Source organism: Tenrec ecaudatus, chromosome 10 (genome assembly GCF_050624435.1).
Source record: "Tenrec ecaudatus isolate mTenEca1 chromosome 10, mTenEca1.hap1, whole genome shotgun sequence".
Taxonomy (NCBI): Eukaryota; Metazoa; Chordata; class Mammalia; order Afrosoricida; family Tenrecidae; genus Tenrec; species Tenrec ecaudatus.
This window is the reverse complement of record NC_134539.1, coordinates 7489383-7633561: the sequence shown is the minus strand read 5'-3', so window position 1 is coordinate 7633561 and position 144179 is coordinate 7489383. Positions and strand designations below refer to the sequence as shown.

General features: G+C 42.2%; 2 protein-coding genes and 1 pseudogene across 6 annotated transcripts; 2 read left to right on the top strand and 1 right to left on the bottom strand.

Annotated features, from left to right (window-relative positions):
• Window positions 1–18117: 18117 nt before the first annotated feature.
• On the bottom strand, window positions 18118–18580 carry LOC142457803 (ORM1-like protein 1 pseudogene; annotated as a pseudogene).
• Window positions 18581–59416: 40836 nt separating this feature from the next.
• Window positions 59417–63984, top strand: RANBP6 (RAN binding protein 6). 2 transcript variants are annotated; one of them, XM_075559901.1, is made up of 2 exons: window positions 59417–59583; window positions 60699–60901. In XM_075559901.1, exons 1-2 carry the CDS (start codon window positions 59448–59450, stop codon window positions 60767–60769), a joined length of 207 nt encoding a protein of 68 aa, XP_075416016.1. In that variant the 5' UTR covers window positions 59417–59447; the 3' UTR covers window positions 60770–60901. The 2 variants fall into 2 exon arrangements, with proteins under 2 accessions (XP_075416016.1, XP_075416015.1); XM_075559900.1 differs by having other exon boundaries at window positions 59417–63984.
• Window positions 63985–66470: 2486 nt separating this feature from the next.
• BRD10 (bromodomain containing 10) lies at window positions 66471–143946 on the top strand. Of its 4 annotated transcripts, none has more exons than XM_075559899.1 (8): window positions 66471–67634; window positions 83776–83976; window positions 99049–100463; window positions 111050–111129; window positions 120062–120151; window positions 131338–131467; window positions 136039–136154; window positions 138385–138407. In XM_075559899.1, exons 1-6 carry the CDS (start codon window positions 67108–67110, stop codon window positions 131458–131460), a joined length of 2436 nt encoding a protein of 811 aa, XP_075416014.1. In that variant the 5' UTR covers window positions 66471–67107; the 3' UTR covers window positions 131461–131467; window positions 136039–136154; window positions 138385–138407. The 4 variants fall into 4 exon arrangements, with proteins under 4 accessions (XP_075416014.1, XP_075416011.1, XP_075416013.1 ...); XM_075559896.1 differs by lacking the exon at window positions 131338–131467 and adding an exon at window positions 139704–143946 and having other exon boundaries at window positions 66478–67634; window positions 138385–138572; XM_075559898.1 differs by lacking the exons at window positions 83776–83976; window positions 131338–131467 and adding an exon at window positions 139704–143946 and having other exon boundaries at window positions 66478–67634; window positions 138385–138572.
• The last annotated feature ends 233 nt before the right edge of the window (window positions 143947–144179 follow it).

Genomic DNA, 144179 nt, shown 5'->3' with positions numbered 1-144179 from the left:
CACTGAGCAGGGATGCGTGGATTTCAGTGTGATTCCCCGAGATCAGGTCATTCGTGTTTTGTTTGGAAAAACTGTACTCCATGACAACAAATCTCACAGAGAGCGTTCCAAATATGCTTGCATGAATTTATTATATTTCTTGTAAATCCACAGGAAGCAGTTCCAATGTGATCTCTGAGGTCACTTGGGGGGCCTGGGATCTGTCCAGCGTTTTTCTCTGCAGGGTTTTCAATTTCCTTGCGGGAGACCAAGTTTGATGGCCTCTGTCCAGCCACTGCGTGTGTGTTGGTGGAGGCCTGATTGCTGCAATTAGGCGGGCAGGTTTCAGCAGAGCTTGGATACTGGCAGCAAAGGCTTGGGGATGGCCTCCTGATAATCAGCTAATAAAAACCATATGGATCTGCAACTGATCATGAGATTGGTGCAGAATCAGGCGGCATGCTGTTCTGTTTTACCTGGGCTTACCACGGGTCTGGCACTGCCTTGACCCCCACTTAACCAAGCATGAGGTCCTCCTCCAGGGACTAGTGACTCCTGGTGACCAAAGTGTGCGAGAAGACATCGCACCACCTTTGCTTCTAAGGAGCATTCTGGCTGGACTCTTTCCAAGACAAATGGGTTTGTTGTTCTGGCCGCCCATGAGAACATTAGATTCTTCACCCACATCATCATTCAAAGGCATCAATTCTTCATTCTTCCTTATTCGTTGACCAGCTAATTGATAGAAACATGCTGGAAAAGGCTATCATCCTTGGTAAAGTAGAGGGGCAGTGACAACGAGGACCTTGGACAAAATGGATGGCCACCGTGACTGCAACAATGGGCTCCAACATAACAATCGTCAGGGTGGCCCAGGACTGGGTGAGGCTTTCCTTCAATTGTACCTGAGGCCACCAAGGGTTGTAACCAACTGGTCTCCCCTGGTAACACGTCCAAAGGGTGTGAGATGACATCTCCCCATCCTTGCCCTGAAGGAGCATTTCGGCTGTGCTTCTCCAAGACAGATCTGTTTGTTCTTTTGGCAGTCACCGGGAAGTGTCACTATCCTTGTCTCTAAGGAGCATTTCGGCTGTGTTTCCCCAAGACAGATGTGTCTTGTTCTTGAGGCAGTCCATGGGACTTCTCCAGCACTATACATCAAATGCATCGAGTTCTCGTCTATCTTCCTTATTCAACATCCAACTTTCACATGCATATGAGATTATTGAAAATGCCATGGCTTGGGCCAGGTACACCTTGTTCCTCAAAGTAACCCCCTTGCTTTTCAACCCTTCAAAGAGGTTGCCTGCAGTAGATTTACCTAGTGTATTATGCCATTTGATCCCTTGACTGCTGCTTCCGTGACCATTGATTGTGGATCCAATTAGATAAAATCCTTGACCACTTCAGTCTCTTCTCCCTTTATTATGAAGCTACCTGTTGGTCCAAACAGGAGGACGTAGTTTTCTTTACACTGAGTTGTCATCCATACTTAAGGCTGCAATCCTTGATCTTCATCCACAAGTGCTCCAAGTCCTCCTGACTTTCAGCCTTCTTTACCCATGCACAGGTTCTGCGTGGACACAATTATGGTAAGCCAAACTCACTTCCATACATTGATGCTGACCCACAGCAACCCTATAGGGCAGGGTGGAACCGCTCTTGCAGGTTCCCGGGACTGTCCCTCTTTACACAAGTAAAGCCTTGTGCTTCTCCCATTGAACAGGCAGTGGTTTCAAACTGCTGACCTTGTCGTTGGCCACCCAGTGCATCACCACTGCGCCATCAGAGCTCTCTCTGAACACAATGAAATGCTTGGGGATTTAGATTCTTCTCAAGATTATCCATAGCCAGGCAGCAGTGCAGGGAGGGCCCAACTGGGCCAGGCAAGACCAAAGCAGCCGCCTGATCCTAGAACGGCCGCCTGAGGAGCCTCCTCCTCTCTGATCATTCTGGGTCTTCTTGGCCTAATCAGCTATTGTTATGTCAGCAGAAGACTTAGCCAGCTACCCACCACGCTCCGCTCCGCTGTAGAGAAGACATTGCCAAAACTGCTGACTGATAACTGAGGAAAAGAGGACACAGAAGGATCAGGGATGGAAATCACTCTACAGAGATAAATTACTCCAATGTAGGAAGATACATTGATCATAACACACCATCAAAAAGGCCTGGGATGAAGGGAAGAAATACCTGGAGCCCTGGTGGCCTCGGAAACGGCCAAAGTATTGGATGGGTGGATCCTCACAAGCATACGGGAACATCTTGGCTCATTACTGAAGGTAGAGGGTGTACTGGTTGGCTAATGAGAGTGGGAAGCCATTGAGGGCTTACTTCCAGGAACCCCAAGTTGTTCTCCTGGAGTAGAGTTTCCAGAAAGATATTTGTGGCTCTGTCAAAGACAAAATGAAGTGTATAAATTGTGAAACATGTCCAGAGCCTTCTTCATTAACAAGGTCTATTCTTCGGTGGGAGGAGCTGTGGTGTTGTGATGAGAATCAGATACGGTGGTCGCAGCCCCCAAACACAAGCCCACTGAAACGGAAAAATCATCTGCGATGTAAGCCTCTCAAAACCAGAGCGGGTTCTGCTTGAAATCTCGTGTGGAAACCCTGGGTTTTCAGTAATGGAAGGTATTTTGCAGTAAAGGAAAGTTCTTGGCCAGAGCCTGAGCACAGATAAGGCTCGGGCATTTTTGTGACTTCTGCTCTCACTCAGCCGCGTGTCACACTTAGTGAGAGGAGGGAAGCACCGTCATCTGGGTCAAGGCCCCAAGAGAACAGATTTGGATTGCTGCCACTGGGGAAGGACGCAGAGAACACCAAAATTTTTTTGGTAAATGCTGTATCAACAGAGAAGCAGCTGTGGATGTCTCAGCCCCAAGTCACCAGAAACAAAAAACTCCCTGCCATCGAGTCAATGCTGACTCATCGTGACCCCCTGTGGGGTCCAAAACTGTAATGGGTTACAGAAGTAGAAATCCCCGTCTTTCTCCCACTTAGCTGCTGGTGGTTTCAAACTGTCGACCCTGGTCACAGTCCAGTGCGTCCCTGCAACACACCCAGGGTTCCCTCAGCCCCAAGACACAGACCCATTACACACACACACACACACACACGAAACCCTGAGGTGTAACCTTTTCAAGGCCAAAACTATTTTCAATGGCTTATGGAAACCATGAGCCTCCAGGAATGGAAGGTGTTTTGAATTAAATGAAGAGAATGCAGATTTTGGCGTGATTAGTGGGTCACATATGTCTTGAAGGGTCTGTGGGATGGGGGTCCATTTATTGAGATTCATACAACTCCACAGGCTCCCCACAAGCTAACACCATGCACTCAAAGTGGTACCATAGCTTCCCACTGGACCTTAGAGGCAGAAAATAAGATGAGCCCGGTATAGCTCAGGGATCATGAAAGATTACTGAGAAGATTACAGAATGCTTCCTCTCTCCGCAGCTCCTTGCTGATGGGGCTTCTGGGTACTGACAGTGGATTACAGCCGACAGGGAGGCAAGATGCTGACTCTCTGAGAAGGGGTGTGAGGAAGAGCAGAGTCGAGAGGGAGAGGCCAAAAAGAAGCCTGCAGGGATTCCACGCTTCCGGCACCTCTGACATAGTGGGTTTCGGTTGGGCCCAGCAGTTTGAAACCCCCCCCCCAACACACACAGTCCAAGGGCGAAGGGCAAGGCTTTCTACTCCCATGAAGAGCAGCAGGAGCAGTTGTACCCTGTCCTCTCGCCTCGCTGGGAGTCCGAATCCGCTTGCTGGCCGTGGGTTTCCTTGGGTTTGTTTTGAGAGCACTGACCGCAGGCAGCTTCTCTCTCGAGCCACACCAGCGGTCACACGGAAGGGCCCTTTGCCCTCGTTCCTATTACATGACACCAGAGGTCTGGGTTCCAACAAAATATTACAAGGCTACCAAGAGACCCAAAACTCAGTCTGAGGAGTAAAAAGCCCCGGTCATCAGAAGGAAAGTCAGATAGGATGCAGACTGGACTTCTCAGACCATGGCTGTATTGCTGATTCGCACCAGAGCCCTGGTGGTGCTGGGGTTGGGGGTGGAGGGTGCTGAACGGTCAGCATGTGAGCCCAGCGGCTCCTCTGGAGACTGATGCGGTCCTGGGGGGAAGCTATGGTTCCCGTGCTTGGACGTTGTAGCCCACTCAGAGGTCCTCTGGAGGAAAATCTGGTGAATGACTGAAAAATCAACCATCGAAACCCATATGGTTTTCATGTGCTTCTTGTGTCACGTTCGACTGTGATGCACATGAGGTTGCCGTCCACTCAACAGCACCTGGGACTGAGAGCTGATGGGAGGATCATGTTAAAATGCTAGTAGAAAATGTCAACGACAGGTAGCTCATGTGAGCGGAGGAAGGCAGCCCTCAGCGGGAGATGGGTGCGCTCAAAATGATAGAGCAGACGTGCTGGCTGCCTTTGGTGGATCCGTCAGACAGCTTGACATGATGGATGAAAGAACCGAGAAGGTTGAGGAGGGCCCACTAGAAACTTCCCAAACCAACATGCAAATAGAGAAAAACAATGAGAAAGGGGAGGGGGCGGGGTGGAAATCCACAGAACACAGGGCAGTATTAACAGGTGTAATATGTCTCTTCATTTCTGTGTGGCTCTGGCAGGGAAAGGCTGTGGGGGTAGGAACATTGTGAGATATGCCCAGAGCCTCCTCCATAGCAAAGGCCTATTCTTTAGAATACTAGCGAGAGAAGAAAGAGACTGGAGCAGAAGGGATAGTCAAATCGTCATCATAGAGAGCTTTTCAGAATTAAGGACACACACGTCTAAGATCTAGGAAATTTCAAAGAAATCACCACGCAGGAGAAATAATCAAACAAAACAATCCAGGAAAACCTATGCATACCATACTCAAAACAAGACAAGAGGAAAATCCCAAAAGATGCCAACGGGATGGGGGTGGGGCCAGGCAGAGGGTGAGGTGAGCCCCATAGAAGATTATCCACTGCCTTCAAGTCGATTGTGACTCATATAAACCCTACAGGACAGGGCAGAACTCCCCTCTCTCCAGGAGTAGAAAGCCTTGTATTTCCCTCTTGGAGCTTCTGGTGTTCTCGAACTTCTGGCCTTGCCGTTAGCTGAGCCAGGCGCACAACCACGGCTCCTCTAGAGAAGCCTAAGGATAACTGTTACGGTAGACTCCTCGCCAGAAACGATGCAACCAACAAGAAAGTACGGGATCCGGAATAAGGCATCATCAGAACAAAAAAAACCTTACCATAGGGAATGAGAGGGGGGGGGGAGTGCAGAGTGGAGACCCAAAGCCCATTTGTCGGCCACTGGAGATCCCCTTGCAGAGGGGTCTAGGGGAGGAGACGAGCCAGTCAAGGAGCGATGTAGCACCGATGAAGAATACAGCTTTCCTCCAGTTCCTAATGCTTCCCCCGCCCCCCACCATCATGATCCGAATTTTACCTTGCAAGTCTGGCTAGACCAGAGGATCTACACTGGTACAGATAGGAGCTGGAGACACAGGGAATCCAGGGCAGATGATATCTTCAGGAACAGGGGTGTGAGGGGAGATACTGGGAGGGTAGAGGGAGAGTGGGTAGGAAAGAGGGAACGGATTACAAGGATCTACATGTGACCTCCTCCCTGGGGGACAGACAACAGAAAAGGGGGTGAAGAGAGATGTCGAACAGGTCAAGATATGACAAAATAATAATTTATAAATTATCAAGGGCTCATGAGGGAGGGAGGAGTGGGGAGGGAAGGGGAAAAAAAAGACCTGGTGCCAGGAGCTTAGGTGGAGAGCAAATGCTTTGAGAATGATGAGGGCAATGAATGTACAGATGTGCTTTACGCAATTGATATATGTATGATTGTGATAAGAGTTGTAAGAGCTCCTAATAAAATGTTTAAAGATAATAATAATTTATAAATTATCAAGGGTTCGTGAGGGAGGAGGGAGTGGAGAGGGAGGGGGAAAAATGAGGAGCTGATGCCAAGGGTTTAAGTGGAGAGCAAATGCTTTGAGAATGACGAGAGGAATGAATGTACAGATGTGCCTTATACAATTGATGTATGTATGGATTGTGATGAGAGTTGTATGAGCCCTAATAAAACAATTTAAAAAAGAAAGTACAACGAAATATTTGAAGTGTTGAATTAAATATATATATATATATATTTATATATATATATATATATAATTCCACATTCAGCAAAATTATTCTTCAAAGGAGAAATAACGACTGTCACAGACCAGCAAAAACGAGGAGATTCATCGCCAGCAGAAATGTTCAAGGGTGTTCTTCAGGCGGAAGGAGAAGAACTCCTACAGGGAGTAAGGAAAGTTCATCAGAGGCGGAATAAAGGAAGGCAAAATGTTCACTCTTTCTTGATTGCATTTCATTGCAGTGGTTTAAAGTAGTAATCGTAACCGTGTGTCGGGTAATTGCGGCCTGTGGAGGGATCAGAACTCCCTGTTAAAGGACATCTGTCCTCACCTGAAGTAGTATCATGTTATCTGAAGGTGGGTTAAAGTATGAAAACTGCATATTTCAAACTGTAGGGAAACCACTAATGTTTCTTTTTTTTAAAGTATAATTGATAGGCTAAGGGAAGAGATAAGATGGAACCATTAGGAAAGTTTCATTAAAACAAGAGGCAGGGAAAAAGAGAGAGGGCAGGGTAGTAAACAAAAAAACAAACGTGTGATGAATATAAATCAGTTATAAACATGGAAGCTATTAATGCAGATACACATAATTACTTGACATTTGAGTAATCTGAAGAGAGAGAGATACCCCCAGTAAATAACAAACCAGACTTAAACCTTATGTCAGCTACAGGAAACAACGGTAAACATTAATCTCTCTAGATACAGACAGATTAAAAGTAAAGACATGGAGAGAGATGGGACATGCACATGTCATGACATGACACCCATAGAAAACTGGGGTGTTTTAAAATCATTGTTTGACAAATCAAACTTCAAATTAATGAAGTGGGACCATGCAACAGTTATGTGCTTGGCTGTTAACTGAAAGGTTGGCAGTTCAAACTACCCAGTGACTCTCCAGGAGGAAACAAAATCCTCCTGTAAAGATGGCAGTCCAGAAAGCCTTACGGGACGGTTCTACATTGTCACATGGGGTCACTCCGAGTTGCCATCGACTAGACCGCACCTACCAACAGACAGGAAGAAAATGCTCACTTTTCTAGGAAGACCTAACCATCCTAAGCATGTACATGCCTCACCAAGGGAGTATCAAAATAGATCAGATTAACAACCGCTAGAGCTGAAAGACAAATCCATTGTTACTAAATTACAGACTTCAATATCCTTTTGTCAGTAGTTGCTCATCAAGCAGGCAGAAAGAACATCAGTCAGGATATGACCTGGACAGGACTATCAACTCTATCTAATTGACCATTAGAGAATTAACATTGATAGAGCGCTTCTCCTAACAACAGCAGAGAACACACGTTTTTCTCTTAAGCTCGCCTTGAACCTTGGCCAAGATAGTCCGTGTCCTGAGCCAAACAACCCATCATAACAAATGAAAAGCTGCAACGTTTCTCCAAGGAAACATGAGAAACTCTTCGTGACCTTGAGTTTGTGGAGAGTTTTAGCTTTCAGAACCAAAGCACGGTCCTTGGAAGGAAAGTGATGAGCTGGACTTCATTAGAATGAAAGACTCTGCTCTTCATACTGTTGAAAAGAATAAAAAGACACACTGCGGGTTAGGAGCTGGGGTGGGATTGCAAAACACCCAGCTGATAAAGGACTTGACCCCAAAATGTCTACAGACAAGAGAGTACACAACTCATGGAAACCTCTCAGCTATAACCAAACACTTCATGGGATGAAGTTCCTACGTTCCCGGCCGAAGGACCATGCTATTCAAAACAAAAAGGAATGAGCTGTAGCAGTGGTTCTCAACCTGTGGGTCGACCCACAAGAGTGCTGGTGGCACAGGGAGTTAAAAGTTGGACTGCTAGCCACAAGGTCAGTGGTCAGACGCACTGGTGGTTCCATTGCTCCACAGGAGGAAAATAAAGATCTACAACCTCAAAAATGCACAGGGGCAACTCTACCTAATCCTGTTGGGTCATTAGGAGTGAAAATTGATGCGATGGCAGTGAGGGATCTGAGCCAGGCCATCAAGGTTAACATCGGCAATGAAAAGTCATGTTGATCGTATGCACTCTTCATTTATATGATGAGAATAGCATTTTACATATGTGTTCTTCCTAAAAACTCATATCCCCAATCTAAACATGACTGGGGGGGAATCAGACAAATCACAGTTGCGGGTTATTCTGTAAAGTATCTATACTCCTCAAAAACTGTCAAGTTCATCAAACAAAGGAAAGTCTAGAAACTGATACATTGGAGAAGAACCTAAGGAAATATGAAAACTAAATGGAATGTGTGATCTTGGATAGGGCCCTGGAGCAAAAAATAAACATTGGTCGAAAACCGAGGACATCTGAATACAATGTGGACTTGAGTTAATAGTGTCGTTATCAGTATGGTTGCTTTGTAATAACTGTGTCCATACCAACATACTTGAGCCCCAAACAAGCCCACTGCTGTCGCATCTATTCTGACTCATAGCAACTCTATCTAGGGTTTCCAAGATTGTACATCTTTATAGGAGCAGATAGCGTCATTTCCGCCCCCGCCTGAGTAGCAGTTGGTGGGTTTAAGCCATTGACCTTCCAGGTTGCAGCACAGCATCTAACTCACCATGGACACAGATGTTAAGAATCGGGGTAATTGGATGTGTCAGATACGAAATTTACTCTCTGCATAATGTGTACTAATATCCACCTAATGGGAATGACACAATCCTTGATCGGGAAAAAAACCCAGAAGGAAATTACTAAAGATTAGAGATTATTTCCCAGAATATAGGATGTGGTTTGCTGAACTAAAAGAGCTGCTTGCTAAGTTACTGCACACCCCAAGAAAAGATCAAGATGACCCCCAGAGACACATCACAGTGTTCCTTCACATCTCCAGTAATGTACTGCAGACCAACCGTTTCCAGAGGACACGTGCTATGTAATCTGAAAGAGATATCAGAAATACAGCTTTCCTTTTGAACACTTTAAAGAGATCTTTTACAAAAATAAATAAATAAAGAGATCTTTTGCAGCAGAGTTGCCCAAAGCACTATGCCATTTGATTTCATGGCTACTCCTTCAGAAAACATTGATTCTTGATTCAAGTAGAATGGAAATCACTGACAGCTTCAGATTTCCCCCTTTTATCACATTGTTTATCAGTCCACTTTTAAGGATCTTTGTTTTCTTCACAGTCAGGTATAATCCACACTGAAGGCTATTTGGTCTATATAATCCACACTGAAGGCTATTCGGTGTGAGAGCTAGGTTTCCTGTCCACTTGGCTGGAATTCTAACACAGTGTAGTCAACTTCATGATGGGATATTCTGTGAAGCAACCAAGCAATTGTGGGAATAGAGTGCCACCGACCACAAACCACCCTTTGTCTGTCAGTTGGTTGTCTGGGGTGGCTTGTGTTTTCCTGCAAAGCTGGAAGCTGTGTCATTAGTATTTTAGATACCAGCAAGATCACCCAGAGCGAACACATTTCAGCAAGCTTCCAGACTAAGAATAGACCACATCAAAAGACTAGCCCCTGAAAACTTGATGGATGGCAGTGGGATGTATTCAGACACGGAAAACCTCGTGAATCACAGGAGAACACATAGTCGGGTTAGTGCCACAGGATGAGCACTTGAGGTCCAAAGGCACCCACACAATGACTGTGGGAGAGCTGCCTTCTCAAAGGGGAGTCAACCAAAATGATGGAGAGAGAATAAAACCTGCCTGAGTAAAGCTGTCAGGATCTTGCTGATGGGGCATGGGTCAAAATGAGACTCAACAGGGCATCTAGGGAAACTGGAAGTTATAAAATATGAAATGAAACACATAAAGAGCAATATGCTAGTGAGCTGCAATGGTCCGATGTTGGCTGTTTTGAATCAGGCAGTCACATGGTCTACTCTACCTGGAATGGCAGATTCAAGAGGAAGAGCATGGCCTCATCATCAAAAAGGACATTTCAACATCTCTCTGGAAGAACAATGTTACCTGTGAGAGGATAGAAGCTATCCACACACAAGGAAACTCAATCAATACAACTATTATTCAAATTCATGCACCAACCACTAAAGCTAGGGATAAAGAAATTGAAGAACTTTACCAAATGTCTTCCGTTGGAAATTGACCAAACACGCCATCAAGATGTACTGACAATTATTGGTGACTGGAATGCAAGAACTGGAAACAAAGAGGAGGAGACAGTAGTTGGGGAGACGGCCTTGATGACAGAAATGAGGCTGGAGATCACCTGACAGAATTTTGCAAGGTCAACAATTTCTTCATGACCTCTTTTCATACTTTTTTTCAGCAACACAAACAGCGACTGGCTATACAATGGACTTGTCCAGATGGAATAAGGCAGAAATAAAATTGACTACATCTGTGGGCAGACAATATGGAGAAGCTCAATATCAGCAGCTCATACCAGGCTAGGAGCTGACTGTGGCACGGGCCATCGATTGCTTATATGTAAGCTCAGATTGAAGCTCAGGAAAACTAATGCAAGTCCGAGCGAGCCAAAATAAGACCGGAAGTACATCTGACCTGAAGTTTGAGAACTTCTCCAGAACAGATTTGATGCATTGAGCACTCATGACAGAAGACCGGTAGGGTAACATTAAAAACATTGTTGTGAAGAAAGCAAAAGGCCATTAGAAAGATAGGGCAGAGAGAGAAGATCAAAGTGGATGTCAGAAGAGACTCTGAAACTTGCTCTTAATTGCAATGTAGCTAAGGCAAATGGAAAACATAATGAAGTAAACGAGCTGAACAGAATATTTCAAAGGGCACCTGTGGTAGGTAGTTCATTGTGCCAACCTGGCCGATAAGCACATGTGGGGTTAATTGAAGGGCAGAAGGATAAATGGCTCAGTGAGCCTTGCCTTTCGAGTTCTCGGGTATCTTGCTTTGTGATGGTCAGACAAGGGTGCAGCTGCCTTAACCAGTTTCTACTTCAGCTGGCCAGGCTCACTTCCTGCAAGACATCCCCAAGGAGAAGCCACGTGGACCTACCCCGATGCAGCCCTGGGTGCTGGAGCAGCCGTGTGGAGACCCCTGCCAGCGCTGAGATGTTTACACATTCACGGACTCCGCTTTCCTCCTGCAGTCGGCATCATAGTGTTTATTTTGTGAGATGGAGGAGGACCTTGTGGATCGGTGTTGGACATATGGGTTAATGTTGGCTTGTGGGCTTGGGCAGCACTGGGTTGGGATGTTTTCTTGATGTGCACTTAACCTTTATATAAAACTCTCTCTTATACATGAGTTTCTGTGGATTTGTTTCTCTAAAGTACTCAGACTAACACAGTACCCCAAACAGACAAAGTAAACTCTTATAATGAAATGCGGAAAGACCTAGAGTTAGAAAACCAAAAGAGAAAAATGCCCTCAGCAGATCTTAAATTGATAGGGAGCTGCCAGGAGTTCAGGCCAGATTCATAATAGGACACGGAACAAAGGATATAATTGTTGATATCAGAGCGATCTTTTGGCTGAAAATGGAGAATGCTAGAAAAAGGCTTGCTTGTGTTTTGGGGACCATGCAAACGCATTTGACTGTGTGAACCACAACCAATAATGGAGAGTTTTGAGAAGAATGGATAATTGTCGTGTGGACATGTAGCCTACTGTCCATTCCCAGAAAGAAAACAACTCAGACCGCCGACAAATTCGAAAGAGCAAGTTTGATTTCCTGCGCAGGGACCATCAGCCCTCTTGAGAGGAGACTGAGTGGCCCCCAGCCTAATTTTCCAAAGGTTTAATACTGCTGAATGTGCAGGCTCGCAAGCAAGCAGAGTACAGAAGCAGGGTACTGCGGCTAGCCATTCTTAGTCTAACCCTAACTGCTCTGAGTGGAACGGTAACTGTGCTGGTCATGCTCTCACACCTCTGAGCACACATCTCCTTCAGCACATTCCATCGCACTGTGTCTTCACAGCCCGCCTCCCTAATATCAGCTGGTTCATTCACTGTTCACAGCTAGTTCATTTATAGTTCATGATGGCTTCTGTCAGCTCAAAATGGCTCCACTCTTGTCAAGGCTGTTTAAGCTTTTCCTAGAGCTTCTACAGAGCCTGCATATGCATTAAGAAGCAGTTGTGGAAATAGGACAATGGAATACTGCCTGGTTTAAAGTCAGGAAGTGTGCAGCCTGTATCCTCTCACCATATTTATGCAATCCGTATGATGAGCAAACCATCTGAGAAACTCAAGATAATAAGCCTCTGAAGGCTTATTAATGACATGCGATGTGCAGATGACGCACCTTGCTTACTGAAAGTGAGGAGGACTTGAAGCAGTTCCTGACTCAGGATGAATCACAGCTCAACGTAAAGAAAACCCAAATCCTCAAACTGGACAAATAGGCAACATCATGATAAACAAAGAAAAGAATGGTTGTTGGTGAGTAATTAGACGAGTGTGAAGAAGAGGTGAACATGCATCACCACCACCACAGTCTGTGTGTCACCCCATCTCCCTCAGCCGAGCCTGTACCCTGCCGCCGCCACCATGCCCTGGAGAAAGGCTGCAGGGGACGCTAAGGGAGATAAGCCAAGGTGAAGGTTGAACCTCAGAGGAGATCCACAAGGTTATCTGCTAAAGCTGCTCCTCCAAACCAGAGCCCAGACCTAAAAAGGCCCCCGCCAAGAAGGGAAGAGAAGGTACCCAACGGGACAAAGGGGATAGATGATGCTGGCAACCATGGAAACAGCCCTGCAGAAAATGGAGATGCCCAGACAGACAGACAGACAGACAGACCAGGCACAGGAAGCTGAACGTACTGGAGGTGCTGAGGGAGCACGTGCATTTTTGGTCACGGGGTGCTTCCATCGTTTGAAAGGCTGCTTGTTTTCTACTTTCATCGAGGTGCAGAGTTTAGTTCTGCTTTCCTTGAACGCTGTGCTGTTAGCAGGCAGAACACTTCGTTGCTGTTTTGCGGGACAGAGGCAGTTGTCCCTTGTAGGCTGTGTCCAAAGCTGATGGATGGGGGAGACAACACAGCTCCCTTCGAGCTGGAGAGGTTCCCAGGAGGAGGAATGCCTGACGTTGACACACATGAACCTTGGCACAAATGCCTTGTGATAGGTAAAAAGTAGAGTTTGTCCTTACATCCTCATACCCTCCTCTCCCTCTCTGCCTTCAGCATAAACTCAACCCCTATAAGCCCCAGACCTATTGGGACTGACCCCAGGGCGTTGGTTGTTAGTGTATCAGGCCATCTGGACTTCCCAGTGGTACCATTCTGATGCCATCCCTCAAAAGAGCAGCGGTTCCTTGTTTTTTCAGATTGTGAATCTTCAGACTGACAACTCTGCCATGTCCGCTCCATTTTGTGAAAGTCGGGGTCAGCTCGTGTAAAGTGGTGAAACAGCCTGCCGAACGTGACGTATCAACCCTCCCTCCCCACTTCCCCCTTCAGAGCATCAGACAAAGAGACTTCTGTTGGGTTTTACAGTGGCTTTCTGAGTTTGCTAGTCCGGTGAAGAAGGGAGTTTGAAAGTTTTGTATACAATTAACAATTGTCTGCCCATGTCCTGCCTATATACCATGCTTCTTTGTGAAAAGAAGCTTTACTAAAATAAAGATGGATAGTTTGACTTGGGAAAATAAATAAACAAATAAAGGACGATGTAACAAATAAGTAAGTGGACTCAAACATATTCCCTTGAGTCTCAGAAGAATGTGAGACAGATCATTCCATGTGGCTGTCACTGGCGGTCCCTCGGCCTGGGATGTGACATATTGTCCATGGGAACAGAAACGTGATGCCTCCCAATTTCCTCTCGATGGTATTGAAGCTCTTTTCCCAGGCCTCTCCATTTTTAAGTAATTAAAATCCGCCTTTGTTCAGGAACGTAAGTAGAAGAAGCATTCCTTCTGTTTAATTGCATTAGTGATCTTGTGTGAAGCACACTCTCTCGCCTTGGCGAAGGTACATGCCAGCGAATTTTAACTTCGCTTCAGCAGCAGGCAGAGGGCCAGCTCACTGGGAAGATTCTGTGCACGCAGAATGGCCAGGACATGGTCTGTGTTAAAAGCCTAATTATGGAGACTTATACCCCCGTGTTCCTTTTTGTTGCACATCTGACAAAAGGGACAATGCCAGACATATTATTTGGTACTTTGCGTTTTTCATTAAGTAAAATATTTTACAATTGTCCAAAATACTCAGTGCATCCGACTCTGCCTCCTTCCAAGGGCTAGGCAGCATTTCCTCGTATAAATATACCACAATTGATTTAAATAGTCACCCATGAAAAGAGTTCTCTGGATATGCCATGGAGAGTAGATCTGGAGGAACCAACAACTCTAACCAAACTCTCTGCCGTCGAGTCCATGGCAACTCCTCCTAGTGATCCCATAGGACAGGGAAGAGCTGCCCGTGTGTTTCTGGAACTGTCACTCTGTCCAGGAGGGAAAAGCCCTGCCTTTCTCCTGAGCAGCAGCTGAAGGAAGTACATATAGGACACCTTGGTGGTTTGTTGCATTTAAAGCATGAAGGGGAGAGGATTGGCTTCTGGCTTGTACAGACGTGGACGGCAGCCTTTAAGGAGGAAAATGAAATCATTCTCTTGGGAGGAGAAAGTTGATGAGCTATACGTTACACGTGTTGAGATCAAAGTAGATCCTCTGTGATCGTTTCAATTGGATGTCGATGTGGCTAGGCTGTCAGTCTCAACAGTTGGACGGTATTATTTAATCATCCCCATGTGTGGTCTGGTGTGAGCAGCCAATCCATTGAAAGGGAACTTTCCCTGGGGGCGTAACCTCCCACCAATGCATGAGTCTGTGCATGTTCTGCTAAAGGCCTGCCTGTCAATCCTACACCAGACTTCCCACCCTTTAACCTCTGCGTCTTGGAATGTGAGCCAGCAGCTATTTTGCCCCTGCAACCATGAGAGTCAGGAGATGCCGCCGGCTTGACTCCTGACCCAGGACTTTGGGACCTGCCAGCCTTCACAACAGTGACGGGCATCGTGCATGGTAAGTAGAAAAATAGAGGAAGACCCTCAACGAGATGGATGGACACAGCGGCTGCAACAAGGGGCTCAAACATGAGCACAATTGTGAGGGTGGTGCAGGACCCGGTCGTGTTTTGTTCTGTTGCGCCAAGGCTCACAATGAGTAGGAACAGACTCACTGGCACTTAGCAACAACAAGCCTTCACCACTGGGTGAGACATTTCCTTGATGTATGTTTTCCACTTGTCTGACAATTTGTTGTACTATTCATATTGCAGTGTTGGTGGAAGCTACAGCCCCAGCATCTCAGACACTAGCAGGGCTACCTGTGGCAAGCAGGCTTCACTGAAGCGTGTAGACTAGCACAGACTAGGAGAACCTGGTGGATTCCTTCTGAACATTTCGTTCAGTAGGAACCTTATGGAGAGCAGTGGAACCCTGTCTGATAGAGCGTGGGAAGATGAGCACTACTTGTTGGAAGCCATTCAGAATATCACTGGGGAAAAGGTGCCTCCTCACAAGAGTCGACCTTCATAGTGCCGATGAAGTAGTACTTTCAGGACCTGAGTTTGCTGAGATGGTGTAACTCAAAACAAGAAGAAACCACTGCAAATATTCACTGATAGTCATAAGTGCCATTTACAAAGTGTGAATCTAAGAAAATTGGAAGTCTTTGAAAATGAAATGCAACATATAAAGATCAACCCCCTAGGGATTGCTATTAAGCTGAAATAATGGTGTTAGCCATTATGAATCAGAATATTATATGGTACAATAAAAATTTGGAAGACTGGCAACTTCCTCATTTCAAATACCTTCTTTTAAAAAAAATTTAAAATAATTAATGGCAATTATACTCATGGACTTCAAATAAAAGAATACCTGGTAGCCCAATCAATCACATCTGTAAAAAGAGATGATGGAGAAATTCAGTATCATTTGTCAGAACAAGGCCGGTGGCTGACTACAGAACAGACTATTCGTTGTTCACATGCAAGTTCAAGTTGAAGCTAAAGAAAATTAAAGCAAGTCCATAAGAGCCAAAGCATGACCTCTATTTTACCTGAATGCAGAGACCACCTCAAGAATAGATTTGATACATTGAAAACTAATGACCGAAGACCAGGTGACTTGTGGATTGACATCATGGACGTCATGCTTGAAGAAGCAACGGTCCTTTAAAAGAGAGGAAAGAAAGAAAAGAAGAAAGAGGGTGTCAGAAGAGACTCTGAAACCTGCTCTTGAACGTGGAGTAGCTAAAGCAAACAGCAAATTATGAAGTAAACAAGCTGGCCGGTAGCTTTCTAAGGGCAGCTTGAGAAGACCAAGTCAAAGTATTATGATGAACTGGGCAAAGATCTGCAGTTAGAAAACCAAAAGTCGAGAGTATGCGCTGCGTTTCTCAAACCGAAAGCACTGTAGGAAAATCCAAGCCTCGGGCTGTAATATCGAAGGATTCTACAGACAAAATGTTAACTATGTCGTGGACCACCAGAGAGCAAGTAAATCTTTCTTGGAAGAAGTATAGCTATAATCCTCCTTAGAAGTGAGGATGGCAAAACTTCCTCCCCTGTACTTTGGGCAGGTTCTCAGGAGGGACGAGTCCCCGGGAAGGAGCACCATGCTTGGTAAAGTGGAAGGTCAGCAACAACAACAAAAGGAGAGAAAGCCTTTCTCTCTTTTTTTTTGGAGAACTTTTGAAATACGGAAAATTTTTATTAGTGTGTATATTACGTTATTAAAAAATACATGGGTAAAGACAAACATCCAAAGGCAGTATCATAAACTTGATTTCTAAACTCAATAATCTTGAAACACAAAACAATGATCATTACCCCCAAAAGTCGTTTTATTAAGACAAATTGATTTTCAAGTTGTTCTAAAATTCTTCCATTTTGTTTACAAATATTACTGTCTTTTTCAGTTTCGTTCTATGCCAGAACTGGTTTTTTTTTTAAGTTAAATTCCCAAAATTGTAAATAGTTATTTCTTGTGATTCATTCCAGGAAGCTTACCCTCTCGCAAGTTTATCAATCTGGTTACTACTTTGGAAATAATTACAATTTGGGGTTATGTATATTTATTGAAAAGCCAAAAATTGAATGCATAAAATATGGAGATTTAAAGTAGGAAAACTAAGGAAGAGCGATGCTTCGCTTACTGCATGAGCCTGTTTTCAGGCTCCATGACTTCCTTAGTGAAGCCAGAGAAGCAGCTTCTGCCCGGCCACAGGCTGCATGTTCTTTTCTAAAGAATGGCCAACGTTAACAAGTTGCTTAACCACATAAGCAGAGAAGTTTACATTAGTATATATTTTAACTGCCTGAAATAAATTATTTTCTTAACTGGTTTAGCAGCCTCATACTCGAATAAGGCAGCAAACCTTTGTTCCAGAATTATAAGTTTGACCCAAAGACTGTTTATAATGTATCTTCTATCGTTAATCAGCCATCAAGGTGGACCTTCAGAAACTTAATGTAAAGATGGCCTTGTCTATCAATGCAACATGTTGAGCAAAAAAAAACAAAACCCAAAAATGCACAAAAATGTGCTCATAAAATAAGGTAGAAATTGGCTTGTATAAAACAAAAGGGTTGGAATAGGTATGGTAATAAAAACACTTTCTAAAAACTTTCAAAGATGATTATGGTTTACATGCTTAAGTCTGCTTAAAACGACCATAACTGAATGATTGGAAAATTTCTTCTCCTAACATGATGCCCATTCGTTATAACTAAACTAGTCCTGGTGTTTTACAGAGCTCTTTTCACTCTGGATTTCTCAACTAGACCCTCACTCACTGCACATCCATTTGACTTAGGAGCTGGGCCTGCCCAGCCTTCCTGTAACGCTTTACTTAAGAAATACACCAGAAACACTAAAGAGGTATTAGTGAGTAAAATCTGCACTTCAAAACAGCCCATGAAGAACCAACAATTGGCCCTCAAATGTAAATACCTCTCATTTCACAGTTTCACCGAAACAGTGCAGTATACTGATGATTCTGCCCCTTACAGGAAACTGAGCTGCCCTAAAATTTTTTATTCCGTTTCAAAACATTTCAATGCTTACTAATTCCAAAGATCCAAACACCATGTAGTTGTGGCATTCTGGGAATTGGCACACTCAGGAGAGCAGCTGTGTTCAGGATGAAGTGAGTTGGATCTTACTAATTTCGTATAGAAACTTGCCAGAAAATATAGCATGATTGAAGAAATTGTGAGAAATTTCCGTGAAGATGTAAACTGTCCTCAATAGTCGAGTTGTTCCCCGTGAGTCAGGAGTCTTGCTGTACCCTGGTCAGGCGTTTCCAAAGGTGTTCCTTTCACTACGTGCAAAAATCCATCCATCCCCAGGTTATGTGTTATATTTGCTAAGGTCCTAGCAATAGGAGCGCTGAGAAGGGAATGCTGAGTAAGACAATACGAAGCAAGCCAACTCCTGATGCGAGCGGCGTCACGGCCCACGACTGTCATCGCATGAGTAATAGGATTCACCTCGCTGTGGGCGACTCCAACATTCATGTTTGCTCCGCCTGCATGAGAAGGACCAGCCCAGCGGTGCCGGTGTCTCGAGAGAAAGCCTTTCAATGGGATGAAGCAACATAGTGGCTGTAACAGTGGCCTCAAATATAGCAACAATGCTGAGAATGGCACAGGACCCGGTAGTGCTGTGTTCTGTTGTGCATAAGGAGCGCACTCGGTGGCCCCTAATGGCAATCAAAGTAATAAATAAATCTCACTGCCACCAAGTCAATATTAACTCATAACGACCCTGTAGGATAGGGGAGAACTGCCCCCTATGCGTTTCCAAGACTGTACCTCTTTACTGGAGTAGAAAGCCCCGTCTTTCTCCCGAGGAGCAGCTGGGGGTTTGAAATCGAAACAACAGCAACGTATAAATATTTCTCATGTGCTTCACTAGTTTTGCTACTCTAGGGAACTCTTCTTATAAAAGTTCTCTTCCATTGGACACACTTCCATTGGACACTTTTGTATGCCTCTAAGATCAAGAGCAGGCTGGTAGCTGAGGGGACACTACTGGCTTGCCCTTGATGATCAACGACCCAAGAGAGAATGGAACCGAGTGCAGACAGTCGGCACTCAGTTCTCGCCTCCAAAAGTATGAGCAGAGCAACCCTCAAGCCCCAGGCCTTCCGAACAGTGTCACCATCCCAGAGTTGGTCTCATGACGCACTGTTGTGTGACACGCCAGGGTTCCTGCATGCATTATGCATGAACAGAGCGTGTGGCATGATCAGATGTTTTGAAAGATTACTTGAGGGCATAGTGAAAGCTGGTGTCATCCATGTGAGTAAGAATGAAGGCTTACGCAGAGGCTGTTCTAGTTAAACTCTTTCGGGTTGCGCAGAGGCCCACTCATATGATCCCAGCTCAGTGCACTCCTTGTGAGCGTGAACGAGCAAGTAGAGACACAGAACTGTGTCAGCATTCTCAGCATATTTCACAGCGAGAGAAGGTTGCCATTCCGGCTATGACAGAAATCTTGTACCCCGATAACTCTTGATGTCTGCATTTACCCAACAGCAAGGTTTGTACTCTGAAGCCATGCAGCCAATGAATTACCACTCCAAATACAGCAGAGAAAGAGAAGAGCCAGTTCTTAGGAAGCCCAGTTAATGGAACATCCTGACGACAACAGAAGCTGTTTGGCAAGTGCTCCCGTTCATACCATTTTCTCAACAATGCGGGGTGGGGCTGGGAAATGAAAGCTAGCCTGTATGACTTGCAGGTGGGCCATAATTTTTAGGATGTGTGACAGGTCGTACACAAAAAGAATTCTATCAATCACCCTGATGTCTGCTTACGAAGATAACTGCCTCTTATTAGATCCCACACAATAGCCAGAAATGGACAGTTCCATTTTTATATAACTTTCTAAGTAGCTCTCACCTCAAAGGGAACTTTCGAAAACCCTGAATAAACCCTGGGTGTGGAAGTCAGATGATTTTATATCAACAAAACACTCCTGGCTTGGGGTGGAGTCGGACCTGTCAATCATGTCACAGCCCGATGGTCCTTCCTTGGGAGTGTGGCCTCTCTCCCCGGTCACCTTTCTGCTGGCTGGCCACCCTGAGAAGGGCTGGAGCCCCGCCTTGCTCTCACCGACCTGAAATCTACGACTCTGCACTCCCAGGCTATGATCTTCCCCCACTCTGCATCATTGCATGTGACTGCGTGAGTCTGAAGAGGGGCTTAGGGACCAGGAGTGGACTTCTGCACTTGAGCTGGACTGGGCTGCTTTCTTGATATATAATTACTTCTTGATAGAAAGCTCTTGGTTATATGTACATGAGTGTCTCTGGATTTGTTTCGCTAATCAACCCAGCCGAACACACTAGGGAATCAGCGAAACATACATTTGAAAAAGAATAGCAAGATATATGAAACACTAAGCAGACTGAATTACACTTAAACAGGACTGGTTCAACGGCAAAATGATTGCAAGCAGGCTCACAATCTCCCCTTAGAGACTCCGGCCCTCTGTTAATAGGCCTGCAGACACGCTCTGAGACTGTAGGCCGCCCCATTTAACCTGTACAGTGTCAGCATTCTTCTTTCCAACCCCCAGCAGCTCCTTGGGGGAAAGTTAGGGTCTCTACTCCCATAAAGATTCACAGTCTCAGAAACCCACAGGGGCAGCTCTGGCCTCCCCTAAAAGGTTGTTCGGAGTTGGCATCGGCTTGATGGCAGTAAGAGGGCGAGCTTATGAGACCAAACTCAAAAAGTCACTATCACTGAGTTAATTCTGACTCATGGCAACCCAATAGGACAGGTAAAACGGCCTCTCTGGGTTTCCAAGACTGTCACTCTTCATGGAAATAGAAAGCCTCATCTTTCCCCTGAGGAGCAACTGGTGGTTTCAAACTGCTAACCTCGTGGTTAGCAGCCCAGTTCATAACCCATTACACCACCAGGGCTCCTAAGTTTATGAAAAGGCATGAGCGCTGGCATTTTAAAATGCAAACATGGCTGAAAGCATTTGTAATCTGGGATGTCTGAATACATAGAATAGAATACAAAGCTCTATCTCAGGTCTTAACAAAATGTCATCATATGTTGAGATAGTTCAAATGTATTGTGCCAACCGGACCGATAAGCACATGTGGGGTTAATTGAAGGGCAGAGAGGTAAATGGCTCAGTGAGCCTCGCCTTTTGAGTTCTCGGGTCTCTTGCATTATGATGGTTGGACCAGGGTGCAGCTGCCTTAGCCAGTTCCCTGCTTCAGCTTGCAAGGCTCACTTCCTGCAAGACATCCCCAAGGAGAAGCCACATGGACCTACCTCAATGCAGCTCTGGGTGCTGGAGCAACCGTGTGGGGACCCCTGCCAGCGCTGCGATGCTTACACATTCACTGATTCGGCTTTCCTTCTGCAGTTGGCATCATTGTGTGCATTTTGCCAGATGGAGGAAGACTTTGTGGATTGGTGTCGGACATATGGTTTAATATTGGACTTGTGGGCTTGGGCAGCACTAGGTTGGGATGTTTCCTTGATGTGGACTTACCCTGTATATACAACCCTCTCTTATACATATGAGTTTCTGTGGATTTGTTTCTCTAAAGTACCCAGACGAACACATATGTTAATTCCTTGTTTACATATTGGAAAATAGTGTAGTTATGAAAAGCTTAAGGAGGGCTGCAGATATCAACGAGGAATCTGACAGCGTCTCTATCTGCTCACCATGGATTCCTGTAAAGAGTTTAGAGTACAGTGTATCAGCCAGAGCTGGGGTAACATGTGGTTAAATGTCAAATGCCCCAAGATCTGAAAGGAGGAGAGAAATGCTTATGCAGGAGAGCTGGGGTTACACAAGTCATAGTTCATTTATTTCTGTGTCACAGACTTTCTGTGTGCAAGTGAACTGTATACACAAGCTCCCCACCCCACTCCCCATAGCCATTTCTGATATCAGCAAAACCTTTCAACTATCAGTTCTCCTCAAAAAGTTATCATTCATTCATATCTCACTCGGAGCAACTTTGAGGAACTCTTTTGAAAATATGTATTATTTAAAAGAACCTTGGAGACTACCCATGCTGTCATTAATTGGATGGCATCAAATGCTTCATCAATTTGTTTTTAAATCAGAACTTTCTGGCCATACTTCAGGTGGTAGGCTAGGGGATAGGGTCAAGCTAGGGAACTGCTGACTTCAGGTTCATGTCAGGACCTTGAAAGAAGGTTTCAAGAGTAGAGTTTCAACTCACACACACCAACTGCCTCCGATTTTGGACTCCACACATCTTCCCTCATGGTTGTAGATTTTATTGAAAATCACTTTGCTCACACATAAGTTGATTTGCTTCGTTTATATAGACTGGTTCATGTTTTCATTAGCTGTCTGCTTAATGTAGGACAAGTATTTAAGGCCCCAGATGCTATCTTTTTGATAATCTGAGTGGTAGTTACATAATCTGTTGTCAATTTGAGACTTAAGAGTGAAGGGGTGGAGTTTAGCCTGTCAACCAGGTCACAGCTTGATGACCTCATTTGGAGGTGCTATGGAGATAAACAGCTCACAGGAGATGGGACACACACACACACACACACACACACACACACACACACCCTGTGAGGTATTCCTGTTGAGAAGACGCATGGATCTAGGCTAGAGCCCTGGAGCTGGAGGAGCCATGTGGAGACCCCTGCCAGCGCTGAGATGCTTCCACTGCCACTGGATCCACAAGACTTTCCACCCACTGGACTGTGATCGTCCTGCATTCAGCATCATTGCATGTGTTGTGTGAGTCTAAAGAGGAGTTTATAGATTGGTATCAGACATTTGGGCTCATATCAGACTTATGGACTTGATCTTGCCTGGTCTGGGCTGTTTTCTAAATATTTATTTGCTCTTGTATATAAAGCTCTTTCTTATATGCATATCAGTGTCTATGGATTTGTTTCTCTAGTCGACCCTGACTAACACAGTCAGGGTACCATCCAAGTTCTTTACTATACTTTACCATAGCACCCAATTTTCAGTAATACTTTTTAGGAAAGTGAGTATGGAGCACTTAGAGGAACTCGTTGGTTGTTAGGTAACCAGGAAGTCTTTAAAGCAGGGGTTCGAGTCCAAGGACAATTGTTACATGTATTGGCAACATCACCAATTATTTCCTCTAGAGTGGCAAATACGTTCTTAATGATGTTTATCAAATCCATGACTCCATATCAAGGGAAATAAAGGTTATAAAAATCAGTACTGTATATACTTGTGTATAAGCTATTTTTCAGCATGTTTTTTTAATGGAGCTTTTGTGGTAAAATTAGGCGCCCCAACAGATATTCGGGTCTGCTTATTCTAAAGTATATACAGTAGCTTAGAGTGGGTGAATGGCTTAGGGAACAATCGCTTACTATGTCAAGACCAGGAATATATGGCAATGTCCAAGCACGTCAAACAATACCTCTAGTAACTTCATTTACCTGGGAACATTTAAAAGCCCACAGATCTTACTGGCATGGAATTATAATATGATAGCAAAATACAAAGTCCAATAACTTTGTCTCTACCAACATGATTTTGTTCTGTTATCTTACTGTGAGCCATCCACCTCTTAGGCAGTTGACTCATTGTGGCCATCGGCCAGGTAAACTTGAAGTTTAATGTCCCTTGATGTCCCTCTTAGGTGAAAACAAGGTGATTCTGAGCAAGCAGGGTGCTGCGATTGGATGCTTCCACAGAGACTCCAGCCCTGGACTGTGAGGGCCATGTTTCCAAAGACAGAGACACTCCTTCTTCCTGGAGGCATCTGTTAAGAAAAGCAACCTTGGCCCTACCCATACCTGTCCCTCATCTCTTTTGAACTGTAGATAACAAAACTTAAGAGGGCCATCATAAATTTATAATTATAATACCTTTTAAAAGGACAAAACTTAGCAGGAATTCATTGTAAAAGTTATGCAAAGCCAAATCAAGTCCCTTAGAAAACCTTACACAGGAATATTTCTAAACTTAATGACTAACCTTTACAACTCAATGTATAGAAAACCCAAATCTTCATAACTGGACCCATGGGTAATATCCTGATAAAGGGAGAAAAGATTGAAGTGGTCAAGGACTTCATCTTGCTTCGAGACACCACCGACGCTCATGGACGCAGCAAAGGCTCAAACAATGCATTGCGTTTAAAGGTAAGAGGTGACTTTGAGGAGTGAGATGAACCCGACTCAAGCCATGGGGTTTTCCATTCACCCCTCTACATGTAAAAGTCGGATATTAAATAAAGAAAACTGAAGGGAAACAATCGATACATTTGAATTATGGTGTGGGAGAAGATTATTGAAAGTCCCTGGAGAAGGACATTGTGTTTGATAAGGGAGAGGAGCTGCAAAGGAGAGGAAGGCCCTTCAGGAGACGGGCTGACACTGAGACAACAGCAAAGGAGTCGAGCGTGGGAGCGACTGTGAGGATGGCCTGGGCCCAGCCAGTGTTTCATCCTGTTGGGCACAAGGTCCCTATGGGCGGGAATTGGCTCCGTGGTGCCTAACAACAATATGGACTCCTCCAAAAAAAGAAATCTGTCGTGAAAGAAGTACAGCCAGAGTCCTTGTGTTAGTCTGGCCAGACTAGAGAAACATTCATAGACACTCATATATGTATAAGAAAGAGCTGTATTAAAAAGCAATTATACAATAAGAAAGCAGCCCAGTCCAGATCAAGTCCATACATCTAATATTAGCCCATATGTCCGATATCAATCTGTAAAGTCCTCTTCAGACTCACAAAATATATTTAATGACGCCAAATGCAGGAAGATCACAGGCCAGTGGGTGGGAAGTCTTGTGGATCCAGTGGCTTTGTAAGCATCTCAGCGCTGGCAGGGGTCTCCACGTGGCTCCTCCAGCTCCCAGGGCTCTGGCTGCATCAGGGCAGTTTCATGCGGCTTCTCGTCAGAAATGTCTCACAGGGAGTGAGCGAGTGTCCCGCCTCCAGCGAGCTGTTTATTATCTCCTCAGCGCCTCCAAATGAGGTCATCAAGCTATAACCAGATTACCAGCTAAACTCCACCCCTTCACTCATAAGTCTCAAAGTGACAACAGACGATGTAACTACCACAGTCCTCCTTATGTAAGGACAGGGAGACTTGGTCTCACGTACTTTGACGAGTCATCAGAAGAGAACCGTCCTGGAGAAGGACATCATTCTTGGTAAAGTAGAGGGACAGAGGGAAAAAGGAAGGCTCTCGGTAAAATGGATTGACACAGTGGCTGCAATAATGGACTCAAACGTAGGCACAATTGTGATGACCTGGCAGTGTTTTGTTCTATTGTAAATACACTGCCTTAGATAAACCACATGATAAACTTGAACCAATACTCTCCATATCAAATTGTCAGGGTTTTAGATTTAGCTTTATGGGGTCCACAGAGTAACTCTTAGTTAAACCCATTGGTTCTTAGGCCATCTGTTTGTTTTAAAATTTTTTAATTGAGTCTAAGTTTAGCAATCAAAAATTAAAATGAATAAAATTAGGGCATCATGTTATGAAACCTAAGGGGAAGTGCCAACAGGAATTTTTCAGCCCAAAAGAGAATCAAGGAGCTCGTTCACTCTGGAATTTAGTTTTACCTTCGAAATTGCCATTTCCCTTAGGGCAGTGGTTCTCAACCTTCCTAATGCCATGACCCTTTCATACAGTTCCTCATGTTGTGGTGAACCCCCAACCATAAAATTATTTTCATTTCTACTTCATCACTGTAATTTTGCTACTGTGATGAATCGAATCGGGTGACCCCTGTGAAAGGGACATCCAACCCCCAAAGCGGTTGCTCCCACGGGTTGAGAACTGCTGCCTTAGGGTAACATTTAAAGCCCAGAGTATAAGCAAGGAACAGACAGTGTTTCTCAGAAGAAGGGGAGAAGCTGCTATTTGAAGACTGTGCTATGAAAAATACCAGTCATGATCTGCATATCAGTACACAGCCTGGACCAGACACAGCCCACTCAGAGGGACGTGAAACAGGGAAATTCTACCCACCTTAAAGTCAAGCTTCGAAAACACCGTGTGACAGAAACATATAGGCAACTCAGTTTCTTAACATTTAAGCCGCCAAAGAGTCACAAAGCGGGGTGGGGGCGGGGGTGCGAGATAGGAAAAGTGAGGGGATTTGGGGAGTAAACAACGCACTTGGGAGTAGGAAGGGGCACCAGAACTGGTTGTGTTTGCACAACTCATCTTAAAAGCGGTTTTAAAATGGGGGGAATGGTGTAAAATTGATTGTGGTCATGATTGTACAATTCTTCTTGTTATACTTGAACTATTGAATTGTATGATGTGTGGGTTACGTGCCAGTAAAACCCTAAAAAAAAAAAAAGAGGCACAAAGCTTCCGCATGCATTCTTCTCCTCTCTCTCTTTCTCAGCTGTGCAGTAAGTCACGCTGTATGACAGTGTTGCACTCACGGGGCCCACGCTTCAGCCCACCACTTACTGGGTACCGAGACATGGAATTACATAACACTCGGTTTCCTCTTCTTCAAAGCCCCACCCCCACGCCCACCAAAATAAGACCAGTTTCGTAGAGTAAGCCCCAACGGACTCATCTCAGGCATCTTGCTGATCATTTCCTATCTTATACGGTGCACAAAACGTTCCACCTGTTGGCTGTGTATTTCCTCTCCTAACTCGCTGGAGGTTTCCCTACTCTCGAACCTTGGTAAGAAGCTTCTTGGAAGGGTACCTGCACTCTCTCATAGGTCATTAACTATTTTATTCTCGATATAGATGGTTAAAACCACCCAAAATTCACTCTTCAGTGACCTGGGCTACTCACTGCCACGGAGTCTTCTGACTCATGGAGACCCTAGAGAATCAGCTCCACGGCAATGACATGGGCCACTAGCCTTAAACACCGTGTGTGTTTTGTTGTTGGTGTTGGGTGCTGTATAGTCAGTTCCAACTCCTGCCTAGGACTCTGCCTAGGACAGAGGAAAACATCGCCCAGCCCCGCACCATCCTCGCAATCGCTGCTGTGTCGGAGCACATCGTTGCAGCCACTGTGTCAGTCCTTCTGGTGGAGGGCCTTCCTCGTTGTCACTGCCCCTCTACTTTACCAAGCATGATGTCCTTTCCAAAGTAGTCTCCCCTAATTTGTACAGACTAACTAAATCTAGGGGGATGGCCTCTCGCTGTCCAGTCTAGAGTCTCCGGGGCTTCTGGTTGTAAAATGGAAGGGACGTATCAGAAGATCTCTGAGAAATGGACAGGTTTTAGAGCAAGGACTTTAACATTCAGGAAACCTTCCATTGGGATCACAACGATGAGAGAAAAAAATCTGTGCGAGAAAAGACATTTCCTCTGCTGTCTCCTTGTTACTAACCAGACCTCGTGTTCAGGCCTGCCCTTCTACATTCATACCGGTCTCTTCATGAGATTTGTCACAACTGGGCTTCCTCACAGGACTTAAACCATCCTTGGAAGAAAATCTGATGCCCCGCTGCCTTTTCACAGGGGGCTCTGCTTCTGTAGCTGCTGAGGGCACTTAACCAGTCTCTGCCCCCAACCCACCCCCATCCCTTAAGATACCACCCCACATCCAGATGGGTCCTAAGGGACGGTTGTGTAATTGAAGGGAAGAAATTAAGAGACAGACTAAAGTTTTGGGGTGCTCTCCTCTGCCATGGCTTCAGGAACTAGGTCTGAAAAGAGAGATATACTCTTCCATCAATCTATATAGTCTCAGGACATGCAAACCATGGTAAGCACATACGTACCAGGAAGGAGGCACACACATAAAGGAAGGGGATGAACTAGGGGTAGGCACTCAATAGGAAGGGAGGTACTGGAAGCATACATGAGACAGGAAGGTACATCGTAACAAGATCAGACGGCTTTAGAGTTACGATGGCAGCATGACTTTGGTCATCTCTGAGCTGGCCCGACTGTAGGTTTCCCGGAGCTCTTCGGGGGGTGGGAACAATCTATGATCCTTATCAGAAGGGAGTGGGGCCTACTTAGGGTTGGATGGTCTGATTGCTTTTGATGGCAGATGACCTTCAGGCGGATAGCCTTCAAGCAGTTGACCTTTTAGAGCCACCATGTGTTTGCAAACAGTGCATCAAAATTGGCATTGTTATGGGGACATCGTGGGAAGGAACTGGATGTGACTGGAACGCATCTCAACTGGCGGATGTGAAGGCCTTCCTCCGTGAGAGCCTCGGCCTCCCAGACGCCTTAACGTAAGAGCGGTGGGTTTGTGTGCATGCGCTCTGCTCCGGGTTCTCCGTTTGCCACACCTCCTCTCACCGTCTTACCTCAGACTGGAATCCCCCTCCATAGCTGGTCCAGCAAGAGGCAAGGACCAGAGACTTCCTGAACCTGAGGAGAGAGACATGATCTCTGTTCTCCCCAGACGGGAAACCAGGGACAGAAGCAAAGCAGAGGCCTTTGCTCCTTTAATTAAAATATGCGAATCAAATAATCCCTAGGAGAAAACAACAGGATCAAGGGACAGTTCCAGGGGGGACAGGGGAGAGGGAGAGGTGGGGGAAAAGGAGTGGGAAGCCAACAATCCTAGGGACGAGGGAACAAGAAATCTAAAATCGATGGCAAGGAAAGTCTGAATGCCTGGTGGGGTTTGATCAAGGGCAGTGTAGCCAAGAGGAAGTACAGAGAGCCAAGTGAAGGTCGAACATAATAGTGGGACATGAGGCAAGTAAAAGGAAATAGAGGAAAGGACTAGGAGGCAAAAGACATTTATAGAGGTATAAATATAGGCATGTACACATGTAAATATATTAATATACAACTATAGGGATATAGGTCTATGTACATATATTTATATATTAAGAATCAAGGTAGCAGATGGATATTGGGCCTCTCCTCAAGTCCTCCCTCAATGCAAGAACACTTTGTTCTAATAACTTGGCATTCTGTAATGTTCACCATCCCGATATGATCACTGAAGTCAAAATGGGTGCATAAGCATATGTGGTGAAGAAAGCTGACGGTGCCCAGCTATATGAAGATATAGCATCTGGGGTCTTAAAGACTTGAAGTTAAACAAGTGGCCATCTAGCAGGGAAGCAACAAAACCCACATGGAAGAAGCTCACCAGCCTGTGTGATCCCCAGATGTCGTGGGGTTAGATATCAGAAGATCAAAAACAAGCAATTACATCCATGTAAAGGAGAGGGCTCAGAGTGGAAACACCAAGCTCATATGTAGACCATAGAACATCCCCTCACAGAAGGGTCACAAGGAAGGGTCGAGTCAGCCAGGGTGCAGTGTAACATTGATGAAACACATAATATTCCTCTGGTTCTTTAATGCTTCTCCCTGACCCCCGCCGCACTATCATGACCCCAGTTCTACCTTACAAATATGGCTAGACCAGAGAATGTAAACTGGTACAGATAAGAGCTCTCAACACACTGAATCCAGGACAGATAACCCCTCAGAAACAGTAATGGCAGTAGCAATGCCAAGAGGGTAGGGGGAAGGTGGAGAGAGAAGGGGGAGAAAATGAGACCCGATTGATCACGTACAACACCCTACACACACACACACACACACACACACACACAGGAGGATGAACAACAGAAACATGGATAAAGGGAGATAGCAGACAGTGTAACATATAAAAATAATTATAATTTATCAAGGGATCACAAGGGTGGGAAAGTGGGGAAGGGAGGTAAAAAAGAGGAGCTGATACCAAGGGCTCAAGCAGAAAGAAAATGTTTTGAAAATTATGATGGCAATATATGTACAAATGTGCTGGATACAATTGATGTATGGATTGTTGTAAGAGCTGTAAGAGCCCCCAATAAATTATATATATGTATGTATATAAAATATCATATATACTCGAGTATAAGCTGACTCAAATATCAGCCAAGGCACCTGATTTTACCACAAAAACTGCATTAAAAATGTGTTGAGACCAGTCATATGGGCTCCAATGTTTATTGCGGCACAATTCACAATAGCAAAGACTTGGAAACAGCCTAAGTTTCCATCGATAGACGAGTGGATTAGCAAACTTTGGCACATACACACAATGGAGTATTATGCAGCACTGAAAAGCACCGATGAGCACATGAAACACGTTATTTCATGGGAAGAGCTGGAAGGAATTATGCTAAGCGAGGTAAGCCAGTCCCAAAGGGACAGGTACAACATGAGTCCCCTGAGGTAAGTACAATCAGCATGACAGAAATGGGGCATTAATCCACCCAAGGGGAGGGTATTGTTTATATCTCCACAGGGAAAGTGGGACCAGACTTCAACCCAGTGTCGCAAGGTGTGAATGCATTATCCCGGCGTGGAGGACGGAACCGGTGGAGAGGTCTGGGAGGCAGGCCCCAGCACCATAAATTAAGTGGATTCCTGCCCCTCCCCCAAAAAGAACTTGTTCCAAAGGACGACATTGACCCTGCAGCTATGGGAGATGGACATATTTGATCAGAGCACATGGGAGCAGATGAAGGGGCAGGAGGAGAGAGTGGAGCACAGCCTGGCCCACCAGGCCGTGATGATGATGTTCCTGAGTAGAGCAGCCAGTCCACAGAGAGAACAACATGGCTGGCCCTACTATGAGACATGATGCCCCTCAGTGACTAAGGGCGATACAGGGGACAGCACCGGAGACACAGTGTGGGAATTGCACCTGACCTGATCCCACCACACCGAGGCAATGCACTGGGGGAGTGCAGCGGAACAGCAAGGGAATGGAGTGGCAAGGTCCCCAGGGAATGCTGAAAGTGGACTTTGGGGCCAGGGCGTGGTGCCCCAACAGACTGGACTGGAAAACGCTCCTAAGGGCCAGCAAAGATCCCTGAACTAACTACAAGCTTTTCTCTTGTGAACTGTTTTGTTCTGTTCTTTTTCAGTGGTTTGTTTTGGTTGTTTTGTTGTCTGGTTGTATGCTGTTGCTTTGTGTTCCTCTGTCTAGTTTTCGTGCATGTTAGTGACTCCACAGGTCTGTCTGAATAGGACAGGCTGGATGAACTATCTGGATGAAAAACAACGGGACCGACAGTTCCGGGGGGACTTGGGGTGGGGGGTAGGGGGGGGTAAGGAAGTGGTGTTAACAAACCCAGGGACAAGGGAAAAACATGGGACCCCAAAGGGTAGAGAAGGGGGAGTGGCAGGCCTGGTGGGAAATGATCAAGGGTAAGGTTGCTTAGAGAAGAGGTATACTCTAGCCCAGGTGGCAATGAAGCATGGTAGTAGGGCAGGAGGAAGGTCAAGGGAGATGGAGGAAAGAGCTAGGAGTCAAAGGGCATTCATGGAGGTCTAGACAAAGACATGTACATGCAAATATATATAGGAGGTTGGGGAAATAGATCTTTGTGTCTATATTTATAGGTCAAGTATTAAGGTGGCGGAAGGACCTTGGGCCTCTACTCAAACACTCCCTCTATGCATGAATACCTTCTTTTATTAAATTGGAACTCTATGATGCTCACTCTCCCGACACAACAGCTGGAGCCAAAATGGGTGAACAAGTAAATGTGGTGAAGAAAGCTGATGGTGCCCGGCTATCAAAAGAGATAGTGACTGGGGTCTTAAAGGCTTGAAGATAAACAAGCGGCCATCTAGCTCAGAAGCAACAAAGTCCACATGGAAGAACACACCAGCCTGTGTGATCGAGTGGTCCCAAAGGGATCAGTTACCAGGCATCAAAGAACAAAAAATCATATCCTTGACTGCACACCTCCATGATAGGATCGCTGAAGACAAATGGGTGCATAAGCAAATGTGGTGAAGAAAGCTGATGGTGCCCGGCTATCAAAAGAGATAGTGTCTGGGGTCTTAAAGGCTTGAAGGTGAACAAGCGGCCATCTCGCTCAGAAACAAATAAGCCCACATGGAAGAAGCACACCGGCCAGTGCGATCACGAGGTGCCCAAGGGACCAGATATAAGGCATCATGCAAAAAAAAAAAAAAAGATATAAGTGTGTGTATGTATGTGTATTTATGTGTATATGTATATATGTATGTGTATATATATATTATATTAAATGAAGGGGGAAGTGCAGAGTGGAGACCCAAGGCCCAAGTGTCAGCCAATGGAGATCCCCTCATAGAGGGGCTTAGGAGAGGAGATGGGTTAATTAGGGTGTGAGGTAGTATCGATGAAGAACACAGCTTTCCCCCAGATCCTGGATGCTTCCTCCCCCCAACTACCATGATCCGAATTCTACCTTGCAGGGCTGGATAGGACAGAGGCTGTACACTGGTACATATGAGGGTTGGAGATACAGGGAATCCAGGGTGGATGATACCTCCAGGACCAAGGGCGTGAGGGACGATGCTGGGAGAGTGGAGGGTGAGTGGGTTGGAAAGGGGGAACTGATTACAAGGAGCCACATGTGACCTCTTCCCTGGGAGAGGGACAGCAGAGAAGGGGGGAAGGGAGACCCCGAATAGGGCAAGATATGACAAAATAACGAGGTATAAATTACCAAGGGCATATGAGGGAGGGGGGAAAAGGGAGGGAGGGGGGGAAAAAAAGGAGGACCTGATGCAAGGGGCTTAGGTGAAGAGCAAATGCCTTGAGAGTGATTGGGACAGGGAGTGTATGGGTGTGCTTTGTACAATTGATGTATGTATATGTATGGATTGTGGTAAGAGTTGTTGGAGTCCCTAATAAAATGTAAAAGAAGAAAAAAAAAACTATTAAAACAAAAAGGAAGAAAACATTTTGGAATGTAAAAAAAAAATGTGTTGAAAAACTAGGCTTGTACACAAGTATACATGGTATATATACTAATCATGTCTTCTCCATGAAGAGCTTATAAAACTAATAGAAAAGACCAGATTTCTTTTTTTTAACATTTTATTAGGGGCTCATACAACTCTTACCACAATCCATACATATCTGTACATTCATTGCCCTCATCATTTTCAAAACATTTGCTCTCCACTTAAGCCCCTGGCATCAGGTCCTCATTTTTCCCCTCCCTCCCCGCTCTCCTCTCCCCCATGAGTCCTTGATAATTTATAAATTGTTATTTTGTCATATCTTTCCCTTCACCCCCTTTTCTGTTGTCCGTCCCCCAGGGAGGGGGCCACATGTAGATCCTTGTAATCTAGTCCCTCTTTCCAACCCACTCTCCCTCTACCCTCCCAGTATCGCCACTCACACCCCTGGACCTGAAGAGATCATCCGCCCTGGATTCCCTGTGTTTCCAGTTCCTATATGTACCAGTGTACATTCTCTGGTCTATCCAGACTTGCAAGGTAGAATTCGGATCATGATAGTGGGGGGGTGGGAGGGAGGAAGCATTTAGGAACTAGAGGAAAGTTGTATTTTTCACAGTGCTACATCGCACTTTGACTGGCTCATCTCCTCCCCTAGACCCCTCTGTGAGGGGATCTCCAGTGGCCGACAAATGGGCTTTGGGTCTCCACTCTGTACTTCCCCCTTCATTCACTATGGTAAGATTTTTTTTTTGATGATGCCTTATACATGATCCCTTCGACACCTCGTGATCACACAGGCTTAAAAAGACCAGATTTCTTTGTGCCTTTTGTGCCTAAAGAGAGTCTCTTCTTTCTTTACACCTGGTTTAATGCTAAATTCCTTCACCCCAAACTCACCCACCATAATCACAAGGAGGGGGGTACACATTGTACAGACTACATTGGATGGTACTATCAGAGGAAGTGACTCCCAGATGACTATCTGTAAAATTGACGTGCAGTGTTTCAGCATGAATCATTTTTTTATTTTTTAAATCTCCGTGTAACTACAAAAATATTTTTTTACAAGCCTGGCTTAGCCAAATCCAAAACTCACTTCTGTCGAGTAAATTTCCACTTATAATGCCCTACAGGCCCACCCAGAAATCCTCCACTTCTTTTCTGTTCATTTGTTTTCATTTGCATATTTTAAAAATATCATTTTATTGGGAGCTCTAACAGATATCATAGCATTCCATAGTTCAATCACAACAACCAATTGTGGTTGTACAATTACTACCACAATCAGTTTCAAAACATTTCATTTTTTCTTGAACATCTTGATATTGCTCTCCTTTATGCCCTCCCTCCCCACCATATCTTCCAGGAACCCTTATTTATCTATCTATCTCACACCTGCAGTATATCCATGCACATACAATTCTGTTGTCCGATCCCATCGAGTGGGGTGATACAGTCATCAGTGCTACCAGCATCCTATTGCCCACCCCCTCCTGTACCCTCAGGGAACCATCATTTCTGTGATTGTTCTAAAGGGCTATCAATCTTGGCTTTCATGTATAGAGCGATCTTAAATATACAGATGAACCTACACACATCTGACATGATTAAAGAGGTAAAACAAATAAAAACAATAATAGTAAGGGGAGGAAATACTAAAGAACTAGAGGATAGTTATGTAGTTCATCAGTGGTACACTGCACCTTGGATTTTTCGTCCTTTCTATGTGGTCCTTCTGAGTGGGACTGTCCAATTATCTTACAGGTGGGTTTTGGGTCTCCACTACATCCATGCCCCTTCATAACCATTTGGTTGCTTGTTTTTTAACTTCTGATGCTTGATCCGATTGACACCACATGATCACACAAGGCTGATGTGCTTCTTCCATGTGGGCTTGGTTGCTTCCCTGCTAGATGGCTGCTTGCTTGACTACAAACCTTTACAGCCTCAGACACTATATCTTTTAGTAGCTGGGCACCATCAGCTTTCTTCACCACATTTGCTTATGCACCCATTTTGTCTTGAGCGATTGTGTCAGCAAGGTGAGTATCCTACAATGAGGCTATAGCTTCTTATGGATGCAGACTGTCACCTAATGGTTTGAACCACCGACCTTTCTGTTAACAGTCAACTGCTTTAAACATTGTACCGTCAAGGCCCCTTTAGTCATGTTTACATGTATCAATATGCCTATTGTTCATTGTTATTATTTGGTGCCGTCAAACTGGTTCTAACTCATATGTACAACAGAAAAACACCGCCTACTTTTGTGCCACCTCACAATTGCTCTTATATTTGAGCACCCTGTTGAAGCCACTCTGTCAATCCATCTCAGTGAGGGTCCATCTCAGTGGAGGCTCTTCCTCCTTTCTGCAGAACCTCCACTTCACCAACCTGTACTTCACCTTCTCAGAGATTGGTTCCTCCTGATCACATGACCGAAATACCTGAGACAAAGTCTCCCCATCCCTGCTTCTAAGGAGCATTCTGACTACACTACTTCTGAGACAGTTTTGTTTGTTCTTCTGGAGCCCATGGTCTATTCAAGTCCCCTCCAACACAACCATTCAAATACATCAGTTCTTCTCCACTCTTCATTATTCATTGACCGGCTGTCACGTGTATATGAGGTGATTGAAAAGTATCATGGCTTGGACCCGGCACATCTTACTTCTCAAAGTGATTATCTTTGCTTTCAAACACTTGAAAGATGTTTTGTTAACATTTGAAAGATGTTTTGTTTTGTTTTGCAAGAGAGTTGCCCAATGCAATGTGTGTGTGTTGATTATTGTATTGAGCTTAAGTTCTAAGCACCCCAGCATGGATGGCAGTAACAGGCTGAAATCCATTTCCAGGGTCCCTAAATAGATTAACCCTCCATTGAATTTTTTTTGGTCATTGACCAAGGATGTAGATCATCTTGTCCTCAGGCAGAGTGCATTGGAAAGTAGCTCTCTAGCTAGCCCAGGGAGGAGCAGTCTCTCTTAGGGGCTTTCCTGGATATGTCCTTGATGGAGGTCACTGTACTAGGGACAGTACAGCAGGGGACATAGTCATCGTGAGTCACACCCTAGCCATTGTGCCCTGACTGCCTTGGTCGGAGGACCCTGGACCAATCTTGTAAGCACTTCTGTCTAATAAGGTAGGTGACCCTTTCCCTGCTTCCCAAGTTCCACCTGTAACTATGTTGTATTGATCTGTCACCAATCATGAGTTTATGAGAGCTTCTTGTGTTCTTTGGCTTATTTATCTGGCTTCCCAGCTGGGAATCCTCAGACCATGCCATTTTGACCTCCTGCTAAAGGCCCCCCTCATCTGGGTGTGCCTGTCCATGTGTTGTTTCTGTCTCTTTTAAGACTTAAATGTTCTCTAAGTTATATTGGAGATGGGGGTCTCTTGTATGTCTTAAAACCTGATCTTAAGGGAATTTATATTTGTGTGTGATATTAATGATGTTGTTTAATAATTTCTACATTCTTTTGGATCACCTTTCTTGACAGTGGGCATAATATGGATTTCTTTCACTCAGTTAGCCAGGTGCTGTCTTTCAAGTTTTTGGCATAGATGGGTGAGTGCTTCCAGTGTTGCATCCATTTCTTGATACACATTGATTACCATATATACTCAAGTATAAGCCGACCCAAATATAAGCCGAGGCACCTAATTTTACCACACAAAAACTGGGGGGCTTATTGACTCGAGTATAAGCCGAGGCTGGGAAACGCAGCAGCTACGGGTACATGTCAAAATAAAAATAGATACCAATAAAATTACATTAATTGAGGCATCAGTAAGTTAAATGTTTTTGAATATTTATTTCAAAGAAAACCAGTAAACTAGCTCTGGAAGTGGAAAAGAGGGTCAACAAAAACAATATGGTATCAACAATAACTTTAAAAATACAAAAACCTTAGCTCAACCAACAACCAAGCTAAAACACAAGAGTTAAAATCCTTCAAAACCTGATCCCTCATCATCATCTGTCTGTTCAAATAGAGCTTCAGCTTCAGCTGGTGTGAGGTTATCAGCGTAGACATTGTCCTCCTCACTGAGGCTGCACTCATCACCATCCCTGCTGTCGTTCTCACACAGAGCGCTGTCTCACTGCCGTCCACAGCATTACTGAGGCCACCTTTCTTGAAGGCACGTTGCACCATGTCCTCTGGAATCTCTTCCCGTGCATCACGAACCCCCTTTGCTATCAATTCTATGTCAGGCTTCATCAAATTTCCAAGTTTTGTCAGTTAGACTTGACCAGATGACATCCATTCATGCCACATCTTTCACACAAGGTCTTTGATAGGTTTATTTAAACACACATCTAGGGGCTGCAATACAGAAGTAAGCCCACCTGGAATAACGGCCAAAGTAACTTGAGAAGACTCTGCCAATTTTTTTATGTCATCAGATGTGTGGGCTCTGAACATATCCTAAACTAACAATGATGTTCTTTAAGGCTGCACCTGGTCGTCCGCTCCAAATTTCTTCCAGCTATTTTTTTGTTCCATCTTCATCCAGCCAGCCTTTAATATCTGTAATTCGTGGGGGGAAATTGACCTTTTTAGGCAAGGTCTTCCTTTTTAAAATAATGACATGCCACAACTTAGTTCCATTAGCCAAACATGACAGAATGACTGTGAAATGTTTTTTCTTCATTTCCTGTGGTTCTGAGTAAAATAGTAGTTTTGTCTCCCAAACTTGCCACAGTTCTGTTGCTTGGAAGATCAAAGGTCATAGGTGTTTCATCCATATTCCCAATGTCTCCCAGGTCATAGTTTTGAATCCTGCTTTGTTTTATGATGAATGAATGGAATAACATGACTTTTTCATCAAGGTCTTTTGGCAACTTCTGTGAAATCTTTGTTATTTGCTGCAAACATAGGACAAACCTATTCTTGAAGTGGGTACACCATCCTGCTGACACAACAAAATGTTCAATGCCTGGTGCTTTTAATTTGTCTTTAGGCAATTGAAGGGCACATGAGTGAATTCCCACGCATGTTATGCAGCAACCATTTTGACGACACTCCACAATGCATTTATGCAATTCAGTCTCTATAGCCCCATAAGAAGTCGTTAAACCACATCAAGTTTCTTTTTCACCTTTGGAATCTTTTCCAAGTCAGCTTTCATTTTCTGCCACCCACTTGTTTTTCATCAACACAAAATTCTTTACTGGCAGTACTGTTATTGCTTTCTTCTGCTCTTGACATAACCTTAAGTTTGAAACCAGCCTTTGTATGACCTACCTTTTTGTTTTGGTCCAAGATTAGAGGTTTTGGGATCCATTTCTAACAGGATAAAAAAAATAAGACTTTGAAAAAGAATGCTGTACCAAAGTGATTGAATTCCCAAAATATACCATAAGCCCTATTCCAAAAATAAGCCCTGGTTGTAGTTCTTAAAAGATGTCAATTTACAGTAAAAACAGTGGTGTCCAGGCAACTCTACATATAAACAAGTAAAATCAATTGGCAATAGAATGCAGCAAGACAGATAGACTTCAACACGGTAAACAGACATCGCCAAAAGAATCGCACTCAAAAGACACCATGAGACCCAAAACCTGTTGGATCCCCAAGGGAGCTGACAGTAATTCAGGGTTTGGAGAGTTTGGTCTGATGATATTCCAGAATGTGATGACATGACTGTGTTTGCATAGAGCAGCCTGGGTTAGGGCTCATGCTATACACTCTGTGTTTCTACATGCGCTGCATTACTGCATATGCTGCCTTACCGCATGTACACAGCGCAGCTGGTATAGTTTGAGGCCTAACGCAGGCTGGTGATATTCCGGAATGTGATGACATGACTGTGTGCATAGAGCAGCCTGGGTTAGGGCTCATGCTATACACCCTGAGTTGCGTATGCACCGTGTTACCGCATATACAGCGTTACCACATACACATGGGAAGTGCTAACGCTGCACATGCAGTAACAGAGTGCATACACAACGCAATGTGTACATTAGGAGCCCTAACGAGGCTGCTCTATGCAAGCATAGTCAACACTGAGTCCAGATAGGGGTTAATAAGAAAATAAAAAATAAAATATAGCAGACTAAGTACTGTAAATAAACGTACTGTATTTCCAAGACCAGAAATATACCAGTACTTGTATTCAGTGATGTTTGGACGGAGCAAGGGTGCATGACCAAGCACGGGTAAGACTGTAAAGGCTTGTCATTGGTCACAGCCCTGGGAAGAGCGGGAGAAGAAGAGCGACAGCATCTCCATTCATCTGACAAGGATTCGGTGCGCCCCAGGGACCAGCACACAGAAGCGGGCAGGTTCTTGCCCAGCAGGGCACGGACAACACAGAGGCTGCAGACGTGCATGAGACAAGAGGAGCCGGGACATCAGCAGTGATCGGACCACCCACAGAGGCTGCAGGCGCCCGCAGGGGAGCGGGAGAGACCGCAGAACACCCGCACTGCACCGGAGGACAGCTGAGTGGGACTCTCATTCGAGTATAAGCTGAGGGGGGCTTTTTCAGCATTAAAATGTGCTGAAAACTCGGCTTATACACGAGTATCTACGGTAGTATTCTATCAACTCTTGGAGACTTCTTCTCCTATGGCTTGGACGTCTTCCATCAGCCCATCAGGTCTTGATCATATGCTCACTCCTGGAAATGACTGAATGTCGACCAATTCTTTTTGGTACAGTGATTCTGCGTATTTCTTCCACCTTCTTTTCATGCTTCCAGCATCATTCAATATTTTGCCCTTAGAATCCTTTAGCATTGCAGCTTGACTTAAATTTTTCTTCACTTCTTTTAGCTTGAGAAATATAGAGTATGTTCTTCCCATTTGGTTTCCTAACTCCAGATCTTTTCACATTTTATTACACTTTACTTTGTTAACCCAGCCTCCCTTTGAAATCTTGTTTAGCTCTTTTACTTTGTCATTTCCTCCACTCGTTTTAGCTATTCTACATTCAAGAGCAAGTGCCTTCTGACATCCATTTTGATCTTTTTTGCCTTTTCTTTGTTTTTAATGACCCTTTTCTTTTTCCATGTGTGATGCTCTAGATGTCAATCCATACCTCATCTGGACTTTCATCATCAGCGTTCAAGGCATCTAATCTAATCTTGAGATGGTCTCTAAATTCAGGTGGGACATTTCTAATATTGTATTTTGGCTCTCATGAACTTGTTTTAATTTTCTGTAGCTTCAACTTAAATTTGCATATGAGCAATTCATGATTTGTTCCCAGGTTGACCATAGGCCTTGTTCTGAGAAACGGTATTGAGCTTCTCCATCGTCTCTTTTCACAGATGTAAGCAACTCGAATCCTCTGTAGTCTGGCCTTTGGGGGTCCGAGTACACAGTCACCATTTATGCTGAAAAGGAGGATTTGCAATGAATAAGTCTTGCAAACGTTTATCATGTGATCTCTGGCATGTTTCTATCACCAAAGCCACATTTTCCAACTAAAATCCTTCTTTGTTCTGAACTTTCACATTCCAATCAACAGTGATTATCAATGCATCTTGATTCTATGCTAGATCATTTTCAGACTGCAGAAGTTGGTAAGAATCTTCAGTTTCTTAACCTCCAGTACTGGTGGCTGGCGTGGGCATTCGAAGAGCAGTTAATACAAATTAACCGGTCTTCCTTATAGGCATTGCGCTGCAGGATAGGTCTTGAGGTGTTCTTGTTGCTGATGAACATGACTCCATTCCTCTTTCATTTGCCATTCCTGCCATAGCACATGGTGTGCATGCTGGTCCAATTCAAAAGGTCCAACACCAATATAGTTCAGAGCCAATTCCTAGTTATCTTTCTATGTTCCACTTTATTTTTGAAGGCTGGCGATTTTCCTAGACTTGCATTTTGTATATTCCATGGTGCGTGGATTCATGGCTGTTCAGCTGTTTCATATCATCTCGAGCCCTGTCTCATCAGCACATGAAGGCCCGGAAGCTTTACGCCAGCATGCCACTGCGGTTGGCTCGGCTTTGAGCAGTCAGTCATCTCGCTCATCTCTTCCCCCGTTGTGTTTGAGGGCCTTCCAAAAAACTGATTTTCACATCACAGAAAAATATTGCAAAATCTTTTCCCACCAAAAATGTCTAATCTAACCGAGACTGAGTAGGACACCCCACCCCTAGTTTATTCACTTCCTGTGTCTTGCCACCTCTTCATTTCCTGGTATGTGGCCTGGTCTATATTCTCGCACGAGCGACTCATGTCAGCAAAACCTCACTTCAAAACCTGCAGCATTAGCTTATGTGGATGTTCATTATGGGCATTCAAGCATGTGCAAAGTTCAGGGGAGGTGTAAGGAATCCAATGCCCCCTGTCCAGCTTTAGCTATTACCGTTTGTTTCATCTATGCCATCTCCCACTACCCACCTCACCCCCATTCTTTCTCCTCCAGAGTCTTTTGAAGCCAATGGTTTCATCTGGAAGTCTGTGTTGCTTTGGTCGCTACAATCAGCTGTTGATGTTTGTCTCTTGCATTCCTTGAGCAGTTTTATCACCCGAAGATAGGCATTGTCGTGTACTTTGGAATATGCTGTATGTACTGGATCGTGACTGCACAGGTCTAGAATTCAATGTACGTTCAGTATGCTGTTCCCATATAAAACCCCAGAATCGAGATAATGAGGAAAATGAAACCCTGCTGAACCAGGCAAGCTTAATGATACCACAGTGAGCCATTCCTGTATTGAAGAAAACCCATACTATTGTGTGGAAAACATATTTAGGGAATGGATCAGCTAACCTGTCTTTTAAGTCCTTGCATTTTTGTACATACCACGACTTTACAATAGTAAAACTCATTTTCAGTCACATTTTATACACGAAATGATAACGTCTTGGCTAATGGAGTTGTCTCTTACCAACTCGGGATTTGGAAGTTCCACAAAAGACTAAAACTATTATAACTTTCTGTGGGTGCTTCCCCCACTTCCTTCCTCCTGCTTCTCTGAAAGCAATTTGTATTAGAGCGTGCCTTTCCTTACATGTAAAGCAATAGCGCCACCGAGTGGTAACATTTAATATGTTTCCGCGCGAATTCATCATTGCATACAGGCTGTCAAGACTTGAAGATCGTCGTCTTTTTCACCGACCCTCTCTCTACTTTACTAAGCATGCTGTCCTTTTTCAAGGACTGGCCTCTCCCAACAGCTTGTTCAAAGTACATGAGATAAAGCCTTGCCATCTTCGTTTCTAAAGAAAAATCTGGTTGCACTTCTTCCAAAACAGATGGGTCCTTTGGCAGTCCACAGTACTTTAAAGATTCTTCGCCAGCCCCAGAATGTGAATGTATCAACTGCAGTTTTCTTTAGTCATTGTGCAACTTCCACATGCATGTAAGGTGATCGAATGTTCCATGGCGAGGGTCAGACACACGTTAGTCTTCAACGTAACCTCCTCGATCTTCCGCATTTTTGAAGAGGTCTCGTGCAGCAGATTCACCCAGTGCAACACATCATTTGATTTCTCGACTGCTGTCTCTGTGAGCATTGACTGTGGGTCCGAGCAAAGTGATATCCTGGACAACTTCAATCTTTTCTCTGTGTATCATAATGGTACCTGTGGGCCCAGGTGTGAGGATTTGGGTTTCTCTACATTGAGTTGGAATCCATACGGAAGGCTGCCATCTGATTCTCATCAGCACTTCAAGCCCTCCTCACTGGCAGTGAAAGCAAGGTTGTGTCTGAATATCTGAATTTCAATGGTTGTTATAAGCCTTCCTCCAATCCTGATGCCCCTTTTCTCACCTAGCCCAGCTCCGCGGGTTATTTCAATAAGTGTGGTGAAAGGATATAACCTTGGTGCACACCTTGCCTGATTTTAAACCTTACCGTACCCCCCCTTTTTTTTCCTGTCCTTAATTCTCGATCTATTATGTGTTCCACAGGGGCACAAAGAAATGTTCTGGAATTTCCACTCATCTCAATGCTCACCATAGTATGTTACGATCCACATAGTCAAGGGCCTTTGTGTAGTCAATAAAACACAAGTAAACATCTTTTTGGTAGTCTCTGCTTTCAGCCAAGATCTATTTGAGATAAAAATGATATGCCTTGTTTCACATCCTCTTCTGGATCCAGCTTCAGTATTTGGCAGCTTTCTGTCTATGGACTGCGGCAAACTTTGTGGAACTATCTTCAGCAAAAATATACTTGCATGTGATCCTACTGCTAGTGTTTAGTGATTGGGTTATCTTTCTTTGGAATGTGTACAAATATGGATCTCTTCCAGTTAGTTGGCCAGATATCTGTCTGCCAGGTTTCTTGGTATAGGTGAGTGAGTGCTTCCAGAGCTTCATAGACAGGTTGAAACATTTCCATGGGTAGTCTGTCAATGCCTGGAGCCTTGGTTTTTACTAATGCTTTAGTGTCCTTGGATTTTTCTCCTTTCCTTGTTTCTTTCCTTCCGTCAATAGAGCACAGAATTCCTAGAATGTAGTTCTGTTTTAAGTTTATCTTAAACATAAAGGGAACAAAAATTTTCATGACTGTACCAACATGATAAAGGAAGAAATGTTTGAAATTGTCAAGGATTTAATTTTACTTACATCCTCAACCAAACCAATCAGAATCTAAGAAACTTTACAGGAAACCACAAAAAAGCCAACGAATATAGAACCATATCCAAATGTTTATGCAAAGTATATGTAGTCTGTACACATGGGTGCATTTATGTCTTTATTTCCCACAAAACATTGCAACATGTTTTAAAGTGTTACAATTTGGATAAATGCAGGGTGCGGTATGGCACTGATGAACCACATTATCATCCACTAGCTCATTAATATTTCCTCTCCTTACTCTCAAGGCTGTTGTTTGTTTCACCTCGTCAGTCATGTTAGATTTTTATATCTCCATTTGTGTACTTAAGATTGTTCGGTCCATGAAAGCAAAGATAGATAACCCTGCAGAAACAGCAACAGGAGCAATGGTTCCCTAAGGGTGTGGGAAGAGAGGCCGGGGTGGGAATGGGGAGCTGACAGCATTGATGATTGTGTAACTCCACTAAATGGGAATGAACAACAGAGTTCTATGTGAACGACAATATTGGATTGTGGGAGACATGTTGATACAACTATTATCAATTTTTAAAGTGCTACAATTTTTTTCAGCAATTATGCCACTGAACTGTTTTCCAGTTTTTGAAATGTAAGAACGCCAAGGAAAAGGGGGAAAGCCCTAGGTGAAGTGGACTGACACCAGAGCCACGACAGATTCAAACGCAGCCACGTTCGTCCATGTTGTGTCACCATCGCCACGGCCTGTTTCCAAAAGGTTGGCATCGCCCCAAACAGAACTCGGGGGTACCCTTGCAGCAAGGACCCAATGCTCATCCCACCTCCTCCAGCCCCTGGGAGCCAATATAAACTTCTCTCCCCATGCAGTTCACCAGTCAGTATAATTAATAGAAGCAGGATGAGATCATATCCAATAGTCAAAGAACTTTTGATAAAACGTATAGTATGAATCTTTCCCTGAAGTGGTGCAGGAGCATGTCTTGCTTTGTTAATAGTCTTACAACTATTAATTAGTTGTAAGAGTAACCGCCACTAAAAGCAGAAAGGGCTAAAAGGGGCTGACTTTGAGGAGCAGGTAGACATGGAACTAGGAACCACACTTTTCATGAGAAACCCTCCTGTGCTGTTTGGCCGGAGTCCCTGGGCAGCATCTATGGCGGTAAAATCTTCTCCTGCGAATACTGTGACAACTGTGGGGGGTCAAGCGTGCCCAGTCACCTCAGAAGTAAGGTCATTGAAAACCCAAAGCAGTACAACTCTCCGCCCACAAACATGGTGTAGCTATGAGTCCTGACAGGTTATTTGATTCAAGATTTTTTTAAATCATTTTATTGGGGGCTCGTACAGCTCTTCTCATGATCCATACATCCATTCATGGTGTCAAGCACATTTGTTGCCATCATCATTCTCAAAACATTTTCTCTCTACTTGAGCCCTTGGCATTAGCTCCTCATTTTTTTCCTCCCTCCCCTGTCCTCCCTCCCTCATGAACCCTTAATAATTTATAAATTATTATTATTTTTTCATGTCTTACACTGCCCAATGTCTCCCTTAGCCCACTTTTCTGTTGTCCGACCCACCAGGGAGAGGGTTATATGTAGATCATTGTGTTTGGTCCCCCTTTCTCCTCCCCCACCTCTCCCTTCCCCTCCTGGTATCGCTACTCTCATTATTGGTCCTGAGGGGTTTATCTGTCCTGGATTCCCTGTGTTTCCAGCTCTTATCTGTACCAGTGTACATGCTCTGGACTAGCCAGATTTGCAAGATAGAATTGGGATCATGATAGTTGATGGAGGGGGCGGGGGGAGAGAGAAGCATTAAAGAACTAGAGGAAAGTTGTGTGTTTCCTTGGTGTTGTACTGCACCCTAACTGGCTCATCTCTTCCCTGTGACCCTCTATAAAGGGATGTCCAATTGCCTACAGATGGGCTTTGGGGCTCCACACCACACTCCCCCTCATTCACAGTGATATGATTTCTTTGTTCTGGAGTTATTTAATTCTTAATGCGTTCAAGTATCACTTTGATTTTTAAGATTGAACAGTACAAATTGCCCCTGGATCCAAGTTCCCTATGAAATCTGTCTTTAAATAAAATGTGTCTGTAAATTGGAACAGTTAAGTATGGTTCCTATCTAATATCAGCTGGTCAAATATCAATGTTTCTCTTACTATGTGCACAATTCTGTGCATAAAAAAGCACTTCCAGATTACATCTCTAATGTAATACAATAATGACAATAATGTTTTGGTGTGTGTAGAAAAGTAGCATCCATGTATTAAAACAAGCCATTGTGAATATTTGATTTTTTTTTCTTTTTTAACACCATAGTCTTTATGAGGGTTTGTTTGTAACAAGAAGTTATACTAGGTCAGACTTTCATAACCCTGTGACTCCCTGTAAAATGACAGCTCTATTGCAATGGTTCTAAAAATCACCTGGGAGTGAGGGGAGCTGCTAAAAATCTAGACACATATTAAATTGGGTGAATGAAAAGACAAAATAACCCAAACAACAACCCCTCAAATCCCTATAGATCCACAATACTCCAAACTACAACCAAGCCTAGGATGGTGCAGTACAGCGACAGGGCGACAATCAAACAAAAACAGCTCTTTCCAACACACAAATTGTGGGTGCTAGGGGAAAATAAGGGCGTCTTGGTGGTGCAGTGGTTACACTTTGGACTGGTAACCATAAATAAGGTCAGTAGTTCTAAACCACCTGCAGCTCCCATGGAGAAAGTTGGGACTGTCTACTCGCAAAAGGACTTACAATTTCAGAAACCAACAGGGGCAGTTCTGCCCTGCTCTAGAGGGCAGTATGAGTCAGCAGCTGCTCAGTGGCAGTGAGTGGGAAAACAAATAGTATAATCATAAAAGCCATAGCCCACATTGATTTTTTAAAAGGGCTACAATCCTGACACATACAAAAATATAAATTTATAACTTCTATTTAATAATTCAGTATGGAAGCTATGAATCTTCAATGTCAGCAAGTACCACAGATGGAGCCCCATTCTGCTGTCAGTTTGTCCTGTTATGGGGCTTGCATGTTGCTAGGATGCTGGAAGCTATGCCACCAATATTTCACATGCCAGCAGTTTCATCCATGGCGAACAGGTTTCAATGGAGCTTCCAGGCTTAAGAACAGATTAAAAAGAAGGGATGGACCATCCACTTCTGAGGAATTAGCTGCTGGAAATTTATTTTTCCCCCCTTGGTGAAAATTTTTTTTCATGAAAACCAAGCATTTATTTTTATATATACCACAAAGGATCATTTCCTTGCTTTATTTTACAACATTATGGTATCTGTGACAAATAAGCTTTTCTAGAGGACCCAGTTTAAGGCAGTCCCCACCTGACATCTTTCTTTTAATCATTTTATTAGGGGTTTATACAACTCTTATCACAATCCATACATACATCAGTTGTGTAAAGCACATCTGTACATTCATTGCCCTCATCATTCTCAAAACATTTTCTCTCCACTTAAGCCCCTGGCACCAGCTCCTCATTTTTCCCCTCCCTCCCTGCTCTCCCCGCCCTCATGAACCCTTGATAATTTATTAATTATTATTTTGTCATAACTTGCCCTGTCCGACGTCTCCCTTCACCCACTTTTCTGTTGTCTGTCCCCCAGGGAGGAGGTCACATGTAGATCCTTGTAATCCATTCCCTCTTTCCATCCCACTTACCCTCTACCCTCCCAGTATCGCACTCACACCACTGGTCCTGAAGGGATCATCCACCCTGGATTCCCTGTGTTTCCAGTTCCTATCTGTACCAGTGTACATCCTCTGGTCTAGCCAGACTTGCAAGGTAGAATTTGGATAATGATAGTAGGGGAGGAGAGCATTTAGGAACTAGAAGAAAGTTGTATTTTTCATCATTGCTACATCGCACCTTGACTGGCTCATCTCCTTCCCTAGACCCCTCTGCAAGGGGATCTCCAGTGGTCGACAAATGGGCGTTGGGTCTCCACTCTGCACTCTCCCCCCCCATTCACTATGATATGATTTTTTTTTGTTCTGATGATGCCTGATACCTGATCCCTTCGACACCTTGTGATCACACAGGCTGGTGTGCTTCTTCCATGTGGGCTTTGTTGCTTCTGAGCTAGATGGCCACTTGTTTACCTTCAAGCCTTTAAGACCCTGACGCTATACCTTTTGATAGCCGGGCACCATCAGCATTCTTTGCCACATTTGCTTATGCACCCATTTGTCGTCAGCCATCATATCATGGAGGTGTGCACCCAATGATATGATTTTTTGTTCTTTGATGCCTGATAAATGATCCCTTTGGAACCACGTGACCACACAGGTTGATGTGTTCTTCCATGTGGGATTTGTTGCTTCTGAGCTAGATGGCCGCTTGTTTACCCTCAAGCTTTTAAGACCCCAGACGCGATCTCTTTTGATAGCCGGGCACCATCAGCTTTCTTCACCACATTTATCTATTCACCCACTTTGTCTTCTGTGGTTGTGTCGGGAAGGTGAGCACCATAGAATGCTAATTTAATAAAAGAAAGTATTCTTGTATTGAGGGAGTACTTGGGTAGAGGCCCAGTGTCCTTCTGCTACCTTAATACTGAACCTATAAATATAGGCACATAGATCTATTTCCCCATCCTCACTGAAAATGTACGAACTGCAGTAGAAGAACACTGTGTGAGAAAGTGCCAGGCAGTGATCCCTCAGGTTGGAAAGCACTCAGCATACCACTGCGGAAGAGCTGCCTCCTCAAAGCAGTGTCAACCTTGACATGGATGGAACAAAGCTCTGGAGACCTTCATTTACTGGTGGGGCTTGACTCAGAATGTAGACACAGCCATACATATCTATTAATAAACAGGGTGCTAAATGTACGATGTCTGGATCTAGAAAAAGTGGATATCATAAACAATGAAGTGGAGTGCATAAAGATCGGTCAAAAGGCTAGGCATTGGTGAGCTGAAATGAGCTGTGTGGTAAAGAGCCATTGAAAGGCCAGGAGGGAAAGAAAAGATGAAAGTGGACAGCAAGGGAGACTCAGAAACTTGCGGCTGAAGGGAGAGCAGTTAACGTAAATGGAGGAAAGGCTGAAGTAAAAGAGCTGAACAGACTAAAGGGCAGCTCCTGAAGACAAAGGGGAGAATCTTAATGAAATGTGCCAAGACCTGGAGTTGGAAAACGGAAAGAAAAGAGCACATCTGACACCTCCCAGGCTGGGACTAAAGAAAAAATCCAACTTCGAGGTGCAGCATTGAAGAACTCTGTGGTCAAAAGAAGCAATGACGTATGCTCCTGTATGCTTTGGACTGCTGCTTCTAAGGTTGGCAGTTCAAACCCACCAATCACGCCATGAGAAAGAAAGGAAGCTGTCTTCTTCCATAAAGATTTACAGTCTCAGAATCTATAAACACAGTTGTAATAAACTTGATGGCAGTGGGTGGATGTGGCAAATATTGAATGGTAGAGGAAAAATCAAAGGAAGATGGCAGGACTATACAGAATCATGTACCCAAAAAAATGTTCAAGCATTTCAGGGGTAGCCTAGGATCAAGAAGCAATGGTCCTGAAGGGAGAAGTCCAAGCTGCCCTGAAGGCTTAGTGAAAAACAGGCTTTAGAATAGCTGCAGACAATAATGAAACATACAACGTTCCTCTAGTTCCTAAATGCTTCCTCCCCCCCCCCCCCCACTATCATGATCCCAGTTCTACCTTACAAATCTGGCTAGACCAGAGGATGTACACTGGTGCAGATAGGAACTGTAAACACAGGGAATCCAGGACAGGTGAACCCCTCAGGACCAGTGGTGAGAGTGGCAATCCTGGGAGGGTGGAGGGAAGGTGGGGTAGAAAGGGGGAACCAATTACAAGGATCTACATATAACCCTGGGGACGGACAACAGAAAGGTGGGTGAAGGGAGACATCCGACAGTGCAAGACGACAAAATAATAATAATTTACAAACTATCAAAGGTTCATGAGGATAAGGGTGGCTGGGGAGTGAGGGGATAAATGAGGAGCTGATACCAAGGACTCAAGTAGAAAGCAAATGTTCTGAGAATGATGAGGGCAACAAATGTACAAATGTGCTTGACACAATGGCTGGCTGGATGGATTGTGATAAGAGTTGTACGAGTCCCCAATAAAATGATTAAAATATAAAGAATAGCTGCAGAGCTGGAAGTACTTACTAGTCCATGCCAAGAAATTTGGAAGCTACTTGGCAAACTGTCTGGACTCCACTGCCACATAGTAAATTTCAACTCGATATGGATTGCGCCTCTACGTAAGGAAAACAAAAATCGTCACAACTGGGCCAATCGAGACGTCATACTAAATGGAGAAAAGCTTGCGGTGGGGGACCAGCCTCCAGAACCGCATGGGTCCTAGCGGGCGGTTCTGTTATTGGAAGGTAAATTAAAGAACCGACAGACAAGACATGCAAGTGCTCACCTTTCCCATGGCGCCCGAACCGGATTCTGGGAGAAATGTATTCTGTCAGAAGTTTACATAATCCCAGGCATGCAAGTCATGCTGTACACCTATGTAACCAGAAAGGCGTTTTATTAGGGGAATCACGTAACATGAGGGGGATGAGCTAGGGGTATGCATGCAATAGGAAGAGGAGGTCCTAAGGCATACATGGGACAGGGAGCTACATACATAACAAGATGGGCTGGTTCTAGAGTCAAGATGGTGGCCTAACCTTGGTCCTCTCTGAGATGGCTTGACCTTAGGTGTCTGTGAGCTCAGTCTGTGATCTTTATCAGAAGACTAGGGTGGGCCCTCCTTAGGGTAGCACACACAATAGGGTCTGATTGCTCTCCATGGCAGACAAGCTTCAGGCAGATAGCCTTCAAGAGCAGAGTAGCCACCATGTGCTTGTAAGTAGCACCTTAAACTGGCATTATTACAGGGAGACATCATGGGGAACACTTTAGTTAGCAGAATGTGACTGAGAGTCATCTCCAACCATGAAGGCTTCCCTCCATGACAGTCTCGGCCCCCCTCAGACTCCTCAAAATATAAGCATAGAGATTTTGTCCACATACACTCTCTTCCCAGTTCGCAGCTTCCCACAGGTTTCCATTGTCAATGATTTTATTTGACTTGGATCCAGTCAATGCCCATGGAGACAGCAGTCAAGAAATCAGCATAATGCCATGGGCAGATCTGCTGCACAAGCCCTCTTTAAAGTGTGGAAGAGCAAAGAGGTTGCTTTGAAGACTAAGGCGCACCTGACCCACGCCGTAGTATCTTCAACAGTCTCATTCATGTGTGTATGAAAGCTGGACAATGAGCAGGGAACACTGGAGAAGAATAGATGCATTTGAATTGTGGTGTTGGTAAAGACTATTAAAGACATCATGGACTTCCAGAAGAATTAACCAATCTGTCTTGAGAGAACGAAACTGGACTGCTCCTTTGACGCAAGGATGGTGACACTCCCTCTCATGGACTTGAGCACATTATTGGGAGGGACCAGGGGAAAAGGCATCATGCTGGGTAAAGTAGCGAGAGGGTCAGGGAATAAGAGGAAGACCCTCAATGAGATGGCTCGACGACAATCAATGGCACAGTGGCTGCCCTGATGGGATCAAACATAGCAATGAACATGAAGGTGGTTTGGCGTCGTTCTAGCGTACATGGCGTCCTGATGAGTCGAAACCAATCCAATGGCACCTAACAACCACACCAGAGATGATCTGGTTACTGGTGATCGGGGAACCACACTTAGAAGCAAAACCAAAGACCAATCCCGCTGTTGCAGAGTGAACTTCGACTCATAGCCATGCTGTAAGGCAGAGAAGGACTCCTCCCATGGGTGCCCGAGGCATCATGGGATCAGGCTGGCACGTCTCCCTCCCTCAGTGTGGCTGACGGATTTGAACCACCAATCTTTTGTTAGCAGCCGAGCACTCAACCCCTGTGCCTCCAGGGCCTTTATGCTTTGAACAATAGTGCTCTTAATACTTATTAATTATTATGGTTTGGTTTTAATCTTCTCTTAAAGATAATTTTGGTAATCATTTTATTGGGGGGGGTCTTTCAGATATTATAACAAGTCATCAATCAGTTACATCAAGCACACTGCTACATATGTTGCCATTGTCATTTTCCCTTTTTAAAAAATCATTTTATTGGGGGTCCATACAACTTTCATCACAATCCATCCATCCATCCACTGTGTCAAGACCATCGTCATTTTCAAAACACTGTCTTTCTACTTGAGCCCTTGGTATCAGCTCCTCTTTTTACCCTCCCTCCCCTCCCCTCCCACCCTCGTGAATCCTTGATAAATTAGATATTCTTTTTTTTCTTATCTTACACTACCCACTGTATTCCTCACCCACATTGTCTGTTATTCATGCCCGCTGTGTATGTGTGTGTGTGTGGGGGGGGGTGTGTTAATACAGTCATCATTGCTATTGGTTCCCCCTTCCTGACCCCCTTCCTCCTACCCTCATGGAATCGCTATTCCCATTCCTGTTTCTGAGGGGTTTATCTGTCCTGAATTCTGTGTATCCAAAGCTTTTATCTGTACCAAAGTACATATTCCGGTTTAGCAGGATTTGTGAGGTAGAACTGAAGTCATGATAGTGGTGGTGTTGGGGGTGGGGGCAGCATTAAAGAACCATAGCAATGTTGTGCTTTGTCGGTGCTATGTTGCACCCTGGCTAGCTTGTCAGTTCCTTGTGACCCTTCTGTGAGGAATGTTCCATTGCCTACATATGGGTTTAGGGTCTCTACTCTGACCCCTCTCCTTCACAGGGATGTAATTGCTTATTTTTGATCTTCTGATACCTGATCCCATCAATACCTGATGATCATACAGGCTGGTGTGCTTCTTCCATGTGGGTTTTCTTGCTTCCCTGTTAGATGACCACTTGTTTAACTTCAAGTCTTTAAGATCCCAGACACTTTATCTTTTAATAGCTGTAAGGTTTATTGGGGCATGAAACAGAACTAAAGATCTAATTGGCAAAGTTTTAGAAGCAGGCTTTATTGAGAAGCTTGCGGGCGGGTTCAGCAACTCAGGGTATTGAGCTATTGAAGCCGCACCCCATAGGTGCCGAGGTGCAATTTTTATATGCCACAGAGAGGGCAGGGGGTGGGGGTTTCTATTGTTAGCAGGTGCAGCTGGCGGGCTGCCTGGGATACCTGGTGTTCTGAGCACATTCCGTGCTGACCACGGTCATCCTGCCCTTTCTTTGTGGTTATTCCAAGAGGGGTGTTCACCGAGGGAGTGGAAGGGCAGCAAGGGGTGAGTTTGAGAGCTAAGATGGAGGTGATGGATTCAAAATGGAGTCCCTTGTGCCAAGACCAGGCAATAGCCAGGCACCTTCAGCTTTCTTCACCACATTTGCTTATGCACCCATTTTGTTTTCAGTGATTGTGTCGGGAAGGTGAGCATCACACAGTGCCAGGTTATTAGAAGAAAGTGTTCTTTTGTTGAGGGAAGACTTAAATAGAGGCCCAATGTCCAGCTGCTACCTTAATACATTAACATATAAATATATGTACATAGGTCAATACCCCTATCATTATATATTAATATATTTACATACATACATGCCTATATTTATACCTCTATAAGTGTCTTTTGCCTCCTAGTTCTTTCCTCTATTTCCTTTTACTTTCCTCCTGCCCCACTATCATGTTCACCCTTCATTCACCTCTCAGCAATTCATCTCATTACAATTGATCAAACACCACCATTCTACACCCTCCTCACCATTGATTTTAGATCCCTTGTCCCTGAGTTTGTTGACTCCCGCTCTGTCTCCCCCGCTTCCTCCTCTCCCATGCCCAAACCATAGGTCCCATTGCTTTCTCTGGGAATTGTTTATCCTGTATACAGATAGACATAAAAGGTAATTTTTAAAATTGGTTCCCCCTTTCTACCCCATAAAAGGTAATTTTTATAACAAACACTTTATACTTAATTTTCTATGGATTTACACTTTGAATTTTATCAAATACTTTTTGGCATCTCTTACAATACTATCATGATTCTCATTATTGTTCCTGCTAATGTAATAGACAACATTCTTACTTGCCTTTTGTCTGATACCAACCTTCGAGTTACAGATAGTAAGCTCAGAGGCACAAACATCTTAGCAGAAATTAGCATACTGAGGATAAAAAGTATTTCCCAACTTTTGCTGGCAAACTGCCTTTCTAACCCTTGGTTTTATTAAGTTCTCCTTTCTGTCTCTTCATAACTAATTAAATCTATGGGTTCATGTCAGGGCCCCGGCTGGAGGCAACACATTCAGAACGTGCCATTGAAGAGGGGTGATGCATAAAGAATGTGGCTAGCTAGCTTCGTGTGCTCAACTGCTAACCAAAAAGGTAAGCAGTTCCAGTCCACTCAGAGGCACCTCAGCAGAAAAGCCTGGCAAGCTCCTTCCAAAGAAGCAGCCCTGGCAAACCCCAGGGAACACAGTTCCACTCTAATGCCCGTGGGGCACCATGAGTCAAAATCAACTCATTGGCAACTGGTTTTGTTTTCGACCTACACTGGAGGGTTTCTTGCATATCAATTAGACCTCCATGAAGCTGATTTAATGAATACTCTGTCAGTGATGCCGCATCGTAACACTGCATCACTGAATGACTCCTATGTGAGGCAGGGTCTGAAGCCCACTGTGTACTTCCAGAGATTTCAATAAGAGGAAGGGTTTGCAAGGGAAAGATCCTTTAAGGACAGTGGTGCGATCCAGAGATGGTGGCTGGCTACAAGCGCTGGGGGAACCAAAACACGCAGGTTCTTGGGAGGATGTGTGTGTGTGTGTGTGTGTGTGTGTGTGTGATGATGGTAGCTGAGAAGGGATGTGGTTGCTTAGAGTGGGCACTGAGAGCAGGAATCTGGTGCCACGGTGAGGGAGGACTACTGCTGGGGCAATCTAGACAAGACCAGGAAGAATCAAGTGTCTTTTATGTCTCCTAACTGATAGACCCTAACAGGAACGCCACTATGAACGAGAAACGTGGTCTCCAGAGCCCTGGCTCTTCTGGAGTACAACTTGTATGGGAAAGGCAGAAAACTCTTAATGATCTTCCTTTATCAATTCTCAGAGTTGACGACCTAACACTCTCCATTATCAATGAATGGGTTGGTGACGCTTAAAAAAAAAATCAATAGAAATTCACCACTTTTCTCTATATATTTGAATATTTTTAATCCATTGAAGCTATTATATATATTTTTGACATTCAAATTGACTCTCCTTGGGTCAGTGGGAGCTTACGTGATAATGTGTGCTTTCTGTGGTTTTATTTATTCTGGATTATGTTAGGTATGTCCAATTTAATTCTAGCCTTCTCACCTGACTCTAAATCTCTTTGATCTGGGAAGAAATTTGCAATTTATGTTGAATTTTCCCCCACTTCTTAATCTGCTCATAAGCCCGATTTATCTGAATTGCATGGAACCCCGTAGTGAAAGCAGTCCTTAGCTGCCCTCTCAGCACTGCTGCACAAAACCCAGTTTAATTACAAAATGTAATGATATTGTTTAACTCTCAGCGAACCAGCAAATCCAATCTTGAAACTTCGAGTATTGTGTGGGCTTTTAGGGGAAGACTCAAGGGGTGGGGAGTGACGGGTGGACGGAATAGAGGGAATAAAAATGCAAAGGTAAATAGAACAAAACTGTATCATCCAGCGAGAAAACACCGTAAGATGTATCAGTAGAGATGCTCTTCATAAGTAAAAGATAAGGAAGTTCCTCATGTGGATTCCTTTCGGCTACTCCTGGTGAAGGGAAGGGAAGCCCACCATGACCGCACGGGGAGCAGCTAGGAGGTAGATCCAGGGGTTGGGACCTAACGCACTTTCCTCCAGAGCGAGCAGGTTTTGGTGTACATTTGCCCGTCTTTAGTCATTTAAAGGTAAATAAATAAGCCACTTGAAGGACCTCCAACTCAGTGCCCAGGCCCAAACATGGGGAGAGTTGCTGGACTTTTCCTCCTTAGACCCCGCCCACGACATTGGTTCTTTCTGTTAACGCCTCTCTGATCGCTGCCCACTTTTCTTTCCCTTCCCCGTGGCTGTGATTCCACAAGTTGGAACTAAGCGAGGCTCCTGTCCTCCTGAGTGTCACCAGTCTTCACACAACGATCTAAGGGGTTGTTAGCTTTCTGGAGTGGGATATACCTGGGTTCTTTGCTTTGCACAAGGAAAGAGTTCACACTGAAGCACATTTCATGATCCAAGTGAGTTTTTATGAAAGACAAGTTTCAGGTGTTACAATCTCAAAAGGTTACACGCTATTTCTGGGAAGCATGCCATTTCTGGGAAGCATGCCAAGCCCCATAATGGGGTTCACAACTGGGCAGGAAGCCACCCCGTGGGAAAGAGCACCCACATGTGCAGAACTTGAGGTGGGGTGGGAGGGGATGCCAGGAGCCCAAGAACCCTAGAGGATAAGAGCATGTGGACCAAGAGGCTGTGGGCCCAAGGTAGGCTCACACACCGGGGAGGAAGACCCTCACTCTCCACCAGCCTCTGACCAGGAGCAGGTAAGAGAGAGCGAGGCCTTCCCACCGCCAGTGTATTTCCAACCTCTGGCTGGGGAGGCGTGGTTGATGGTATTGGTTGACCCCATTGGCTGAATTAGGCCCACCTGTGTGATGGGCCTCAGGTGGATGTGTCCAAGATATTGGTTTTACCTGAGCTTAGGGGGCTTGAGTGTGAGCATGCTCAGTTTGGGGTCTTCATAGGTGTTCAATGGTTACCTGGTTTCTTTCCAATCTTCTCTATGGTGGCCTTTGCAGGCATGGGAGGGGCAGCCCCCCTTGTCCCTAACTCTAGCTACCCAATCTATTAGAATGGTTTTATATATGAGGAAACTGTGAAACACCTTGTAACATGGAAAGATTTGGAGGCCATTAGGCTGAATGAAGTCAGGCAGACACAAAAGGGCAGATATTGCGAGTCCACTGTTATTCAAAATAAGAATCACACTGAATTATACATGTCGAAGTTGTTAAATTGGAGAATGTCTTGTGTATATTTTTGCCATAATTAAAAATAAGTATACAAATAATAATAAGGAAGAAGCAAGTGTTATAAAATCGATTGTGGTAATGAATATACAACTCCTCTTGATATGACTGAACAACTGGATTGTCTAATACGCGGATGAAGTGCCAAAAAACTCTTAAAAATCAAGAAAAGATTTCATACCCAAAGAAACAGATTTTGATGGCTACCAAGGAGAAAGGTAAGGTGTGAAAGGGAAACAAATGGCTAGAGGGCAGACAGGTATCAGCTAAAGTGAAAAAACAAAACCAAATTCACTGCCATCCAATCCATTCTGACTCACAGAGACGCTCGAGGGCAGAGAAACTGCTCCCGTGGGTTTCTGAGGCTGTGAATCTTTCTGGGAGTAGAAAGTCTCATCTTCATCCTGTGGGACAGCTGGTAGTTTCAAACTGCTGGCCTTCCAGCCAATTCGTAATCCACCACACCACCAGGGCTCCTCTAACTAACATGAAGGGGAAATAATATACTAAGAGAGAGATGGGGGGTGCAGAGAGGAAACAGGGCAAGCCATTGGGAGGTTTGATGAATTGTTGAAGCTGTTGACTGCAAAACAATTATCTGATATGTAAACCCCACCTAATTCACAATATCATACTTGACGGAGGGCGGGGTGGGGGAAGGCATTATTTGATCATTCTCCAGCCTTGATTATAATCCTTAAACAGTTCATTACCTTTAGAAAATTATTCCAAATTCTCCAGAAATTCTCATTCTGTCACCTGCAGTTTGAGCCTGAACACCTCTGTATTTTAAACCAACCATGCCAAATGATTCTGACGCACTGGTGTTCAGGTTTTGGAATGAGGAACGTTGTTTATAAAGAGGAGAATTTCTTCCTAAGTAGAAGTGTATTTTCATTGGCTGGTTTTCCCGGGAAGTAGATTGTATTAGTCTGGCAGCTCTGCTAGAAACCTGTTTAGCATCATATTATTATCAGTAGGGAACTCAGCTCCTGGTTTAAAGCACTTCCCCTCTTAGTTCTTGTCCCGCTCCCAAGAGAGCATTCAGGCCAGAGTCAGAGCAAGGGCCTGAAAGGAGTTTATTAAAGGGAGTTTCTGTATGGAAAGGCGACGGTCCCTCAACTAATCTGAGGGTTCTATAGGATGGAAATTCAAGTTTTTATCCTGCTAACTGCAGACTTCCTCCGCCTGGCTGGCTTTCTGTAGCATGTCCCTCCTGGAAAGGGGAGGCACATGCACTCGAGTTCATGATGTGTTAGCATCACCAGGTCCAAAACCGAGGTCAGTTCAACCACTGCGGTCTCCTCAACCCACACCCTTTCACTGCCTCCTTCTCTTCTACTGATTTAAAGAAAAAAGGTGTTTCCCCTGCCATTCACTTTCCTCTGTGCTGGGAAGCTAAAGTGATCTAGGAAACGTGCCTTGACCTCTCATTTGTGCTAGAAACTCCTTCCATTGTCAACCTCTTTCCCCTTGTCCTGGCTTTGTCTTCTTAGCATCAAGTTAAGCAAGCCTCCACTGACAGATGAGAGCAGGCAGTAACTTAGGGTGCATTGACTAAGAACTGAACCAAAGCACAGAAGTCAGGAATTCGACCACTGAACTACCACGGCCCTGCCTACTTTGTCTATTATCTAGTTAATGTTAAAGCTGTGAGTTTCCATTTTTGTGGATACATGCATGTCTTAGGCTGGGTTCACTAGAGAAGCAAAACCAGCGAAGTTTACATATGTATATACACAGAGAAATTTATATCAAGGAAATTGCAGATCCAAGCAAGGCAAAATCCTCCACAACTTCAATCTTTTCTCCATTTACCATGATGTTACCTAATGGCCCAGTTATGAGAATTTTTACTTTTTTTACATTAAGTTATAATCCATTGTGAAGGCTGCAATCTTTGATCTTCATTAACAAGTGCTTCAATTACTCCTTATTTTCAGTAGTAAAGTTGTGTATCCCAATGCACTGTTATTTGATACCTTGAAAGAGTAGTTAGAGAATTCCCAGCTTCTAACAGCCGAGTGCTTTCATTTTATAGTTTCGGAGCATACAAGAGAACTTTGAGCAAGGAAGGCTACAGAATTTCTTGAAAGACTAGGCTCAGGTCTTCACACTATTGGCCCAGGTTACTTTCCACTGTAATTTGTTCAGCTGTCTTCCCAATCTTCAGTCGAATCCACATGCCAGGTGGTTCTCATCCATAGGACAGTTTGAAGAGCACTTGCTCTGTGTCAGAGTCCACTCGATATCAAAGGGCTTTGGGGGTCTCTTTTGCACGTCTGCAGTGTGTTTAGTTTGGAGACTGCATTAGGAATAGGAATGGGACAGAAATCATTGTTTTCTTTTATTGGATACACTGGTTTTTCAAAACAACTGTACTGAAGTATAATTCATATGCTGTACAATTCACCAATCTAAGTTGTACTCTCAATGGCTCTTAGTACAGTCACATAGTTGGTGCAACCATCACCACAATCAATTTTAGAACATTTGCATTATCCCCCCCCCCCAAAAAAAAACAACCAAAACAACAACAACCTGTTTCCCAACCCGGCCACATCCAGGAAACCACTCACAATCGTTCTAATTCTACCCACCTGCCTGCTCCGGACCTTTCTTATAAATGGCATTATACAATATGTTATCTTTCATGACTGGCTTCTTGCATTTAACGTCTGGAAGATGTACTTCTAGGGGGCAGAATGGGGGGAAAGAGGAGCTGATACCCAGGGCTCAATAGAAAGTAAATGTCTAGAAAATAATGATGGCAACATATGTACAAATATGTTTGATACAATTGATGTATGGATTGTTGTAAGAGCTGTAAGAGCCCCCGATAAAATGATCTTTAAAAAAAAAAAGACGTACTTACTGTTTTGACCGGCCAAGGTAAGAATACAGATTAGAATTTGAGAAAATTCACTCACACTTCCACTCAGATACGATCAACTTTAAAGTTTTTTTATTCCCCCCTGTACAGAAAGACAGTATTTCTGTGATTGGAAATGGAAGAAAGAATAATCCCGATCTCTCCTCCACACAGTCTTGCACTGCACGCCCCGCCCTCCCGCTTCCCAGCGTCCAGCTCTGGGGCCGACAGGCCCCGCCCCTCGACGCCGGCGCGTCGCTTACGTCAGAGCTCCGAGCCGCAGGGCCCTCCCTCTGCCGCGGTCGCGCTAGTTTTGACGGAGCGCCATGGCGGCGGCCGGGGCTGCCGGGGTGTCGGCGGCCGCGACGGAAAAGCAGGAGTTTTACCAGCTACTGAAGAACCTGATCAACCCAAGCTGCATGGTGCGGAGGCAGGCGGAGGAGATCTATGAAAATATCCCGGGCCTGTGTAAGACCACGTTCCTCATAGATGCCGTCAGGAACAGAAGAACGGGTTTTGAGGTGAGACAAATGGCTGCCGCACTGCTCCGACGGCTTTTGTCCTCGGGGTTTGAGGAAGTCTATCCAAACCTACCCCCTGAAGTTCAGAGGGACGTCAAGATTGAACTGATACTGGCGGTTAAGTTAGAAACACATGCTAGCATGAGGAAAAAACTTTGCGATATTTTTGCGGTGCTGGCCAGGAACTTGATAGACGAGGAGGGCACTAACCACTGGCCCGAAGGTCTGAAGTTCCTGATTGACTCCATCCACTCTAAAAATGTGGTTCTATGGGAAGTTGCACTTCATGTTTTCTGGCACTTTCCTGGGGTTTTTGGGACCCAAGAGCGGCACGATTTGGATATCATCAAACGGTTATTGGACCAGTGCATTCAAGATCAAGAGCATCCAGCCATCAGGACCTTATCTGCTCGAGCTGCAGCTGCATTTGTGCTTGCTAATGAGAATAACGTTGCTCTTTGTAAAGACTTTGCAGACTTGCTGCCGGGAATCTTACGGGCTGTGAATGACTCTTGCTACCAGGATGATGATTCTGTCCTAGAATCCCTTGTTGAGATTGCAGACACAGTTCCTAAGTACTTGGGTCCTTACTTAGAAGAGACTCTGCAGCTGAGTCTAAAGTTATGTGGCGACTCTAGGCTCAGCAATCTGCAACGCCAGCTGGCCCTGGAAGTAATAGTGACCCTGTCTGAAACGGCAACCCCCATGCTGAAGAAGCACACGAATTTCATTGCACAGGCTGTTCCTCATATACTAGCGATGATGGTTGATCTGCAAGATGACGAGGACTGGGTGAATGCTGATGAAATGGAAGAAGATGATTTTGACAGCAATGCGGTTGCTGCTGAGAGTGCACTAGACCGGTTGGCTTGTGGGCTTGGTGGAAAAGTGGTTTTACCACTGACCAAGGAGCACATCATGCAGCTGCTTCAGAGCCCCGACTGGAAATGTCGGCATGCTGGATTAATGGCCTTATCTGCCATCGGGGAAGGATGCCATCAGCAAATGGAAGCAATTCTAGATGAAATGGTTCACTCTGTCTTGCAATTTCTTCAGGATCCTCATCCAAGGGTGAGGGCTGCAGCCTGTACTACACTTGGACAGATGGCTACGGATTTTGCACCTAATTTCCAAAAGAAATTCCACGAAACAGTGATTGCGGCTCTGCTGCGCACCATGGAAAATCAAGGCAGTCAGCGCGTGCAATCGCATGCAGCTTCAGCTCTTATTATTTTCATCGAAGACTGCCCCAAGTCATTGCTAGCGGTCTATGTAGACGGCATGGTGAAAAATTTACATTCCATCTTGGTGATTAAACTGCAAGAGCTGATTCGGAATGGAACAAAGTTGGCCCTGGAACAACTGGTAACAACAGTTGCCTCGGTTGCAGATAAAATTGAAGACGAATTTGTGCCATACTATGATATATTTGTACCCTCTCTAAAGCACATTGTTGAGCTTGCTGTGCAAAAGGAACTCAAGCTTCTGAGAGGGAAAACGATTGAATGCATCAGTCACGTTGGTCTTGCTGTTGGGAAGGAAAAATTTATGCAAGATGCACCAAATGTGATGCAGCTGTTGTTGAAGACACAATCAGATTTAAATACCATGGAGGATGATGACCCTCAGGTCTCGTACATGGTTTCAGCGTGGGCTAGAATGTGTAAAATTCTTGGGAAAGATTTCCAACAGTACCTCCCATTGGCTATCGAGCCTCTCATTAAGACTGCTTCAGCTAAACCCGATGTCACTCTTTTGGACACACAGGACGTGGAGAATATGAGCGATGACGACGGCTGGCAGTTTGTCAATCTTGGAGACCAGCAAAGTTTTGGAATTAAGACATCAGGGCTTGAAGCAAAAGCAACCGCTTGCCAGATGTTGGTTTACTATGCGAAGGAGTTGAGGGAAGGATTTGCGGAATACACAGAGCAAGTTGTGAAACTGATGGTTCCCTTACTGAAATTTTACTTCCACGACAATGTTCGAGTGGCGGCTGCAGAGTCCATGCCTTTTCTGCTAGAATGTGCAAAGCTGAGTGGACCAGCGTATCTTGCACAGACGTGGCAATTCATCTGTGATCCCTTAATCAAGGCTATTGGGACGGAACCTGATGCAGATGTCCTCTCAGAAATAATGAATTCTTTTGCAAAGTCTATTGAAGTCGTGGGAGATGGGTGCCTCAGTGATGAACACCTGGAAGAACTGGGAGGAATACTGAAAGCCAAGCTTGAAGGTCACTTTAAAAACCAAGAATTGCGGCAGGTCAAAAGGCAGGAAGAGAACTATGACCAGCAGATTGAAATGTCTCTGCAAGACGAGGATGAATGTGATGTTTATATTCTAACCAAAGTATCCGATATTTTGCACTCATTATTTAGTACCTATAGGGAAAAGATTTTACCATGGTTTGAACAGCTACTCCCATTAATTGTAAATCTAATTTGTTCCAGCAGGCCGTGGCCTGATAGACAGTGGGGCCTGTGCATATTTGATGATATCATAGAGCACTGCAGTCCAACCTCTTTCAAATACGTCGAATATTTCCGGTGGCCAATGCTACTAAACATGCGTGATAACAACCCTGAAGTCAGGCAAGCTGCTGCGTATGGCCTGGGCGTTATGGCCCAGTTTGGTGGCGATGATTATCGCTCTTTGTGTTCAGAAGCCGTGCCACTGCTGGTAAAAGTCATTAAGTGCGCAAATTCTAAAACCAAAAAAAATGTCATTGCAACAGAGAACTGTATCTCAGCAATAGGGAAAATTTTGAGGTTTAAGCCTAACTGTGTAAATGTAGACGAAGTTCTTCCCCACTGGTTATCATGGCTTCCGCTGCACGAGGATAAAGAGGAAGCTCTACAGACTTTGGGTTTTCTCTGTGACTTAATTGAGAACAACCACCCAGTTGTGCTTGGCCCAAATAATTCTAATCTTCCCAAAATATTCCGTATAATTGCTGAAGGAAAAATTAACAAGACTGTTAACTGTGAAGATCCTTGTGCCAAACGCCTAGCTAATGTCATCCGCCAGGCACAAACTGATCAAGAGTTGTGGCTGGAATGTGTATCCCAACTTGATGAGGAACAGCAGGGAGCCCTACAGGAGCTGCTAAATTTTGCTTGAAGCACTTTAATGTCACTTGACTATCACTATAAAAGTAACTCCAAATAAATGTTAGGGGTGGATTCCATGATAATCGAGAGAACTATCTTCTCCCGGCTTAAACAGTTCATACTTCTTCCCCACATTTTCCCAGGACAGTCAATGTTACAGCCTTTCGTTCATCTTGCATGTTTTGTCTCTTAAACACAGACCTTAGGTGACAACCTGTACTTCCATTGTCTTAGATTAATATCCTGTCCCCTAGTTGATAGGGAGTGTATCCATTTTTTTGCTAGTTGAACTAGTGATCCTGGGCAAACAATATATTTAGTGTCAAGGTGGCATGCTGAATATTGCAAGCTGCTGAGAACTCAAAGTAGGAGCATGTTAGGACAAACATCTTCAGAATTCTAGGCAAAGAAGACTGTAGTGGCAGGTTTATCCCTACCTGACAATACTCCTGGTTGTCATGAGAATGGGAGGATGCTGTTTGGGATACTGGTGAAATGTTGCAGTGGGTGTGGGGAGTTCATAACATAGACAGAAACTGGGTGGGTCAGGCCCATATTTTAGTTGTCAAGGTGTTAATACCTTTAAAATCTCAACTGGACGGTTCTCTACTTTTTAAATTATCCAGGATAATAAGAACCATGGTTACAGAAAAGGGAATCCAATACATCTGACATTGGTAGCAATGTAAAATACTGAAACACAGTGTTTGGCAAATAATATGTAATCAGTATGTGTGGAAGGAGTCAGTGTTACGTGTATGAACAGAGTATTGTCTTGTGTATATGTGCTGTTTCCCACCCTCCAAAGCAGCTCAACAAGAAGAGATGCCCTGGTTTGGATGGGGTTAAAATTTGTTGCTATTTTGAAGACTACTTAAATAATTTCTTTAGTAGCACTGAATTATATCATGAAAGTGAAAAGAAAGGTAATTCTAGCCCTCAACATGGGAAAGAGAAAAGCTGTGAGGGCCAATCATTTAGCTGTAGATGTGCACTATAAAGAGAAACCTTTCCTCAATTTCTATAAAGCTAGGGTTAATTATATTCATTGGAATGTTGGCATTTGACAGTGAGCTTTTTGAAGGGCAGGAAAAAAGCTTTCTACTCCGTAAATCATTGATCCCAAAATTAAAGAGCAAATACATCTACCATGATTTCCTAGGGCTGTTGTGAGTATTATATATGTAAAGTATGTTGCAAATATTTGACCTACTAAATGTTCAATAAATGGTAACCATTATTGCTGTTGTTTGTACCTCTGCTGGGTTCTTTGTGGTGGCTGAGAATGGCTTTTTCATGAGGATCTCCCTTCCTCACCAACTACCAGTCCAAATGAGCATCAAACTAGGTCATTGTGAACAGGGAGAGAAGTTGTGATTTTAGATAGGCAATTCCTTTCTACTCCATACAGTGGTTACTTTTATGCGTGTATCGAAAGTTAAAGACATTATGTGCAATATGACCACAATATTATTAAGATGAATAGAAAGATTCCATTACAGAGGATTCATAGAGATAAGACTAAAAGGTAATTTTTCCTTTCCTTTATTCATGTCTTATAATTTATCTACAACATATTTCTTATAGTTTTTCTTTTGTCTTTTTAGGTTACAAGGCCTGCCCTACTTCCCTAATAGCTATCTCTATCACCTTAGCTGTTCATGAAAGTGACAGAACGGATGTCCGATCTACTCACACACACACCTCTTTCACCTTTCTACCTCTTAATTAAGAAGCTCTCGAGCAACTTTTCTAGCCGTTGCCTCCACTCCTGTTGGCGAGGTATAGGAAATGCTGCCAGGCAACTGGAGTAGGCACCCGGAGGTTTGAGAGAAGTCTGAATCTAGATTTGAAGCTTGACAAACCACTTTCTTAACCTAAGTATCCATTTATCCACCTGTAAAGTTGGATTAAGACTTAGAAATGAAGGAGATAACAAATGTAACATGTGGTGGCCCAGAGTTCAAAAATGGGAGCTAATATCAGACTCAAGGTGGTGGGCAAAGCACAGGAAGAGTGCATCATTTTTGAGTAGAACAGGTCTCAGATTCTGGGGCTCCCTTAAAGAGAATTAGGATGTCCCATTAAGACAGCCCCTAGTGGCACAGGGGTTGTGTGCTCAGCTGCTAACTGAATGGTTGGTGGTTTGAAACCACCGGCAGCTGTTTGCTCCTATAAAGGCTCACTATCTTGGAAACCCAGGGGGATGAGTCTACTCCGTCCTTATGAGTTGGAATCAATTCCATGGCAATGGGCTTTTTCCCCCCTTCAATACGGTTTCATTTTCAGGAGACGTGGCAGTTTGGCTGCTAACAGGTGGTATTTCAAACCCACCAGTTACTCTTAGGAGATGTGGCAATCTGCCTCTGTAAAAATTTACACACTTGGAGACCTTAGGAGACAGTTCTAGCCTGTATATTATGGGCCCTGGTAGCGTGGTTTATTATGTCGGGCTGCTAATCACACAGCAATTTGAACCCACCAGCCTCTCAAATAGGAGACTCGTCCTATAAAAATTTATAACCTTGGAAACCATATGGAACAGTTCTACTCATATAAGCTACATATGAGTCAAACTGACTGAATGGCAGTGGGTTTATGAATCAGAATCCTTTTTGGGCATACTATTTCACCTTAAGACCCCTAGTTAACTTACCAGAGTGGTGAGGTTTTGCATTTCCTAAGTGCTTTAAAGTTCTCATCAGTGAGAAATAAACAGAATAACCCAATCACTTTAACATAACTTTTACTTGCTAGATTTCTATAATTTATGTGTACTGAAATAATTCCAAATTTCAAGCAAGAAGGTTCTGCTTACGGAGTCGTATGTGCCCCTTCCTAGAATACAGGGAAAAACTAGGAATATCTACTTTGTGGAATCACCTGTTCTCCCCCACTTATGTTAGGCAACATAAATTTATATGAATGATGAGTCCCCTTTGTAGTCTTCCTGCAATTTAAAACAAGTTAGCTACCTAATGCTCTCCAGTTCAGACTTGAGATACTTGGTGACTTCTCTAGCACTGTTATTTCTTTACATTAGGTCCATATTCTTAGAAAAACTCTAAGAGTTGAGTGTTTAGATGTGTATTTTTAAAATTTTAACGGAAAAACTTCGTTTCCAAAATATGAATTCATGTTAAGAACCGGAGTCAGCATTTTCCAAATCCAGCTTTGCAGGTAACTTCACATTCTGCAATCACCTCCTTGTCTTGCCTGTGAACATGGTTGTTAACTTCATTCTTTAACTTCCCTTTCCAAATTCCACATTTATATAGCAGACCAGCAGTCACAGCAGGGGCGTAGGGGAGGAGTGGTACAAACGGCAGGCAAATTTTAGAATGGGCAGGGTTTTGTGCTTCTATCCATTTCTCATTAACAAAGGTCATCGCTAGCTCTATCTTTAGTTGATAGGGCTAATACCTCAGTCTCCCTATGCCGGGTCCAGAATCGATTTGGCAACTGGAACCAGTGCAGGGCTTAAAAAAAAAGGTAGTCTCACCTCCGACTTTAAAAAGAGCTCTTTGGGTCTCTCCCAGGAGAGGGTGTGAAAAGCCGCGCAGGCGCTCGCTTTCCTCCTCGCCCCGCCCTTTACAGGCGCTACCCACTGATGACATCATTGGGTCGCGCAATGCACACGGCCTCCAGGCCTGTAGCGGGGCGGGACTCGAGGGGGCGGGGCAACGGGCTCTACTACGCATGCGCATCAGGGATGGCGACGGTGCTCCTTTCTTTACCTTTCACCACAGCTCGCCGGGTCGGGGGGGCCTGAGTGCCCTCCCCCTTCTCTCTCTCCTTCTACCTCCCCTTCTCCCCGCCCAGTGGGGCTTCTAATTGACAGTTGTCGCCGGGCCAGTCCGCGCCGCCTCCTCCTGCCCGGGTCCCCGCAGGTAGAGGGGCGGGAGGGGGTGTGAGGGCGAGGAGGAGGAGCCGGGACCGCCGCGGCCCAGCGTAGCGGCCCCTCGGGGGAGGCGAGGAGACCCCCTTCCTCCTCGCCCCCTCCCAGCCCCGCCGCCGGCCGGGGAGGGGGTGGGGCGCCGAGGCCGCGGGGCCCGGACGGCTGGTGAGGGCGGACAGGGCCCGGAGGGGAGGCCGGCCGAGCGCTCCGCCACCGCCGGGAGGGGGGACGAGGGCGCCCCGGCACCCCTCGCCCCCTCCCCGCGCGCCATGTAACCCCGCCCCGCGCGGCCGCCGAGACCCCCGCGCGCTTCGCTCCGCGCCGAGCCGGCGGTGAGGCAAGCGAGGTCGATGCGGCCGGGCGGGCGCGGCGCGGCCGGGCCGTGAGGAGCGGCCCGCCCTCACGCGTCCGCGGCGCCGTCAGCGGCCGCCCGCCAGCCCGGGCCTGACGCGGCATGAGCGCGCCCGGGACGCTGGCGGCGATGGAGCCGGCCGGGGAGGAGCGGCCGCCCCCGGCGGCCGAGGACGAGGATGGGGAGGCGGCGGAGGCCGCCAGGCCGGCCGGAGGGAGGAGTGCCACCTCGCGGGAGGACGCGGCCGGCCGGGAGCTGCCCTACGAGCTGCAGCAGGGCTACCGGATCCTGGGCGAGTTCCTGCAGGAGAAGCACCGCGGCCTCACCGCCCCCTTCCTGCAGCCCGCGGGGGGCGACGCCGGCGAGGAGGCGGCCGAGGGCCCGCGCGCCGCGCTCGGGCTCGGGGCCCGGACCGCCCGCGGCGCCCCGCCGTCCGGCCCGGGCCTGTGCCTGCTGCAGATGGAGGAGAAGTTCTCCCGCGGCCAGTACGCGGGCATCACCGAGTTCGTGGCGGACTTCAGGTCGATGCTGGAGGCGTGCTACCGCCTGCACGGCGTGGACCACTGGGTCTCCAAGCAGGGCCAGAAGCTGGAGATGATGCTGGAGCAGAAGCTGGCGCTGCTCTCCCGGTAAGCGCGCCGGGGCTCGGACGGGGTGCGGGGAGGGGGGAACCCGGACTGACAGACCGACCCAAACACACCCTCACACGTGGCGCCGGGGGGCCGGGCCAGGCCGGGGGCGGCGCTGACAGGTGCGGCGGCGGGGCTGGAGGAGGGGCGGTGGGCCCGGAGCCGGCGCCCCGGAGAAGTGCCCGCGAACTCCTGCCAGTCTTATTAGCAGGGAGATTATTGTCTATATATTTTTTTTTCTTAAGGAGAAAATAACCTTAGAATGTTGGCTGCTGTAGAAGGTGGCTGTTCCAAACCATCGGAGAATTCATGGGCCTCCTTCCCACCTGGGTCGGCCGTCCAGCCTTCACAGTGGATCTTTAAAATGGTGCACGTAGGCTTTCGGCTTCCAACTGCGGAGGCCGAATTTTTACTGCAGGAGGCAGCCCGGCAGCACCAACTTTCGAGTACGTTTAGACACCTGTGTGTATTCCAGAAATCCTGAGTTATACAGGCTGCCCAAGTCAGCTCTGTCTTCCTGGTCCAAGGAGACACCCTCAGATGCATGTATTGATTTTATAATCACTGTGTAATTGATGTGAGCCAAACGAAATTTCAGCAGAAATTCCTCTGCGATAGACAATGAGTGGAAGGTTGTTGGTAGTTGGATGTGAATAGTATTGGCACTGTTTACTAGCTGAGCAAACTTGTCCAAGTCACGAACCTTCTTTTGGCCTCAGTTTTCTCATGTGTAAATTTGGGATGATAATCGTACCTACCTGGGAGGGTGAAATGAATCAGTGCTGATAAAAATCAGGGCTGGCTCAGAAACAAGATCCGTCTACAATATCATCTACCATATCAGTTTGAATAAAATGGAAGATGACCTCATGCTTAAAACCATGCCTTGTCCTTGTTACACACAAGGTCCTGAAAAGTTGTGCTGACAGTGTTTTGGTCAGTGACTTAAAGTTGTAAGTTAAAAAAAGGAATGACCATTCTAATTAATCTCTAATTGTCTCTGTCTTCCCATAGGCTGTTTGCTAGACAATCAGTGATTTCTCCCTGAAAACAGCAGTTAGCCAAGGGCATAACTCATTAGGAAAACTGTTTAAGGAATCTTCTTTTTAAATACTTTATTCGAGTGTAATTATTTGTTAGTTGAATAATTACAAGTGGGCTCTGTAAATGGCTTTTCACCTGTGCAAAGCCTTTCACAGTGTGCACACTGCTTTGTGGTTATGATAACTCCCATTCATACATGTCATTAATTGTGAGTAGTTAAATCTGTCCCAAATTGAAGTCATATGTCTTGACCTGGAACTGACTGTAGCATCTATCCAGTCTAAACTTCTAGTTTCGTGGTTGTTGAAACCAGGATGAAGAAGAGGCAAGCAAATGACTACTTGAGAGTGCTATGGGGGAGCAGACGAATTTGAATGGACCCTAGGTTTCAGGTCTTGGGCTCTATGAAAAAGCAGATAGACAGTTTTCTCTTTAACATAAAAGTACATTTTAAGTGCTCAGAATTATCATTGCCAGTGGCCATTACTCAGAATACTGCATTCTCCTGTGATCTCGTTGCTCCCATTAATTGGAAATTAAACTTAGAACATTGTATAGTTTATAATTATTTCCTACACTCTTAGGCCAAAAGAGGTAAACACTGGCATTTTAGTAGCAAAAAAGTAATATAATGATCTAAGATAGTTAAAAATTTTGTGTACCTCATTTTTTTGGTATTTGATAATATGTAAATACTTTTTGCTATGTTTGTGGACCCTAGTAAATTATTTCTTCTCTGCCAGCCTAAACTCGAGTCATTGCTACTGTGCCTTGGGTGATCACACTTTGAGAACAACCTAAATCACAACTACTCCAAATGCATGTAGGAAATGTAGTGTGGTTTCAGAACAGTGTGACATACACTGTGCACACAAATACGGTTTCCAACAAACGAGTGAGCTAGATAGCTCATTTAGAAGTGGTATGTGGTGTTTTACTAATGGACACTAATGGATCACTTAAATGCTATCATTTCAGTATCCTTTTTTCTTCTGGTTTATGTTTACAAGACCCTGAATTATCTACTTATTTTTTTTAACTCCTGGAGTTGAACCTTACTGCTGCTCTGTGTACCAGGCCATCTCAAAACTGACTGCCATCCAGTCATTGTCAACTCATGGTGACCCTATTGGGCAGGGTAGAACCGCCCCTGTGAATTTTCCAGACTGTAACACTTTTTGTTTGTTTGTTTTATTAGGGGTTCATGCAGCTCTTACCACAATCCATACATACATCATTTGTATAAAGCGCATTTGTACATTCATTGCCCTCATTCTCAAAATATTTGCTCTCCACCTAAGCCCTGGAACTGTAACTCAGGGGTCCTCAAACTTTTTAAACAGGGGACCAGTTCACTGTCCCTCAGACCCATTGGAGGGCCAGACTATAGTTTAAAAAAAATATGAACAAATTCCTATGCACATATCTTATTTTGAAGTAAAAAAACAAACGGGGCAAAAACACCTGGTGGGCCAGATAAATGTCCTCAGCGGGCCACATGTGGCCCGCAGCCGTAGTTTGAGGACGCCTGCTTAACTCTTTACAGGAGTAAAAAGCCCCATCTTTCTCCCACTAAGCCATCTGTGTCAATCTTTTTTGCTACCTCTCCACCTACCATGCATGTTGTCCTAAGGAGTATTCTGGCTGTACTTATTCCAAGACAGATATTTTGGTTCTTTTAGCAGTCCATTGTATTTTAAATATTTTTCACCAGCACCATAATTCAAATACATAGATTTCTCTTTGGTCTTTATTCAGTGTGCAACTTTCATGTGCATATCGAAGCTATTGAAAGTACCGTGGCTTCGGTCAGGTGCACCTGAGTCCTTAAAGTATCATCCTTGCTTTTCAACATTTAAGAAGCCTTGTGCAGCAGATTTACTCTGCAGTGGGTTTGATCTCTTGACTGCTGCTTCTATGAACTTTGTGCATTCAAACAAGGTGAAGTCCTTGACAACTTCAATCTTCTGTTCGTTCTCATGATGTTACCTATTTGTCCAGGTGTGAGGATTTGGGTTTTCTTTACATTGAGTTATAATCCATATTGAAGGCTACAATCTTTGATCTTCATACGCGAGTGCTTCCAAGTCCTCACTTGTAAACAAGGTTGTGTCTTCTGCATCTCACAGGTTAATAAGTCTGCCTCCAATCCTTATGCCACATTTTTCTTCATCTCATCTTTCTAATTATTCACTCAGCACACATGTTAAATAAGTATGGTGAGAGGCTACAACCCTGATGCACACCATTCCTGATCTTTAACCATGCAGTGTTTTTGCACAACTACTTCTTGATCCTTGTACAAGTTCCAAATGAGCACAATGAAGTGTTCTTGAATTCTCTCTCTTCTCAAGGCTATCCACAGTTTGTCATAGGGAACTATATACTTAAAAAGAGAAAACACATGGTAATAATTCTATAAGGAAGGCAGGTACAAGGGAAACTTAGAGGAAGGTGATTCAAGTCTCAAAGAGCGAGGTGGCCACAGGTAGGGAGGGAGAGGGGAAAGGAACTAGGTAAGGGTATTAAAGAGATCTCCGTACTTGAACTGACTTTTGAAGAAGTTAAAATTGCTAACTGAATTATTTTGAGGGGAAGGGGCAGGGGCGTGCCAGCATGCTGAATTACAGTGAATGCAAGGGATGACACAGCGTAGTATTTCTGGGAACTGTAATTCTGCCTGGCTCTAGTGTGCTGTCCTGTCAAAGCAGTGTCCATCTCAACAGATGTGAGATAAAGGAAGAAAGAGCTGGAACTTCAATATACATGTCTTTATTTTAACCTTTAAAAATTATATGTGGGCTTTGGTCTTGTGATGTTTATAATAGCACTACAAATATGATTTAGAATTAGTTTATAATATATATTTATAATACCTAATCATGTGCCACCTACTTACCCACCCACCCACCTTCCGGTGTGTTTGTAAAGTAACTATGACAGAATTAGAGCTAAAACAACTGAAGTATGTTGTTTTCGTTTCCAAAGCCAGATTAATTATACTAAATAATTTCATATTGAGTGCGCTTATTCTAAAGTTACACCTTATTTTGCTGAGCTTAAGCTTGAATTCAGTATATTCCTGGTTAACATTTTCTTGATTTCTGAATTAAGTGCAATCAAAAAATGGTACATGGAATGCACTAATGCAGAATGGACTGAAATATAGCTGAAGGCTATTTAGATATAGTTTTTAGTTGGCAGGATATTTCTGGAGATAAAAGTACAAATACTTCTTCACAATTTGAGCATTAAATGCTCAAACAATTTTTAGAGATTTCCAAATACAGATAATAATTGAAATAAAAATGACTTTAGTTGACTGGTTTTAATCTTCTAAATAGAATATTTATTAGCTTGCTTATACTCAATTAAGATTCAAACTTGCAGGTTAGCTAGAAATTTTAACAAGATGCTCAGTTCTCCCTTGTGGTCTAACTCCCTCTGAGGCTGTAATTCTATCTCTGCTTATCTAAATATTTTAAACTTTTTGATCTTTGGTAGTAGAATTTAGTTTGTCTCTTTTTCAGAACTATTGAATGTTGGAGTGTGATACTCTGTGCCGTTCTGTTTATTATAGTTGCCCTTTTTTGAAATGTGTTATTAAAGGTTCAGAAACTATTCAAGTGCAGTTATGAAAGGATGAAGGATTTTAATTAATAAAACATTTATGCAGTACCTCCTTGTTCTAAGATTAAGGGTTAAGAAAGCCAGTCAGTCCTTGATCTCAAGAAGCATAAAAGCGGGTAGGAAGGAACACAGACTGCTATGTCAGAAGGTAATAATATATGTGAAAACCATGTTTCTCAATCTTACTCTGTAGTCAGAATACCAGAACACTTTGTTTGCAGAGCATTTGATATTTTCCCTGGGTGATACTAAAGCCTTAGATTATGGGAGGAAGCCCTAAATGAAGAGATTTCTTATCTTGCACCATGGTTTGTTTTCTCTATCGATTGGGAAAACATAATCACTTTGGGGTTTTGATAGTAAAGCTTGTCTCATCTTCAGAAATAATAGTGCTCTGAGGGAGTAGACTTTGAAAGTGAGTGTAATGAGCTGTTTGAACATGCTAGTGTGCAGAGGCTGGTTAGGTCCTGGGCAGGGGACAAGGAGTACTTGACTTTATTCAAAAGGGCATAAACCTTTGTTCGAGCTAGGTTTTGAAGGGTGGGTGAAGTATTCATAGGTAGAACTGAGTTTAATTGAATAATTATTTAACTGTTCTGTGCCGGGTAGTATGTAAAACCTAGTGGATATAATGATAAAGTTAGTAAGACATTATCTGGTACTTCAAGGTGGTAGATTAACAGAGAAACACTCAAGAAGTAAAGGTATGGGGCCAGGTGACCAGAGAGTATTTGGGGGCCACTAAAAGAGCCATGGAGGTAGAGTGAGCAACCACTAGATGGGTAGGTTGAATCCACCAATTGTTCTGAGAAAGTTGTGACAGTCTACTTCGATACAGTTTACAGCCTTGGATTCACTATGGGACATTTCTACTGGACTGGAATCAACTCACAAGGAGTTTGGGTTTGGATGAATTTATACCTGGTGGTCAGAGTGTAGGATGGGTAAGGCTCTGTAGTAACAGGTGAGCCTACAGCGATAAGCCTGGGCCAAATATCAAGAATCTTAAATGCTTGCTGAGGAATTAATCTAGACAGTATAGCTCTATCACAGATTTTAATGGAGTGCTGTGACTTATATTTTGAGACTTGAAGGCTAAAATGTAAGGAGAGAAAATGAAGCTAAAAGTTAATTCCAGGAAGACCTGTAGAACTAGAAAGGTGGGCGTGGATGCAAAAAAAAAAAAAAAGTGGGGTGCAGAAGACTGGGATGTCCAAAAATCTTTTGAACAATTGAGGCCTGTGAGGAAAAGTGACCGTGAGAGGTGGTGTGCATTTGAAGCTGCCCAGCTGAGAATTATTAGGAAGGGAGTTCTCTGGTGGAGTTGCCGAGTGAGCAGTTACCCTGCACAAGGGCACAGACATGAGAGCGGATTGATTGTCCCGGAGAGTCCAGGGGAACAAAGGCAGAGCTCTGTGTGAGAGTTGACTGTCCTGTCTTCACTTTGGAAAGACAGAAGACTAGAAGGATTTTGAATGTGTGTGTGTGTGTGTGTGTGTGTGTGTGTGTGTGTGGTGTTGTTGAGCACAGGTCAGCAGGGCACAGGGTTACTGAACCTTCATAACTACAGGGTTTGCAGCTTGTCCGAGGTGCTATGATTGGGTTTATTTGACTCCAGAACTATCTTGGGTCAGGCAGGTAGTTCTCAGCTACCAGGCCCTCAAACTCATCAGCATTAAGCTTGATGACACTTAACTTCTTTAAAAGATTTGGATCTTCTGGTGCCTCAGGGGCACTGCATGAGGTCTCCAGCACATGCTCCTTGTTAGGAAGCTTGGTGCTGATGAACATGAGGGCTTGGCCAAGGTAGACCCTAGCCGCAGTTCCTTGTGGTTTTCTAGTCACCTCACCCCCCAGTCTGTAGCCTGTCAGCCCCAGCATAGGACAGCATCGTGATGTGGATGACATGGAAGGGGTGGAGCCACACTCTGATATAAAAGCCATCTTTGGCACAACTTTCACCAGGGACTTGTTAGCACAGATGCAGCAGCCTGAAATGAGGAGAGCTGCTTTGCTTGTCTTCTTCCTGTATCATGCGACCACAGAGTATGAACCTCATACACCTTCTTCGTACAGAGGTCAATGATGGGAATCTTGGCTTCAGGGACAGCTCAGCAAAAGTAAATCACTAAACTTGTCTTCCAAAGTGCCTCTGGGCGGGTTTGAACCTTCAACCTTTGGCTGGTAGTACAGTGCTTAACCATTTGTAACACTGTGGGATTCTTAAAATACAAGGATAAGTCAAAAGGCATTGTGCTAACATTTCAATTCATTCTTGCATAGACTTATTCCAAATAAAATGTGTTTCAACCTGTGTCTGCGATAGACTGGTGTCCGCAATAAGCTGGTGCCTGCAGCCAAGTTCTCTCAGTAAAGCGCTTGTCCTAGTCATGTAGGTGCCAATGAAACTCACAGCAGACAGGTCAGCTCAGAAGGTTATGGCAGCTGTTTTTTGGGATCCCTGAAGGGGGATCATCGTGATCAGTTTTCTTGAAGGACAGAAAACAATCATGGGACTTACTATGAAGAAGTTTTGAGAAAATGGAAAACTGCTGGTGAAGTAAAGCCGGGAAAGGGGCACCAAAGAGTTTGCTTTCATCACGACAGTGCAAAAGTTTTCTGTTCCAACTTTTATTGTGAATTAAACGGGGTTTGCATACCAGACTGATGTTTTTTTAATTCAACAACTTAAAACAGCTTATCAGACTTGTCTGTGACTTGCCTGTGTCCCACTCCTCAACTTCACCCAGCCCTTGTCCGTTCCCCCATCTTCATATCTTCCCCTTCACCCAAGATAATAGCTGTTATTGCGGCGGGAAGGAGGATGGGTGGGAATTGGGATGGGGGTGGGCATATATGTGGAAAGTTTAAAAGTAGATCATGGATTTCATTTCTTGAGTTGGGCTGTGTAAGTATATATAGTACTCTTCCTTAAAAAAAAAAGTCCTCAAGATTACCTAACCCTCAAACCTAAATAGAGGTCTGAGAGGCTTTAAGAAAGGAGGAAAAGTAGAACTGAAATTGACTTGAAGTCTTGAGTAACAAGTTCCTCTCAGAAAAAAAGTCCCGTCTACCCTCTGGCTAATTACTTCCTCCCTTTTCCTCTCACCCCTGCTAACCATCAAAGTTTCTTTTTGTTTCAAAATCTTTTCTTGATTTTCTTTTTTAAATATCAGTAGTCCTTTTTATGTTTGACTAACTTCATTCAGCCTTTTGTCTTCCAGATCCATTCCTACCAGGAGCTGTGGCAGCACTGTTCTTAATGATGCCTAGTATTCCATTGTGTGTGTGCTTCAAAGTGTATTTAGCTATTCTACCAATAGGCATTTAGATTGTTTCCATCTTCTTGCTATTGAATAGTGCTACCATGAACATGAGTATACATATATATCTATATCTGTGCTACATTCTTTGTTTTTGTAAGGTATTTACTGAATAGCACTGTTGCTGGGTCGTGTGCTATTTCTTTTCCTAGTGGTTTGCAGTAGTGCCATACTGCTTTCCACCGTGGTTGAGCTGTTTTACAGTCCACCAGCAGTGAATGAGGGTTCTAGTGTTTCTCTGCCTGCTCCAGCATTTGTTGTCCTTTGCTTTTTTGAACTTTGCCGTTCTGGAAGGAGGTGGTATCTTATCATTATTTTAATTTGCATCTTCCAGGTGGCTAGTGATTGAAAGAATTTCTTCATGTTTGTTGACCACCCATTTCCTCTGCCTATATTTCAGTTGGGTTATCTGTTTCTTGTTGAGATGTGGAAGTTTTCTATAGGCTTTAGAGATTGGTTCCTTGTGTGATAGTCATTGCCCCCAATGTTTTCCCTATGTCTGTGTGGGTACTCTATGGGTGAAATCTTTTGATGAATAGGTTAGTTATTTTTAGGGATCCAGTCATCTATTCTAACCTTTGCTGTGTGTTTTTTCCCTTATGTTTGATAATGCTCTTATGTGTTGGGGGCCCTAAGTTACCCTATTTTTTTCATTGTCTATCTCTAGTTCTAGGGTTTACGTTTAGGGCTTTCATCTATTTTGAGCTCATTTTTGTATATAGAGCGAGGTATGGATCCTAATTCCTTCTTCTACAAATGGAAATCCAATTTTGCCAACATCGTTTGTGGAAGAGACTATCTCTTCCTCATTTAATGTGATTTGATTCTTTGCCTAAAAATTGGTTGCCTGTAGGTAAGTGGGTTTATTTCTGGATTTTCTATTCTGTTCCATTGGTCTATGTATCGCTCGTTGTACTAGGTATCAGGCTTTTAGAATACAGGAGCTTGGCAGTAGGTTTTGAATCAGGATTTTAGAGGTTTTCTAGTATTATTTTGTAGTGCCTTGCTTATCTTGAAGCTCCTTCCCGTATAATGTTGGTGTGTTAGTCTGCATTGACTGGAGAAACAAATCCAGGGACACTGTGTGTAAGAGAGTTTTATATCAAAGAGTAATTGTACATTAAGAAAACGTCTCCACCCAGTGCAGATCAAGGTCATAAGTCTGATATTCACCCATAGGCACCATACTGGTCTATAAATTCCTCTTCAGAGTCAAGCAGCACATGCAATGATGATGAAGGCAGGAAAATCACAGGCCTGTGGGTAGAAAGTCTTGTGGATACAGTGGCTGTGGAGACATCTCTGGGGCTCTTGCTGGCATCAGTGTGGCTCCATGTGGCTTGTCAACAGGAAGGTGAAGCAGAGAACATGTGTGTCCTGCCTCCAGGGAGGAAGACAGGAGTTCCCAGAATCCTCAGGAGAAGACCATCCCCACACAGAGGCCTCATTAGTTAAGACATGATTGACAGGCTAGACTCCATCCTTCTCTCAAGTTGACAGGAGATTATGTAACTGCCACAGTTGATTATTTTTCCCATCTTTTTAAAGAATGATGTGGAGTCTGAATTAGAATTGAATTATATTTATAGATAACTTTAGATAGTATTGACATTGTCACGGTATCTTTCTGCATATGAACATGGCAGTCTTCCATTTTATGTAGATCTTTTTTGGTTTCTTGTAATAGTATTTTGTAGTTTCTTTGTATGAATCTTTTGTTTCATCTTTTGGGTTCCTATTGTAAATGGTATTGCTTTCTTGGTTTCCCTTTCGATCGCTCTTTAGTATCAAAAAAAAAAATCAGTGCTACCCAGTCGATTCTGACTCATAGCAAACTGATAAGACAGGATAAAGAACTGTCTGTGGGTTCTGAGACTAACTCTTTACAGGAGTAGAAAACTTCATCTTTCTCCCTCAGAGTGGTTGCTGGTTTCAAACTACTAACCTTGTGATTAACAGACCAATGTATGACCACTGTACGCCAGGGTTCCTCTTCATTACTACACAGAGATCCAGTTGATATTTGTATGGTCATCTTGTACCCTGCTACATTGCTGAAGCTTTCAATTATTCTAATGATTTTCTTATTTAGCCTTTGGGGTTTCCCATGTGTAGGATCATATCATTTGTAAATAGACTTTTACTTCTTTGCCAATTTGAATGCCTTTGATTTCTTTTTGTTGTCTATTAGCTCAACCTAAGACTTCCAGAGTAGTGATAAAAAGGCATTCTTATCTGGTTCCCATTCCCAAGAGAAATACGTGCAGTTTCTCTCTATTGACTTACTCAGTTTATGAAAGTAGCAGATTTCAGTTCATCATACAGCTAGCTCTATTTTAGTTTTATATATTCTCTAGACTTTCTCAATAAATTATAATTGTCCAGAGCAAGTAATGGCCATTTTCATCCCAAGGAACTTACATAATAATATGAATCTTTAAGATTCATGTTAAATTAGGGAGGAAGGGGGAAAAAAGAGAAGCTGATAAAAGAGAGCTCAAGTAGAAAATGTTTTGAAAATGGTGATGGCAACATATGTACACATGTGCTCGATACAGTTGATGTATGAATGGTTATAAGAGCTGTAAGAGCCCCCAATAAAATGATTGATTAAAAATTAAAAAGAAAAAACTTGCTAAATCACTTGAGGTTCCTTTTCTTTTTAATTGGGGTAGTATTATCTATCCCCAAGCCTTTTGTTATATCATCTCCCACCTGAGACCTGGGAATGTTCCAGAATTAATTGCCCTTAAAAATCAGGATTTTCAATGTATACACTTTAAAGCAAGACTAAGAAAACCCAATAAAATGTTAATTGTGGTTATTACTAAGTGATGAAATCCTGAATATGTTTCGCTTTAAAAAAAACATTTTATTAAGGGTTCATACAACTCTTATCACAATCCATACATATACATACATCAATTGTATAAAGCACATCCGTACATTCTTTGCCCTAATCATTTTCAAAGCTTTTGCTCTCCACTTAAGCCCTTTGCATCAGGTCCTCTTTTTTTTTCCCCACCCTCCCCACTACCCCTCCCTCATGAGCCCTTGATAATTTACAGATTGTTATTTTGTCATATCTTGCCCTATCCGAAGTCTCCCTTCCCCACCTTCTCTGCCGTTCATCTCCCAGGAAGGAGGTCACATGTGGATCCTTGTAATCAGTTCCCCTTTTCCAACCTAATCACCCTCCACTCTCCCAGCATCGCCCCTCACATCCCTGGTCCTGAAGGTATTGTCCACCCTGGATTCCCTGTGCCTCCAGCTCCCATATGCACCAGTGTACAACCTCTGCCCTATCCAGTCCTGCAAGGTAGAATTCGGATCATGGTAGTTGGGGGGAGGAAGCATCCAGGATCTGGGGGAAAGCTGTGTTGTTAATCGGTACTACATCGCACCCTGACTGACCCATCTCCTCTCCTAAACCCCTCTATGAGGGGATCTCCATTGGCCGACAAATGGGCTTTGGGTCTCCACTCTGCACTTCTCCCTTCATTCAATATGGTGTGTGTATATATATACATACATACATACATATACACACACACATACACACACATATATACTTTTTTTGCATGATGCCTTATACTTGGTCCCTTTGGCACCTCGTGATTGCACAGGCTGGTGTGCTTCTTCCATGTGGGCTTTGTTGCTTCTGAGCTAGATGGCCGCTTATTTATCTTCAAGCCTTTTAGACCCCAGACACTACCTCTTTTGATAGCCGGGCACCATCAGCTTTCTTCACCACATTTACTTCTTCACCCGCTTTGACTTCAGCAGTTGTGTCGGGAGGGTGAGCATCGTAGAGTGCCAATTTAATAAAAGAAAGTATTCATGTATTGAGGGAGTGCTTGAGTAGAGACCCAAGGTCCTTTAGCCACCTTAATACTAACCCTATAAATATAGACACATAGATCTATTTCCCCATCCTCATATATATGTGCATGTACATGTCTTTGTCTAGACCTCCATAAATGCCCCTTGACTCCTAGCTCTTTCCTCCATCTCCCTTGACTTTCCTCCTGCCCTACTACCATGCTCCGTCCCCACCTGGACTACAGGTATACCTCTTCTCTATGCAACCTTACCCTTGATCATTCCCCACCAGGCCTGCTATGTTTCGCTTTTAAAAAAAATCTGTACTTGAGATTTTCTACAATGAACATTTTATAGTAAAACCTTTATACTGGAGGAAAATTAAATTTCACATATTTTAACAATTTGAGTTAGCTGTATGGGTAAAAGTCTGGGTAAAGAATACATATGTCCAAGGCAGTGTTGGAAGTTGTAACTCTGGGTAGTAGAACATAGGTCAATTTTCCCTTCTACTTTGATAAGTTTTAATTTTTATCAAGGCAACGTATTCACTTTGTTTTTGTTTTGTAATACCATTCAAAATATTTTAAAGGGTGGGTGGTGAGACTGCAGATTGAAATAACCAGTTGAAGGTAAAACAGCTGAACTATTACTATACTTGCTAAGTACTGTACTATTACTGCTCTTCTGGGAGAATTTAAGTCTTCTAAACTGGATTCAATGAAAAACATTGCTGAGATATGTCTGAGTTGTTATTTAGCACATGAAGTATTATGCAGTCATCTCTTGTAAGAGGATAGCTCCTTCCCTCAGGCACATCTCTTTGCTAGAAACATTTTTCTTCAAAATAGGAAAATTTCACTTCATTACAGTAGTAGTTTGGGTTTGCAAAGCTCTAAGGGTTACAGCTGACTTTATTTTACAATGTACTGCAGCCGAGAAACATGTGCTGTGTGTTCTCCACTGTTTGAGGTAGATCTCTAAAGAGAAGTCTCTCACAAAATGTGGAATATTCTTCTTATGGCATTTTCATGTGTTCTGTTTCTAAAATTGCTTTTCAGCTTTGATGGTAGATCACTAACATGTGGTAAAGGACACTAAAATTCTGCCACTTCTTAGTGAATTAAGGGCTTTTCTCAGCATATTCCCTAAAGGTTGCAGTCTGCTGCTTTCTGCACTGATGGAGAAAATAGAGCATCTGAAAATTTTACGTAAGAAGTGGCTTTCCATAGAAGCAGTTCTACGTATAGTTTGTGTCCACAGTATACCACAAAACCCAATTTTTAACATAGTTTGCTAAAAATGGAGGTTTTTCTTTACAGAATGATAAGATGGTTTTCTTTAGGCAAAAAAATTTCAAGATTTTACGGGGGTATTTATGTCCTCCGAGGCTGAAATAGAGAAAGTCCTTTTTGAAAGAAGACTCTCACAGTATTTGATTTGAATAATAAAACTATCTTGCATGCCAGGTAGTTGCAAACTTTTATTTATAGTTTCATTTTCTATTTTCTTTAGTATTAAAAGGAAAAAATCATGATATTAATTTTTAAAAGGAAGATGTAAATAAATAAAATTGAAAACTTGTTTTATACTTGTCTTGAATATTTGTGCTTGAGTAAACGCAGGTTTAAATTTAGTTCTCTTTCCATGTGTCTTCTCATTTCCTGACTCCCTCAGGTTCTTTGATGCAGCCTTAACTGCAAGCTAACCTTATCTGAAGTAGCGTCCTGACCCCCTAACCACTGTATTCTTTTTCTTCTTTGCACTTAACTGCTGCCTAGTATTGCAATGTGGATTAGGCCTTGGGCTGCTAACTACAAGGTCAGCAGTACCAACCCACCAGCCACTCACTCCACTGGAGAAAGATGGAGGCCATCTGCTCCCATAACTGATTTACAATCTTGGAAACCCTCACACTGTGAGTCAGAATTGATTCGATGTAAATGGGTTTTAATGTTGGGTGATACGTCTTGTGACTTGTTAAGGTACCATCAAGTGAATTTCAACTCACAGTGATCCCTAGAGTAGGACATCCCCATAGAATTTTTTAGGTTGTGACATTTACACAAGAATGGAACATCATATCTTTCCTTTGAAATCTCTGGGTGGCTAGGTTTGGACCACGCCCCGAAGGCCAGCATCCAGCAACTCGCCCCGAGTTAGTGCACTCAGTGATGTTTCTGGGAAGGTTCTCTCTGGTCACTGTGAATTTTTCATAAAAGCAGTTTCACTCAAATCTTGTTTTTTGTGATGGCAGATTTAAGAGAACAACATACGGCTATGAAATTTTTCCTGCTTGGGAAAAAAGCTGCAGAAACTGTTGTGATGTTGAACATAGCTTACAGTGACAGTGCTATGGGAAAAAACTCAAGTGTATAAGTGGTTTTCAGGATTCAAAAATAGATGCAGTGTCAATTGATAAAAAAAACCTCATTCTGGATGTATGTCAGCTTAACAGTCAAAAATGTCAACTCATAGTACCTTTGGAGTTTGTTCCTCCAGGTCATACTGCTAATCAAACTTTCTATTTAGAGGTTCTGTAAAGGTTTGCGATAAAACCCTGATTTGTGGCAAGCGGGGGACTGGTTTTGCCACCTCAACAATGCACCTGTTCATGCAGCCACCTCACTGTGCCAGTTGCTTCTCGCACCTGACTCACTTGACCTTGCTCCCTACGACTTCTTTTTGTCTCTGCCAATGAAGAGGGACATGAAAGGACAGTGATTTGACCACTTAGAAGAGGTGAAGAAAAAAACAAGGGAGGTGCTGTCAGCCATCCAAACAGATGAGTTTGAAAAATGTTTCCAAGAATGGAATTGCAGATTTGACAACTACAATAAGTGTAGTGGAGAGTGCTTTGAAGGTGATAAAAGGTTTTGTAAAAATTTAATACATAGTTTGGGGGATTCTGTTTTTTGGGGGGTACACCCTCATATAAATATATATATAACAAAATGCGTATTATAGTAGACAAGGGCTCTATTGTAGATCTTTTATACAATGCTAAGGACTCGAATTGTTTGCTTTTTATGTTTCTAGTTTTTATTTTTTAGATAACACAATGGTGTGTGTATATGTATTACTGCTCATAGTTGTAGATGTTTGTACAGTAGACTCCTTGAAGCATGATGAGTCAAATGATCTGTGTGTTAAATTTTAATGACTATTACTAAATTAGCTTCCAGAAGGATGTGCCAATTTGCACTTTTTTTTACACACACTTTTTGTATGTAGCATAAAAATTTTTCTGGATAGTTGCCCCAATACTGGATAATATCAGTCTATTTAATCTCTACATAAGCAAAAAAGGATTTTTATTCTATTACTCATTATAATATAAACATTTTATAATGTTTTCTGGTGAATAATAAAGAATGAATTAAATTTTTGTCTCTTTGTTTGGAGGAAATCCTATTTAAGATGAGGGGGTTTGTTTTGTTTTTAATAAGACCGAAGTTAAAGCATAAAAACACAGTCTCTGGCTTGTTTACATAAAGATTTAGCCTCATAACTTAATACTTCCTTTAGCAGGGAAATGATATAGGGTCAACTTATAATTTACCCAGCATAAGCAAGATTTACTTCTTTGATTTTGCTCTTGCAGGGAATTTAACATAAGAAACTTATTTGTCATTATCTTAGAGGGATTTTATTACCATTTTAGGGTATCAGTAGACATCATGGTGAAGCAGACATTATTTTTTCCAAAAAGTTTTTTTTTAATTATTGTAAAGTTTCCTATGCCAGTGATTAAAAAACTCAAACCTATTGTCATGAGTTGATTCTGAATCATAACAACCTGCTAGAACAGAGTAGAACCTGCCGCAGATGGTTAATCTTCATTGAAGGAGACTTTATTGAGGACATCTTTCTCTTGCTGGATCGTTGGTTGGTTGGTTTGTTTGAACCACTAACCTTTCATTTAGCAGCCAATTGCTTAATTGCTGCGCCACTAAAGTTCCTTAAACCAACAATAGGTAGTAGGGAATATATGCAGATATTTAAAGCAGAGTTACATTTAGTTTTGCTAACAAAATTTTTATATTCCTGTTAACAAGGTAGTTATTTAGTCTTTAATTTTGTTGCTTTAGCCTTACATTTTTTAAAATGTGAGAGTTTTGTGACATGAGGGTTGGACAGTTAGACATTGTGTAAGGAGCATACAATTTTGGAGCTGAGTTGAGTGAGGTTTAATTAAATACATAGCTGTTAGTTTTATCAGGATCTACCTCACAAAGGGATTCTTCATAAGTTACTGGTTTTAGGGGTGTGTTGCTTATCCAGAAGATTTGACCTTGTGAATTGACTTATTCTTCTCCAAGGCACTTGAGAGCAAAGACAACGATAGCAGTTACATCTAGAGGCTATTATGGATTGGAGGAAGAGAAGGGAACTGCATGTACTTCAACAAGGCGTCGGTCCACACCGCGGAGTTTGGCAGGCTTGACAAGTGGAGTTTTTGAATCTATAATGGTTCAAGTTTTGAGACAGGAAGAACAGCTGAGAGCAAAAGAAGAAAAAAGGTAAATGTAAAACAAAACAAAAAGTTAAGTTTCATTATGTTCCCATTTCCAGAAATTACTTTCCAAAGAATAGATATATAACTTTTGTATATCCGTCTCAAATTTTTGTGACCATTTTAAGAATGTTCCAAAATACAATTTCACCAAAGTTTGAATTCATAATGAACCTGTCCATTGGCATTTATATAAAGATATGTGTAGTTTTACATTTCAAAGCGAAGTACGTTAAAGCTGTACAAAAAGAATGTCCATAAAGACTTCGGAATACTTTCTGGGCTTCTAGCAGTATTCTCAAGTACATGCTTAATTTTAAAATTAATGGAATGCTGTTGTATAGCTTTTGGTAGCTTTAGACCTTTCCACATTCTATAGACTTGCAGGCCTTTAAGATGAAGAGGAACACCAGAGATGCTATAGTTCAAGATTGACAAAAAGGTTTCACCATTGCCACCTCCTTTATAAGCGTCAACTTCCTGGATGACTAGGTCTACTCGGGGCTCATTAGCAAAGAGCTTAGTTAGTGAGTGATTCCTTCCAGGGTTTAGAAACTTAAAGTATTGGCAATAAGGACTCAGAGAGGCTAAGTGATTACAGGCAGTCCCTGGCTAGGAATGAGATCTGTTCCTCAATGTCTGTAAGTGGAATGTGTATGTAAGTTGGAATAAGCGCATAGAGTTCTTATTTAGCTTTACTGTAGTGCAAGAAAAGGCTCTATGCCTTTTTTATGGTTTCAAAGTAGCAATGGTGCTTGTGATGAAGAATTTTTTACCAGGAGGAGTTGGTTGGGAGCCCCGGTAGTGTAGTGGTTACACATTGGACTGCTGACCCTTAGATTAGCAATTTGGGAGATACTGCTAACCACACCGAGGGAGAAAGATGAGACTTCCTACTCCTGTAAAAAGTTACCATCTCAGAAACCCACAGGGGCAGTTCTACCCTGCCCTGTAGGAACACCATGGGTCAGAATTGACTCTGGGACCGAGTGAGGTTTGGGTTGAATCCTTTTCTTTATTTCCCATGTCCAACAAAGCAAAGTAGAATTATTTTTCAAAGTAAAGGCAAATAGGCATAACATTAAAGAGCTAGTGGGACTTGTCCTTAACCTGGTTGTTGGTGTTGGTAGCCTAGGACTGCCTGTTTTAGAGTCTTTATACTGTTAGAACAAAGTCTGGTGGTGTTTATATTTAATCACATCTCAAACTATGTTAGGAATGATTGTTGATGTAATAGGGAATTGCTAACCCTACTCAGTGGCATAATATTTCTGTATTCTTAGAATTTTAACTATAGCTTGCTTTAATATTTGTAGGATTGAAACTCAGCTTTGCTACTCTATCATAATTTTCATAGCAGGGTTTACTTTGTTGTCTAGTGGGAAGCACTTTTTTTCCTTGGGCAAGGCCTCGTGGGAAAGAGTTGTTTATGGGAAGGATAAAAATTACTTAATCAGTGTAGAATATAATGGGATAGGAGAGATTGAAGATTTCTGCTCCTAGTCACCTAGAATGGGAGAGGTGAGATTTTTCTGGAAACAATGAACAGGGCTTAGCACTATGCCTCCAAGGTCTTGGTGTCTAGCTTACACCGCATTAGAGTCTTCAGAAGAGATTGTTACTGTTCTGTTGAGCCCACTGCTTCAGGATGACCAGGAACATGGTAAGACCAGTGAATCCTTACGGCATGAGACAGTTACCATACTTCATTGGCTGTCAAGTGAGTTCCTTGATCACAACTAGTGACGTTTGGAATATCATGATGATGGATAAGGGTTTCTCTAAATCCTTAGATCAGGGGTCCTCAAACTTTTAAACAGGGGGCCAGTTGACTGTCTCTCAGTTCGTTGGAGGGCCGGACTATAGTTTAAAAAAAAACTATGAACAAATTCCTGTGCACACTGGACCAGTCAGCTGCTAAGCAGGACAGGCAGCGGCGGCAAAAACTCCCGGCGGGCTGGATAAATGCCCTCGGCGGGCCACAGTTTGAGGACCCCTGCCTTAGATGGTTGTTTTGGCAGAAGCATTGTATGAAGGGACGACCTATTGGAATCCAGAATAAGGATACTTTAGTAAGGAAACACTGTCCCTTTAGTGGTGAAAACTCCAGTGTAAAACGCCTGCCACCAGATGGATCACCCTGGGAAATGGTGCCATACCAGGAACTCAGTGTTGGTTTCTGCTCCTGGCAGATTGGACAGTTACCAGTGACGATGGCTGCATCATTCTTGATAGAAGTTCATTTTGCTTTGTATAATAATCTTCATCATCCCTGACTCCACGGCCATTTACTTTATGAGGTCATTGGTGAGTGACAGGAGTGTTTAGGGAAAGAGTTGATTGATAGCCACAGAATGTCACCATATCTACTTGAGTAGTAAAATCCTCTGTTGAGGTCACCTGGTGAACCTTCACATGAGACACAAATATCTTAACTTCTAGAACCAGTCAAACTAAACCAAATCCACTACTATTGAGTTGACTGACTAGAACAACTTTATTTGACAGCGTAGAGTAAAACTGTCCTTGAGTGTTCCTGGGGCTGTAAATCTTTTCAGGACTTGAAGCCTCGTCTTTCTCCCTCAGAGAGGCTGCTGTGTTCAAACTGCTGACCTTGCAGTTAGCAGTCCAACCTGTAATCTCTGCCAGCAGGGCTCCACAGCCTATATGAAGTTGCAAATTGCCCATTTCTCCTTCCAAGCTAAATGAAGAAGAACCACGGGTACTATTTTAAGTTCTGCCCACTGAGAGATTTTCTCTTCACACTGTAATTCAGGGGTGTCTACTTTCAGGTCGTACCTTAATATCACACCAAACCATCCATAAACCAGGCCCAAGTTTTCTTGTCTTAGTCATATGATAGTAGAGCACTCTCTATGGAGCTGGAGAAAGGGTTGTAAAGCAGAATGGGAACTGTGTCATTTAGGCTTCCTCATGTAACTTACTTTTGCCTTCAGGCTTTTGATTGAACCCCTTTGTTGTGTGTGCCCAACCTTATGTAAGTTGGTGAATCAAGGGACACGCAGTTCATTATGTGCAACTCAGTTTGCATTATAACTTGGTGACCCAAGGTTAAGTGTTCCTTCTCTAGTAAGGCCTAGTAGCAGCAGAAAGCTATTTTCCAAAAGGAGAGACCTAATCAGAGAGAATAGCGGAGAGATTGGCAACCACCTGCCATTGACACTTTAAGCACCATTGGATCTACCAAGTCATATGGTCCAAGTTGCACAATAGCTAGGGCCTGTTGTAGGATGTGTGTGTGTGTGTGTGTGTGTGTGTGTGTGTGTGTGTGTGTGTGTCCGGCCCTGCTCAAAACCAGCAACTGTCCAGGTTACTTGGTAAATGGACCACATGAGGAATATGATAGCTCCAAATTTCAGTCATTATGTTTCTTTTTCAGTTGTAGGAAAGACTAGCTATAACAACTCATCTTTTATCTCCACTGAACCCTTAGAAAATTCACTGGGGTGGAAAGCCTATGGATTTACTAAATGATTGCCACCTGCTCAAGTGCAAATGTTTCACCAGCCAGTCTAGAGTGTTTCTTACTTGCTAAGTCCAATCTGCACGCTGTTTTCAGGGTAATAGTTCAGTGATGTCTGCAGAAGAGAAAGGCAATTGAAGTTTCTGCAAACTAAATTATATAAGACTGAAGAGTTCAGATATCTCTGAGATTGCTGCCCTCGCCTTGCTGAGAGCAAATTGCTTCTGGTGGACTTTACTAATAGGAGAGAAGAAGGTCTAGTGGCTCAGTGGTTAAGCGCTCCACTACTAACTGAAAGGTAAGTGGTTCAAACCCATCAGTCACTGTAGGAGAAAGATGTGGTGATTCATTTCTGTGAAGAACAAAACTTTGGAAACCCTAGGGAGGCAGTTCTGCTCTGCCCAGTCCTTGTGAGCTGGAGTTGACTTGATAGTACTGGGATAGAGGTAAAAGCGTTTTTGAGATCAATAATGCTGCATATCATGCACTAAGGGATATTTTCATTTGCTTAAGCAATGAAACTGTGTCTGAAACAGCTGCTGTGATGGAATTCACTGGGCTTACGTGTACCTTATTTCATCTATGCCAAATAAGTAGATTGAATGGGGTGATGTGGTGGAAATGACCATCCCTACTCTTCCTGGTGGCACTAATCTCTGCACTTCCATCCAGTCAGCTTTGCTTTTAACTGTCCTTGTGGGAAGAAGCAGTTCTGTGGCTTACTTGTTTTTTCCTATGATAATAGAACTTACTCCACAGATCAGGGAGCCCAGTTGAAAAATCTACTAGAGGCTGAGTTTATTAAAGCTAGAATCAACTTTGTAAAGTTTAAATCTGATCGTGCCACTTACCTTTACTGTTGCCTCCATCCTGCTCAAAACACACACACAAAATTAGTTGCTTACCATGATTCCTCCTTTCATGCCTCGCTGTGCTCCAGCTTTGTGTATAATTTTTGTCCTCATTTTTGATATTCTAGTCAAAGTAGCCTTCTTTCTCTCAAATACCAAGAGAGTTGTAACTATTAAATGTACCAAAAGTGGTGGACCTTTTCCTTTTTTTTCCAACCTCTAAATGTTTTCTAAATTTTCTTTAAAAGAAAAATACACGCTTCTTCCCATGATTAGAAATTTAATAAGTAACACAATTTGTAAAGTGCCAGATAACGATTGGAGCACACTTACTATCAAAAGCACACTTACTATCTGTAGTACCCACCTCAAGCTTGCTTTTGAGCTCTTAGGAGGAGAATGTGACATTTAGGCAGCATATGTCCTGTGCTGTCTGGAAATGTTAGGCAAAGGCTGCTTCCTTATGTGTAGTTACTCTTCTGTTTGTCAGAAGGCCTGGCATTCTACCAGTCTTGCAAGCTAATGTGAACCCTGGTAATGTCGTTATACCGTGGGTTGGTAACCACAGGCCTGCAGTTTGCATCCACCAGCTACTCTGGGGGAGAAAGATAAGGCTTTCTACTCTCTTGAAGAGTTACTGTCTCGGAAAGAACAGGGTGCAGTTCTACCCTGTTCTATTATAGGGTCACTATGAGTCAAAATTGACTTGATGGCAGTGAGTTTTTGTTGTATTCAAGCTCTAATACTCTATCAAGAATAGTCAGAGAATAATTAAGGTATGTATTGTAAAACTGGGTCTGAAAAGGGACTCAGAAGTCATCATTAAGGATAGGTTGTGTGGGAAGGGTCCAGAGATCATCTGACTATTGCAGTTATGCTTAATGCTGGGGTAGACTTAAAAAAAATGGAAATCTTTGGCATAAGAAGAAAATAATGTTTCCAACTGTTAAAGTAAGTTAATACCTTTTATATCAGAAATTAAAAATTGGTTAGATGGCAGCAAACTGAACAATTCTTGTCCATAATTTAATATGTTAGTATTTCAATCATCTGAACTCTATCAGATAGAGTGCATATCTGAATAGTCAGTATTTTTTAGCTGATCACCTGGGTAGTTATAAATGAGTGGTTATTAATTAGAAATATTGAGACTCAACACTATCTATGAATTGTGATTTATTCTGATGTAATGGAAGGGAACACAACACTGTATTTTAGTTTTCTGTGCAGTATATACCATTAAAGTATGCCTTCTTAAATCAGATCACCCAAACCTGGTTGGTATTCCCTTATTGCTATCTTTGTTTAGACAGCATTCAAAACCAATGTAGAGATGACATTCGGTAGCCTCAGAACCACCAGCGCAGTAATGAGTAAAGCTTGGTAAGCTGAAATGTTGGGAGTGGGCGGTAATAATTCCTTGGTTCATTGGATGATATAAGAAGGCACAGCAGCAGTGGTACAAGCCAAAGTTTTGGGAAAATAGGTTGAAAATATGAATTTATAGATAGTGAAGTAGTCATTAAGCTAATCACTATTATTGCCTCCTCTTTAATGGCTCGTTTGAGACTTAAAGGAAATAGATTATAGTTTATATGCCTTTTTTTAAGCAGGAAAGTAACACATTTTAAATAAAAATTTTTTTAAGTTGATTAAAATTGAGGTCAGTGCCCCTCAGATAAGTTTCTGTTAAGTAGACACTGACATTCCTGGTTAGTATTTGTGATAACTAAAAATCTACTTTATCTGTATTAAAATTATTTGAAACAAGCAGCGAGCTAAGTGAGGTGTTAGCAAAATCCACATGGAAGAAGAACATTAGCCTATGTAATCCAAGGATTATAAATAATTAAAGATCAGAAGAGGGAATTGTATTAGAACTTAAATTCTGAGTGCCCCATTTGCAAAAGGCTTTGGATGACAGTGAAAGACCAAACCCTGTCTGCAGAGCCCCCACGTGGACTAAACCTCCTTTGAACCCCTAGACCATTGTCTGGGAATGTGAAAGGCCTTGCCCTCTGACAGAGAGCACTGGAAAGTGCATTAATGCAGATGTAGTTAAATTTAACATTTGTTTTCCCTTTTGACCCCTTGTTAACTTGTTCTAGTTTATATTATTTTCTGTTTTCTTGTGGGTTGAGGTTTTTCTGTGCTTCATTTTGTTGTCACTGAAAGTTTTTTCTCTGTGATTTTCTATGTATGAAATCCAGGATAGGTAAATCTGTAAAGGCAGAAACTAGTTTACTAGTCCTTTAAAGGTATACAGGGAAGGTTGGGGGAAGCTAATAACAATGAGTATAAGACTGAAGAAAAGGTTCTATAATTGATTGTGATGTTTTCAAAACTTTTTGATATATTTAAATCATTGATTTGTATGATGTGTGGTGAAGTATAAGTCAATAAAACTTTAAAAAATACTCTCGATCTGTTCATTTTCTTTATTAACTTGGAAAACTCTGGAGTTCAAGCTGTTTAAGCAGCCTCCCATAAATATTAACAGTTTATTTTTTTGTAAAATGACAACTAAGGTTAAATGATGTACTTTAATTTTGGGGGGTGGGGGGTAACTGACTAATGATGACTTCATGAAATAGACCCTTCACTTATGGCCACCCAGCATTTTAAAAACAACTTCTCTATATTTTGGTAATTTCCTATATTATAAGTTCCAACTACACAAGATAAATGTCAGAGAATTTATATTCTCACACTCTTTCATAGCTAAAGCAGAGGCATGGAAGCAACATATGGTGTAGTCTTGGACTGAGGAATTTTTGTTTGGCAGAGATAGTGGTCAGGGCTTCAGATCATTTGAATATTATAGTGGCAGAGCATGTGTTGCCCATTGCTAGTATCCTAGGTGTCAGGTGGGGTGGAGCAAGCAGTCTCACTTTTCCTGGGAACCCTACAAAGCACGCTTGGTTTTGTTTCTGGCTTCCTAAGTTCTCACTTTGGCCATCTGGTCGTTACAGAGCTTCTCTTAAGCATCCTAGTAACCTCTTTAATAAAATGACTTTTCAGCTTTAGCTATGGGAGATTCTGTTGTTGGCAGCTTGTTAAGAAGCTTGATTGGTAATATGAATGACTGACTCCTAAAAATTAATATTCGGATGTATTGTTCCTTATAGAAAATGTAGGCATAGGGCTTTCCTTGTTCATGCCATCAGTTTCTGTGCATTGGGATGCCTCCTCAGCTATGGAACTCTTTTGAATTATGACTTTTATGTCAAAATTTTACTGGATTAAAAACTAAGACGATGAGATCTTTGTGTTCTCACACATGGTGAGCATTTAGGACAAATCTATTGAACTAGTCAAGTTAGACCATTTTCATATAGAATTTTCTTGTAAAATTCTTGCAAAGCTCTTATTAAATAGCATTGTTCCTGTTAAAGTATGCATAACCAAAATAACCTTAGGCACAGCTTCCATTGTATTTCACATGGCGAAATGTAATACTTCTCCAGGCCAGTAAGGAGGATTATTAAAAATGAGAGCTGATTCTGGAAACAAATGTTTCTGAACTGAACTTCTTTCTTCTGTCTCCAAATTTGATGATCACTTCTTTTTAATCAGCAAATATATTTTCTTTAACTGTATGTAGACAGTCTTTTTCTATTGCCCCAACACAAGGCTTAATTTTGGAGGCTGCCATTTTAGAAGGTTGTACCACTGTACTTCTGAACAAATTTTAAAAGTAAAGCTAACTTTCATAGCTGTCTCATTTATTGTTGCCTAATCAGCTAAATGTACTGTGCTTCAGCACTTCTTAATATAGTATATATTTTTCAATTTAATTATAGTGTCATTGTCTCACTAGGTTTTAGAAATAGATTGTGAGCATTTGCTGTAGAGCTTTTAGATTGGCCGCTATCCCTGTTCGGAACAAGATGAAGAAATTGCAGCCCAGTTTTGCAGGATTATTCTGCCTCCTGCTGGCCCACACCTGACTGGACTTGGTTTCTCTATACTTCTTTTGCCTCTTCAATACCCGAGTTTGAGGCTGGGTTTCATCAGCATCTCTAAAAGATAATCATTTATAGGAAACTGAAATCTAAGTAGCAGCCTTTGAAACAACAAAATGTGTCTGTTAGTCCACCCCCACATCTAAGAGTAAACCACTTGATGTCACTGATCTCTGGCTCAGAGTTCTATTAGCCCACCATGTAAACTTGGGGAGCTATCTTCTCACCTTCCTGATGCTTCAGTCACCCACTTAAAGTTTCTGAGGTGGTTATTCCACTATTCTATTTTTGACCAAAGGTCGCTTGCTTTAACTAAAGACAAGTCTCTAAAAGTTCTTTGATGCTGCTTCAACAACTCTTTCATTTTCTTGCCCTAACCTCACTGCCATCAGTCATTCTGACTCATAGTTGCCCTGTAGGACAGTAGAACTGCCCGTGTGGTTTCGAGTGTTACTGGAATAGAAAGCCTCATCTCCCCAACACACTACTGACTCTGTAACATCAGCAAGTACATAACCCTGTATCAGAACATGAAACATTTCATTGATGTTAGTCACTGCTTCCAGGATACCAAGATTCTGATACTTAGTCCCTTTAGGGAAAACAAGAAGTCATATTTTTAATTTTGAAGAAAAATATCTGCTGTAAGTACCATGTATTTTACTTGCTGCATGTACAGCTGATGTGAGGGGATTTCTAGACTCTAGTATGAGCTGTTTATTTAACCAGTGAGTTTACAGTGACTTGTAAACTGGAATAATTATTAAAAAGTTGCCCTAAATCAAATTTTCTATACCAAACATCGTATTTAAGCTCAACTTTTGGTGGTAGACATCCTAACAGGTACAGTTCCCCAAAATAAACTTTTAAGCAAACTCTGAGCGACATACCATGGGAAATCACTGTAAATTTTTTTGTCAATAGAATACTTGAAGAAGATATCCTCTCCCTTTCAGTGTTTAAGTTCTGGAGATGCTCAATTTTATGGCAAGATAGAGTGCAGTATCTTAGTGTTTTCCATTCTACCTATAGGTTCTAATATCCATTGCAAAAGCTACACAGAACTCATAAAATTTATGTTTGAAGGGTTTATTAAGGAAGTTGTAATGTCAGTGAGAACTGCTCTGGATTGAGTTATTTACCAGGCACATTGTGTAGTCTGTCGAGTCTGTTAATAAATACCCAAAAGGACGTATCACAGAACTATAAGCTTAAACCTTGAAAGCGTTCAGGTTAAACTCCGATGGTCACAAGCCCAACTTCCTGTATTAATTGCCTATAGGCACCCTACTCCAGTAAGCCAAAGCCCAAAGACACCCAGCTCCTCTTGCATACATTCAACTTCCCCAGTTAAGTTCCTTGAGGCACCCTACTCTGCCAGCCTTCTGCACAAAAGCAGGGATCTTTCACTTGCTCCGTGGGCTGGGAATTCCACCCCTCTGTTCCATGCTCTGGGTCATGGTTTGCTGCTGCTGCTCTGATGTTTTAGCTGTCTACTGGACTCGGGAGTTTCACTAACTTGGATTTCAAATCCAGAGGTCACACTTCACTCCTGCCTCTTGTTTGTGATGAGGTTTCCTCCTCCTGCTTCTCAGAGGGCTCATTTTATACATAGTAGGATTGCATTCCTGGGAAGCCTGTTGGTAATTGCTCACAGGTGAATCATATTAATATGTTCTCTGGCTTTCTGACCAGACTCATGCAGGAAAAGGGCATTTGGTGGAAATTACAGACTTTGGCTAGAAGAGCCACAGTCAATCTTACACTAGCACAGAATTCTTAAAAATCTTAGGTAAGCAGAATCTTCAGTATCACCTGGCTGATAATTCTTTGCCTCGAAAAAATTAACAAGGAATTTTTGTTTAATGTGTTGCATGGCATAAAACATTAAATAGTGTTTATGAAGATGTACAGTAAATAAATCCATCTGCTTTGTCCCAACTCTGCTTCAAATCCCAGATCTCAGAAGTATCCACTATGAACTTTTAGCAATTTCTTCAGGTAATCATAACCACATTTCTAGACTCCATGTTTGTATTGCTCTTTCCTGATTTTCCAATTTGGCATTATCTATTGACATCTTGCTTTGGAAGATGGGCGTTTAGTTCTCTTAACAGCTGTTTCCACTGATTTGTTACATGAAAGTCACATTCTACATTTCTCTTTAAATGATTATACATAAAACAGGCTAATCGTTCTCTCCATACTTTTTTGTTTTATTTTGTCTTCTTGTTTTTTTAATCATTTTATTGAGGCCTCATACAACTCTTACCAAAATCCATCCATCCATCCATTGTCAAGCACATTTGTACATTTATTGCCATCATCATTCTCAAAACATTAGCTATCTGCTTGAGCCCTTGGTATCAACTCCTCATTTTCCCCTCCCTCCCTGCTGCCCCTCCCTCATGAACACTTGGTAATTTATAAATTATTATTTTGTCATATCTTACACTGTCCGACATCTACCTTCACCCACTTTTCTGTTGTCCATCCCCCAGGGAGGAGGTTATATGAAGATCCTTGTAACTGGTTCCCCCTTCACACCCCATCCTCCCTCCACCCTCCCAGTATCGTCACTCTCGCCACTGGTCCTAAAGGGATCATCTGTCCTGAATTCCCTGTGTTTCCAGTTCCTATCTGTACCAGTGTACATCCTCTAGTCTAGCCAGACTTGCAAGGTAGAATTGGGATTATGAGAGTGGGGGTGGGGAGGAAGCTTTTAGGAACTAGAGGAGAGTTGTATGTTTCATCATTGCTACACTGCAGCCTCACTGGCTCATCTCCTCCCCGCGACCCTTCTGTAAGGGGACGTCCAGTTGCCTACAGATGGATCTTGGGTCCCCAATTTGCACACCCCCTCATTCACAATGATTTGCTTTTTTGTTCTTTGATACCTGATACCAGATCCCTTTGGATGAATATCTTAAAAACATTTAATTTGATCTCTGTTGCTTTGTCTATCCTATATAATTAATATTTAACATGCCTCATTTTTATCCCCAATTTAGACGTTATTACTAGAGATTCCTGCCCCTACCTTTGTAATGTTTGCTTATATTTTTCCTTCTTGTATCCCAGAATCAACGACTGTTTGCAATTATTTGCTTTCTTGAAGTGTATATATCAGGAAATGTTTTGTTTTCCCTATGTATTTCCACTTGGATAGTTTTTGTTATCTTCAAATTTGAAAACCCATTTTTCTGCTATGTCAAATTTGTCATTAACACCATTATTGTTAGGGGCTGTGGGGTCAATTCTGACCCTTGGTGACATTGTACAACAGAACAAAACCTGGCCACTTCACTATCCTCACAATTGTTCCTATCCTTGAGCCCATTGTAGGAGACCTGAGTCAATCAAGCTCCCTCAAGGCCTTCTTCTTTTTCACTGCCTCTCCACATTATACCAAGCATGGTGCCCTTTTCCAGGGACTGATCTCTACTGACAGTGTGTAAGATGAAGTCTTGCCATTCTTGCCTCTAAAGAGCACTCTGGCCATACATCTCCCAAGACAAATTTGGTTGCCCTTTTAGCATTCTATGATACTGTTTATATTCTTCTCCAGCACTACAATCTAAATGCATTGATTCTTTTTCAGTCTTATTTAGTGTCCAAATTTCACAGGCATATGAGGCAATTCAAAATACCATGGCTTGGGTCAGGTACACTGTAGTCCTCAAAGTAGCATCTTTGCTTTTCAATACTCCAAAAACATATTGTGCTAAAGATTTACCTAATGCAACATATCTTTTGATCTCTTGACTAAACTGCTGTTGCTTCGGTGAGCACTGATTATGGATCCAAGCAAGACAAAATCCTTTACAACTTCAGTCTAGGATTTTAGCCTCCTTTACATTGAGTTGTAATCCATATTGAAAACTGCAATCTGTGATCTTCATCAGCAAGCGCTTCAAGTCCTCACTTTCAACAAGTGTGTCATCTGCACATCCGGCTTCTCTAATGATTTGTTCAGCATACAGATTGCACAAGTATGATACAAGTATGCAACCCTGATGCACACCTTTCCTGATTTTAAACCATGCAATATTCCCTTGTTCTGTTCACACCACTGCCTCTTGATGCATGTACAAGTTCTGCATGAGCACAATAAAGTGTTCTGGAATTCCCGTTCTTCCCCGTGTTATCGGTAGTTGATCCACACAGTTGGATGCCTTTGCGTAGTCAGTGAAACGCAGGAAACCTCTTTCTGGTATTCTCTGCTTTGAGCCAAGATCCTTCTGACAGCAGTGATATCCTTTGTTTCATCCTCTTCTGAATCAGGCTTGAACCTCTGTCATTGAGTACATCTCATCTCCAGCTGTGAGCCATTTTTAATAACTTCTTATAAAAAGTCCCTATTGAACTTTTCTACTGTATGGAACACAGTTACATGAACTTTTTATGTTATTGTTGGCTAGTTCTAACATTATATCACTCCTAGGCCATCCATTTTGATCCCTTCCACTTCCGTTAGTGGTCATGTGTTTTGCTCTTCTTCACTGTTTGCCTAGAATTCTTTGGATGTGAATTTTACCTTGTTGGGTGCTGGATATTTTTTAACCCTTGTCTTACAGTGGTTAAGTGCCAACCAAAATGTCTGCAATTCTAATCTGCATGCCACTAGAATATGTGGCAGTATGCTTCTCTAAAGATTACAGACTAGGAACCCCATAGAGCTGTCCTCCTCTTCCCTACAGGGTCGCTGAAACGGAATGGACCTGATGGCAAGGGGTTGGTTGGTTTTATACATCTTGAGCTTTGTTGTGGAATGCTATTTACTTAGAGGTGGATCATTTGGGGTCTTTTATGATTTGTGACAAGGGTCAAGATTAATACTTAGGACTACTTGATTAGGCAGTTTGCTGTATCTGTCATATGGTAAAGAGGAGTTTTAGTGGAATAGTGGTTACACGTTGAGGTACTATCTGCAAGGTTGTTAGTTTGAAACCACCAGGTCCTCTGTGGTAGAAAGATGAGGCTTTCTGCTCTCGTAAAGAGTTACAGTCTGAGAAACCTACTTTGTCCGTTAGGGTCATTATCAGTCAGTATTGACTCAATGTCATTGAGAGAGGAGGACCCCAGTGGCACTGTGCATTAGGCATTAGGCTTCTAACCTCGAGGTCAGCAGTTTGAACCCATTTAGGGTCACTGTGAGTCAGAATCAACTTGATGGCAGTATTGGGTTGGTTTTTGCCTTTTGGTTTGATAATGAGCATCTTTTTAGGTGTCTATTATTCATGTGTGTCTTCCAAAAGTCCTTTGTCCTTCTAAAAATTTGTATTAGTAAGTGTTCATTATATATTTAATAGATATAGTCTTTTATTAAATATATTTGCAAACATTTGTTTTATTCTTTTGACTATCTTTTAACTTTCCTGGTATATTATGATGTACAAGTTTTAAATATTGACATCCAAATTATCTGATTCCTTAATTTGCATGTTTGTGAAATTGTATCTAAAAATTATCGCTTAATCCAAAGTCATAAAGTTTCTGCCTGTATTTTACTCTTAATTTTCAAAATGTTTAATTAAGAAGCTTACATAGCAGTGCCAATGAAATCTCTAAGGAGAACAAAGCACCTAGAATACATCTAGTCTAGCTAGGTATAACATTTTTGCCATACTGTAATTTGAAAAGATGAAACTTGCTCATTCAGTGTGTGCATATTTTCATTATTGTTGGCTGTTATTGTTAGTAGTTCTGAGGAGCTCTGGTGGTGACGTTGGGTAATCGTTGGACTGCTGACTGCAAGGCTGGCAGCTCAAACCCATCATGGACTCTGCTGGATAAAAACTAGGCTTTCGACTTTTGTAAGGATTTATAGCTTCAGAAAACTCATAGGATTGCTATAAGTCAAAATCACCTCAGTGGCAGTGGGTTTGGGGGCATTTTGCTTATGTTTACTCTCATTTTACTTTGTGCTTATTCATGTTGTTCATAATTTTTTTTACTTATTGTGAATTAGGTGGGATTTACATATCAATCATTTTTGTATTCGACAACTTTAATAACCTATCAACCCCCCAATATCTTGTGTCCTACATCTGCCCCTTTTTAAGCATCTCCCTTTTGTTAGATATTTCATAATTAAAGTTGTAAAGACTGTATAATACTCTACTTGTAGTTTTTGTTTTCCCTGTAGAATTTCAATTAAAACCTATAAGCACATAGCATTTGCTTTTATTGAATTGTTTCCAAATATAACTTTACAGGCATGGTCAAAGATTGAGAATGCCTTTTAAAATAGCTCTTAAATGAAACCATGTTTCCCTAGGAGTTAAAGTCAAATTCCTTTTTTTTTCCCCAGCAGTTTTATTCTCAAGTAATTTACTTATCATGTAATTCAATAGTTCATTCATATCACTGAATATTGTCCAGTCACCCCCATATTAATTTTAAAACATTTCCCCTTTCCCATGGTCAAATCACCTTTGAGATGATTCGTGCAGTCACAATCTGTTCTAGTACTCCTTCTCCACTGTTTTTCATTTAATAAGTACCCTCCTAATTTTTTTTCACTTATTTTGAACTTTAACACATTTTAAGGGTGATACAATTCTTAGACGATTCCATCAGTAAAGTTCAGTATAAAATTATATGTATATTTCTTCACCTGGGGCAGGTTGGGAAGCTGTTAAGGGGCCTATCATACTGATACTGCAAGCTAAAACAGCTAGCTGCCTTGTTGACTGAGGAGAAATAAGGCATACTTATTCCATGTTCAGTATGCTATTCACTAAGTAATCATGGTTTAATTTGTTTTCTTTCTTTAGGCTCCGGGAGCAAGAAAGAAAAGAAGCAGAAGAAGCCAGTCTGAAGGAAACTGAGGAGTGGGAAAGGAAACTCCTCGCTCAAGCAGCTCCTGCCTGTATGGAGACCATGTGGGAAATACCAGCTATTGGGCACTTCCTCTGTTTAGCCCAGCAAATTCTAAATTTGCCAGAAATTGTTTTTTATGAATTGGAACGTTGTCTTCTGATGCCTCAGTGTAATGCTTTTCTATCAAAAATAATGACTTCTCTGTTGAGTCCCCCACATCGCAGACCTACCTTACATCGGAGACCTACCTTGCCTTACAGGACCTGGGAAGCAGCCCTGCGACAGAGAGTGCAGCAGTGGTACACGGCTGTGGGGCAAACTGAGCATCCCGACAGCTGTGCTGAGAAGCTTGGCTTGTGTCCTCAGTTTTTTAAAGTTCTTGGAGAAGTTAACCCATTGGAAGAAAAACCTTTCCATGAACTACCTTTCTACCAAAAAGTATGGTTACTTAAGGGTCTTTGTGACTTTGTGTATGAAACACAAAAAGAAGTTCAAGATGCTGTACTTGGACAGCCGATCCATGAATGCAGGGAAGTGATCCTGGGCTATGATTATTTGGAGAATGCTTATGTCCATTTCCCACAGTTTTGTGGTGCAGATGTTCGAATTTATAAGCAGAGGCCCTTTCAAGCCCCGGAATTTCCAGTTCCACCCATCAAAATACAAAGAGTACCTCGGATTAAACTGGAGAAATTGAAGTGTGACTATGTGAATACAAGTAATGGAGAACATCGGGGTGGTCGAGAAGGCCTGCCCTTTGCCTTCAGGAAAGAGCAGAGAACTAATTGTGATCCAGCTTGCTGCCCTGCAAAATTGAACTTAGAAAATCATGACATCTCTGTTTCAATGGAAGTAAAACCCAACTGTGAAATTAGAATTCGCAGGCCCTGCGAAATTAAAAAAACGGATTGTTGTAAAGAGAACTTGAAGAAACCAGGAAGCCTTGGGGAAGTGACTGGCTTTGGAGAGCCCCTCAGCCCAGGTGAGGTAAGGTTTACAGAAAACCAGGAAAAGTTGGGGGAAGCTTCCAGAGTGAAGCCTGAACCCAGCCCATTAAAAGAAAATGCTCTGAAGTCTTGCCAAATACATGTAAATGGAAGTCACAGCGATTATGCAGAAATGAACTGCCATAAAGTTGTAAGAGATCTACTAGAGCAATCACTACAGAGCCACAAGAAGCTCAAACTAAGTAAAATGCGGGCAAAAAAGAAGAAGAAGAAAAAAAAGAAATTGAAAGATGTTTTGAATGAAAACTTACAGAGAAAGCGTGAAGGTCTTCCTTCTCTTGCATTCAAGTCTTATAAACCTGAAATCCAGAATAAGTTACTGATCATTAAGAAGAAAGCAAAACACAAGAAGCACAAATCTGGTAAGCTAACAACGGCGGGGAAGAGGAGTTCTTAGTGTTAGCCAAGTGCTTCTTTCTATGAAGTGTCTCCAGCGATCTGAGTAGCAGGATAAAATGTGTATGTGTGTGTGCTTACTGGTCACGTTTTATTTTATTCCCCAGAATTGAAATCCAGAGCAGAAGAGGTGAGGTATGGACCAAAAATACGGGTGCACTATAGCTAATGTAGTTCTCAGTTGAAAAGCTTCAGACCTTGTTTGTACAGTTCTGTATCCATAAGTGATATTTCTCATTCCCAGGTTTTTCTCCAGGTTAAGGGGTGGCACAGGGGCCCTGTGGTGAGGTGGTTGGGCTGCTAATTGCAAAGTCAGCGCTTAGAAACCACCACCTGCTCCTCGGGAGAGAGACAGGCTTTTCTGCTCCTGTGAAGAATTCGTCTCAGAAACCCACAGGGGCAGGCAGTGAGTTTGGTTTGGGGGATGAGCTGGCACTGTGCGTTGAGGAAAACACCGTTGAGAGGAGATGACAGGAGCACTGTTCCCAAGACTACAGTACATAACCACTCACCTTTTCTGGCAGGCTGGTCTCTTTCTAGGTCTCTATCTTTTAGAGCTCTTTTAGAGCTTCTGTTGAGTGTATACATTTTCATCTCCAGAAAAGAGTATAGTCTAACGGTTGTTCTTCATACAAAGATTCATAAGATTTTATCTTTTTTAAACAACAAAAAAATCCTACCCCAAAAAAGCGCCTTCAATTCTTAGTTGCTTTATTTTTAAAAAATTATCCAGGAGCTTTTACTTTTCCCTGTTATCCGCCATTTAATCAAATTTGGGCTCTGAGTGGATGGATGAAATAAAATCAAATGATGAACTTTCTTAGCCATTGTCCATAAAAAGTTATGAGACTGGGAAAAATTGGAATTGCTTACGAAAATGAGTTGTAGTTTATCATCTTCATTTGTGGAGTTCCATTTTCTATTCCTTTTGTACTGTAGCAAAGATAATGAAAAATTGGCAGTAATCTAATAATGAGCTTGCAAATAAGGAATGAGTGTTTTGTTCGTTTGATGTTGTATTTATACTTTAGTTACTTAAATCATTAAATGCCCTTAAATGTGTTTAAATAAAAGAAATTTGTTATGATGACCAGACTTAATTGATGAGACTAACAGTTAGAACCCTTCAGTTGTCCACTCTGATTACAAAAGCTTTAGTTTTTTTAAGTAACTTTAGAAAGAACCTGTTTAAACTTTGCAAGTAATCCATTAAGTTATACATATTTGAGGGATTTAACAAGCTGCCTTTTACATATTAGTCTCTAGTATATTAAATATTACTTTAACACAGTGGCTCTCAACCTTCCTAATGCCATGACCCTTTAATACAGTTCATGTTGTGGTGACCCCAAACCATAAAATTATTGTCACTGCTACTTCATAACTAATTTTGCTACTGTTATGAATCGGGCAACCCCTGTGAAAGGGTTGTTCAACCCCCAAAGGGATCGCGCGACCCATAGGTTGAGAACCGCTGCTTTAACATTTGAAACATTTGCCAGTTACCAAAAACTTTTTTTTAAGTTTCTACCATTCTTCATGTGTAGGCAATTATGATTTATGGTGGTTCATGAAATACAGTAGACACTGAAGGCAACTCTCAGATTATATCAATAACAGAATGAAAACATTAACTTCTAAGGGATGGATTAAAGACAAACTCAATTGTGGGGAAAAAGAGATGGTATATTTTTGAAATGAAGTTCAGGGTACATGGTGATAAGAGAGAAAGCTGCCCTATTAGTTTCATCTCCTGTCCTAGACCAGTGAGTAAAAACACTCAAAAGGCAAATTCATCAAGTGTTGCATGCCCTCTCTGAGTCTGTGGTTTGGGAGAGAAGACTTATGTGCAGAAAATAGAAAAAAGCAATTCCCTGGCCCATACACTTTCTCATTTGCTTCCCAATGCAGTCAGTGTTCAGAAAGTCAAGTTGTCAGTGACCAGAATATTTCAATCTGTTGGATGGTTTCTTGCTCTCTTGTTAGTACTGGGAAAACAGAGGCCAGCATACCAAAATTCCTTGTTGTTGTAGCAATGTTCCATCAAGTGTTACAACAACAATAAAGGGTGGTTTTTTGTTCCTTTGCACGAAGTCCACTTCATGTCTCTCCAGGGTTTTGTCGTGGGCTGCTTGGTACTCTGAGGCCCTGTCTTCCCTCACCCCCAAAGGTTTTCAAGGTTCTCCTTTCATTTGCACATGTGTTACTGTGCCCTTCCATGTGCACTCTGAAACTAGGGCCAGGTGTGTTTGCAATTCTGAAGTCTTGATTTTACAAGTGTTGGAAACCGCCAGCCACTCCTCTGGAGAAAGAGAAGGCTTTCTACCCATGTAGAGTTAAACCCACAGGGGCATTTTTGTGTGCAGAGTTGGGACAGGCCCTGAAATCAGACACATGAATTTTATAGCATAATGAGAAACTGGCAGAGAGTTCACACATTAGGTAAGATCAGATTTTGCTGCCAAATGAATTTTTTTTAAAACCTTAGTTTCCAGAACCGAATTGTGGATATGTGATTCTGGGGCTGTATGTTAAAGATTCTGTGACATCTTGGAGAAAAAACATGGGGGGTGCATTTGAGTTTTGTTTTAAGCTAGTATTTGCCAAATTAAAGTAAAACAAAAGACATTTTTACTCTAGAATAAACCTTCCCATGATGGGACTGGAGGTGTAGTTAGTTATGCATTCGGCTGCTAACCACATGGCGGTTCAAACCCACCCATCACTCCATAGGAGAAAGATGAGGCTTTCTACTCCTGTAAAGATTTATAACCATAGGAACCCACAGGGCAGTTCTGCCAAATCCTACAGAGTCTGGATGAGTCGGGGTTAACTAGATAGCAGCTCAGGTTTGGTGTTTTGGGGGGTTGTTTTGATGATGATTGTAGGGATAATTTTTAGTAGAAGGCACAAAGACAAATTGGTTGGAAATGATTTTATTTTAGTGTGCTATGAGGTAATTTTGTAACTTTAAAGCATTTTTATCTTTTTGTGTGTGGATGGAGGGGGGGTGGTTTCTTCCTGTGCTTTAAAATTTTTAAATTCATTTGTAGACATTTAGCCTCGCTTCTTATTCTTGGAAGTATCATCAGAAGCAAGAACATGCCCCCATCCTCCACTCCACCTCGTGTGTTTTCATTCAGTGCGTAGAAGAAAAATGTGGCCTGACGATTAGAAACTTTTCCTTAAAGACCTATTTCCAAAGTTATAAATCCAGGAAAGCCTTATTATGTTAACAGAGCAAGCTGGATTGAAAACACAAAATAGAAATACCTTTTTGCAAGGAAAGGAGGGTGCAGAGCTGAGAAGATAAATTGCTCTTTTTTTATTGGTTGTCTTGATGTTCTCATGAAAGTGAAGCATTTCCTTACAGAACATAGAGACGAACAACAAGGACAGTCCTCAACACCTAGAGAATCATCCATCATCTTTTCCCGTCTTCTTCTGCCTCTGTGAAATATGCTCTCTTTTCATGCGTTTAGTGCCAGGTACTTTTCATAACATGCTCAAGAAGTTTGTGGGGAAGTGGAATGGAAAGATATGGAAGTCCCCACTCCGTTTTGTAGTTGCATTTCCTGTTTTTTTTTTAAGTCATTTTATTGGGGGCTCGTACAACTCTTATCACAGTCCACACATACATCGATTGTGTCAAGCACATTTGTACATTTATTGCCCTAATCATTCTCAAAACGTTTGCATTTTGCTCAAGCCCTTGGTAATGGCTTCTCATTTTCCCCCTCCCTCCAGTTGCATTTATTTCTAGGTGATTTTGTTGATTATCTCTTTTCTGTAACATTCTTAAAGTCATAAGGGCAGTTTCCAGCCATACATCTCTAAACTGAGCGCATAGACTGGTACATTGTGTAGACAGTTCTTGCGTAATAGGTGAACACACATAGTAGGGTTTAAGCAGCTATAACTACAGATTAACCCTTTAGTCCAGTTGTGGCATGTTCTTTTCAAGGCATATATATTTTTAGTGGAATTATACACTATATGCTATTTTATAATCGGCTTTTCCCCCCTTACACATTATAGAATACCATGAACCTCTTACATTGTGCAATTATGGGTTTCTGTAGCATTTTATCAGACATTTGGGTGATTTTTTTTAAACAATTTATTAGGGGCTCATACAACTCTTATCACAGTCCATACATATACATACATCAATTGTATAAAACACATCTGTACATTCTTTGCCCTAATCATTTTTTTCTCCTCTTTTCTTTTTTTACATTTTATTAGGGACTCATAGAACTCTTACCACAATCCATACATATACATACATCAATTGTATAAAGCACATCCATACATTCCCTGCCCCAGTCATTCTCAAAGCATTTGCTCTCCACTTAAGCCCTTTGCATCAGGTCCTCTCTTTTTTTCCCCTCCCTCCCCGCTCCCCCCCTCCCTCATGTGCCCTTGGTAATTTATACATCGTTATTTTGTCATATCTTCTCTATCCGGAGTCTCCCCTCCCCCCCTTCTCTGCTGTCCCTCTCCCAGGGAAGAGGTCACATGTGGATCCTTGTACTCAGTTCCCCCTTTCCAACCCACTCACCCTACACTCTCCCAGCATTGCCCCTCACACCCTTGGTCCTGAAGGTATCATCCACCCTGGATTCCCTGTGCCTCCAGCCCTCATATGTGCCAGTGTACAACCTCTGCCCTATCCAGTCCTGCAAGGTAGAATTCGGATCATGATAGTTGGGGGTGGAAGCATCCAGCATCTGGGGGAAAGCTGTGTTCTTCATCGGTACTACCTCGCACCCTAATTAACCCATCTCCTCTCCTAAACGCCTCTATGAGGGGATCTCCATTGGCCGACACTTGGGCCTTGGATTTAGGAGATTTTTGATTGCGTACTATAAATTGTCCAGAGCATGTAGCGCTGTTGAAAATTAGTTTGATTTTTTGCTTTAATTGAGCAATTTTTATAAAACCCAAAGAACAGACATAAATAGTTTACAAAAGCTATGGTTTCTATTCCCTTTCAACCAGTTAGTTTGGGATGGTTCTCCTATAACCCCGACAAAGTTGTGCTTATTACCCAAATCATTTACTGATAGTCTTATAAAACTGGGTGTGTCTGTGTTGGGAAGCTTCTTGGAGAACCAACTAGAGGTGCCAAGATAGAATAAGAGAGGCAAGATTTTACTATATTCCATCTTTAATTCCCACTACTACTTACATAATCCTTTCACCAATAAGCTGCTCACATAATGCATATCAGGTGCCAGGTGTTCTAAGCTTTTAGACATATTAATCTTCATAAAAACTCCATAAAGTAGATTCTGTTCTCTATAATTTAATTTTATGGATGTTTAAAGATGTAACATGACTGGTAGGATTAAGATGCAGGTGACAAAGGAATTAACTAGAAAGAGGAAATTCCTCAGATGGGCATTTCCTATCAGATAGAATAAATTTTGGTTCTGATAAAGGTGTTTTAAAAAGTAGCAGGATTGGGGAACTGGCTCAATATGCTAAGTTAAAGGAGAAAAAGAAATGGGTGTGCAGGAGTTTCTGGATGATGAGATCAGTTTGGAGAATTGCCAATATGGTGAGGAAGTTGCTCTTTGACAAGGGGAATAGAGGAGAAATGAATTGTTTAAAATTGATACTGCTTGCTTGAGAGGAAATGCATTCCAGAAGCTTCTATAGAATGTAGATGGTTATTAAGCATAAGACAAGCACATGAGGGAGTACCCAAAAAAACCTTGGAACTACACAAACTGCGCTGGGCAGAGCGGAGCTTTCATAGTACGCATTTTTCCCACTAGGCGAGCATCAGGCAACTCACTCTGAGTTAGTGTACCTCACCTGGGGTTCTCTCTGGTCACATTGAATTTTTTCATAAAAGCAGTTTCACTCGAACCTCATTTTTTGGTGATAGCTGATTTAAGAGAACAATCAACGTGTGGCTGTGAAATTTTGTTTCCTGCTAGGGAAAAGTGTCACAGAAACTGTTGTGATATTGAACACAGTGCTTTTCTTGTTTCAAAAAAGCTGAAATGTCGATCGATGACAAACCTCGGTCTGGAGGTCCATTATCTTCCTGAATGGATGAAAATGTTCACTTGTAGTGCATTCCACCAGGTCAGACTATTAAGCTTTCTAGTTAGCAGTTCTGAAAAGATTGCTTAACTGTGTGCAACAAATAAGGCCTGATTTGTGGCAGACGGGGGACTAGTTTTGCCATCAAGGCAATGCACCTGCTCCCGCAACCATCTCAGTATGCCAGTTTTTGGCAAAAAACAGCATACCTCTTTTGCTTCACACACCTGACCTCGCTCCCTGCGACTTCTTTTTGTTTCTGTGAATGAAGAGGGACGTGCAAGGACATCAATTTGATGATATAGAAGAGGTGAATAAAAAAATTAAGGGAGGTTCTGTCAGCCATGCAAACAGATGAGTTTGAAAAATGTTCCCAAGAATGGAATTGCAGATTTGACAAATGTATTAAATATAATGGTTAGTACTTTGAAGGTGATAAGGTTGTTTTGTAAAAAAAATTTAAATACATAGCTTTGGGGGGGGAAATATTCTGGGTTTTTTTGGCTACTTCCTTGTATATAGTAGATAAAAGTTAGACTCTGCTTCTGTGGCGTCACATACCAGGCACTTTAATAATACAGATGCTCTTGAGACTTGACTTTCATCAGTGATTGTCATGTGCCACAAGTCATTACTCATGACAACCCTGCATGACAGAGTAGGGTACCTTGTAGTGTCTGCCGGGTTGTGATTATACAAGAAGATAACACCAGGCATTCTAATCTCAGGGAGCTTCTGATGTGCTAAGCCACCAATCTGTGACTGTTGCCTCAATCCTGACTCCTGGTCCCTTTGTAGGGCAGAGCAGAATTGCCACTACTGCTTCCAAAGATAATAGACTGCCACATCTTTATCCTGCAGGAGAACTGGTAGGTTTGAACTGCTGACCTTTTTGGTTTATCAGCTAAGCACCACCAAGCCTCCTTGCTTAACCATCAGCAGTGATTAATATCTTAGTATCTTCTCATTTATTGAGGTTCCTCAATAAAGTCACTATGGGAAGGTTTTGGGTTGATTTTAAAACCTGGGAAGGCTCTGAGGCGGAGGTCTCGAGTAGCCCCTGGGGTGAAGCCAGGCAGGGAAAGGAGGTGAAGAGAGGGTGGTAAGGAAGACTAGGAGGCCGAGGAGAGGGGAGGCAGGGCGGGATGAGAGCCAGCTTTGCTCTTCTCCTAAAAGAACAGTTTCAGACTATAGTCAAGTGCAGCCTCAGTTACAGTATCAAACACTTCTGCTAGCCTTCCTTTTCTTAAGTTAATCTAATTAGAAAGTTCCATTGGGATGTGTGTGTGTAACACTAATAACTAGGCCTTACTAAGGTTTCCTTCTCCATTTTTCTGGCAAAACTTGATGTATTTCACAGGTTTGTGTTTGGAGCTCAAAGATTGTGCTGGAATTTTGTGTTGGTTTTAAACGGACGTCAAACTTCTGCACAATTCTAAGCAGAGAATGATGTTCTGTTTTATAGGTGGTTTATTAAGTGGGTGGAGATAAAAGACCTTATGGTCAAGTAAGATGGCTGGATGGTACAGCTGGTTAATTGCTAGTAGCCAAAAGATTGTTGGTTCAGATCCACCCAGTGGCCCCTTGGAAGACAGGTCTGGTGATCTGCTAAAAGGTCACAGCTGTAAAAACCCTATGGATTAATCCCACTTTTCTCTCCTGATCCTCATGAGTTGGAATCAACCACAGTAGTTCACAAGATCAAGTGATAGAAACACACTAGGGGGCAGTGTCTAACTTGTCTTATATAAGGGGACTCCAAAAAGTTTGTGGGAAGATGGAATTAAAAGATAATGGGATTTTTCAACCTACTTTTTGAAGCCACCTCATATATACTATAGGTTCCCAAACTTATTTGGGCTATGGCCTCTATTCCAGGGGAAAAGAAAAAAATTACTCTGTACCTCCCTGATAATATAGTCCTTGAAAGTCTGCTTTTGCTGCCCCTCTGGATGACTACCACCAGCACTGCACTGACCCTCAATAAATCTTAATCTTAGCTGACCTTAGTGTTGCCATCCTCAATCATAATGTGACACTCTGTGATAAGTTGTGTGCATTCTTTAAAGGAACCATCAGTGTTTTCTTCCCTCGGAAGTGGACTTAAAGGGCGCGCAGAACTGTGGAGCAATTACCTGCCTGCCTTTCCCATTCCTAGGTTGGAGGAATTTCTGGTGATGAGCAGGGTTCATGTACTTCAGATAACTTTTAGAACGAAGTTCTACAACTAAATAAGAGAGAAGAAAGTTATTTCTTTCCTCATTCACAATCTAGCAAAGAAGAAACCATAAACAGGTCATTTGATACATGTACAGTGTAGAATACAAAGTAGAGTATAAAGTTAGCACAAGAGAATAGTGGAGCAAGAAAAACCATCATGAGTTTTCTTAAGGCTATGAAGGTTAAAATATAATAAAGATTTTCTACTTAGACTATCACCTGAATTGAGCTAAGGCAGAAGACAGCCACATCATGTGTCAATGGTAACATATGCCTGGCAGTTTCCTAAGCTCTTTAAGCATTGAACACAAAGCAAGTTCTATTATTACCCCTGTTTTATATGTAAAGAAACTGCTCTGTGAAATACAGCTGTTTGCCCAGGGTCTCACTTGCTAGTAGAGTTAGTCCAGACATGCAAGTTCAAAAGGTCTACCCAGTAACCACTAGTCAATACTGCTCTAGTCAGTTTCTGAGTTTCTGGATGAAACTTGAACTCAAGTACCCTGTACTTTACCGCCTCTCCTGCAATCCAGAAAAGCTGTACCAGTTCACTGAGAACTTAGTACCTGAGATCGGTGACTGTGTGACAGCACTGCAGAAGGCATAGAGCTAGCAAAGGTGACTTCTGTTGTGCTTATAGTGAGTATAAACCAAATAAAAAATTTTAGAGCTAATTAGAGCAGTTAAAACCCATTGGGAGGATGGTGTGAGCTGGAGCAGTATTTTCTTTGGTTGTGCATAGGGTCACTCACTGGGCCGGGCCAACTCTATGGCAGCAACAACCAGAGCAGTGCTGAGAGGCAGAGGCTGGCGGTTGATTTCATTTCCTTCAAGTTACTCTTTCCCTCCAGCTACAATTTGAAGCAGACCTCTTAAAGACCAGATTCTTGAAGTTGACTTAGGTCAGCAGACCATTAAATCTCCCATGCTCTGAAAGAAATGATAGCAGTGGTATGTAGAGACATCAGGTTGTTCAGATTCATGAGCCGTTCCTCTGGGGAGATGTGTGGTGCCCAGTTGAGGAATATTCTAAGCAGTGGCAGGCTGATGGTGCTAGTTCAGCATGCACACACATTTGAACTTCAACTCGGAAGTGCAGTAGTTTAAGCATAGTATACATGCATTGTGTTGGATTAGAAATTATCCCATTTAATTCTTTGACATGGCTGAAAAGAAACACAGAAGATAATACAATGATAATGTAAACTGAAATTATATCTAAAGAGCATTGGGGATGTGTACAACACAAAGCTACTTGAATTTTCTCATATTCCCTATAAAAAAAAAACGAACTTTTAAGGTAACTTTAGACTATAAATTATTGTGAAATTACCAAGTACCCTCCATCCCCCCCCCATTTAAAAAATTAAATCCCTTACATCAGTTGTTAGCTCCTGCAGGACAGGGTCTCTATTTTCTAATATCTTACTGTCCCCATAATCTGTTCCTAGTGTGTTTTTTAAATAATGACTGGTGCCTTGGGTTTGCTAATTACAAATGGTTGGGGTGGGGGCAGGGGGATTTACTTTAACATGTTCCTATTAAAAATATAGGTTATATGCATATATGTCACTTTGTCACAGGTTAGCTACAAAGACTGTATAGCTTTTTCTGCGTGAAGTCTGCTTCTTTAAGGATACAGAGTTTATTTTTTTCCTAGTGGTTTCTGAGTGTACAAGTGACTAGGTATACTTCAAAGGGAGATGTGTTCTTTTTCTAAAACTATGCCTGTTGAATATTACCATAGGCAGCCCTCTGAATGAGTACAGGGTTAAAGGGATAGAAAAGCCTGGTTTCTAAGCCACTGAATTGGTTTTCACATTAGTTGGCTAGAGACCACAACCTTCAAAGTCTAATTCTGTGCAAGCCCCTGACTATAGAAGGCATTGATAAAAGGTAAGGGTTTGGATTTGGGCATTTTCTTTGTAGTTTCATTGTCAGCTATGAATGTGTTGGTTTTAACTGAGCAGTAGTATTAGGGTATTTTTTCCCCCACAAATATTATTGCAATAAATTCTGATACTGTGAAACAAGTAGGAGATTGCAATTTGTATGGTTCGTACATAAAACAGCATTTGTTAATATCTGGTACAAGTAGTTATAGTTCAATGTTTGCTTTTACTGGGGGTTGTTTTGATCCATCATTTTAATTTGACCTACTAGCAGCCATCTGTTAGTTATCATTTAACTTTTCAAGGCTGTGTGTAATTTGGTTTTGTTAATGAAGTACTGTCAACAGCATTATGAAGCTTTTCTCTTTTAATCTTGAAAGGAAAAAAATCCATATCTAAAAAAGCAATCACAAAGAAGAGGAGAACTGTCACAAAGTCACCTGCTGTACCAGAATTTCAGGTAAATGTTAACTTGGTATTGTTTTTTGTTTTTTTTGCTTCAATGTTTATATCTTTCTTCGAAACATTGGCTATATGTCAAGAAGCTGTGGCTCATACTTCTATTGAAATGTTTTCAGCTGTGACTTTTTCCTACAAATGTATGCATAACCAAGATTAAATTTGGTAGTATTTCATAGTTATTTTTATCTTGTGATAGTCAAAACTGTCATTTCTTAAAACCTGAGCGAAATTTTATAGATGTAGTTTTATGGCTATACACACACACACACACACACACACACACACACACATAAAAAGCACATGTGTAAATGGAAATCTGCAGGAGCTAAGTCATCATTTATACATTGTACTATTGCCTAGGTTAGCCATTTTCTTGTATTTGGACACAATGGAAACAGTAGACATATTCAATTAAAAATTACTTTTTTTCCACTCTTAGCTATATGTGAACAGATAGAATATTAAGTAAAGGTTCATTGAAATGGTCCTTTAACAGTTCTGGGAATTGTGTATACTGGCATATGAAGTGAGGGTTTTTTGTTTTGTTTTGTTTTACCTCTGATAATATGAATAAGCATCATACCCTAATTCAATTAAGAATGTCTTTGTATTATCGCTAGTCCATCACAGGTCAAGCACTTCTCCAAAAGTATTAAAAGCTAATGCTTAAATGCAGAGAGATAAAATGATTTTTAGAGGAGTTTCTGTGAGTCTCAAGCCAGGCAAAAGGGATAGTAACTATGAAAATATTGGTAATATGTAATGTGAGTTTAATAGTTATTTACCTAGAAATGGGGACATGTTTACTTTCAGTATTGGAAATGCTTTTATGGAAGTTGCTAGTTTATAAAATTTTTAATGTTTTTAATTCACCAGAGAAAGGATTTAGACATATTTTTCTCTCAGTATTTTAGAAGTATATTTTAATGAAAATTTTAAGGTGAATTACATACCTTTCTATAAAATTCTTTTATGTAAAGTATCTGAGCTTCCAGTATTGTCAACAAAAAAATCTGATTTACTTAAAGACCTTTGCCCTTTGCTGGTCCATTACTTAGTTATATCACTGGTGGTTTGCTAGCCTTGTTAGTTCTGGCCCTCATTGTCTCTCAGACACTGTATATCTGATACTCAGATTTAGGACAGGTCGTGCCCACTATTGATACTTTCTCCATTCCCAACTTGTGGGCCTGACTTGTCCATGTTAGAAGTGTCACAGGCAGTGTTTTTTAAATTGTAGGCAGTGGCCCATTTATGGAGAGTGAATGTAATATAATGGATTACATGGCCAGCATGTTTTGTTTTTTAAATAAATCATTTTATTGGGGGCTCATACAGCTCTCATACCAGCATATTTTTTAAGGCAACAAAATTAAGAAGTGCAGTCAAAGTGTGTTACATACATACATACCTACATACACAAGGCAGATATTGTTTCATGAACCTTTGGTTTCAGTCGTGTATGCATACACATATGTGCACTGGAAATGCGCACTCTATCTTTTTGTCTATGGGTCATGGACAGAAGTGTTTGAGAAGCACTGCTCTTAGTGAGGCTTTGAACTAGCTCCTGACCATTTGCTTACTGCTCTCAGAAACATAAGGGTCAAAAGTACATGTTTTGCCAGATTGAACTTTTAAAAACAAAGTCTCCCTTCCTGGTTCTTAGGTCCTGAGAGAGAAGGAGGGAGGCGGGGAGGGGGGGAGAGAGAGAGGGAGGGAGGAGAGTAGATTCAGGAGAACAGTGATTCTTAGACCTGGTTTACAAGAGTAATACCTTAGTACTCCTCGTGGTCTTCATGAAGACAGTGACTGCAGACTCTTAGAGAATGAGTCATTCACCTCAAGTAAGCATGCTGGTGGACTAATGGGTATGAGCACTGGCCTTCAGTAACTTTGTGGGTAAATGCAAAACGAATTTTACCTCTTAAAATACTTGGTGTAGACCGTGTTTCTTGCATTCTTTGAAAGGTTCCCATGTGTAGGAAGAATTTTTTTAAGTAAAATTTGTTTTCTTCCCAAAGGTTTTAATTTTAGCCTTAGAGTATACAGATTATTTTATCCAAGTTATTTTAAATACCTCATTTCTAGTATTAGAAAATGTGCTTTATAGAAATATTTACGGTAGGTAGAAGGCTTTCTTAATACTATCCACTTAAAAATGTTGCTGAAAATAATGAGACTGGGGGTAAATGCCTTTTTGCCATACTTGTCCTACTTGTCAAAGGACTGCTCTTCTTTAGACAGTAAAGCGTGCATAGAGCCTGTCTGACTTCAATTACTTTTCAGTTTGATGGGGTCTGTCTTAGAAAGAAAACCTAGCTGCCTGCTTGCTTCAGGAAGACATCATGCTGTTGATCTATACAGCTGAAAGGAAAAACAATGATTTCTCTGTTTAAGAAAGTAATCCCACTTCTGCTCAGGCTTCAAATAGTGGATAGTGTTTGTCTTTGTTGTGGATCATAAGACGAGTAGTCATACCTGTCCACTTACTCCTAAGAGTTATTGGGTACCTTTATTAGAGATGGAGATTCTTAGGTTTCATTCCCCCAGAGGTATGATTTGGTGAGTCCAGAAGGGCACCAGTGGTCAGCATAGTGGTGAAGCCCGTGAATTTTGGAGCCAAGCAAGTTGGACTCCACTGCTATCAACTCCTTAAATTCAGCTTAATTACCTAACTTCTTGGTGCTCTGCTTCTTCGTCTGTACAATGAGTTTTTATGAGGATTCAATGAGACAGCTTCTTGTTTTAACTCTTCTTGTGTTTTCTTCAAATAAGCTTGCCAGATGCTTCTGATAAAAGTGGTCCTAGTGTATCACTTTGGAAAATTATATATGAGGAAGAGTAAAATCAATTAAAAATTTGCTTCAAAATATCTCTGACCTTTTTCCTTCTACTTTCAGGCAAAATTTCTGTTTTAAAAGTAGCAGGAAACTAATTTTGAAATAAGTCTTGGATTTCGTCTTAAAGAAAGTGGCACATGATTAAGCCTACAGGAATTCAAAAAGTAACAGCCAAATGATGTTACTTTAATCATTGTATTTGATGCGAGTGAAAGAATCCTCCCAGCTCTGTTCCAATATTATGGTGGATTGTACAGTTGGCTTATACGCAGGGCAGTCTTCCAGATTTTTAGTCAGTAATAATAGCCCCACAAAAAGTGGGAAATAGTTTTGTTTTGAGTTTAGCAGATTGGTATTGATTTACAGTTACTTTACACTGTAATGATTATATTATTTTTTCTCTTTATCAGTTTTGTAGCACCTTGTTAAAATGTTCAATTGCTTTTTAAAAAAGATGTATATCAGTTTTCTTAGAAAAGTGAGTTAATTTTTGCCCCTAAATTTTATTTTAATTTGTTTAATATTTAAGAGAGAAATCTACATGGAATCTCTTTGGGGCATAATTAAAACAGAGCTTCAAAGTATCTTTAAAATACACAGCACATGCATACTCCTATTCCAGATGTGTGTGGTTTATTCTAAAAGCTATTTGCAAAGGAAATGTAGTAACCAGTTAGAAAGACTTGGTTATTAGTAGTACTGGTTTCGAACAGAAGCAGAAACTTGCCGATCCTTATCCGTACTATAGGCAAAACCACTCTTTCTCCATTGGACCAATGAAGAGATGAGGAATAAAACACTATCCACAGTGTAACCAATTGAAGCCCAGTTAAAATTAGTGCTTCTCCTTCACTTTTGTGAGGAACTTTGGCTCTTTTCATTAGGAGTGTCATCCCCTCAGCTAGTGTCTGAAACTGAGCCGTGTGGATTTTACTTTCTCCTCATAATAGTTTCCACTTTTTAAATGTAGTGCTTTTCAAGAAACTCCAGTGTCTTGTTTACCTATGACTGTGAAAAATGATACTGTTCACTTGTCAATCCAACTCCTTTGGCAGTAAAAAAAACGATATTGTTCACTTGATAATCCAACTACTTTGGCTTTTGTATCATAAGCCATGCCCTTGCAGGATTTTAAATAGTTGTCATGTGCAGTGATCAGTTGCTAGCAGACTTGTGGTTTACTTGCAATATGAATTTTGGATTTATATCATGCATTTAGTGTTTTACTTATAATTTTTAAAATAAATTATGGAATCTTGATATTAGAATGGTCAGAAGTATGTTCTGCCCCGTTTGACTCTGTTCCTTTTTAATGCCTGGTTCTCCCTTTGCCCTTTCATTTAATTTTTACCATGTGATTGTATGCTACCTTATATCCAATTTGGAAAAGGCAGTATGGAAATAAAGTCAATATTCCTAAAACCTGTTGAATTTATACCCCAAAGAACATAGTTTCTTACTTGAAGTAGTAACAAGGTAAAGAATTCGTTATTACGTAATTTTTCATGGAGATTTTTTAAATCTCTACAGGGCATTCACCCACTTTCATACATTTCTGCTTTTTGAGGAGAATGCCTTGTAATATTTATCACTGATGAAAATTTAGAGATAAATTGAATCCTAAAGCCAGAGTCCATTCTTGGTAGTGCTGGTTGGAAGGTTTGGCTTTATTTCACAAGCTCCCTCCTTGCAGACACTGATGTGATTGAGGGAGTGCTACATCCAGGGTAAGGGTCAGATGTGATTGAGGGAGTGCTACATCCAGGGTAAGGGTCATCCAAGGCTATAGGGCAGGGGTGGGAGTCCTTTTTTCTGCCAAAGGCCATTTGGATATTTATAACATCACTCTTGGGCCACACAAAATTATCAACTTAAAAATTAGCCTGCGGTATTTGGTCAAACAAGTACCTCACCCTTAATGTGAAGCTGAAGCTGCTTCTCTTTGGTGAGGTGGGCAGTGTTGACTAGGATTGGTGATCTCAATTCACTGGCCTGCTTCTGGAAGGCCCACGGGCGGACTTTCCACACCCTTGCTTCAGGGTTTCCCCTATTTAGTGTCTTCTGAGGTGCCAGCACCTCTGTTGATCGCATCAGCTGCTGTGAGGTTTGGAGGTACATATTGCTTGCCTGGAAAGAGGTTTGGAAAACTACATTTCTGGTTTCTTTAAGCTCTAAGCTCTATGCTTTGGTGGCCTGCCTGTGGGTGTGACAAGTGCAAGGTTTTCACGAGGAGGGAAAGTGTTAGCCTTACAGAGCATCTTCTAGGTAGGGGATAAAACTCTCCCTGTAACTGCTGCCGTAAGACAGAAACCCCCCACGAGCCTTGGCCAGGGGAACTGGGGAGTTTTCTGTTGTACCCCTGGAGGCCCTCATGCCCCAGGAATGTCTTTGAAAAGCAAGGTACTGAGGAAGTTTTAATAATATGTTTTACTATGTTCAAAAAAGACATCTATTCACCTTATTAAGATGAACTTAGTAGACTGACTATTTAAAAACCCCATTTGGCATTGAGAGTTATAAGGCCAACATCTATGCCTTGCTTTGTAGTGTAGAGTGTATACATGACTAATAGTGTAACTTGACCGTGTATATTAGGTAGGTATGCATATTTAGGATACACACACTAGGGTAAGTCCAAAAGTATTGCTACAAATTTGTAGAAACATTTATTAAGCAAAAGTATCAAAATGTGAAGCTATTGTTTCTCAGTATATCCTCCCTCTAGGTCTACACTTACTTACAAAGGTGATGTTTCTGTCTCTGTAACCATGACCTGATGAACTCTTTACACAGTGCCACGGTGGCATTCTGGGCATCCTTGAGGAACTTGGTTATATTTCTTTTCAATACTTTGAGTTTGGGGAACAAGAAGACTGGCAGGGCAACAAGATCAGGTCTCTGGGGTGATGGGATCGCATTTACTAGGGAAGGGCATCCTGATGCTCTCTGGAAGAATAAGCAGATGCATTATTCCGATGGGAAAAAATTCCTCAGTGCCTTTTCCTCACCAATGAAGTTTTTCTCTTTTAAAAACTTTCTTAATACATCCCCATGTTTTCCTTTGAAAAAGTATCATGATTTCCCTTTTGTAGACCCCCAAATCAATCCCCATAACCTTCCTTCTGAGCTCATGTTGGTCTTTAATTCACCTTTGACATTTCTTAAAATGCTTGAGCCATATAAAAACTTCTGTATAGGACAGCGCCCTTGTAGACTTGTAAAACCTCAAGAATTGGGAAGATGCCCGTTTGAGTTTTGTTAAAAACTTGTTTGGCCCAGACCTCAAAATCCATTTTTTCCATGTCACAGAAAGTATTTTTGTCTGTCTGTCTCTCTCTCTCTCTCTCTTTCTCTCTCTCTGTTCAGTGGCATGCTAATGAGATGAAGATAAATTTACTTCCTAGAGAACTTGTCTGAAGGCAGCCACTGATCACAGACACATGTTTGAACACATGTTGTTTAGAATAAACCTGTGTGTGTGGAAACTAGAACCCTAGTAGCAATACTTATGAGCTTACCCAAGTGTGTGAACTTTTTGAAGCCCCTTTGTGTGTGTGTGTGTGTGTGTGTGTGTGTGTGTGTACTTTGTATGTGTGTATTAGCTAGATGTACACATACATACACGAAGTGGCTTCATAAATATTTATAAAATATGGAAATGTGGAATTATAAAGTAATTTGTCATTTTAATATTGTTTCAAGGTTTCAAAATATGATTTCAAAATTGCTGACAATACACAACATTCAAATTCAATGAAAATCCTTTTTAATAGTCATATCTATTTTAAGGAACATTTTTTTATCATTGTATATTTATTGTGCCATCATCTGTGTGGTTAATCTTTTGAATTTTTATATTCTTCAGCTCCATAGTACCAGAATATGTCAGTAGCCACATTGATAACAGATTCATAATAAGCAAATGTTTTACTACTACAGTGTGTGGTCTGCGGACCATGCCTGTCATCCAAGACCTCACTTCATTCAGCCTGTTGAACTTTAAAACTGCATTTTCATAAGCTTCCAAGGGGATTCCTATGCGCACTAAAGATTGAGAAGTAATAATTTAGTACAACTTAGTAACTAGGCAACTGACTTTGAAAGTGTTACTTTGCATAGCACTTAAAACAGTGGGGACTCTAATATTTTAACTTCAAATCTGTTAAATGTATGTTGATCTCATGACTAATTAGAAATTGAAAGGTCTTCACATTTTTAATACGTGTTTCTTGTAGGGGTTTTACAAACTACATGTCAGATGTACCCCAGTTCTCTGCCTAGACATGTTAGATGCAATTCTCTAAGCTTTACTGTTTGTGCAGATGAGAAATCTATGCTACATAACATGAGCCTGTCTACCAATTCCAGCAAGAAGTACAAATGGCCCAGGAATGCATTATAGGAAAAAAAATTGACATGGAAGTCATTAAATAATAAGTGCATAGTTCTCACCACGTATTAAACAGATCTGTCCTAGGACCTGCAGAAACCTGTGAGAGGAAAATCTCATGTGTTTTCCACAAATAGAGAGCAGTAGCAAAGTGGTAGGACTGCATCCTGTCAAAGGTGGAAACCCTGCACAGTCTTGGAAACCAAGGCAGCCCCTGGAGTTTCGCTCTCACAGAGAGGATATGCTCTGGACCTCGGGGAACTTGTATGACTGACTCGTCTACCAGCTGCTAGACCACCAGAATTGCATTTGGCCAAAGGGAATGTGTTATGGCTAATAACTGTCACTTGCACTGTCCCTTATCCCCATGTTTCTACTCTGAAAATTGCATAATTTGAGATGACTTTTAAATACTTCCCTACTGTTTCAATTCTATGATTTTGAAATTATATAGATAATACTAAATAAGTAATTATTGCTCCTAATTCGTGTTGTGATTTTATTTTTCCTTATTAGCTTGAGCTAGATTGCCATTTTTGTACTCAGAAGCAATTGTATATCAGTGACTTCTTATGGTCAAACCTTACAATAAAAGACATAGAGAACTCCTTGGCCCTCACTGTTGGCAGTTAATAGGATTGATTTATTGTTACCCACTTTTACTTTGTTGGTTGTTTGGTTTATTTTCTAAAAAAAAAAGTATTCCTTTTAGGAAAATCTATGGTCTTAAAACAACCAATCAACCAATAAAAATGAATAGATTTGTAAGTGCAGTATGCTTTTTTAAATTACCACAAAGTATAAGCATTACAATTAAGACAATATTAAACTAACCTCTGCTACAATTTTGTTTCAGAAATCTTTATTTTTTACAGTTGTATATCTTACCAGTGAGCTTAAGTTTTTGAAGGAAAAAATGGAAAATGTATTGCACTATTTAGAAAATCTAAGTGTAACTTCTTAAGCACCAAAATGTACTTGCTAATATTTTGGTGTTATTGCTAACACTTTGCTATTTAAAACTATTGTAAACTAATCTAATTCGGTTATCAACAACTAAGAACCAGTTTATTTTACCACCCACCTCTTAACATTACTAGGTTAAATAAAGAAAACAACACGATTTTCAAAAGAAATAAATGCTACCTGTGGAGATGGTTTTATTAAGATTATCAACCATGCATTAAGAATGAGTAGTGAAATAAACAGCTGGGGGCAAAAGAATGAGTAGTTAATTTCATTTATCTGTTTAAGTGTCTTACAACAGTAACTAAGGTTTGTTGTAGCTAGTAACCCAAATGGAAGGTCCAAGAGCTCTAGCAGGAAGGAGACTGACTGTTCCGGGAAAGGTAGTTGAGTGACCTGGGAACCTAGGGTGAGTGAGTTTCCAGATCTTTGTCATTCTGGGCTGAACACCAATACTGTTGCTGAAGGAAGCGCCTGCTTTAGAAAGCAGATGGGAGGTGGGGATAGGAGGTGAGACCCACCTCTGTGGACATTTCCGTTTCTTTGATAGTAAGCCTGCAGTTCTTACAGCATAACAAACAACTATCTAGTTAAATAAAAAACAGCGTTCCATGCTATTGCAAAGAAATATTATTTGTGAATTCTGTGTGTGTTAAAACAACTTCTGTTTACCACATTTTGGGTGTTTTATATTATGTGTTATCAAGCTGTGTTTTTGTGTTTTATTTTAGCTTATTTGCACTAATCTTGATGAACTCAGGGAATTAATCACAAAAATCGAGAATGAACTCAAAGATCTGGAAAACAGTAGAAAAAAATCGGTAGGTGTTGATCCAAAAGTTCTATCTGTTACTGTCAGCATTAAAGTTTATTCCTGCTTTTCTCTAAAGCCTTTTTAAAATTTTGTTCTCCTGAATTACATGAACATTTATGATGATAAATAGAAACTTTGTTCCTTTTATTTCTCTTGTGTAGTTTTCATCTTTCATAGACCAAAAAATGGAGCCAGGGGCAAATAAACTGATTATTTTTGCCAGGTTTATATCAGGTAGAGTTTTCAATATTTCCCTATACACTGGTTAGTTGTTTTCTCACTGGTAGTTTTGGGTAATGCTTACCTTACAAATAGTCTTAATAAATGACTCTGCTTTGAAGGAAGTTCATTGCTTAATTAACTTAAAAACTTCATTAGATATAACATAACTTAACAAATGTAAGTTGTTTTATCTCACCCCAGATATTCTCAATTCATGCTTAGTTATATAACTTTTATTTAAGATCATTTTCTTGGGGGCTCTTACAGCTCTTATAGCAATCCATACATCAGTTGTAAGCTATATAACTTTTTAAAGAAACTTTGTTAGCTGAGATTTTTTTTTCACTCTTACTATATTAATTTTACCTTTATTTTCTCATTTTTAAATTGTTGAGACGAGAGTTAAGGGCACATTTATGTACTTCACACTTGATAAAACACCTCACCTAAGTTATTCATTCATTAACATGCATTTATCTGGGATTTATAGCTTGGTTATGTCACAGATTGGAAGCGTAATTACATGTCATAAATAAATGGGAATGGCTTTGAGCAACTGAAGAAAGTCGATAATTGTCATATGACTTCCTTTGTTCCATGCCTGAGAGTTAATTGTTTTAAGCCACTTTTAGGTCTTTGCTCAGAGTCAGCTAATCAGGAATCATTCATAAGTAAGGTTAGTGATTCAGCAAGCTTGCTATCAGCAGATGTACGGTAGCTGAGGGGAACACTATTAAGAAAAGCATACTGGTCTCACTCCGAAGGAAAGAGACTGAAACCATGTAAACGCATGACCTTCTGTGGTATTTAATACTCAGGGTGAAGCCACAGTAAACATTTGAGAGCCCCTGTGCCACCCCCCGAGAAGTATAACTGTCTGAGAGAGAGCCAAAGGACCAGAATTAGGACCCGCACATACAATCTGATGGTACACAAAACGATGTAGTACATTGGAGAAATGTTTGCATTATAAACTCACTAAAGCCTCTGCTGTCATATATATTAAAGCCATGTGAGAAACTCTATGATGTGAAACTCACCAAGTATTCTATTCAAATTCACTTCTGTGGCACAGGTGGCAGACATTTGTGTTAGTATAGTGTCTCCTTGTGTTAGTCTGAGTAAACTAGAGAAGTTCATAGAGACACTCATATGTCTATAAGAAAGAGGTTTTCTATACAAGAGCAGTTGAATATTGAGGACACGTCCTCATTTGACAGCCAGACTCCACCCCTTCACTCTTAATCCTCTCAAGTCCCAAATTGATACCAGATTATGTAGCTACCACACTCCTTGACCAAAAATTGTTGCTTCTTAAAATGTATTTGATATTAAATATTCATTGTGTTAACCCAGGTGGACTAGAGAAATAAATCCAGAGGCACTCAAATATGTGTAAGAAAGAGCTTTATAGACAAGAGCAGTTGAATATTGAGGAACCAGCCCAGTCCAGATCAAGTCCATAAGTCCGATATTAGCCCTTATGTCCGATGCCAATCTGTAAATTCCTCTTCAGACTCATACAACACTTACATTGACACCCAAGGCAGGAAGATCACAGGTCAGTGGGTAGAAAGTCTTGTGGATTCAGTGGCAGTGGAAGCATTTCAGCACTGGCAGAGGCTCTACATGTCTCTTTCAGCTCCAGGGCTCTGGCGTAGCTCCATGTGTTTTCTCAACAGGAATTTTTGCAGGGATTGTGTCTGTGTCTTGCCTCCAGTGAGCTATTTATCTCAGCCTCTCCAAATGAGGTCATCAAGCTGCAACCTGATTGACAGGTTAAACTGCACCCCTTTACTCGTAAAAAATTGACAATAGATTATGTAACTATCACACTCAAGACTAATCTTGTTCTTTAATAAGAAAGAGCAATCTTTGCATTGGATGCTGTTTCTTTTTTGTTGCAGAAGCTGTCTTTAGTCCTTATTTCATGGCTCTAAACAGAATTCTGTTAAATAAAATTATAATTGTTTTTTTTATGTTGTAGCTACATATAATCCATGCATCCATAATTTAGAACATATTCTAAATTATGGTCTTGGTTTGCCTTTAAAGCACACTTAAGAGCATAATTCATGTAAACCCTTGCTTGGAGCATGTGTTCTTGAAGAGCAAGACTGCTGAAAGCATCCAGGGGCTTTCTGCAAAGCCATCCATTTCACTTCTGTCCACAGTCCAAGAGGAAATGCTATTCTCTCAATTTTTCACAACACTTGGGCATTAGGATAAAATAAAAGAAACAGAGTGGCCTTGGAGTCATCCACCTAGAACAGGAAGAGGCAGAAGAGAAATAGGAGAAGCCAGGAACTATTTGCATTTGACCGAGCAACCCAGGAGGACCTGTTTTATCAGAAAACCTTAGATTATATATATGGTTTAGTTGAGCCAATTTTCTGGCTCCAAATTTTGCTGTCACCAGTGACATTGATTATTAGTCTTAAAATATCTCTTCTCCTTTTAAAAAAAATAGGACTTTCCCAAACTATACTTAGTGGGATTAAAAAATATATTACCAACATATGGGCTCTTTTCCTTTGATTTAACCTGCCCGAAAGGTACTTCTATGAGCACACTGTCTCAACCAATGAAGTGAGCACACAGCATAAAGGCATCTCAGAATCATCCCTTATTTTCAGAATGACTCATAGATATTAGTAGTAGGAATTAACATTACTGGATAACCATGTTTCTATTTAATACCAGTTTGTTTGATATCATTTGTGAATAAGGTATTCCTCTTAACTGAATTTTCTATATAATAGATTAGAAGCTTCAGTATTATTATTAATGTATTAATTAATAATTTAATGGGAAATTTCCCTACCTCCGTCCTACATAGAATACAAGTTAACTCCTGATGACTCAAGGGTCATCAACTCAGCTCACTACCATCAAGTCAGTTCAAACTCAGAGTGACCTGGAGGACGGAGTAGAACTGCCCCTGTGGGTTTCCAAGACTGTAATTCTTTAGGGGAGTAGAAAGTCTCATCTTTCTTCCACGGAGGGGCTGATGATTTTAAACTGCTGACCTTATGGTAAGCAACCCAATGTGTAACGCACACCACAGTCAGGACTCTAAAGCCCATCCGTATCTCTTAATTCAAATATTCTTAAATATTCAACAAAAGGTCTTTAACCCCTCCCCTCCTCCAAAAAATAAACACCCACTGCCATCGAATTGATTCCAACTCATAACTACCCCAATGAGGTTCTAAGACTTAAATCTCTTTGGGAGCAGACAACCTCATCTTGCTCCCTCAGCTAGTAGGTTTGCAGCGCCAACTTGGTGGTTAACAGGCCCACACTCAGCCCATAGTACCACCAGACCTCTTGGAAAAGCGACTTTTTGGTTTTTGCTTTTGTTTGTCTCTTCTTGCGTTGTCTAGCAGTTTGTCAGCTGTCTTTTCTTGTCTTTGTCCATGGACTTGTCCTACTAGTAGTCTGGATTAAGAAAGCAAGGAGCCATACTTAATAGAATTGGACCATACTTCTTCAGACCTTAGGGACTCTGGATGATGAAATGCATGAGGTCGGTGGGAGCGAGTTTGACTTCATGTCTTGTAGGATTCTTTCCCTGTTGCCAAACTAATGGAGTGTTAATATTGATCTGCATAAGAGGTGTCAGAACCGTATGAAATAGGACTTAGAGTCATCATAAAAAATCTGGACTTACTGGACCTGTAGAGACAAGAAGAACTCCTAAGACATGCCACCCTGCAATATCTTTTAAACTGGCAACTAAAACCACTCTCAGAGGTCACCTCAAAAAGTACCCGTATCAGCCATGAGCACCGTGCACTTTAAAAAGTCACTACATGGGGCCAAACTATCAACGCTTACCCTAAGGCAGGGGTGATAGGGTAAGAGAGGGCCGGCCACCAGGCTAGAAATACTGACACTTGGTGAAGAATGTAACCAATGTGCAGAAATTATTAAATGGGACCCTGGTTTTATATGTGAGCTTTGACTAAAAACAATAAATTATAATTTTGAAAAGCAAAACTATTAACTCTTTGACTTTTTTATTTACAATAATAGCTCCAATGACAAAGAGGAGCTGTATTCCATATAACCTTTGATTATGATAATTGTCATTACTAATGATAGATATTATATAGCTGTACACTTAAAATACACTCCTGTAAGCACCTACTTACTTCGGGGTGCTTTCTCTGCAGGCCCTTACCAGATAAGATCTGCCAGAACAATAAGGGAGAGTTACTAATTTCCTCACTCAAGCCAACATTCCATTCAGAAAAACTTTAAAATTTCTTTCATTATTATTGTCAGGCGGTATCAAATTGCTCCAATCACAGCGATGCTATCTACGAAAGGAGAAACGGCCTTTCCCTGTTCCAGTTGGTGTGCTTGAATTCATTGTAGTAGCTACCAAGTCCCTGCACCTTGTTAGAAGGGCTTCCTCCTCTTCACTGCCCTCTACCTGACGAAACATGGTGTCTTTTCCAGGGACTGGTTCCCCTGATACCATGCCCAAAGTAGGTAAGATGAAATCTCACCATCCTTACTTCTAAAGAGCATTTTAGCAGTGATTCTTTCGAGGCAGATTTGTTTGTTTTTATGACAGTCGTAGTGTATTTGAAATTCTTTATAAATACCATAATTCAAAGGCACTAATTCGTCATTCTTCCTTATTCATTGTTCAGCTTTCACATGTCTGTGAGCCAAGAGCAAGAATTTGGTAGGCTACATCTTAGTCCTCAAAGTAACATATTTGCTTTTTAACATTGTAAAGAAGTCTTTACAGCAGATTGGTTTTTTTTAGTCAGTGAAACACAAGTAGACAACTGGTATTCTCTCCTACCAGCCACGATCTATTCAACATCAGCAATAATATCACTTATTTCACATCTTCTGAATCTGACTTGGATTTATAGCATGGCTCTCTTGATGTACAACCATATTTGAATTATCTTCATAATTTTTTACTTGCATGTGATATTAATGATAGTATTTCATAATTGCTGCATTCTTTTGGTTCATCTGGCTTTGGAATGGGCACAAGTGTGGATCTCGGTTGGCTTGGTGACTGCCTTCCAATTTTCTTGGCATAGACAAGTAAATGCTTCCGATATTGCCTCCATTGGTTGAAACATCTCAACTGATAACATGTCAATTCCTGGTATTGACAAATTTTTGTTAATACCTCAGTGCAGCTTGCACTTGTTCCTTAAATACAGTTGGTTCTGGATCATATGTTAGCTCCTGAAATGGTTGAATTATGGACCAGTTATTTTTTTATTCGGTGACTCTGTTGCTTCCATCTTGTGGTACTTCCTATCTCATTCATTTTTTGCCATCAATTTCTTCAGTATTGCAACTTGAGGCTTACATTTTCCCCTCAGCTGTTTCTTTTCAGGAAATGTCAGGGTGTTTTGATTGGTTGGTTTGTTTAAAAAAAAAACTCCAGGTCTTTGCAAATTTCATTATAATCATTCCCATCATCCTCTCAGGCTGCTCTTTGAAATCTGGTCAACTCTTCATTTCTTTCTTTAGCTTTACCTGCTCTATCTTCAAGAGAAAATTTCAGAGTCTCTTCTCTTTTACTTCTTTATAATGAACTTGCTTTTTCCATGCTAGTGTCCTTGATACCATCCCACAACACATCTAGTTCTTCAGTCACTAGTCTTCAGTACATCAGCTCTATCCCCCCAACACTTTTATTGGCATATACTTCATATGTGCAACAATTCAGTAGTTCAGTCCTATTAAAAAGATTTGTACAGAGATGACCACAATCAGTTTTAGAACATTCTCTCCCTTCTCGTACTTGTCGTTACTAGCTTTCTCCCAACTTCCCCTGCCAGGCCTCCAAGGGGCCATGGATCCAGTCACTGTCTCTGTAGCTACATCTGTCCTGGCAGATGTATCCCTGAGATGGTTTCTAAATTCAGGTGGGCTAGACTGACTTTTGGGACTTATTTTCATTTTCTACAGCTTCAACCTGAAGTTGCTAATGAGCAATTGATGCTCTGTTAAGAGCTATCAGCTCTTAACCTTATTCTGATTGATGATGTTAGATTTTCCATTGTCTCTTTCCAGAGATGCAGTTTGTTTGATTCTTGCATATCCTGTCTATTGAAGTCCACTTAGGTTGTTGAAAAGGATATTTTCAATGAATTAATCATTGGTTTTGTAAAATTCTATTATGCAAACAATCTCTTGTGTTATTTCTGTCACCAAATTGTTGTTTCCTAACTATTGACCCTTCTTGTTTGCTTCAAACTTTCGCATTCCAATCACCAGTAATTATCCACATTACTTGATGGCATGCTTGATCAATTTCAGATTGCAAATTGGTGAGAAGCTTCACTATCTTTATATTTGACATTTGTGGTTACTGCATAAATTTGAATTCTTGCCACATTAACCTATCTTACTTTTAGGTGAATGAATATTCATGTCACTCAAGCATGATACTTCAAGATAGATTTTGTAATGCTCTTTTTGAGAATAAATGCTATTTCTCTTCAATATGCCATTCCCTGCATAATAAACTATATGAGTGTCCAAATGGTCAGTGCTATTCCATTTCACTTCTGACAACTTACAACTTTCATTGAGTCATACTTTATATTTTATGATCCAGTTATTAATGGATGTTTGCACCTATGTGTTCGCATTTTGCATCACACCACATTGGCAAATGAAGCTCCCCACAGCTTTATTGCATCCACGTCAACTCGGCGTTGAGGAGGCAGGGCTTCCCCAGCCACATTTTAGTGCCTTCCATCCTGAGTGTCTTAACTTCGAGCACTATGTCAGAAAATCCTGTGCTACAACTCGACAGGTTTTCACTGTCGGTTTACTCAGAACGAGCACACCACTGTCAGTCTAAACACGCTGCAGAAACCTGTCCACCATGAATAACCCTGGTGGTGTTCAGAATACCAGTGTATAACCTCCAGTTTGTAGAACAACATGTAAACCACCACAGTGAGACAGACTAACGGACAAGGTGTTGCTGTTTTCAAGCTGTTTATGCAGGAATTACCAAATATCAAGACACCTGTAATTCAAGGGCAAATTCTATAAGAGGGTTCTAAAAGTTCATGGGTAAATGGGGTTAAAAGATAATGTAGTTTTTCCATGAACTTTTGAAGCCCCTAAATATGTATAAGGAGTAGTGGAGCAGGGTAAAAAGAACATGGACACTTGATTCATAAATAATCAAATGTTAGCTAGCTGACAAGATCAAAATAATAGGGGACAGAGATGTGAACCCAAATCATCCGTGACTGGTAAGACCGTGCTGCACTTGACCGTTGTCATCAAGTTATCAGAAAATTAATTAACCTCATGTATAGATGGCAAATTTTATGTTGGTTATTATTTTTTACTTTAATTATTACTATGTCCAACCAAGGCCAGAATTGTAATTCTCGTTAATAGTGTTACTCTTTCTCATCTGACGATTTGGAATACAATTTGTAACCCATCAAGGAAGCACTCATTAAAACAATATTTAATCACCACGTTTCTTCCAGAGAAAGTCTGGTATTTTTACAACAGGCAGAATTAATGCTGTATATTCCCAGCATGAAATGAACTCCAAGGACTAGTGGAGCCCAGTGAGATTCCATAGTTACAGAAGGTGCCATGTAGTTGATTCTGATTCCTGGTGGCCCTGTATAACAGAGTAGAACTGCCCCAGAGAGTTCCCTAGGCTGGAGTCTATGGGACGTCGTCAGAGCTTTTCTCCAGTAGAGCCACGGACTGGGTTCAAACCACCAGCCTTTCAGTCTTAAGCCAAGTGTTTAACTATTGCTCGACCAAGTCCCATTGCTTCACATTGTGGCATCATGATTTGTCGTAAACCCTGTGGAATTCTCTATCCCACACATAACTTAATTCAATGGAAGTGACATTTGAAATGTCAAATATTTTTAAAATCCAGAGTAAATTGGTATCATTTAACAGTAACTTTCCTTGATAAGAATTCTGGAAAACTTAATTTAACCCAAAATAATTTGGTGACAATATAAAAAATGTAAGGTTATGTTGCTGTAGAATTAAAGGCAGGAAACAAAGGGGCACCTTTTTCTGATTTGGGTGGGGGGGTTATGAAAATAAACAGCATGTACCTCAACAATCTCTGTAGAATTCAGTGACATTGATGACACCTCACATTCTATAATCATTCTCTATCCTTTTCCAAATCATTCTACCACTGTTTTGAAAGATGCCCGACTCGTTTGAAAGACACTAAAATGGGCTAGTTCAGTGCCCTTTTTGAATTGTGGAAGAATAGTATTTAAAAACTGGAGAGGTTTAGCTATCAATACATCTTCTCCATGTTGATGACATTTAACAGGGATCTGGGAGTCGGATAGCCCTAAAAAAACTAGGTAGAGTTGGATTGTCACATAAGTAACTTCTGATGAGCCCTGCAAGTCATCCATAGTTACATGATACTCACTGTGCCCTTGGAATAGCTAACTCACACGTTGATCTTTTGCATCCACAGCGGAAACTTCCATTACCTGGGAAGTGCACTTACGTAGTTGAGTATGAAGTGTGCGCCTACTCTGTGCTAGGCATTGTGGGTAGAAATAAGTAGGGCACTCCATGCTTTTATAGTTTGTGCCGTGTTCATTTCACTTACATGTGACCTCATATGCCCTGATGCTGCCAATCAAGCCTACATTCCGTTGTGACCCAGATGAGGTGGTGGATCGCAGGGCCACCCAGCTTTCTGCTAGCCTGGGCAGGCCTGAGAACATGTCCTCACTTGCTCTCTGCCTTCATTTTACTGAAGAGACCCAGCCAGAGGCTTTTCAGGTGGGGGTACTTTTTTTGCAAATGAAAAAGATGCTATCCCACCTGCTCTGTGTATTTTTAGATTTTCTTCTCTGTGACAGCAAACCCCCCTTACCAGGAATATATGTCAGCCAGCTTGTTCGTCTTGATAAAGCCAAATGACAAACTCCCAGTAGTCCCATCATTGTGGTGGTTTGCTTTCATGCTTCCTGCCCAGCTGCTAATTTAGAAATATAAAGTACAAGTACTTTTCTACTAGTCTTCATGCGAAAATTGGTGAGATCATCTCCAAAAATACTAGCATAGGAATAAGATGATTTAGGTTCGAACTGCTAGTGGTGGTACAATACTTTTTAAATGTTTATGTTGATTTGCAAACATTCCACTCTAGTCTTACGCACTAGTGCTTTTTCAAGGGACGCTGTGCTAACAAAATGTGCTATTTTACCCCCAAAACTGACAATGCAGTGAAAGTTTTTCTAGGTAAGCAATAAGGAAGAGTGACTCCTTATGGAACGTAATACCACTTTTCTATCTTATGTTACTTACGAATTCAGTACTTACACTGAATTTGATTTTACTGTGCTACCTGCCTTTCAATGTTGCTAATACTTTCAACAACCGATCTTTTTTATTATTAAAAGATCGCTTTATTGGGGGCTTTTACAACTCTTACAACAGTCATACATCAGTTGTATCAAACATATTTGTGCACATGTTGCCATCATTATTTCCTAAACATTTACTTTTCTATATGAGCCCTTGGTATCAGCTCCTTTCCCCCTCCCTCCCCCCTTCCACCCTCATGACCCCTTGATATATTACAAATTATTATTTTCATATACCAGCCACTGTCACCCTTCCCCCACAGTTTCTGTTGTTCGTCCTCCGGAGGGTTGGAGGGGAGTGGTTATGTATTGATCATTAGAATTGGTTCCCCCTTGCTTCCCTTCCTCCCTTCCTCTCCCCACCTGCCTGCCCCCTACCCTCCTGGTATCACTACTCCCATTTCTGTTCCTGGATTCCATGCGTCGTGAGTTCTTACCTCTTATCTGTTACCTGTGCACATGCTCTGGCCTAGCCCACGGTGAAAGGCAGGACTGGGGTCATGGAAGTGGGGTGGGGTGGTGGTGAGGCAGCCTGAAGGAACCAGAGGAATATTGTGTGATTCATTGGTGCTATACTGGGCCCTAGTTGACTCATGCCTTCCTTGGGACTCTTCTGTGAGGGGATGTTCTATTGTCTACAGATGGATCTGCTCCTCCACACCCCCCCCCATTCTCAACTATGTGGTTTTGTTTGTTTGTTTGTTTGGGGTCTTCTGATGCCTGTTATCAGATCCTGTCAACACCTCATGATTGCATAGGCTGATGTGCTGCTTCCATGTGGGCTTGTTGCTTCTCTGCTAGATAGCTGCATATTTAACTTCAAGCCTTTAAGACCCCAGGCTATATCTTTCCAGGGCATCAGCTCTCTTCACCACATTTGTTTATACAACCGTTTTGTCTTCAGCGATCTCGTGCAGAGAAGGTGAGCCTCACAGAATGCCGCATTGCTAGAACAAGGTGTTCTTGCACTGAGGGAGGGCTTTAGCAGTGGCCCCAAATCTGTCTACTACCTCAGTGTATTGCCATAGAAATATATGTACATAGGCTAATACCTCTAGTTTTATGAATTAATATATTTACATGTATACACACCTATATTTGTACCTATATTCTTAGTTTTGATTCCTAGATCTTTCCTCTTTCCTTTTACCTGCCTCCTGCCCCACCATCAATAACTGGTCTTTATGTAGGTATCTGTTTGACTTTTCTGAAAAGTTGATTTGTCACTTAATCTCTTTTCTACTAAGGGATTTACATCTGTGACAAGAACCAACCTATAATAAAATAATTTTCTTGGTCCATATTGTTACAAAATATCTGCAAATAAGCATTTATAGAAAAGTAGTGCTTGTCCTTCATTCGTAGGCATCATGTTTATGGAGCCTGCTCTTTCATCCCAAAGGTGTGTTCACCTCTAACATGGTGCTTCACAATTTAAAGAAACCATTCTCTCTACTTGGTCGTCTTTTCTTCTTCCTAAGACTGTTGATGCCTATTTTCTTCGGATAAAATACAGCAATGCCCCCGTTGATGAGGCGTGGAATACGTTAGGAATTCATTTCTCTTCCTCTTTCCTTCCTTTCAGGTGTCCACTGTCCCCAGCATCCGCTGCTTGCCAGCTCCCTCTCCGTGCAGCTCCCACCCAGCACTATGCTGGTGCTGCCATACCCATGCCCGCTCACTGCGGCAGAACGGAGCTGCTCTGTAGTTGTAAGGTAAGCACCCCTCCCCACTTATCTCACACACAAGAGAAACATAGCTTTCCTTTGACAATATTGTGTAGTTTTGTAAGTTTTTTGTTTTATTTTGTTTTGAGTTTCCCTTCCCTTCTGATCGATCACTCCAGGATACTAATGTATCACACCAAACTCAAAAACTTATAAAACTGCATAATATAACAAAGGGCTAACGGCCGGAGACCAACTCCTTTTTTGTGGTGATTTCTGGGGGGTTATAAAACCTTCCGTGTCTGGCAGCTGGGGCATCTTGTGAGGGAGCTGGCAATCTGCAGCTGCTGTGGACACTGGATGAGGAAGCAATGAGAGGTAAGCATCAGATTGAGACTGCTTGTATGCCTTTTGGTTCCTTGGATGTTAGGAATCTGTGCTTGATTTTGTATTAAGCTGTATAGTAGATGCATAAAAGAAAATTTTTACTTTTTTTTTAATGGCCGATTGTCAGTAAATGTTTGAATTATTAAATTCACACTGTACCCAGAGATTATCTAAGAACATAGTTTTGTTTTTTAGGGATTTAATACATATATTCCATATTTCACTCATGTCAAGTAGAATTGTAAAATTGCTGCCACAATCAATTTCCAACCATTCTTTTTCTACATGGACTCCTTGATAAGAATATAGTTTTTAATCTCTCATAACAGATGAGAATTCTGCTATTGAAAACAGTTCATTTATTCCCCCTGTTCACGTACCTTTGATATCAAGTAAAGTCAGAGCTAAATCTGTATGTTTCAAGCTTATTAAATATCTTTTTATAGTGCTAGTGATAGCACCGTTCAACACATGACCTTTGGCTAATCCGTCTCCCCGGCGATTAGCATAGACTCGCTGACCTCGAGCTTTTCTCATCTGACATTTCAGTTCCCGTGTCCCTTTGATCCCATGTCATCTGCTTTGTTTGTTTTCTAATCTACTGCTTAAAAGCGGTAGTAAAATATAAATGTTTTCAAATTGACCTAAAAATTAGCGTCGCTGTAGTTTTAATTGCTGATAGTAGTTAGATTAGATCATTTCAGAGATGATTAATTCTTAATTAGAGAAGTGCCTGTATTTAAAAACACTGCCATGTGCCCACTATAGACCATGTGTTTCTTCTTTAGGAAGAACTGGTATGAGGGTGTAGCAGGAAGGGAGTGGACGTTAGCATACAGGAGACCTAGGCTTCTAGTCCAAAGTCTACATCACTTTCTAAGAATTGCCATGGGTGACTTTAGGCCATTTCCTTTCATAAACGTGGATCCTGAAAGAAGAAGCATGATCACTGTTCTTGAGGTTTTCCCTTATTTCTGTACATTAATAAGCTGCTCAGCTTAGTCAACGCCTGTTTTAAAGTTCAGTCGGTATTTATTAGATTTTGAATTTCACCCAAGTTAAGGGAAGTTTTTATCATATCACAGATTTAAAAATGTAAAATGTTTTGCTCTGAGACCAGTAATAAGTAAAAAGTAGCATGTTAGGATTTTGATTCCACTTGAATTGCAAGCATCATGTTTTGACCACAGACGAGAGGATGAGGTGAAACCAGCAGTGTGCATTCCTCTCCGGCCGTCAGGTGGCTAAAATTAAGTAGTCCTCGGGCAGTGTTTCTCAACTCCTTTGAAACCTTTGCCCCTTTTGATAGATGTGAAAACAAGAAATGCAATGCACCCCGTGGCCCTTTTTTGAGGTCATTGCTCTGTGCTTTCATTAGTTTACATTACTACAGTGATGGACTTTGTGGTTTGTTTTCCAGGTGCAAAAGGATTAAGTATGCAATTTAAACTTGTAAATGAAAATACCCTACCACTACCACTGCCCTAAGTGGAGGATACTATATATACTCCTCATGTATAAGCCAAGTTTTCCAGCATATTTTAATGAAGTTTTCATGGTAAAATTAGGTCCCTTGGCTGATATTCAAGTCACCTTATACTCAAGTACATATGGTTCTTATTGTAAAGAAAGGGCACAACCCAGAGAAGACATGGAAAGTTAGGCGACCCTAGGCATTTTCAGCCTGGTAAGTGGGTAAGGCAGTTATAGGGAAGTTAGAAATCTAGTTTTCTGATTTATGTTTAAGGTCCCTTCCTTGTACATAGTTGGCTTGTTCTGAAGTTAAACCTTTTTTTTTACTCAAAATTCCACTGTAATAATGTATTACAGAGACAAACACAGCTGACAAATGTCTCAGAACTACACAGCCGTTCGTTCCTCTGCTCCTCACCCACCCACTCCCCAGGCCTCTGTCCCATCAGCCTGAGCCAGACTGCAGTCTCACTGCCTGGCCTTCTCAGGAACTGCCTCTTTGCCTTTCAGGGCATTCCAGGTGCCTGGTGCGCCCTAGTCTTAGCACACTACCCCTGAACTCTCCTGCCAAGAGGATGGCCTCCCTCCTGCTTTCATTACACCTTCCCTCTTCCTGCTCCCTTGAGCTTAAGGGACATTCACTGCTGTGCTTACCGTGCATTTCGTACTGAGTCAGAGAAAATGTGCTGCTTACACAAGTATCTCCTTTGTATTTAAACAAAACTCTACTTCCTTTAAAGAACTTAGGGTGGCACTGGGCTAGGCATTGGGCTGCTAACACAAGAGGGGCAGTTCACCCACCAGCCATCATGCGGGAAAGAGGAGGCTGTGTGCTCCCACAAAATGTACAGGCACAGAGGCCCTCCCTCCGCAGGGGCGCGCTCTGCCCGAGTGTACTCGGTCACTAAGGGTTAGTTTGTGAGTGTTTTATACTCTCTGTCTATCTGGCTTTTTGTCTTCCTCAGTTTGTTGTTTACCGTAAAAGAAGGTTATTCTTACTTGGTTTTACTATTAGCTTAATAATTTTGTGTTCATGGGTAACAATATACAATCTTTACAACATTTTCTTTGAATAAAGTAAACTTCTGAGGTATAACTAGTTACATTTGGTCCTGCATGAACCTTCAGAAAACACTTAACAAGAAGTAAGCCTTGTCTGGGGTAGGATCGTATATGAAATAAAATATCATTTTCTGAAATTTCCCTCATAAAACTGAGTTGTCTTAGCAAGAAGACACGGGTGCAGCCAGCGTGTGTGTCACATTCATTACACGCACACGCATGTAGGAAGCCCCGTCTTCCTGTGCTTCTTCCTAGTAAAGCTTCCCTCCCAAAATGGGAATCCGAGAGCTGGGAAAGCACCTGAACATTGTGTAGTTTAAAGCAGGGCTGACAAACTGGCAGCCGCGGTGCATGCATCATATTTTGTGGCCCACGATGCTCTGAAATAAAATGTAACGAGGGAATTGTGTGTACGGTATCACCTCGATCTTCCCTACGCACTATTTGCTTCATCACAATTTTTTCTATTTTCATTTTATTTCAGAACATCGCGGGCCACAAAAAAATTACCTCAGGGGCCACATGTGGCCCACGGGCTGCCAGTTTGACACCCCTGATTTAAAGCATAGAGTGTTTTATTTTCTATCCTAAAACTAAACTAATAGGCACATCAGTTTACATGGGACTAAAATGCCCAAGACCGAAATGAGAAGCTTTTTGTAAGTAAAGTTGTTCAGATGTTTGGCCTCCTGTTTGTTCTAGGTGGTGCCATCTCTCTGACTTGGCAGTCACCGGGGGATGAAGCCTTACCGTAATTCATGTTAACTGTGGTTCGTCACTCGTGCCTGTTTGTGTCTTGTGTTAGAAGGAAATGAGTAATTGTGTGCCCTAAGAATTACACCTCAAACTGTTACAGAAAGAAAGGAAAACAGCAAGTGTTGTTACCCAAAGTAGTAAGGTGTGGGGTGGGGGGGCTAGGCACACTACCATTGGGGTGACAGAAGGTTGGCTACTCAGAGAGATACCGTACTGTTCCTGTAGACTTAATACCTACAGTAGCCAGCTAATTGTGGGTGTGCTACTGAGGTGTGCCTGTACTAGAGGTCCTTGGAACCTGTGTGCGTGTGAACCAGTTCTTAAGAGCTTGGAGCACAGAATCCAGTGGACCTGGACTCAAGTCCCAAGGCTTTTACACAAGTTATCAATCTTAGCATACCATAACAGTATTAACAGTGACGACGGGCGGGGTTGCTTTCCTGTGCTGAGCATTTTTAAAATAAAGTAATTGTAAATTTTCCTAAGGAAGTTATATTTCTTAAGAAGACCGCTTTTGGATTTGATTATAAATCTAGTTTTTTTCTTCTTTTTCTTATTCTCACTCTTCAATATATTACAAAGACTTTACAGAAGCAAGTGATACCACATTCATTGTTAATGAATACTTATGAGTTTATATAAATGTATATGTACCACTACCTGTACTTAATAAATGACTTACCAAAACATTTTATAGTTGGTCTAATTTTGAGACTTAAGAAAAAGTTATTTTTTAAGAAAAAAACGGTCTTTCAGAGAGCACCTTTAGACTTGAGAATCTTTACCTTACATTGAATAAGAGTTATTACAGGATTCCACAACCTTCAGAAGAAGAAATGCATATTTGATGATTGATGCTTATATTTTATTTTACTCTCAGCATGAGGATGGACATTTTTACAGAGTTCAGTCTAAGGGATGCATTTTGAATTCTGTTTCAGGGGAAGTGGTACCACCGGAGGCAGGCTGTGAAAGAACTGCACAGCACATTGATCCGCCTCTTAAATGAGCTGCTGCCATGGGAACCAAAACTAATGAAGGCCTTTCAAAGAAACAGGTAATCCTCACTTAGAACCTGCCCGACTTTGGTTTTGTTTCTTGATGTGTGATTGGTGGAAGATGTCCTGGGATCTGGCCGTGGTAGTCCAGTCATCTCTAATTCAGACTTTTTTGAGCACCCACTGTGTGCCCACCCTGAGAAAGCACTGTTGGGACTTGTATTGTGACCGAGGAAAGACAAACTCAGTTGTGCGCTGGGGTAGGTGCTGCGGAGAAAATGTACAGACTGTTTTGCACAGGGTGAGGCCATGTAAGGTTTTGTAGGGTCTGGGAGTGGCTTCCCTGACGGTCCCTCAGATAGAAGTGGGAGCTCTGTGGACGTAAGATGCAGGAGCCCGGACAGGCAAGTGTTTAATGCTAAGAGCAGATGTCAACAAGGAAGCGGGTCCAGTGAGATCACGAAGGGAGTAAGGAGGAGCCAGATAAGAGACTGGAGTCAGAAGGTAGGGGACAAGGAAGCTTATCGGGTCAGTCCTTTCCTGAAGCATGGAGACTGCGTGAGCCCCTAAAATTAGTGCCCTGAGATCCTCTTTACCCCATACACCAAAAATAGTCTCTGGTGCCGTTTAAAACCAAACAGTACGTATTTACCAGTACCAACATCTACTCATCCTCAGAGATACTTGGGAAGCCAGTGTCCTGTAATAGTCAAATGTATGGAGAGATGTTTTCATCTCATTGTTTATCCGCAAGCATTGATATTTGCACTAATGGTTCAGAAACAATGGTGGGTAAAACTGCTAGCAACTCGCCACAAATCAAGATAGTACCTATCCCAGTAGTTAAGTAAATTCTCTTGTGCTTTGGCTACTTTACAGACTCATGGAAATAGTTCTTTTTTCTTAGTCTTTTGGTACAGTGGAGACCTGAGCCATATCTGATCTCTGGATTGCTTGTAATGGTTCTTCCAGAGTCTACAGATTTGGCAAAGTTTTCCTTCAAGTCTTAATTACTGTTTTTAAAGGTATTTAAATGATTTTTTTCCCTTTTGGCCATATTTTTGTCAGTTCCTACAGGTAACTGCCTTCTTATTAAATGTGTAATCATTTCTCGTTGTTTATTGTTTTTTTGCCCACCCCTCAAAAATGACTGACTGTAATATTTTTCAAGCCATTGAATTACATGGTATGTGTGAATTACTATATAGCACTAAAAGTTTATGTATCATGAAAATAAATAAATAAAACCAAGCAGTAGTTTAGCTTACCTAGTGGAAACATCTGGCACCAAAGCTTAGATAGGAACCTCGGGGGGGGGGGGGGGGGTGAGTTTATCACAGAGGAGTCCAAACAGCCCAGAAAAGGAGGTGGTTCAACATCAGTGAATTATCCTCATAGAAACCATTGAATTGATCAATGCTTTGTTGTACAGATCCTCAGTAACAACAACAAGAGACACACTCTTTAAAAATCAATATAGATAATTTGAAGTTAGTCATTTTGAATTTTAATAAATATATATTTCTGGTGAGACCCAAAGGTTTATGCATCATTATTCTCAAAAGTAAATGATCGGTGGGTTGGTTGGTTGGTTGATGACTTATCTGTAACATGGTAAAAAATTATAATAGATATTGCTTACAACTCGTTTAATTTTTTTTAATGGCTTATAAAAAGGAGCCTTGAAGGCATAGTGGATTACCCATTGGGTTGCTAACCACAAGGTCAGCAGTTTGAATCTGCCAGCTGCTCTTCGAGAGAACGATGAAGCTTTTTACTCCTAGAAAGATTTGCAGTCTCAGAAGCCCACAGAGCAATCTACTCTGCAGCAGAGTTGCTGTGAGTCAGAATCGACTGATGGCAGGGAGTTTGGTTTGAGGATACAGAATTTTAATACTATTCTAAACATTTTTATGTCAATACAGACTTAATAGACAATATTTCAATATATACCCACTCCTCTAAGTTCCGGAGACCAAGATAGTATTTGGAAATCCATATACTGCAAAATGGAAAGTGTCCAGGTCAGAACCATCCACGTGGACACATCCTGACCCTCACAGCCTGTGGTCTCGCACCTCGGCATCTGTAAGGGCAAACTTGCAGCATTCATGCTTAAAATCGTTGGAGAAATAGATTTCTTCACTCTTGTCCAAAGCGTAAAATGTCAGATAATGAGATAGTCACTAAGTGAGAAGTAGGAGTGGAGGTAAAATGTTGAAAGTTAGAATAGTTTCCAAGAGTTTTAATACATGTGTATTGTTTGTTTTATTGGGTGTTTTATTTCAGGAGCCGCCTAAAGAAAGATTACGATGATTTCAGAAGACAGCCTGATCATGATAAATTTACCAGAGAACTGTGGACTAGTGAGGAAGGTGAAGGAGACCCTGGAAAAGATTCTCCTCCAGTCGAAATCACCAAGTCTACAGACTCGACAGACCCTCTTGATCTCCTGGAGAAAGAACATCTTGACTTAGGTAGGGATTTTAGCATTGTTAGTCAATATCAAAAGAACAGAGAAAAGTTTTACCTTGTGTTGTGGAGGTAAAGGATAATCTAGTTAATGAAGTGTGTGTCTGGGGCGATGCGGTGTGTCTCCTGCGCCGTCATTGTTTCTTCTAGTTGTTTCTGACAAGAGACACATGACTGCTCTTCTAGACCTCACATCCTGGAAGCCTCCTTTCGCTTCTTCATGTTATTCTGTCTGGAACCTATTTCTAACATTTGCTTTAAAGGAAACTTGACAAGTCCCTAATGCTGTGAATTTTGAGGGACTGCATTGTTCTGCCTTTTAATAAGGAATGTCTGAGATCGATGGCCTAACAAGACCAGAGTAAACAGATTATTAGGATAATAAGGATTTATTTGTACTTCACTTCAAATCATCGGCCTGTATTATTTTATAAACCCAGGTAACCTTCTTTGGTTGTAAGAGGTTAATATTAAAGTCTGTGTTTAGAAATGTTTGAAGGGGCTTCACAAAGTCTGGGGAGCTTTTTCCATTGTCATTTCATTACCATTTTCCCATGAACTTTTCGGAAGGCCCCTCGTACTATACTATTGTGTTTCACATCTTTGATGAATTGACAACAAAAAGCTTCTCACCAACCCTGTTTGACCAGATAGGAACATACATTTTTACCCATTAGGATAACTATACAAAGAAGAGGACTCTGTGCCTTTTTCATTTTATAAGAGGGTAATAGAGAGCCTCTGTCTTCTATGTGTGGTTTTTCTCTCGGGGGCGGGGGGGCAGAGAAAGCTAGATTCCTTTCCAGATAGCCATTCTGAGCCCTGATTGCTGCCTTGACCTCTTTAAAAGACTTTTTAAGATTTTCTTTAGTACTTACAGTGACCACAGAGTTAGCAGAATTGGACCAAAAATTGATTTCTCATTAATAATAGATTGGTTATGAGATCAGAACTACCAGGGCAAAGGTCACCTTGTTTGTGTCTCTGTGTTGCTGAGACATGAGCCTCAGCCGAGGGTGAATTTCTTAATCACTAGCACAAAGATTGACCTTGTTGTTTTATAATTGATTGGTCTTACTGTTGCTATCGTACTTGATGTTGTGTATAACCAGAAAGTATGTTTTTATAATTTGCAGATGATACAAAATTGTCTGAAGTCAATTTTCCTATGGGTAGAAGCAAGCTCTTGAAAAAGGAGTTGCCATCAAAAGATACACTGAAGACACTGCCGAAAACCGTGAAACGCCCATCCAAACAAGGGGGTTATCTGGACGGTGGCACGAAAGAGCTTTCCCCGAGGAAGAGAGCCAAGTTAAGCACAAACGAGACTGCCGTTGTGAGTTCAGGAGAAGAGGTTCCGGCTGAGTGTGTAAATGACTCAAAGCCACCAGAGCCATCCCTGCCTGAGTCACTTGCCTCAGTGGACCCAATAGCAGTGTCTACTCTCCAAAAAGGGACCAAACCGATTCAGGCCTTGCTTGCAAAGAATATTGGGAACAAAGTGACCTTAACAAACCAGCTGCCTCCTTCCATGGGGAGAAGTGCTCCCGCTGTGGAAAAGCCTGTGCTCTCTCCTCCCGAAGCCAGTCCCGTGAAGCCAGCATCAACCTGCCAGACCAGTCCAAAGGGCCCTTTACAGATGGTCTACAAGATGCCCTGTGGCCAGTGGCTGCCCATAGATCTCCACAACAGCTCAGTCAAGATTCAGGTGCAGCCTGTGGTGGACCCCAAGACGGGAGAAAAAGTCATGCAGCAGGTTCTCATCCTGCCCAAGAATTTTCTGATTCAGCACAAGGAAGGAAAAGCAGCTGCAAAAGAAATGCCCCCACTTCCGCCGAAGGGCGCAGAGCCGCTTTGTGTGTCGCCTCTGCCACAGGCAGCAAACGCAAACCCTGGTCTAGCGCCCATTCTTGTCAGCTCCCCAGGCCCTGTGCCTCCCCACCTACCTAGTGCCATCTTCAACAAGACGGTGGCTCCTTTGTCACATATGAGCAGTGCTAGGCCTCAGCCTTTGCCACCCATCACCTCCGTAAGTACCTTAGCAGTGCCACCAGGTAAACCCAGCCAGAGTGAGGCTGGAAAACCCAGGAATGCTGTTCCCGCAGCCACCGCCTCCCAGCCTGTTGCCTCACCCACCGTTTCCTCGGCTGCTCAGCCCCCACTATCAGCACTGACACAAAGTAGGTCTACAAGCCCGGGAAGTTCCCTCAACTGTTTTGCACAAGCTGCTGATTCCTCTGAAGCAAAGCAAGAACTGAAGACTGTGTGTATCCGAGATTCACAGTCCATTCTTGTGAGGACTCGAGGTGGGAACACTGGTGTCGTCAAAGTCCAGACCAACCCAGATCAGAACTCGCCCAACAGTCTCTCTTCAGGCTCCGTCTTCACTTTTGCTCCTCAGCTTCAGGCATTTCTAGTGCCAAAATCAACGACTTCATCCTCCTGTACGTTTTCACCAGTAGCCGGAACAACTGCGACTTCTAGCCTCCCACCCTTTGGCCAGACAGCAACTTCTGTTTCCATTCCAACTGGCTTTAATCCATCTGTAGGGAAAAATCTCAAACTTACATTAGGCCAGCCTCCTGCCAGTGGTAATTTGGGCCATTTGATAGATAAGACATCACCCATATCCTCTTCTCCTTTGAAGTCCTCTGTGTCTTCTAGCCCTCTACCACTACCACCAAACAGCTCGGTTAGCGTAATTAGCATAGCAACGGGAAATTGTGGACAAACCAATAGAAGTGTTTTTCATACTCCTAATAAGCCTCACCAGGGAGATCTTACCCCCAAAAGTGACCCTGTTACACACTCTGAAGCATCAGCTGCCATAAATGGCGACATGGGCATCGGGGCTCCAGCTCCGAAGCTTATGCGGATGTCCGCTCCCTCCAGTCTTTCTCCAAGCAGCGGAGGTGCAATCCCTGTGCCATCTGCCCTGACATCCACAGGTGTGTCTACCCAGAAGCTAGTGTTTATCAACCCTCCGGTTCCCGGTGGCACCTCCGCCCCAACTCTTGTTGCAGAACCACTCAAACAGACTCTTCCTCCTCCCTTGACTAGAACGTATGGTAAGACCCCCGAGATTGTGCTCATTCCCTCGACAGTGGGCACCCCCATCAAAGTAAGTCCGTCACCAGCTGTGTCTCAGATCAAAGATGTGAAGATTGGACTGAACATAGGTCAAGCGATTGTAAATACGCCAGGCAGTGTGCCCGCTGCCGTAACATCACTTAACATATTGCAGAATGTCACCCCCAAAGGAGAAGACAAAAGCAGCAAGAGCTCTGCGTTGACCTTGTCAACAAGCAGTAATTCTGGTCCAGGAAGCTCCTCCACTCTTGTCAACCAGAATCTCACTCCTGTCAATGAGTCCATGGGGTCTGCAGCGAGAGCAGTCAGCGTGTTTTCAGTCACGGGACCAAATGTACCTCTGGGTTCTCTCTCAGTGACCTCAACCAGCGCATCTGTTGGGACACTGCCTCCAGTTTTGGTCAGTGGCAATGATACCTCTTCAAGAATGTTGCCTCTCCTGTCCAATAGACTTTGTACATCGAATCTCGGCAGCACGGTGGCTATCTCAACTGTGAAAACAGGGCATCTTGCATCTTCAGTTCTGATTTCAGCTACACAACCAACAGTGTCTCCTCAGTGTTTACCGTCAGCTCTGCAGATCCCAGTCACAGTTGCCTTGCCCACGCCTGTGAGCACCTCTCCAGCCCTGCTCAGCACCGCTCCTCAGCTGGTGGTACCTCCAGGAGCCACCCAGGCAGGAGCTCTCTCTAAGAGGCAACCCTGGACTTCAGTCCACTTTCAGTCTCCAGGGATTCCAGCAACAATGCCAACACATGGCCACACAAACAAACCTCACACCGAGCTGCCGTCCCTTTCACCCAGCCCAGCTAAACTCGTTAATATCTCCAACCTGACCCCTCTGCCAAGCCAGCAGATGTCTCCCGCTTCAGTCAAATCAACTCCTACTTACAATTCTGCTGTTGGGGGCTCTGCCATTCCCACTCCCATGGCACCATCCATTCTCAGCAGTCTGCCAGGGGCCCAGTTCAGCGAACCTTGTATTCAGCAAAAAATTGTCATTAACACCAGTACTCCTTTGGCACCTGGGACTCAGATCATGATTAATGGAACCCGGTTTATCGTTCCACCCCAAGGTCTAGGGGTTGGCAGCCACATGCTGCTTATATCTGCTAACTCAAAATACGGACCTCCCTTAATTCTCAACAGTGGCCAAGGCATTCCGCCTCCCCCTGTAGACAACCCTGTCCAGAAGATCACACTAGCATCCAACCACGCTCCAGGTGGCCCCCTGACAAAGCTTGCTCTGAAAAGCTCTACAAAAATTGTCAACTCTCTTGGGAATGCAAGTTCTCTCCCCACGGTCCACACAACCCCGCAGGTGGTGAGCACCACCGCCAAAGGATCTGTCCCACCTCCAGCACCAACAGCCCCCCTGACTTCAGTGATTAAGTCTCCTCCGACAACTCTTCTGGCGAAAACATCTCTGGTCTCTGCGATTTGCTCCAGTAATCCTCCACTGCCAAGTAGCACTTCAGTATTTCATCTAGACACATCGGTCAAGAAGTTGCTGGTCAGCCCAGAGGGAGCTATCTTGAATACCATAAATACTCCAGCCTCTAAGGTGTCTCCACTGTCCCCGCCTCTCCCCCACATGGTTGTATCTGCCAGTCGAAGCCCAGCCTCTGTCTTCCCCACATTTCAGTCGACTGGTTTGAAGAAGCCCGACACAGCTGCATCTTGAATTTAGACAAAACGAGCCAGTTTTTAACTAATGGGGCATTGTTTTGACTCCCAGAAGAATTTTAACTGTTTATTATACTGTTGGAAACATATTCTACATAGTTGTGGGGGTTTTATCCTTTTTTTTTTTAAAAGTATCTCTTATTCGCTTGCAACAGGTTTTGTTTGCTTGGGGAGGGGGATCTGTTCCATTTCCCTTGGTGGGATGAGTATGTTTGCAGAAGTGGTTTACTAGATAGTCAGGAGTGGGCCAAAGTCTCATTTGACTCTAGTAAGCGCACCTTTTTACACACTCGCATCTACCTGTTTCTTCTTGAATTTAGATGATTGCTGCAAATCTACTCTCTGGTGTTGTGTGTCATTGGTGAAATCTTATTTTTGTTTCTGTAAAAATATACATATATATATATTTATGCATTTGTGAAAATGCAATCCATGGTGTAAAATTGTACATACCCCTAAATCCCTAACAACCTGTACTAAACTATATGTACAAAGAACTATCCTGTCTTATTTATGTTTTGTTTACATAATGTATAGTTTTTTAAGTATTTTAGTAATTTTGGACCAGTGAACTGTTAGCCACCATGCAGAAGAATCTGCATGTAATAAACTGAGTTGCTGTATGCCTTTGTTTGAATGCCATTTTTAAGGTGTGTGCTTTGCCTGTGGATAGAATGCATGGGATAAATGAAGATGGGCCCTTTACTGAGAAAACCGAGGCTGGGAAATTTGGATTAAGAAGCGTGAGCACTTGTACAGGGTGTTAGAAATTTCAGACTTGCCTTTCCTCACAGAACCTACTTCTCTCCTGGGGTTAAGAGGTATGTTCCAGGTCA

Bases quoted from the DNA above. Each gene is read 5' to 3' on its own strand.
- RANBP6 (XM_075559900.1), top strand. From the start codon at position 59,448: ATGGCGGCGGCCGGGGCTGCCGGGGTGTCGGCGGCCGCGACGGAAAAG.
- BRD10 (XM_075559896.1), top strand. From the start codon at position 67,108: ATGAGCGCGCCCGGGACGCTGGCGGCGATGGAGCCGGCCGGGGAGGAG. The intron at 100,464-111,049 runs GTAAGCTAACAA...TAATCTTGAAAG, and splicing joins ACACAAGAAGCACAAATCTG to GAAAAAAATCCATATCTAAA. The intron at 111,130-120,061 runs GTAAATGTTAAC...GTTTTATTTTAG, and splicing joins CTGCTGTACCAGAATTTCAG to CTTATTTGCACTAATCTTGA.